Raw genomic sequence first — 135,845 nt, 5'->3', positions numbered from 1 at the left:
TTTTGCTCAATACTAGTTTTGTATTACCTGTAATTGTTTCTGACTGGAAACCACAGTTATTATGTTAAGAATTCAGGCTAAAAAAATGTCATCATTCGCATGTAATGTGTTTTATAATCATTTGGCCTAGCTGGATCTCCTGTTATGCCAACAATTATTAAACAGTATGACCTACCATGATTTCCTTTTTTGTCAACAACACTCATCCTGTCATTTTTTATTTTAATAAGTGCATTGTAAAGTGAAAAGTTGAAATGGACTTTAAATGGGAAATATATATATTTAAAGTAGTTAAGAAATTTGGTTATTTTAGACTAAGATATACACAGAGTATCCAAATCTGCTTAAATGACTTCAACTCAGTTTAATAAACGAAGTGTAGTGATGCCTAGATTAACAATACCGAAGACAAGTTTGATCAAGTACATTGCAGAAAGTTGCCAAAGTTTTTTAGTCCATATATTTTAACTTAATGTTAACAATATAGCAACACCATAAGAAGTTTGATCAACAATTAGCATAACTAATATTGACATGGTAAAGAGAGACATCACCAAATAAATTATATGGTAAAGTTAAGCAGCAATTTATAAACAGAAATTGCATCAAGGTAAGTGGGTTTTAACAACAAATGCCAACATAATAATGCTTATAATATTGAAAATATTGCAATAAGTATGAACAAGTTCTTTAAGATAGATCAAACAGTTAGTTCGTCAAATCACGGAAGTCAAATGATAGTAGTTTCCAATGGGAAGATCAATTATATGAAAAGTGCACAACGTATGGAACATTAATAAAAAAATATGATTTACGATATTATGTGCAGGAAATTGCGTATCCGCGAAGTATGTTTACCCAACAGTGATAATATCAAGTACACTTTGAAAAATAAGCAGTTGGTTACCCTGTAGTCCCAGCTGAATAAGCATGGGAAATAAGATGTAGTTGATACTGTTTCCAGCAACGGATTGACAAAAAACACATAGCTAAATCTAACGGTAACTGTATGGTTTTATTTAGAAGTTGTAGAGTCAGTTAAACTGTAATGCACCTATCAATTTTAAATCATAAACTAGCCTTGTCCAATGAATAAGGTATAAAAACCTCAAAACGTGATAAGAGTAAAGTTTTTAGTTTGGCTATATGATAAAACAAGACTCTACAACTACAATATCAACAAGTGTAGAGACTACTTGATGAAATAAATACTTTGATTACATTTATAACTTTCGCCCTCAGTTGTTTGTTTGGAAGGAATTATGTTGTAGATTTAGAAAAAGTTTACAATTAGTGTAATGTTTTGTAACATTTATGTAGATTGTTGTCAGCGAGAATATATGAGTACTGAGATTACATGTTAAGTTGGCCTAAGTTATTTCTGTTTTTTGTATATAACAACCATCAGGATAATATTGTGGAAATAAAAACCATTGTGAAACAATTCTGTTGGCTGGATTAAAAGTATCGGAAATTATTCAAAATACTCTAAACATAAAAAGAAAGAATATTCAATGGCCGAGGCGCTTAAAATTATTTTAGACAGGACTAGAGTAATTTACTGAATGAGACCTTGGGCGTACTCAAATACATCAATCAAACGGATTTGGTCTCCTGAGTTTAAAATTCTAATTAGATCTCAAATCGGTCAAGAGATGACAGAGCTGTGAAATAAAAGTTTGTTGATAGAAACACTCAGAGCTATTCTATGCCGCGGCTAATAAAAATACAGTACTAAAAGTCAATCGGCAATGAGAAAGAAATTATCTCTTAGGTCCGTGCAGTACAAAGTATTCAACTTTATTGAAGGACGAATAACAACATGAATAATTGAATTTCATATACAATCTACAGCAATAGAAAACCATCTCATATCTTCCTTATGCTTTGTCAACTTAATTAAACATCCTTTTCCTAGGATTCAAGTAATAAAGTATAAATTTAGAACAAGATAATAAAGCCATTTTTCTCACCAATCTCACGATAATTTAGGATTAATGATACGAATATTTTACCATCAACAAATTTCACAATAAAAATGAAAGTGTTGCTTATTATACATTCTTCCAATTGTCGGATAAAGATAGTTGAGACATTAAAAAAAAAAGAGTTTGATGACCTTATTAGGACAAAAGGATGTTCTATGGTTATGTTACAACAAATATGATTATTTTTGAAGAATGTATAATGGCAAGCATATTTACAAATTCATTTTATAAAGTCACAGGTAGTTATTTGTCCTTTTAAGATGAAATAAAAATTTAGAAGCTCAAAGTCTAATTACTTTTTTAACAGCTTTAGAAGAAAGCTAATTAAAAAACAAATATATATGGCTTAAGAAAGAGGTTGTTTTGCAAATCTGGGCAATTTTACAAAAAAAAATTATGCCTGTTTATTACTTATAGTAGACACTTGAAATTTTCATCCTGAAAGCACCTTATGCGCATTTGTGCTAATCTGCCAAATCAGACACTCTAACCCCAATTCCCACCTAGGGTTAAATCCTTTTCAACTAATGACCAGAAAAAAAAAGCTAGGCAGTCAGTAGCACACACTAACAGAAATCTTAGTGAACATACAATAGTAGAAAAGGTCATTGTGAAACCTAGCACTCTAAAAACGTACATCAAAACAGAATAATTATTTGATTACTTCAACATGAATCATTCTATAACTGAATATTCACCCATATTGTGAGCCTACCAACTTATCTTCTCTGTAATATACAATCCTAAATGGCACCTATCGAAAATAACATTTTGTTCCATTGAACTGAAATATAATTCATGATTGAGCATAATTCTTTATGTATATAAATAGATATAATTTACAAATAAAAAGTGTTACAAATGACTCTCGTGTTGTTATTATTTGCCCGTTTTCATTTTGTAAGAAACAGATTTTAACAGATGATTACATTAAAATAAATATTAACATAAATAATAATAACAGAAAACATAATCAACTTACAGGCCTTTGACCACAAACAAAAGGAATTACTTTTTTAATATGAAACGAATAAGACGTTTTCATTAGTTCACACTTCAATAAATTTTTACGTTAAATATTTCTGTTGTTGACACGATTATAGTATCTTCAAACTGACTACAATACTACTACTGATTAATTCAAAAGATAAAAACTGCATGTTGTAAAAATACAAGACAGAAGTAATTCTTTTCCAGTGCAAAACGAACAAGTGTGCTATCTTTCCTTATGAGAATTTTCTACGAGCTGTTACATCAGCAAAATTTCTCAGCTTTAAAAAAATTCTTTGGAATCTCACATAAATAACTAATGTTTTAATTTCTGGATATGCTCAGCAATCTTGGCTTCTTGTTCACTGCTACTAAATAAAGAATGTTTCTCAACTTTTATTTCATGCTTTTTAAACACTTTTTCGATGTAACTTTTCATTTTGGCTCAAAGTCTGAACTACTTTTCCAATAAACTTCAGAAACTTTGAAATAAAATATTAATAGATATTTTTACTGATTTGCCAAATTATAATCCAAACAAGTTGGAACAAATTTAGATTTTTATTGCATCTTTGTCACGTTCGAGATACTGAATGCATTGTTCTTTATAATAATCAAATTTTAAGACAATACTTCCAATTTGTCTACTTGTAGTGTATTCTGTAAAGTATTACAAAAAAACTGTAGATTTAAATATTGGATAAATCAAACCATCTTACAAGAATTCTAAAAACACACTAAAAATTATAATACTTTAATTAAACTGTGTTTAACAAATCTTGACTTGACAACAAGATATATAACGACATAATGAGGACATACTGTTTTAACACAACTGACATAACCTCTTTATATTATACCTAAGAATTCCTGTAACAATTTTCGCTGTCTTTCAAAGTATAACATTGAACAAAATATTAAAAATTTTCAGATGAAAATGCTAGAATATTATTCTGAAAAATCAAAACTTCTTCCGTCACATTTAAAGCAAATATTAAGAACAACAGAGTGACAGCTCTTCCCAAAATTAGTTTGCAGTCGTTATAACCTGACTGAAATCATAACTAAAATAAATGGCTAAACTCATGCTTGATTTAATAAGTTTTTCTTCTCAGAATTAGTGTAGTACAATAGTTAATATTATTCCACAAACAAAATTGCTTCAAAAGCTCTTCAAAGTTTTCAACAAGAAGAAACTCAAAATCGTCGTTCCTCTATGCTGTGTCTTTTGCAATGTAGCTTTTAACAACTGTTTGTTCACACCCCTAGTGTCTTAATTCATTAATAATGTTATTGTTTGACGAAGAATAGTTAATCTAATAAAAATGATCAATATTTTCCCTGTTCCCTGTATTAAATGTCAAACCAAAATATCTTTTAACCCTTTTTTTATTCGTAGTTGAACACAAAATTATACAATGGACTATCTGAAAACCGATTTTTAACAATTTCAGCTTATAGAATTTCCGCTGAAACACTCATGGAGGTTTCTTCTTTTAACAGAAAATTACGCCGTTTTCTTATTTCAAACTAGGTAATTTTTGTTTTGTTCTGTTCGTGTTAAGCGCTAGACAACAAAATGGACTATTTGTGCATAGTTCCTAAAGAACATCGAAATTTGACTTTAAGTATTAATAAGCCCTGAGAATTATTGCTGAACTACCAGATTGAATTCGGTTTTAATTGCACAAAGTAATAATAATAACGATTCGTAATTTGTTTCACAGATAATAGTTTAACTTTTGTGTTTTATTTTTAAATTCAATTAGGAAATGATGGCTTAAAGTATTAGGGAGTATACATTTTATCCTTTAATTAATCAGTTAGTTGGAAACCATTAAACATTTCTAGCGTTGTTATGATTTTAGCTAAAACGTATGCCTTGGAAAAGTGCTAGAAATATTACAGAGCAATACTTGAACCGTAAAGCGATAATAAATAAATGTTTTTCAATTTAAAAATTTGCAGCGTCAGGTATCAAATTTTTCTTTTTTTAATAACGAAAAATAAAATTCAAGAAAATCTTTATTAGAAATTCTGACGTTTCGACAAGCCCGTTTTGTGTATTAGAATTAAGCGTACAAACTAAATTACAATTGAGAATTCGAACTTTAGTTTGTGTTTTGTTTGTAGCTCTTTTGTCCTTGAAAAAGGTGTGTGTGTGTTTTTCTTATAGCAAAGCCACATCGGGCTATCTGCTGAGCTCTCCGAGGGGAAGCGAACCCCTGGTTTTTGCGTTACAACTCCTTGGACAAACCGCTGTACTAGCGGGGGACCTTAAAAAAGGCTCAAGTCGAAATGTCAGGTTATCTATCTGGAGCTTCGTAAGTCATTTTCACATTAAAATGTAAATATTAAATTGTTAAAGCGCCATCTAGAATACAAGAAACTTTCTTTACCGAATGGCTGTTTGAGAAGAGAAGAGGTATCTCATACAGTCGAAGAAAATCTGTTTGAATCGAAGTGAACAAGAACAAGAAATAGTTTAAAATATGACGGAAGGACTTTACTTAAAAGGAACTTTGCGAGGACACAATGGATGGATCACTCAAATCGCGACTAATCCAAAATATCCAGAAATGATACTGTCGTCGTCTAGGGGTAAGAGTTTGAACATACGGTAGAGAATAAATTATAATTACAGTTATAGTGTACCTTGCTATTTACACGTAACAGCAACTAAACTTTGTAAGTCAAACATTTCAATCAGGAATTACTTATAGTAAATAATGTAATGTGGTAAGTGAATATATTCATACAGTTATAGTTAATATCTGAAAGCCAGTGGAATACTAAATCATGACTAAATATATTTTAAATAAAAAATAACTTTCAAATATCTATTTTAAGTTCTAATATTAATTATTCACAATTGTATTTGATTCAAACTAAACCCTAAATTCTGGCTTTGCTGTTTCATTCGATGGTATATTGTAATTAGGATTATGAATTTATGTGCAACTTGAGCAGTTCTTGGTAATAGTTCTACTAAAAACTTTGAACATTGTATGGGTAGTTCTGTTCTGTATTATTTATCTAAATATAAATACCTAATAAGGAATGTAAAAATGTTTAGATTGTGGTATTTGACAACATTTTGAATGTAGAAGAAGTAACCTAGTGCCTTTTAAGTTTCAGAATAGGTAAAAGTTAACATAAATGGTTAAAAACTAAAGAACCAAGCCTGGTCTGTATGGTGTAGCTGTCTGTAACTGTAAGACTTTTATGTTAATAATTTGTAACTTATTTTCTATTTTCCAATGTAGACAAAACCCTTATTATGTGGAAACTGACTCGGGATGATACAAACTATGGTATTCCACAAAAAAGACTCAAAGGCCATGGCCATTTTGTTACTGATGTGGTCATGTCTTCAGATGGGCAGTATGCACTATCTTGTTCATGGGACAAAACCCTACGTTTGTGGGACTTGTCTGTGTAAGTTTCATGCAGTTTCAAGAGCTCTTTATATGATGAAACATGTATCTGAAATGAACATTAATAATATTATTAGTATATTTATGGAAAAGGCACAGTTTGGTCCTGTAAGGCTATTCTTGGTTATCCATCCTTGTGAAAAATAAAACTTTAAGCCAACCATTTATTTTCTGGGAAAATTGCAAATTATCAGTTTCTATTTAAAACTTGTGTAAAGTACTGGTTTCCATTGTTGCCAATGGCAACTGATATCAGTAGTTAGTCATCCTGTTTTAAACTGGAGTCCACTTTGTCTTTCAGAAATTTTTAATTTTAAAAATGATAAGGTAGAATATAAAATAAGAAACCCTGTCCTTATTTTGCTGAGCTATGGCTTATGTACTGAATCAAACACAGTAGCCCTGTTCATCTCTTTCCATTTTTGAGAACAGTCTCTTACATACATTTACTTCAGTAAATCAGGTGAATGACCAATTGACAGCTTAGAATCTCCCCATTCTGGTTTTCTCAGCCATTTTCAGCTGTTAAAAAGGCTACCACGTTCTTTCGAACCATGATTTCAAGGAGGTATGTTGTGACTTTAGACTTCTCCAGGCTTTATATTTGTTAGACCTAAATACAACGTACTCATTAAGCTTGATAAATTAGTGGCATTCTGTGGTAGTAATATAGTAACTTGTGATTTTTTGATTATTCAATTGTATACATGCAACATAAATAAAAATGGTTTCTTTTACACCTTGCATGTACAAAATTTTTAAAGGCTTTGCAACCTTGCTCAAAAACTAACTTGAAGAAATAATTTTTTTCTTCTTTATATAATGTTTTATATTTTATGAAAAATAAGTTTAATAACTTATTTTTAAATAGAAATGGTCTATATACATGTATAATTGAAATGTGGCTATATCTTACAAAATACTAGTCTACTAAAACATGGCCAAGGCAGGTCACTTTGTAAAGACTAAAGGTCAGTTTTATGTTACTGGATACATTAGCATGAGTGCATATGTATCGTGTAAATGCAAGTTAGGTTAGTTAGGCCTGACTAAAAGGTCTAATATATATAACACTGGGGAACACTCATTTTGTTGCATTTAAAAAAAGACCTTTCTATAGTCAATTTGAGTGTGTTGATTTCAAATCTGAAGTCAGATTTTGTCTGCAAGCTACAGATTTTATGCAATTTGACATTTTTATTTATTTTTTAATTTTTTGTTATTATAGGAAATTATAGGAATAGCTAATCAATTTGTTTGTGTATTTTATTCAGGTAGGAATTTGCGTTTATAACTTTTGTGTTTGTACACTTCATCTGCACAATCTCGTTTGATGCTCCAGCAGTAGTCAGCCATCATACTTTTGTCCCAGCGCCCTTGGTAGCATTCTTCCATGACCTTTAGGTCTTGGTGGAATCGTTCTCCTTGTACGTCACTCACAGCCCCCAGATTGTCAGGGAACTTATCAAGGTGGCTGTTCAAAAAATGAAGCTTGATGCTCATGTTGCACCCGAGATCACGAAAAGTGAGGAGCATTCTGTTCACAAGTTCACTGTAGTTCTCCGCCTTATTGTTTCCAAGGAAGTTCTGAACGTTTTCCTTTGGTCCAGTCTCAAAGCATTTCCTCACAATTGTGGCACACAACATGAGGAGCCCATTGCTTGTCTTGATCACCAAGATGAACTTCAAAATATGTCTTGTAGGCAAGCTTGACGAACAAGGATATGTTACGTCTCTGACGATTGAGTGTGTAGCATCCACATATGTAGCAGAAGGCATCAGGCTTGTTTTTGCAATGATATCTATTTTTGGAAGCCATGTTTGATCTGAAACAAAAGAAGAATGATCAAAATATTAAAGCTATTTATATATATGGATGTGAAAATGCTTATACATGGTTTACGCAAGTTCACATTTGTACAATTTCATTAACCTCAAATTGCATACAAACTAGAGCTTGTAGAGAAAAACTAATTTCAGATTTGAAATCTGCACCTAAAACTCCTTCTGAATCAGTTAAAATATCCAATGCAACTCAAAGTTACTGAAAAAGTGTTCCCCAGTGTAATATATAATGCTGTGAGACTTAAGCTATTCAGAATAGACATTTTAATTTTAATGTTATATTTTGTAGTCATTCTAGCTTGAAAAAAAGCATAATTTATATTTATTTCATAATTTTGTTATGATTGTTGAGGTTAAAAGTATCATATTTTGTAAAGTTACAGTACAGATACTTAATGTGTGCAGATGTTTATACAGGGTGTTTGGAAAGTCACTTTGCAGTTTTGTAATCAAGCCAGCAGCTGATAGTGGTGTTTAGAAACAAAATAAGAAGGATCCAGGCCTGTATTGATGCCAACAGGGTTCACTTTCAACAGTTTATAATTGTCATTCATATTTACCTTCTGTATTCTATATTGAAACATATCTGTTAATAAATATATAAGTGCACAGTGACTTTCCAAACACCCTGTATGAACTTGTGTATGTTATACTGAGCCAGCTGCAAAAATATTAATTTAAACAATAATAAACAAAAAAGAGCAAAACAGAAAAGAGTAATTCAGATGTTCACAGTGAACTATTTGGTGTACAGTCATTTAATATTTTAATTATGGGTGATTTAAATATTCAAAACTGCAGCTTTGTATTCTGACACTCCTGTGGCCTGAAACCGTAATTCTTGGGGAATTCCTGTTTTTAGATCAGACTGCCTACAGATGTGGTGGTTGCTATGAAGTTTGAAGGAGTTTAAGTGAATAATTGATGAATGTTTGAGTAAGGTTTTTTTCTTTAAACTTAGTGGTTGGGATACCCTAAATAAACAAACACATCCTTTGTTCTTAAATTTTATCTTTATTGTCATCAAGTGGTAACTGTGCAATGTAGTTGAGATATCATACTGTGAAATATCATACTGTGGTTTGAATAATCAGCTGAACAAATGAATAAAAGAAATAGAAATGTGGAATAATATATAAGCATTCATGAATATGCTGTTTTAATAACTGCTGTAATATTAATCAAAAGGATCAGCTGTAATAATAATGAATTTTTTCATTTATTTGAACTTTCTTTTTGTAATTCACATTAGTACTTTAACCCCCTAAACAGTGAGAATATTGTAGGTAGCAGCATCAGTTGATATGGCCTCCATTTAAGGGTTAAATCTACTGAGATGAGTTTTCCTATGGTCACAGTCAAAGGCCATGCCATCACATCAAATCGCTATCACACCAAATGTGCTTACCCTTTCAGCCCTGGAGGTTTATAATGTGATAATCATTCCTACTATTCATTGGTAAACAAGTAGCCCAAGAATTTGGGGTGGGTGGTAATGACCTGTCACTTTAGTCTTGCACTGCTAAAATAGGGATGGCTAGTGCAGATAACCCTTGTGTAGCTTTGTGTGAAATTCAAGGAGCATTTAAATGGTATATCTCTTATAGAACATTACTATTTACAGATTACAGACAAGTTCATAAACTTATTTTTCTTAAAACATAAAAGAGTAAATAAGGAAATAAAGCAAACAATTCTCTTCTAGTTTGTTCAGCATTAAGACATTTCACTCATGGAAGATGTGAAATGAAATAATTTTATTTTAAGTTTTATGTGTACATCAGAAAAACCAAAAAAGTCATAAATTACTTCACCAATACCACAGAATTCTATTATAATTTATCAAGTATAATAATTAAGCTATATTTCATTCTAAAAAAAATCTCAAACAGGCTAAAGACTCAACTTACCAGCATGAATGTTTGTCTAGAAAGAAAGAAAAGACACCTTTATATTTGTAAATGGCTGAGAAAATTACTAAGAGGACATTCTGAGCTTCTGATTGGTTATTTACGTGTCATGTAGAAGTAAGTACTACTGGCCAAAATCTTAAGGCCAATGAACATATAGAAAAAGTATGCATTTTGCGTTGTTAGACTCGACCACTTATTTGAGTAGAGCTTTAAAAGATGAAAATAAGAAATGGGAAAATAAAAAATAAAAACTTTTAGCATTTAATAGGGAAAATGTGAACACTGAAATTAGCCTAAATACTAGCTGGTCAAAAGTTTAAGAATATACCAAAAAGAAGTCCTAAACAGGGTAGGAAATGCCCAACAAGAGGTCTCAGTAGTGAGTTGCATGGCCGTCATTGCAAATAACTGCAAACATTCATTTTGGCATGGTCAATATAAGCATTTGCAGAAGGCTGGTTGGAATGTTATTCCAAGTGGTAAAGATGGTTTCACTGTTTGGAATTGACGTCCATTTCTATAGACTTCCCTTGCCATCAACCTCCAAACATTTTCAATGGGGTTCAGTTCGAGCAAACATGCTGTATGTTCTTAAGCAGCATTCTGCGTCCGTAAGGGCCTTAATCTGGTTCGACAATCGGCTGGTGTCTTGCCGGACAACTGTCAAATCCTCCTGCTCAATGCCAGTGAAATTTTCTTGGGCCGACCACTTGAAATTCTCATTCCGTATCCCTCAGGGTCTTTTAAGAAATTTGCAACAGCAGTTTTACTATGCCCAATCTCACCAGCGAAGGCACGTTGAGAGAGAGACCTTGCTTTTGCAACTTGACAATTCTGCCATGTTTAAACTCTGTCAACTTTTTAGCCTTTGCCATGTTTTTACCCAAGGTAACACAGGAGATGTTGACAAAGCTAATGCTTGAACACAAATGACTACATTTTGTTACGTGTTTACCGATTAACACTTTGTTTCAATATGGTCGTTAACACTCCTACGAAAAGACGTTTCTAATCCTGATTTCTCCAAGCCCGTTCCCCTGGCTGTGGTTTTGCTAGATAGTAGATAGGGACAGTGGGAATCTTGTTAATCCATTCATTAATGGATTTAAATGGCAATTTCATTTAAATACAAAATTATTAGCCTAATATTAATAACCTTTCAAGTTGCTCTGGGGCCTATTAGGCCCCACTTTTTTGTAGGAGTGTTAAACTTTTGACCATCTAGTATTTCGCTAATTTCATAGTGTTCACATTTTCCCTATTAAATGCTAAAATTTTTTTTATTTTTATTTTCCTGTTTCTTATTTTCATCTTCCAAAGATCTACTCAAATAAGTGGTTGAGTTTGACAATGCAAAATGCACATTTTTTCTTTATGCTCATTGGCCTTAAGATTTTGGCCAGCAGTGTATATACAAGGGACCCTTTCTAAAATTGTGAGCTGGGCCACTGTGTTTGATTCACTAAATATAGTGATAGTTAAGGAAATAAAAAAATAAAAGGTTTTTATTTTATATCCTCTCTTGTAAGTATTGGTAATTTGAGTTCCTAATTTGTACAAAACTTTTGATTTTGTATTTTGACATCACAAGCATCTAAATGAACCAGTGCCACATTCAACATATGTGATACAAAAAAAAAAGTGTTTATTTAATATTTACATTTAGGTTAAGAAATTAAATAATGTATAATTTTAAAATATGAATTATAATCTATGGTTTGATACCAAACTTAAGGAGATAAATTCATAAAATAGTTGAATAAAATTTTGAATGCATGTCAACAAATGTGATGTCTTGTGACCCATCATGATAAGGTTAGTGCTTCTGAACAAAGATACATCAGTTTGAATCTTCTAATTTCAGTACAAGTGTCATTTTGTTCAATTTATCCCAAAACTGTCAATTTCAGCAGCTGTCATGGTATTATGTAAATAGTCTTTCTTTCTTTGAGAAGTGAAAGGTAGTGATGTGACATACAATGAAAGTTTATTTCCTGTCCTTTTGTAATTGTTTAAGCCAATATGGCATCCATTTCAGGTGACATGTAGAGAGTATAAAAAAGTTATAAAACGTAACTTTGTAATATGTTGTGTATCTCAGAACATTGGTATGGGTTAATACCATACCAGCTGTTCAGAGATAAATTTTTATTTCAAGTTGGTTTCTCATCATCAAGAATTATAATATGTTGCTAGAAGACAAGTTTTAATCAACTACTATAATTACAGTTGTGATTTTGTTTTAAACTTATGAAAAGTTAAATTTCTTACAAGGCCTGGTACACGACTCGTAATCCAAGGGTTACAGATTTGAATCCCCATCTCACCAAACATACTTGCCCTTTCAGCCATGGGGGCATTATGGTGTGATGGTCAGTTCCACTATCCATTGGTAAAAGTAGTCCAAGAGTTGGTGGTGATGACCAGCTGCTTTTCCTCTAGCCTTACCCTGCTAAATTAGGGACTTCTAGCACAGATAACCATTGCCCTCATGTAGCTTTGTGCAGAATTTAAAAAAACAAGCAAAACAAACATCTTACTAACAGTTAAAAAGATTTTCTAGTTTATTATTTTGCTGTGGTAAAAACATTTCATCATGCATCAGGGATTGTAAGTACTGTAACGTTTTTTTTTTTAAACAGACAAAAATTAGTTTCATAAATGTTGTGAAGCTTTGCAAGAATGTATTTAGGTATGAAAATTTTGTATTGAAATATAGAACAATAAACATTTTTAACTAAGAAATCAGAAGTCTCAATTTTTTATTCACTGGTAAGGAAGTTAAGTACAAGTTTTTTAAATTCTAGGGGGAACACTACCAGCCGATTTGAAAATCACACTAAAGATGTTCTGAGTGTGGCTTTTTCTTCTGATAACCGTCAGATAGTGTCTGGGTCTCGTGACAGGACCATCAAATTGTGGAATACTTTAGCTCAGTGCAAGTATACTATTCAGGTCAGTGATAAAGATGTTTGCTTTACTGTGCTTTTCTTCTCTTTAACTCCTTAAATCTGTAATTTTTGCACATACTGCCATTGCATTTGAAATTTGTTTAAAACAAATTGTTATGCTTCACAGAACTTCTTGTTTGTTGATACAAGGAAAACCATAATATGGTTTGGATTATTTAATCAAATTGGAAAATTTGTTCCTACTTGATATCTTGTTCATTTGGGTGTATTTTTCAACACTCACCTTAGTCAGGCCCAACCTTCTCCTCAACTTTGTTCAGTGGAACAATGGAGCAGTCAGTTCTCCATGCTTTTACTGCTTCCCCTCTTGCAGCTTGTGAGGTTCTATTTCTTTTGGGCATGTTGTCTTCCATGTTGTAATTTTATTGTTATAAGCAATGAGTTATTTTTATGAAAACACTTCTTATTTAGATGAAGTATTGGTAAGTTTTGGAAGTATAATATTTTACTAGCTAAACAAATGCTTGGGTACTTGATCAAAAATTTCACAATGTAACTAAGGGTATGCTGACTTTTCTTAAAATCTCAATTTTGTACCTTTTAGTCATAGAGGTTTCACTGAGTTAACTAGAAATGAGTATTAATAAATAAATTTTCTTAGTGAAATAAAATGACCATCTTGTAAACATTTCTGTGCCTTTGAAAAAAATTCAGTAAGCATTTTGGATTTTTTTATATTCTTATAAATGCAATGAATATTGTTTTCTTAATAAAACACATGGATTAATAGTCCTAATGTGTGTTAAAATATCTACTAAAGAGTAACCTCAAAACAATATTCTTGACCTATTTGCTGAAATACTTTGCTTGTGATTGTTTTCAACATGTAAATTTGGATGATTAGTAGAAGTTTATAATCAGTTAGTCATCAAACTCATTATTTGATTACATCATCAATTCAGTTATTCTCACACGAGACTTGCCTGTTTAAAAACACTAATTTTGTCCACATTGATTTAATTGTAATTTGATTAATCAGTTGGTTAATGTGACACTAATATAATTTATGTTCATAGGTAATTGAGTAAATTGCCCATCAGTGACAAATGGGTGAAAGATTTACCAGATAATTTGTATTATTTAATGCTCTTTCTTTAACATCAAGATCCTAGTTATGTGGTTTCTTAACTTAAGAGTTTAAAAAAATTAATTTTGAAGTACATGTTTAAAAATACTTTAATAGTGGTAAGTACTTTTATGAAAGTTCATTAAACTGTATCAATTACAGCTAGATTAGGACATGCAATAAATAGTGCCACTGTTACAGATTGTGTTGAATGGAAACTCATTTTTCACTTCAAATGAACCTGTGTCTTGCAGGAAGATGGCCACAGTGACTGGGTGTCTTGTGTGAGATTTTCTCCAAACAACAGCAATCCAATAATTGTATCCTGTGGCTGGGATAAGTATGTGAAGGTGAGTTGTTTGTTTAGTTTTCTCTTTACTGAGTTGACTTCCTAATACTGCCTGATGATTAGAATGTATTAGCTTTTGATTAGCATCTGATGACTTTGTTCTGCAATAATGAGGGTAATATGAATACTTTTTATGTCAAGATGAAATCATTTTATGTAGTTGTAATGATATAAGCTTTCTTTTTCCAAAGGTGTGGAACCTGACTAACTGCCGACTGAAGACCAATCACATTGGTCACACTGGCTATCTGAATACTGTGACAGTGTCTCCTGATGGTTCACTGTGTGCTTCAGGTGGTAAAGTGAGTAAATGTTTTGGCTTTTCCTTAACTCTTTCCTTATTGGCTTGGTACCAGTGACCAACTTTGAAACCATTTTGTAGTTTTCTTGCTGTAACTTTTGATAAAGTATTACAAGGCTTACATATGAAAACTATTTTTTTTATAAAGTTTAATATTTTATTAGTAATGTTTTTCTTGTGGAATTTTTTAACTATCCAACATGCAAAGTAATTTTGATTTTAAGATTTAAAAAATGATTTTATTATGCAACAGAAAATGTTCAAATTTCATGTGCAAAATGTTTGTAATATTCAGATAGTTTTTTCTAAAAAGAAACATTTGATAATTATCTCCTGTTTTCATTATTGTATTTCTGTAAAGCTTTGGTTGGTTGCACTGATCTTGTAACCACCATAAAAATTATAAAATATATATATAAATTAAGTTTTTGTTGTTGTCCTAGAATTACTGCAAATTATAACACAAAAACCCAAATGTTTTATTCTTAATAGCTTAACCCTTCATCATTGGTTAGGTGAAGTGCACCTCACTCATAATCATAAAAGTAATTATACTGTGATTTTTCATAATGTACACATCTTTACAACATTTTGCAGGTTAGTGGTAAACAATATAAAGCTTTTGAACATAAAATATCAGGTTTTTAAATTCTATATCAAGACTTTAAAGATTTTCTCCTAAATGTTTCTTTTCGAATGTTGACTATCTGACATGCAAAGTAAGTTTGATTTTAAGATTAAAAATGCATTTATACATCAGAGCATTTTAAAATTTTGCATGCAATATTTTTATTAACTCTTAGATAATTATCAAGAATTTTTTAGAAACTTTCTGTTAATTTCATGACTGTACAGGTTTACAGTTTGACAGACTTTGTAAATATAAATAATGCTTTTCTATTCTATAATGACTACAGATTATAACATGAAAACAGATGTTTAGTCTAAATTGTTTATATTTCATAACATTATACATTCTTGATGAAACTTTGTATAATGGACTGCAACTGCTTGTTGTGGAGACAGAAGTGTGGAGGACGACATTTCAAAAGTCTTCTGCATTTTGTTTTCAGGTCAGTGTGTATAAGGTATTGTTGGTTTTTATAGTGTCCTGGTGGATTGTGGAGAGTGTGTTATAATTGGTTGGATTATCACTGTTTCTGATTGGAGGAGAGACTTCCTGTAGATTCAACCAATGGTAGCCACAAGTTACTCACCTCTAATCTGGAATCTCTGTTTAGTGAAGATTTAATAGTGTAAATATAAAATGATTCTTTGATTTTTCTTGTCCTCCAGAATTTGTCTGTGTCTGATTCTTGTTCTCTCTCAGTTTATTGTGTCTACTTAACATGGCGTGCTCTACAATGGTTGAATTTTGTGTTTTCATGAGACTTGTACTATCTTTGTTCTTTTAATCTTGTTGAAAGTTTCCTTCTTGTTTCTCCAATGTATGTGTCATTGCAGGAACATTGAATTTCATAAATAATGTTTTTGAGATTTTCTTTTGTAGGTCACTGTTTTTTACCAGAATGTATCTTAAGTTACTCACCTCTAATCTGGAATCTCTGTTTAGTGAAGATTTAATAGTGTAAATATAAAATGATTCTTTGATTTTTCTTGTCCTCCAGAATTTGTCTGTGTCTGATTCTTGTTCTCTCTCAGTTTATTGTGTCTACTTAACATGGCGTGCTCTACAATGGTTGAATTTTGTGTTTTCATGAGACTTGTACTATCTTTGTTCTTTTAATCTTGTTGAAAGTTTCCTTCTTGTTTCTCCAATGTATGTGTCATTGCAGGAACATTGAATTTCATAAATAATGTTTTTGAGATTTTCTTTTGTAGGTCACTGTTTTTTACCAGAATGTATCTTAAGGTATTTCCATCAGACTTCTATGTTTAATTTTTTGGCATTACATTTGAGATTTTTAGTAAAAATTTTGCAGATATGGTAGGTAAACAATGGTAGTGGTGGCAACTTTCTTTTGTGGTCTTCTTCAAGGAGTGTTTGAAAGAGGAGGTATAACCATTCTGTTTAAAACTCTTATGATCATTTGATGTTCTGCTTTGATGGATGTCTTATTGCAAATGTTTTCTGCTTTCTTGTTTAGGCTTTGGATTACACCAAGTTTTATCAAGGTTGGATGATAGGACTGGAAGTGTAGATATCTGTTTGAGTGGGTGGGTTTTCTGTATACAATTGTGGTGATTTGTCTTGCTTGTTTGCTGGTGAGTATGTCAAGAAACAGTAGAATGTTTTGTTCCTCTATTTCCATCGTGAAGTGGATTTTTTGGTCTACGGAATTGAGATGTTCTAAGAAGGCTGATAAGTTTTCTTGACCATGGGGCCAAATAACAAAGTGTCATCGATGTAATGTCTGTAGAAACTTGGTTTTATCGGTGTGAATAAAAACTTCTTTAAAGTTTTCCATGAAAATATCTGCTAGGATTGGAGAGAGTGGTGATCCCATGGCTAGACCATCTGTTTGCTTGCAGAATTCCTCGTTGTACTGGAAATAGATTGATTGTAGGCAAATAGTTGTTAGTTCCATTATGGCATCTATTTTTATATCTGTTCTGTGTGGTAGAAAGTTGTCTGGTGATGTGAGGGATTTTTGAGGTTGGAACATTGGTAAATAGGTCTGTGACATCAAAACAGACCAGAATATCCTGGAATTTGATGTGTAGCCTTCCTAGTTGTCTTATGAAATATGTTGAGTTTTGAATGTGACGTTCAGTGTTTCCTTGAAGAGGAAATAAGATAGGTAGTAGGAAAGTAGCCAGTTGATTGCAAAGTGAGTTTTTAGCACTGACAATAGGCCTCAAAGTTATATTAGGTTTGTGTACCTTAGGTAATCCGTTGAAGTGAGGAGGGAAATTGTTGTTGGATCTTGAGTCGTTGGTTAGTTTTTCATTGATTAAGCCTTGTTTCTTTAGTTTGTTCAGTGTTCTATTGATGAGTCTTTCTGGCATTTCTGTAGGATCATTGGTGATATTTTTATGCTGGTGTTTGTCAAGTAACTGTTTGATCTTCATGTGTCATAATCATTGATGTTTAGGATGACTACTATTTCCTTTGTTGGTAGAATCTTGATGATGTCTCGTTTTAGTCAGTTCAGTGCGCTGCATTTGTGTTTAGTGGCATGATGAAGGATTTTCCTCAGTATTTTAAAATGAGAACTTTCAGGTTTTTAAATGCTATATTAGAAAATATTATGTATATATGGCCCAAAATAATTTTAGCAATATACATCACTGATCAAGATGCACTTAAAGCACTTAGTGACAGATGTGATATTATTAAATAGCTTTGCATTCTACTGTACATTTTACTGCTAGTGTTACATTTCCAGATGTGACTTATAGCTATACAGAATAGGAACTAACTGGTGCAGACTGTGTATATATAATTGTTCTAAGAAAAAAATGTATGCAAAATTTCCTTTCTTGTGAACTAATTGTTGTTATTAACATTTTATTTTTATGGATACATGTGGGGCATTAACTTTTGTTTTAGCCTTAGAAAATGTAATATTAAGTAAAAGTTAGGTATGCCTAAAAAATAGGTATGCAATAAAATTGTATAATTAGCCATCAAACAGCAAAAATATTGTAGATAGCAGCATCAGTTGGTGATGACAACCATTTAAGGGTTAAAAAATAGATTTTCAAATTTTGGAAATAAATACACAGATATTTGAGGCAATTATAAATTTCTTATTGACATCACTTACATAATTATACAACATATTTTTGTTTTTTCATCTGATGCATTTGTTTGTTTAGAATTAAGCACAAAGCTACACAATGGGCTTTCTGTGCTCTACCCACCACAGGGATCAAAACCTGGGTTTTAGTGTGCAAGCCTGCAGACATAACACTGTGCCACTGGGAGTTTATATCTGATGCTAAAAGTATTATTTATGGATAAATGTAGTGAAAGAGTTAAGTAAAATATGGAAAAGTGTTAAATATCATCATAGAGCGAGATGATTGAATATCAAAATAATATATGTACAGTATAAGAATAACAATTACATTATAATGCTGAACAGGAGTAACAGTGTTGTATTTTGATACCATTATCCTGAAAGATGTATAAATGAGATACCATATCTTGAGGCTAGCCTTTGTTGTAAATTACTATATAGTGTTTTTCTGTTCAAAATTCTTGCTTGAAAATGGACTTCCACTGTGTCTTATCTGCATATTACACAGTTCTATGAATTTATACTTTCATAAGTTTTGATGGTTTTTTTATTGGATTTTCCATAATTCAGTTACCTAGATCTTGATTTTTTTTTTCTGTTATGTGAAGATTTTTTACAAGTCAGGAACAGAAACTTAAATCAAATTATCATTTCATTCACCAAATGAAAATGCATCTAATTCTTCCTTTTTTTGTGAAATCTACATTTTTTTAGTCTGAAAACTACTGTTGCATTTTGTATATGATGCAAAGAAATGGATACCATTCTTGGATTCAGTGTACAGCAGTTACTATAGATCATGAAAACATAATAAGACCATCATAGGCCTGAGCTATATATTGTACTAATAAATTGTTTTTTACTAAATATTAATACAGTTACAACAATTAGGTTACATGTAAGGGAAGCATCTCGCTAATCATTTTTGACAAAGTACACAGGTCTGAGTCTCCTATACAAAATAATTGAGAGAGAGTTAATAATTTTGTTGATTTCATCCATTTTAGTGATAAATTCACACTTGTCATGCTATTTGTTATTTAAAAGTAAAATTTTAACGTGTAATCTACTTAGTAATCATCACAAGCAATAATAAAAAATATTTTGTGCACTTGAATTGAAATATTTAGAAGCAGGTACTCATTTATTCTTTGTGCTGTTTTTCATTATTATTATTATAAAATGTCTCATTTAAGTAGTAATGCATAAAAATTTTCTTTAATCTATTGACATGTATGTAAGTGCTAATAAACCAGAATTGATATTATTATTATTGGCATTTCTGATGAGATTTGCTTGCATAGTAATACTTGCTAAATACATTTCAAAAATAAATTTGTGATACATATTTTTAGCTTGTTGAAACCATTAACTTTCTCATAACTGGCTTGGTATAATATACACAAGTTTATCTGCACATTTGTACAAGTTAAGTATTTACCCTATAACTTTTAATACAGCATGTGTACCTTCACAAAATTTGTACACAAAAACTTATATTTTTAATGAAATATTTTTACTAAAGATTTATTTGTGAAAATATTGAGTCTGTTTGGTTACTAGTCTGAGTGTGAAGTGATTTCATGTTATGATAAAAACAAAACTATTCTTTATCCCAAAAATCTCAAATGTTTTTGTAATTTCTATAACCTTCTAAATACATTTCAGTGTGAATTCATATTTATGATATTTTCTATACCCTGTGTTGGTTCTGTTTCTTGAACAACCTCATAACCATCATAAAAGAATCAGGAAATAAATTTTTTCATGTTAGAATGACTATATATTATAATACAAAAATACAAATGTTTAGTCTAAGTAGCTTAAGTCAGTACTATATGATCATTATATTTAATTATATTGACCTTTCAGTCGTGCCTAGCGAACATTACATTACTTGCATATGTGAGGTGCACATGCACTGATGTTATGTATTCAGTATTAAACTTACCTTTAGTCTTCTCTGTCTTGGCTGTGTTTTAGTGGACAAATAATTTGTAGTATAGTCACATTTCAATTCTTGTATGTTATATATGTATGTAGATTATTACTGTTTAGAAATATAATATTAAACTTATTTTTTTAAAATATAAAACAATAAGTAAAGAAGTAAAGTAAACAGTTATCTTTTCTAGCTACAATCTTTGAACTTTGTTGCTGCTGGACATAGATTGCTAAACCTTTTAAAATTTCACATGTAGAGGATATTAAACAAAATTTTTAAAGTTTTATACATAAGCTGAATAAATGAAAAATTGCAAATAACTCTAGTGATACCACAGAATGATACTATAAATTATTAAACTAGTAATACCACAGAATGATACTATAAATTATTAAACTAGTAATACCACAGAATGATACTATAAATTATTAAACTAGTAATACCACAGAAGGATACTATAAATTATTAAACTAGTAATACCACAGAATGATACTATAAATTATTAAACTAGTAATACCACAGAATGATACTATAAATTATTAAACTAGTAATACCACAGAATGATACTATAAATTATTAATCTAGTAATACCACAGAATTATCCTATAATTTATTAATCTAGTAATACCACAGAATTATCCTATAATATATTAATCTAGTAATACCACAGAAGTATACTATAATTTATTAATCTAGTAATACTACAGAAGTGTACTATAATTTATTAATTTTAGTAACTAAGATGAATTTAGTTTTAAGAAATTGAAACTTTGAGCAGACTAAAGATGCAATCTACCTTCATGAAATATGAAACTTAGTTCAAAAGAACTAGGTATCCTTTTCACAGATTAATGTGGCTGTGAAAACCAGTAAGGGGACATTCTAAGCTCTCATTTGATTATTCATGTGTCATATACTGTAGTAAGAGTATATTAGGGACCATTTCAAAAAATAGGGTTGAACAGGACATAAATAATGTCTCAGCAAAATAAAAAGATATGAAGTTCTTATTTTATGTGCTAGCTTGCCAATATTGGTAACTCGAGTTCCTAATTTGTACGAAATTATAGATTTAGTATTTTGGTAAAACACATCTGATTTTAATCAGAGCTGAATTCAGTGTACCATGTGATTCACTAAATTTTATATTTATGTTGGTTCTTTTAATATTTTTAAATTAAGGTATTAACTCGTATATAATAATATTAAAGTTTGAATAACAATCTACAGTTTGATTCTAAACTTGACATAAATTGATAAAATAGTAGTTTAATAGAATTTTCAACTCAAGTTAACAAATGTAATGACATGGACTTTAACCTATGACTTGTCGCAAATTTCTGGCTGAATTTCTAATCTAGGTTTTCTTCATAACATTTTGAAGAAAAATTGATGTGCTATGATATATCAAAATTTAGGTGTTTGTTTTATGCTAAATGAATTGTAAACATTATGTATAGTACAGTTCCCTGGTGGATCAGACGTAAGTGTATGGACTTATGATGCTACAGTAAAGAGAGTTGAATATTTGTAATTGAATTATGATAATTAGCCTCTCTCTTAATCAAATGCTGACATTTTATGTGTGGATATATGTTGTCATAACCCTGCATCACAAGTTAGACAAACATCATGATAGTGTTCTTTGATGATACTGACATTTTAATAGTTACACAGTTTTGCAGCATAATGTGTAGAATTAAGCATTTTGAGTTGTCAGCTATTTTGACCATTTTCAACTAATTTTTATCATGTATGGTAAAAGTTATTTGAAGCATCAACATTTATTTCACATAACTTAAGCTAGTTTCTCCACTTTTTGTAGAGGAGGGTCTTTGTTAACAAAAGATTTCATCCCCCCCTTTTTTTTTTGATAAACCCCTCAGTCTTGTCTGATACCTAGTCTTTTTTGAGTTTTATACAAGTATGTCTCTTTCAGATATTTAGTATAGAATGGTTTTCCTTTCATGTTGCATAATTAATTTAATATATGGATCATGTTAGAGAAGGAATCTATGTCTCTCCTACATGTTAGAAATTGTTTGGATTTATTTTGAAATTTATGACCTTTTATTTGCAACAGGACTGTAAAGCTATGTTATGGGATCTAAATGAAGGAAAACATCTCTACACTCTAGACCATACTGACATCATCAATAGCCTGTGTTTTAGTCCAAACAGATACTGGTTGTGTGTGGCAACTGGCCCCAGCATTAAAATCTGGGTATGTTAGATGGCTGTTGGAAATAAACTTCACAATTTCTCTACATAAAAATTGACTGTTTTTGAGAGTTTATTTAGTATTAGAAATTGGTTAGTGCTTGAATTACAGTGGTTATTTTGAAGTTTTAAACTCATGATAAGTTTGCTTTTTGAAATTAAAATGTTGTGTAGGTAAACTTTCATATTTTAAAGTCCAAGTAAAAGATGAAGAATGCTCAAAGAACACTGCCCTTTAAATGAAAGTAAGGTATAATTACAAATATCACACCAAATATTGTATTCAGCAATTTTTTATTGATTTAATATATGCCTGAGGTATATGCAAATAATATATATTTACTTAATATTTGTTAGAAGAATTTACTCTTGCTGGTATTTTGTAATAAGCATACGATACCTTTTCAATGACATATAAGAATTTTAAATGTTATTGGATAAAGTATAATAGATATGTATGGAAGATGCAAAGGGCAGTGTTTTTAACCCTGTGGATTTTCCAAGTAATTTTTATATTATACTGACTATTGTGTTTAGAAACTAGTAAAGTGAAAATTTATGCAGGTTGATTCAACCAGAGCTGGACAAGTAAGAGAAATGGTTTGAATCTATGTTTATCATATTTAAGAAATAAATGCACAAATTTGTTAGATGTTGTCATGAATATTTTAGACATTTTACTAAAAAATTTAATTTTAGCACTTTCTATTTTCAGTACATTTATTCTGAAGTATAAAGGCTAGTTTTCATTAAATGAAAATTACCCATTTTCTCTCATAATACACTAATGAAGTGTAAAGCTACTAAGCCAAACAGAATATCACTTTGTTAGTGAGGAGTAAAAAGCTATCCTTGCATTAGATGTTAGCATCTAGTGATTTAAGCCTTATCACAAGTGGTGAGCACACTTCAAATGTACACCTATGCAATACATTTAAACTTGCTATTGATTTCAAATGTCAGTTACTTTGATGTGATGTAATATTTCATACCTCTTGTAACCCTTAATTGAGTGGGAGATTTTTAAATTCCATAAGTTTCTGGCAGCTATAGCTGATGAAACATTCTTGTATTAATTAGTTGTTCACTACTTCCCAGTTCTTACTACATGAAATCTGAATTGTATAACATGTGGTTGTTTAATCGTGATCATGACAAAACTCAGGTTGTAATTTCATGTACATATAATATTAAAATGATTTTTGAAAGCCATTTTTTACAGTATTACTTATTTCATGCTAATAAAAATTTTACATTATCACATTTTAAAGGAAATGTACATGCAATAACCATGTTTGAACATTTTTTATTTAAGTTTTGAACAAGTTTGATATGTAAGTTGTTAAAAGGTTATTTACAAGTTCAGTGTTTTATTTTTAAAAAAATTCATTGAAAAATGGATGATTACACTTTGAAAGAAGGGTGTTTGAAGTTCTTTTGTTGTAGTATGAAAATTACCAAAAAATATATAATATGGTTATAATAAACTTGCACACTAATATGACATCATTCTAATGAAGGTAGGCCTGATTCTTTGTCATTAAATTCCTAGTAAATCTTCTTTCTTCCTTTTTATTATTATTAAGAAGTAGATCAGTTCAAGTTATACCCAATGATTACTTTGTATATTACGACTGCCAGTGATAATAAATCCTGCATTGATGAGGGTTATTCTTGACTGGTGTATTAAATATTGTTTATGTGTACAACATTAAGTTTAATTATTTCATTTCTCAATCTTTCCATGTAACTTACCTTAAGTTATGAATTTATGCAAAATGAATGTTGTGATTTTATATATGTTTTTATTTTATATTAATTTATATGCAAATACAACATTATATTTAAAACTAATATTGCAGAAAACTCAGCTGCTTCTTTCCATACCAGTGATTAAACTGTAGGTAGCACTTTCAGTGGAAATGAACCCTTTGATTTGCATGATTAAACAAATAATATAAAGATCTTTGAATATGTGATATATGGTTCAAATGTCACATGTTCTTGTTTCTTCCACAGAGTTAGTAATGTTGTGTTTAATTCTCATTAAAATATTTCATACAGTCTTTGTTTTTATATGTGGCATATTTTTAGTACATTCATTGAAATATAAAAAAAGGAAGTTTTGTTTAAGAAAGATAATTTTTTTGAGAAGCACATACTAATTATTGATTAAATTTGGAATTCAATCTGATTGCTAATTGCAGGATCTGGAGGGTAAGAACATGGTAGATGAACTGCGACCAGAAGTGATCACAACAAGTTCCAAAGCAGAGCCTCCTCAGTGTATTTCTATGGCATGGTCTGCTGATGGCCAAACACTCTTTGCTGGGTATACAGACAACTTGATCAGAGTTTGGCAAGTGTCAATTGCTTCACGTTAAGAAAACCTTTGGCTGAACTAGAAAGTGTAATTCTAAGGTGTTTTAAAGTTAAATAAAACATGAAGAGAAGAACCACTGTGTGTGTGTTTATTTTTTATTTGATTAAATGTTGAGATAGCTACTAATATTTGCATAAAATGGATATGTTGGTTGTTTTTATTCTTAGCTTAGTAATCCTTAGTTGGTTTTTTGTTCAATTTTTTTTAATATTAAAAGTATTAGCAGCTGAAGGTTATCCATTCTTGAGGTTACTTAATCATGTTTCATGTTTATCAGTTACCATTTTTACACAGTAATGAAAGGAAGTAATTATTGTAGCTGTAGGTGGTTTGGTACATATAGGCTTGGCAAATTGGCTCACAAAATTCCTGTGTTTGAAAAGAATTGTCTTAAATTATTTTAAAAAAAAGTTTACAGAATATCCATCTTGCAAATATCAAAACACTTGAACTATAAAGATATTTGTAGTGAAAGTGTACCAACTATGTCAATCTTAAAATTGATCTTTGATAAATTGATAAGCACTTCTAATTTATATTTTAAAGTATTTGATTTTGAACAGTCACCTTAGTTAGTTTCAATGTAACAAAGCAGATTTATGTAATTTAACATCTCTAATTCTTGTTAGACTAATGAGTGGTCTGCAAAAATACGTATCAGAAATGTATGATAGACGAATAATGTTGAACTTGTGTGAAAAGTGACCCTATATTAGAGCCCTCGGTTTTAGAACTGGTAAATTGGTGTAGAATCTGAGTAATGTCACAAAATATCCTTTGCACTTTGAGGTTGTGTTATAAAGGATAACAATACTTTAGCAAAAATACAAAGTACCAGTGTTGGAAGTTCTCAATGGGTATTGTGGACATTGTGTCTGATGCTGGTGTTTGGGTATAGTGCTCACAAAACCCTGGTGTTGCTGCAATGTCCTTGCATGACATTGTAGTGCGTCCTCTCGTAGGGCTCCATGATGGGTGGGGTCAGTGAGTACCGAAATTGTCCTTTCTTCCTATGGATTCTCCTATGAAAAATTTAAATGAAATAGTGAAAAAACAGTCAGTAGGTAAACGACCACATTTTGAAGACTCTAAGCAGCAATCTTCAACATCTGTAACACGTACCTCATTTTCTTATATTACATTCTTTTTTAGAAAAACCTTTAGGGCAAATGTCCCCCTTTTTTATTCAGAAGGGACTTGCTGGCTCTCCAAAGTCAGTAAAGAAGCTTCAATCTGGAGAAATTGGTTGAAACATCCACATCCCAACACAGTGAACTCCTTTTGAATTCAAAGGCAATTTGGGATGTACCTATTGAGGTTACCCCTCATGTTACCTTGAATTCATCACGAGGAGTTATTGTTGAGAAGGATTTGAAGAACGTCCCTGAGTCGGAGATTCTCGCTGTTTTCTCCACTCAAGCAGTTTCTGCAGTGAGGTGCATCTCCACTCGCAAAGATCGTGTTACACTGGCGACAAATATCCTCGTTTTGACATTTACATCACCATATGCACCTGTCACCATCAAGGCAGGTTATCTAAATTCCAGGGTATGACCGTATATTCCAAACCCTTTCCGATATTTCCAATGTCAGAGGTTTGGCCACTCAAAGACGTCATGTCGTGGTTTCCTGACGTGCTCCTTGTGGTGGCAAGGACCATGATGCCTGTGAGTGCAACATAGACCTACAATGTGTCAACTGCAATGGTTCTTGCCCTAAATGGTAAGAGGAAAAAGAGCTGCAGCATTTGGAAATGACTCAACATTAGTTATCCTGAAGCTCGAAAATTGCTTTTTGCCACTTCATCTCGGACATATGCTGCTGCACTTCGTTCCACAACTACAGTGGAGTGCAGACAGATATCTGTGTTTCCAAGAGAATTGTTTTCAAAACAAATGAAAAGCCTTTTGACCTCCATAGTGAAAAAGGTTGTTGAATCAACTTCTACATCCATCTCTGTTCCTCCCGTACATTCCAACAAACACCAAGATCCACATCCTTTGATTTCAAATACAGACATTTCTTCAGATACATCTTTTTCTCTTACCCCAATATTCAAAACAATCATTTGTTTGCGTCCTCAGTCACTGGAATCCCCTTCCAACAACAAAGACCTGCCCAATTGACACAGGACAGGATTTACGGAGGTTGATAGACCTCCTCCAAATAAGGACAGTAAGGAAAAAAGACGTGGTCAGTCACTTTGCCTACCCGTCATTAGAAATGACCACCTTGATACAATGGAACTGTCGAGGTTTACATTCTAATATGGATGACATCAAAACACTGATTGCTTCCTACCATTCCCTATGCCTCTCCTTACAAGAAACATGCCGATACAGTCACTTTTCGGCAGTTTTCTTTGTACAGAAATGACATGCTGTGTGATGGACGAGTACATGGAGGAGTGGCACTGTTGGTTGATCAACATGTGCCCATCCTGTTTTTGTCACTCAACACACCCTTGGAGGCTGTAGCCATCCGTGTTTCCTTGGGTCATATCATCACTGTTTGTTCTCTCTACCTGTCACCTGGAGAGACATATGGTCAATCAGATCTTGATGCTCTTGTTGAACAGTTGCCCTCTCCCTTTTTAATCCTGGGGGGCATTGATGGATATCATCCCTCTGGGGAAGTGCTGTTATTGATAGGAGGGGTCGCTCTGTAGAGCGTATGCTCTCTGATTACAACCTTTCTCTTTTCAATAGTGGTTCTTCCACTTATTTTCGTGCACCTAGTCAGTCATTTACCGCTATTGATCTCTCGGTTTGCTCCCTTTTGTTATTCTCCCATTTTTTATGGAGGGTTGACAATAATCCACTAGGTAGTGATCATTTTCTTATACTTTTGAGAGAGACTGGCTGTGGTCAATGCTACCCTACCTGCATGCCTAGGTGAAGCTGGATCAGGCAGACTGGTCCACTTTCACTGCTCTTGCACAACTTGATCCTGCCATCGTCAGTCAGCCATCAATAGACAACTGTGTGGCAGTAGTAACTAACTGTATTATACAAGCAGCTGCTCAGTGTATTTCTAAAACCTCGACACGATATCCTCGTCCGTGGTGGAATCCTGCCTGCCACATGGCACGGAAGGCTCAAAAACGGGCCTGGGATACTTTCCGTAGATATTTTACACTTTCAAACCGCATTGCTTTTCAATGGGCCCGTGCACATGCTAGGTGGGTAAGACGTCAAAACCAGAAGGAATCTTGGATTAAGTTCACAACTAGCATATCTTCTACCACTAGTTCCAAGGTCATATGGGACAGGGTTCGAAAGGTCAGTGGGCACTACAATTCTGCCCCCCTCTCGATCTTACTCTGATGGCCAAGAGGTAGCTGATGTCCGGAGCATCGCCCATACTCTAGGTAAAAGCTTTTGCCACTTTTGCTTGTTCCTCCACCTTGGCCATCAAGACTCAGACAGAGCATTCACCTCTTTCCTTTTGAACTGACTGTCTCTTTGACTATAATCGTCCCTTTACACTGGTGGAACTGAAAATGGCCCTTCATCGGTCTGCCAGTATATCTATGACATGCTGCACTATCTCTCTCCTGCTTCTCTTGATATTCTTCTAATCGTTTTTAACTGGATCTGGCAGAAGAATGTTTTTCCTTATGTCTGGCCCCAGGCTATTATCTTACCTTTCTCTAAGCCTGGGAAAGATCCCAAGATTCCTTCAAACTACATGAGCTGTCTTTGTAAGACAGGATGGTTAATGTTCGTCTTGTTTGGTTCCTCGAATCAAACAACCTCCTCTCGCCCACCCAGTGTGGGTTTCAACTACAGACCACCTAATTCGACTTGAAACATCAATCAGAGAAGCCTTTCTCAAACAACATCTTGTATCACTATTCTTTAAACTTGAGAAGGCTTATGACACAACATGGAGGTATGGCATTTTGCGAGACTTCCATATATACTCCATATATATTGACTCGCTTACTTCTCTACTGACCCTGGAATCGCTTCACGTTGGCTCACACCCTGTTCTCGCTGATATTCAAAACCGACTGGTCCATTTCTCTTTACCATCTTCTTCTATCCAGTTTTTCGGGATACCAGGCCACGTTGGTATTCGCGGGAACGAACTTGTAGACATGGCAGCTAAATCTGTCTGCTTTTCTACTGTCTGTGCCTATTCCATACTTGGACTGTGGTCCTGTATTCAAGGCTCGGCTCCGTGTCAGCTGGCAGTCAACTTAGAGTGAGCAACGCGATAACAAGCTTTTCCAAATAAAACCCTATATTGGACTTTGGCCGTCTACCTTCCGTAAACTAAACTAAATTAACGTGGCAGGGGTTCAGTTTAGAGAGAGAGAAATCAGAAGAGTTCTCTCTCCAACTGGGGTGTTCAGGAACTTTATAGTTCCTCTTCGTCCCCTTACGTGAGAAATGTTTTAAAATATCCATGGAGTTTTACTTTATTTTAACATTTCAAAATATTTGTGAGTGAGAGGAAGGACGGGAGAACTGGACGAAAGCAGCGAAAGTGAAGTGAGCCAGACTTTAGCTCGAGGATGGAGAACCCTGGCGGCTGGCGAGGTGGTTTTAAAATTTACTGTAATTGATTAGATACCCTTGACTGGATAAACGGCCCTTTTCAGAATGAGGCTGGGACCTACAGGTCCGATGCCAGAGATTTTGCTGCTGAAGTAAACTTGGGCTAAACTAAACTAAACTAACGTGGCAGGGGTTCAGTTTAGAGAGAGAGAGAAATCAGAAGAGTTCTCTCTCCAACTGGGGTGTTCAGGAACTTTATAGTTCCTCTTCGTCCCCTTACGTGAGAAATGTTTTAAAATATCCATGGAGTTTTTACTTTATTTTTAACATTTCAAAATATTTGTGAGTGAGAGGAAGGACGGGAGAACTGGACGAAAGCAGCGAAAGTGAAGTGAGCCAGACTTTAGCTCGAGGATGGAGAACCCTGGCGGCTGGCGAATTGGTTTTTTAAAATTTACTGTAATTGATTAGATACCCTTGACTGGATAAACGGCCCTTTTCAGAATGAGGCTGGGACCTACAGGTCCGATGCCAGAGATTTTGCTGCTGAAGTAAACTTGGGCTAACTAACTAAACTAACGTGGCAGGGGTTCAGTTTAGAGAGAGAGAAATCCGAAGAGTTCTCTCTCCAACTGGGGTGTTCAGGAACTTTGTAGTTCCTCTTCGTCCCCTTTCGTGGATTGTTATTAGGATTAAGTGGTGGGTTTTTTTTTATTATTATTTTAATAAATTAATTATCGTTATTATTCTTGACTTTTTGGGTGGGGAATGTCTCACTAAATGGTCTTTTGGGTAGAGGCAAAGGTAGCAGTGGAAAGAAGGAAAGGTCGGGACCTGTCTCGAAAAGAAAAGTTGGGTAGATGTGAACATGAATGTAATTCATTCAACTTCAGATCAAATCAAACGGCCCGATTCTGGGTCTGGCAAAAGGTTGCCTGGGCTGGGATCTAGAAATCCAATGCCTGAAGATTTTGATGTGGGGAAACGGGAGTACCCCTGAGAAAACCCACTTTCACCCGACAGGCGCCGAAAGTTTTGCCTGTCGTGTGCCCTGTACCTGAAAAAAAAGGAATTCATGTTAATAACATAGTTTTTATGTATTTAGACTCTTTGTTGAGTGGATTGTGATTCTTGAAATATGTTGTATGGTGATATGTATTTTGTTGGTGCACTTGATAATTTGTGTAGTGATGCCGTTAGTTTGTTTCTGTTTTCTGCTTTTCGATAATATTTCATAGAAAGTTCTGTTATTCTATCTCTTATAGTTGGTAAATTACTAATTTGGTGTAGATAATTTGTTGGTGTAAAAGATGGTAAACTGAATGCGGATTTTAATATTTTGTTTTGTTGCACTTGGATTTTTTGGAGTGTGTTGTTTGACATGTTGTATGTTACTTGACATCCGTACTCTATTAGTGGACGGATGTAAGCCTTGTATATTTGTATAATGGTGTTCGGTGCGCATTTTGATTGTTTACCAGTTATAGTCTTTAGATATGAAATCCTTTTTCTTATTGATGAGTGTATATTGTTTATGTGTTTTTCCATGTTAGTTTTGTGTCGAAAGTGACGCCAAGGAATGTGATGTTTTTGCTCATGTTAATGGTTGTGTTTCCAAGTGATAGATTTATTTTTTCTAGATTTTTTCTTTGCTTCTTTAGTTTTCTATAGAAGGTGATTGCTTGTGTTTTTGTCGGATTTAACGACCCTCCACTTGTTGCTCCATGTTGAGACGTTGTTTAGTGATTCTTGTACGCGAGACATGGCCATTACTGGGTTTCTGGAGGTGCTCCAGATTGCGATGTCATCTGCGTATTGTGAATTGTGTGTGTATGTTAGATTTGGAAAAGGTATGTCACTGACGAAAATTATGTAAAGAAGTGGAGAGAGGACTGATCCTTGGGGCACTCCTGCCGTTATATTAAATAATTTGGATATGGTTTTATTGACTTTTACTTGTGTTGTTCTATTGGTTAAAAAATTTGAAATCCATTTGACTATCGTAGGATTTATTTGTAGATGGTTTAGTTTGTATATGATGGCATTGTGCCAAACGCTGTCGAATGCTTTTTGACATCTAGGAATACCCCGATGGTTACTTGATTGTTGTTGTAAGCTTTGTATATTGATTCGGTGAGTCGTGTGAGGTGATCTGTTGTTTGTCTATTTTTTCTGGAGGCATTTTGAGATTCTGGAAGGATGTTGTTTGATTCGCAAAATGGAGGAGACGGTTGGAGATAATTCTCTCCATCAGTTTGCCAAGGCAGCTTAACAGACTGATGGGGCGGAAATTATCTGCATTTGTTCTGTTAGTTTGTTTCTTGGGGATCGCTTTTTTCCACGTGTCAGGGTAATACCCTGTCGCTAATGAAATGTTCATGATGTTTGTGAGGTGTTGTAGTAAGAGAGTGGAACTTTTTTTGAGAATAATATTTGGTATTTGGTCATGTCCGGGGGAAGTGTTCTTCAAGTTTTTGATATTAATCTTTAGTTCGGTTATGGTTATTTTTCTATTGATTGAATTTGAGTATGCTTCTAGTGTCTCTCCGGGAAATCCTGGTGAGAATGAAGCTTGGTTTGCATTTATGTAGTTGTTGACATGGTGTTGGTGTTGTGTGTCGAAATCTACTGAGTTTAAATCGCTAAAAGCGGATTTGTAATAGTCAGCTAATAAGTCAGCTTTCTCTTCGTCCGTCCTTGCGATTTTATTGTTGTGTGTGATGTGTTGTAACATGTGATTTGTGTTTTTGTCTGACGCAATACTCTTGAATTTTTTCCAGAATTCTTTTGGATTTTTCTTGGTTTTTTCTAAGTTCTTGCAGAAGTTATGCCAATTGTTTTCTCTGACTTTTTTAATTTCTTGTTTAATTTTTTTTTTTTAAGATACCCTTGACTGGATAAACGGCCCTTTTCAGAATGAGGCTGGGACCTACAGGTCCGATGCCAGAGATTTTGCTGCTGAAGTAAACTTGGGCTAAACTAAACTAAACTAACGTGGCAGGGGTTCAGTTTAGAGAGAGAGAAATCTCTGACTTTTTTAATTTCTTGTTTTTTTGTTTTTGTTTTCGTAAGTTTCGGAAGGAGGAAGTTGTTCTAACTAGACTACGCATTGGTCACATTTTTTAACTCATCGTTTTCTTTTATCTGTAACTGATGCACCAGTGTGTAGTTTATGTAACACTCAAATCACCGTAAGCCACATTTTACTTTCTTGCCATCGTTACGACTCTCACCAATGGCACTATTTTAAACATGTTCTGTCCCAAGGTTTGTCCATAACATTAGACTGTTATTGGTAGCGGTGTCTCTGACCATCTTGATAAAGTTTTTAGTTTTTTAATGGCCATTAATCTTTTTAATGTCATTTAAGCGTTTGATATTTATTCATTACACCTTTTTAATTGTGGTTCCCTTTTAAGAGTCTCAATCTGTATAGTTCGATTTGAAGTTGGAAAATGGCCATGACATTAAATAACTCGATACCAGGACTGGAAAGGCCAATTTCAGGTGCTGTTTGAACTACCCGTTAGTCGTCCTGGCGAGTTATTATTACAATTTTGCTGCATGTCTTTTAACACTTTTATTACTTTACTTTTTGTTACTGGCCATAATGACACATAAGCCGTAACCAGGACTGGAAAGGACAACTTAAGGTGACTGACGGTGGTTCTTGTACTTACCTATTAGTCTTCCTGACGGGTTATGATCATTACCATTATGCTACAGAAAGTCCTTTACAACTTCTCTTACTATGTTTTCTCTCTTAACATTGTAGACTAGGTGTCAACATTGGTTTTATGCTTTTTTCTGTTTTTCAGTGCCGTTTTGTTTTACCTTCATTTCCTTTTATAAATTTTACTACATTTACTTTATTTTTTACCTTTTTACCGGACTTTTGGCCCAGATAGCCTAGCTGCCTTGTGCCATAAAACACTAAATCAACCAACCAGCACTCGACACATAATCCAAGGGTCACAAGTTCGAATCCCCGTAAAACCAAACATGCTTGTCCTTTCAGCTGTGGGGCTTTATAATGTAATGGTCAATCCCACTATTCGTTGGTAAGTGTTGGCAGTGGGTGGTGATGACTAGCTGCCCTTCCCTCTGGTCTTTCACTGCTACATTTGGGACGGCTAGCGCAGATAGCCCTTGAGTAAGTAGCTTTACGCAAAATTAAAAAAACAAACAAACATACTGCGATTCTAAGTTTATTATGAAATCAGCTTGGAATACGTATTTAAGTGAGTGAAATGAAAGAACGCCATGTTTTTGAATTATCTTCGTATATTGTTGCTCTTAATATTGCATGTTTTATGTTTTGGTTTGTCATCAAATCTTAATCTGTGACGTCTATTTTACGTAGTAATAGTTTATTTTTTGTACCTGTTAGTTATCAGGCAGTATTATATTAAGTTGAATTATTAACAATGTTTTGTGACAATATAGGATCGATTGGTCTATCTCGGCTATTTCATTAACTAAACTAAAACATGATGTATTTTTTTTAAATCTTGAAGTCATCCCATATAAATCGTATTGTTTTCAAGCTTTCTTTTAAACCCGCATTTACTGCTTTCAGAACATCAAAAGGTAACCCATTCCGAAGACCATCCATCCTTTAAAAAAAAAAAAACGTCTTAGCTGAAGATGACACCAACCTTGCCCAAAGTTATACTTTTGTCCCCTCGTCTTCCTCTTCTCACTTTTAAATATGAAAAACTGTGTATCAGTACTATTAATTCCTTTTTCAATCTTAAAACATCTCAATTGGGTCCCCCTGACGTTTTTTCAGGAGAAAGGAGAGATTTCAACCTCTTCTCGTATGACAACCACTCCATTCTAGCAACCCTTTCCAACAATGCATTTTCATTCCTAAGCTAAGTAGGCTATAACTGAACACAGTATTCCAAATATTGCCTAACCACTGACATGCACAATAAAATTATAATATATTTTATACTTGTGTTCATTATTTCTATAAATAGAACCCAAAATCCTATTTGCTCTACCACTAGCAACAGCACACTGTTTAGATGGCTTTAGAGACTGAACAACTATTATACGCGGTTCTTTGTTGTGGTGATTACTAATCGTTGTATTCATACCTCATTAAAAATTGTAGAAAAAGTAAACATTTGCTTATAAAAGCATTTCACTGGGAGATACAGCACGGGAACAGTGTTCAGATTCTTCTGGTATAAATTGTAATGTTTTTGTGTATTAAAAGTGTTGTTTAAAAATAAGTTTTCCTTAAAGAACACAAGTTCTTTATTACTATATTTAAAAACTGCATTAGTCAAGGCATACTGTAGCGTGTCGTATGGTCAAAACAACCTACTGTAAGATAGTAATTAACAGGAGTATTTATTGATGAAACTGTAGAATAGACGACAACTGCCTGTTGTGGATACACAAGTGTAGAGGATGACGTTTCGAAAGTCTTCTGTCTTTCGTCGTCTTTGGACTTGATTGTTTTTTTTTGTTTTGTTGAATTTCGCGCAAAGCTACTCAAAGGCTATCTGCGCTAGCCGTCTCTAATTTCCTAGTGTAAAACTAGAGGGAAGGCAGCTAGTCATCATCACCCACCGCCAACTCTTGGGCTTCTCTTACCAACGAATAGTGGGATTGACCGTAACATCAAACGCCCCTACGGCTAGAAGGGCGAGCATGTTTTGGTGCGACCAGGAGTCGAACCCGCGACCCTCGGATTACGAGTCAAACGCCTTAACACGCTGGGCCGTGTTTGGACTTGAAGGAGTATTTATTCAGCAATTTTCTACATTATGTAGCTCGAACTGTGACAATCCAAACTGTCACGTATTAAATTTTTTTAACTCCTTTACAACGAAAGTGCGGATATGTTTTTGATAGAAAAAGTATTTAACGCTTACAGATTTCTTTTGAAATTTGGTAGACAGAATTTTAGATCCCAAAATTAGGTGTCAAATATAACCTTAATGTAAGCCACGTGCAAAGTTATTCAACAAAACGTTTGGATGAAAGGACGTCCATATACAAAATTGTTAGTTGGGCCAAGCAGTTTATCGATCAAGTTTTCAAAAAAAGCTTATGGGTGAATGGTTTTTATCCGTTGTCGGCGTTGAGCACAAATGTGCTAAATTTCATGAAATTCTCCAAATTAAAGACTGTTTTTTCACACCAAAGGTATTTTTGATTAGATGAAGATAAGTTAGATTTTTGATACGGCTGTACCATATACTTGCGGATGATGACAAAAGCTATTAATCTAGATTCCATGGCGTTACAATAACGGAAGTTATTAACATTGTTTTACAGAAGAAAACCTGCCACAATATATTTTTAAAAATCGTTATTGGTTTGGTAAAGTATAGGCCTGTTCCATATAATTGGGTTGCGATTCTAAAGCTAATGTTGGTTACTACTGAGTGTCATTATGGCTGCTACGGTTTGTTGGTGTGTATTGACACAAAGTCATGATATTTAATTGAAAACACCTTAGCCGTGAAGAAAAGGAACGGCCAAGAAAATATTTAATGTGCTGTTTAAAGAAATGAAATCAAAATTGACAACCAAATTGTTCGCTATACTAACAGCGTTGATAGTAATTTGGTAGTAAATATTTATTTGTTAGTTATCTAGGTCTTTTTTTTTATCCAAAGTAATGTTCCAAGTTTAACAAAAATCGCGGTCTCGCTAGCTATTGAATGAATATTTACTGTAAAATTCCTATCAATGCTGTAAGTTTAGCTACCAATTTATCCAACAATTTTTTTTTCATTCATTTATGGCCACACCTTGTTTTTTCACACCAAAGGTATTTTTGATTGGATGAAGATAAGTTAGAAATTCAGCTAAAACTCAGCCGAATCGAGCTTGAGAAAGCTTGCATTGAAGATGAAAAATAAATTAAGCTAAACGAAGTGGAAAGTTAGACTTAATTCTGATCAGTCAAGGAAAGTGACAACTTTGAACTTAATCAATATGTTAAAGTACCACCATTTTATGAAAATGTAGTTAATAAATAATTTCAGCATTTTGAGAAAGTCGCCCAAACCATTTAATGGCCCACCGAAAAATAGTTATTATTACAAAGTGTTTCGACAAGTAAACGCTCTTTCTCTAGAAGACTATACTAATTATGATAAGATTAAAGCAGCTATTCTTGAAACGTATAAGCTGGTATCGGAGGCTTCTCGCCGAAGGTTTCAAGGTTATTACAAGCAAGATAATCTAATGTATGTACTCGTAGAATTTGTCCACGAAAAATGGGTTTGTTTTGATTGATTATGTAATTATATGCATATTGGCAATAGTTTCACTAAACTAAGACAGTTATGTTTAATAAAGGAATTTAAACGTTGTGCACGTAAAGACCTCAAAACGTGTTTGGACGAAAAGAGAGTTGAATAGCTACAGAAAGTAGATGCTCTTTCTGAAGATTACACTTTAATGCGTAACACCACTTTTCATATAAAACAATTTCTACCATCTCAGAAAAACCAGTATCTGTTCAATCTTCTAAAGCGGAGAATTCTAAAAAACATCTCTGGTTTTAAATCTTCTAACAGTCAGTACAAAACTTCATTAAAACTATCAAGGCCTGTCTTCCATGTTATCTCCGACTGTTAATGTTTGAAAAAGAAAACAAGGTTACACCCAGTGTGTTTGTGGATGTAATTTCATCAGATCATCTACCAGATGTTGTTGATTCAGCCACTGATATAAAGGTTGATATGGTCAGTGAGTAATTTAGACCTTTTTGTCTGTAAGTTTTGTGTCTGACTCTGGTGAGTCTGTTATTGCTCAGAATATTGAGGGTTGCTTTGTTAGTGTTCCTTTTCGTAGAATCTATTTACCATCAGATCTAGTTTTGAGACTAGTTGTGGTTGTAGTGAGACCTATTATATTGATTAAAGGTGTATCATTGTTGTATGGAAACAGTTTGGCTGGGGAAAATCTGTTGTCAAATCCCAAAATAGTTAATGTGCTGATCACTGTTTCATCTCAGGATAATGTTACCATTGAGGAAAATCCCGATGTGCTTCATTCATGTGCTGTGACTCGATCTTAAACTAAGAAATGAAATCAAAATCAAATGAGAAACACATTTTCAGAAGATGATATTATAGATTTGTTTTATACATTTTTTCTGATCCAACAGAGATCTTATGGATGATTGATCTTATGGCAATCCTCAGTAAGTGACAATGTTGGACATGAGGGATCTGGGTCACTTCATGAAGTTGTGTTTGCTAAAAGTAAAATACTTGTTGAATAAGGAAAGGATCCGTAGATATATTCATCATTTAAATATGCACTTCCAAATGATGAAGTGGGGAAAGTTCCAAATTACTATTTTTTAAAAAAAAATTGGCGTGTTTATGAGGAAATTGGGACAACCAGATGTTCCAGCTTCAGAGGACTGTGCTGTGATTTCCAAAGTTATTGTTCCCAAAGCATACTGTTCTGAAATATTGTAAGTTGCCAATGACCTTTCAGGCCTAGAATGGCCAGGTGGGTTGAGGCGTTCGACTCGTAATCCGAGGGTCGCGGGTTCGAATCCCCATTACACCAAACATGCCCTTTCAGCCTTGGGGTCGTTATAATGGGACGGTGAATCCTACTATTCGTTTGTAAAAGAGTAGTCCAAGAGTTAACAGTGGGTGGAGATGACTAGCTCCCTTCCCACTACTAAATTAGGGACAGATAGCCCTCGTGCAGCTTTGCGCGAAATTCTAAAACAAACCATGAGCTTTCCATGCGAGGTCATTTAGATACCATTAAAACACATGACAAAATTATGAAAAACTTCTTTTGGCCCAAAATTAGACAAAATATTTCTCAGATTTGTAAAACATGTCATCCTTGTCAGTTGGCCAGAAACTTAACCAGAAAATTCCTGTTGTTTCTTTGAAACCTATCTCAGTCATCAAAGAACCCTTCAGTCGTGTAATTGTTGATTGTGTTGGACCTTTACCAAAAACGCGATCAGGGAGCCCGTATTTGTTGACTATTATGTGCGCGTCCATTCGATTCCCTGAAGCTATCTCTTTAAGAAACATTTCTAAGACTTTGATTAAGTTCTTGTACTTTGATGGCTTGCTCAAAGAAATTTAGTCTGATCAGGGATCAAATGTTATGTTGGTATTGTTTGAAGAAGTTGTTTATCAGCTCGGTATTTAACAGATCAAATCTGGTGCGTATCATCCAGAATTGCAAGGTGCTCTTGAGAGAGCTCATTCTACCATGAAAAATATGATGCATACTTATTGTTTCGATAACGAGAAGGATTGGGATGAAGAAGTTAATTCATTATTAGTTGCTGTTCAGGATTCGTTGAGTTGGTGTTTAACCATTCAGTGCATGGACCTTTGAAATTGCTAAAAGAACAATGGTTGGAAATCAACCCGAAAGAAATGCGCTTATTGGATTACATCTCGAAGTCTTGGTCCAAACTCTTAAGCACTAACTGCGTCGGGAAAATTAAGTAATTCCAAGCTGAAAAAAAAGTTTATGACTGCAAGGGTGAAGAGTTTAAGTTCTGTCCTGATGACATAGGTTTAGTAATGTTACCCACAATGGGACATCCACTCAAAGCTAAATATCGTTGTCTCTATTAAGCTGATCGGATAGTTAATAATACATACTGTGCTATAGAAACACCTGACAAAAGGGTACGCAGCTATTAAAAAGTGCGACCTATTAAAGGGATACTGGGCTGCTCCTCTAACAAGGTAAAAGAAAAATCTACTTTTGTTACTCTTGGTGGTTCGTATCAGTACATGAAGAATTCTCAAGTGACTTTTCAGTGAGTGGTGCATGAATGTCTGCACAGTCTCAGAAGTTGGAATTTATGTTGACGATATTTCAATTTGCAATGACACTTGGGAAGAACAATTATTATATTACCTGATTTTTTTTTTAATTTGAGAGGCTCACGAAATCTAGACTCACTTTAAATTTAGCGAGTAAAGACAAAGTTGTTTTCTTAGGTTATGCAGTTGGCCACATCCAAGCCAAGAATATCCAATTGAAGCCAAAGTTGATTGTATTGTGAATTCCTCAACTCCTACCATAAAAAGGTTTGATGAGGTTTTGGGGAATGGTTGGTTACTTAAGAAAGTTTTGTAAAAAATTTGCTCATCTCACTTTATCATGAACAAATCTATTGAATAACAATTCAAGTGGTCTGAAACATGTTAATCTGATTTTGAAAAGATCAAATCTTTATTGTGCACTTACTCTGTATTGATGGCACCAGACTTTGATAAGCCTTTTGCATCATCTGTTATTGGTGATAGCGATTTTGACGCTATTCAGTTATATCATACGACAAAGATATTGAACACATTGTTCGTTATTTTTATAAAAAGCTTTACTGTTACCAAAAGATTAATTGGAATTAGTGTTAGTAATGTTAACTTTAGAATATTTCGATAAGTATGTATCTGAATCTCAACAAGTTATAGTCATTTACAGTGATCACAACCCATTGACATGTTAAAACAAAATAAAGGGCAAAAACAGAAGTCTGTTAACTTAAAGTTTATCGTTGCAAAGGGTTGATAAAGGTTGATTGTAAAGGGGTTGATAACATTTGTACTGATGCACTTTTACGTTCTATATAATTTTATAATCATGTGGTTATTTGTATTGATTGTGTTATATACTGTCATGGTTTGATTTTGAATTTCGCGCAAAGCTACACGAGGTCTATCTACGCTAGTCGTCCTTAATTTAGCTGTGTAAAGACCTGAAGGAAGGCAGCTAGTCACCACCACCCACCGTCAAATCTTGGGCTACTCTTTTACCAACGAATAGTGGGATTGACCGTAATATCATAACGCCCTCACGGCTGAAAGGGTTTAGTGTGATGGAGATTCGAACCTGCGATCCTCGGATTACGAGTCGAGTGCTTTAACCACCTGGCCATGCCGGGCCTGTACTGTCATAATTTATGAAGTTGTGTAATAACTTTTGAATATTCAATGTATTGCTTTCTTAATTAAAATTGTCTAACACCAATTTTCATTTCTCCAAGGAGGGAGTTTTGACGGATTTATTATCATATATCTATTTTAATATTGATTTTTTGAAGTTTATATTTTTCGAAATGTACACAACTTATACTGTTAAATCTGTATTGCGAAATTTTCGTTACGTTTGTAAATAAAACCAAGGCGACGCACCAAAAGGCAGTAGATAATTGGTTTGCTATAGTTGGAGTGCTATAAAGAAAATTGTATCTACGTCAACACAAAATTAACTTATTCATCGTGAACTCTCGATAAGATATCAAGGAAGTTTCAGACAAGATAAGTATGTAATTTTGTGAAACGTTTATACATAGATCATTATTTGTAATAGCTGTTATTGTAAATTGTTTCATGTTTGTATATTAAAATATATTTCTATTTAAAAACTGTGTGTATCAGTCTTGTTGGAAAATATCAGGAACTGGATATATGTGAACATTTATTCAACATCTAAATCTAAATTATCATTTAACTCAGTTTCAGGGTATTGAAAATTATAATAGGTTGCGACATTGGAATATCATCATGGTTAAATTGTAATACGTAACAGCTTAAAATGTGTTGCTTCTGATAATTAATATACAAATAACAGATATGTACATTAGTGGCTCACACATTTTATAAATTTTATTTTATGAAATTAAACATCCTCCAAATGTGAAACCAGATGCTTATTTTGTGATGTAAGCTCTGTGACTGCACTTAGAAATACAAAAGACATTCCATCATAAAGTTCCTCCAGTTGTTTTATATTAAAAATTCTAAAAGACAACACTATACAAATACTGTAAGCAACTATTTCCTCTTTTAATTAAAAACGTATAAAGAGTGATGCTTATGTCTATCCTAACAATTCAGTTAAGATTAGTTAAATGTGAGATACGTTGAATTTTTATGAAAATTAATCATCTACTTCTGATTTCGTGCTATTGTTATTCTGTAAACCTTTTTTACTTCATTAAAGAAAATTATTTAATACAAGTAACGTCCAGGCTTTTCAGGTGTTAACAAATTATTAATTTTTAATTACGTATTTCCGATATATTTTTATTCTCCATCTGAAGTTATTAGTAACAAATTATGTGGAAGAGATTTATCTATAACGATCTCAAAACCATAATTACAAGTATAAAACGTATGAAATATACTGTACAAGTTGGTCTTATCAAAAAATCATAGTGAAATATTTTTATCCTGGAAAAAAATTGTGATTTCAAGCAACATAAAATGTAAAAAAAAGAAAAAAATGTTCAAATAATATTTATTCATTATTAAAAATATTGTAATTATGTATATTTAAAATATTGATTAACTTAAATTGAGATAATCTAGGTATAGGCACAATATGTATATATACATATATATACACACACACATGTACTCATTTTTAATTACTTTACACTATATACACCAACAAATGAGAGAGCAAAACTATTGTTATTCATAATAATGACAATCACACTCAAAAGTTTCCTACGTGTTCTGAGTTTCTTGGCACAGATGTCTGCATAGTTTTGATTTCTATAAATAAAGTTTAGGACAAAATAAATGAGGCACCATACTGTTTTGTTATCCCACGTTACGGTCATTATGTTGTTTACTTTCTTTCTATGATCCATCGTTTAACTACTAAATGCAGATGTTTCAATACTAATTGAAATTAGCAGCATGATCCTTAACAATTGTTATCATTTTCTCTCTTCAAAGCCATGGTCCAGTTTCTTCTTCAATGATTACCGAAGCATCATAACGCCCCATAACTCTACACGAGTTTAGAAGATCAGTTAATGCAGTGGGTTCTGGGTGCTTGGCTTTCCAGAGATCGAGGATGTGTTCAGTTGGGCTTGGTTTAGTTGCAAAGTAATTCAAATACCTGTAATATAAATAAATAAACAAAAAATATAGTAGTCTGATTGCTTAGATATACATAATCTGAAAACTCGCGAAGATAGAATTTTAATGTTATTTGGTGAATAATGAAGCTGTAGAAGATCACATGATAATTTTTAAACAACAGCAACTAAACAATTTACAGTCCAACTTGCTAGCATTTCAGCTAAAGTAGATATTGTAATTATTATTAGAAAGTTATTTGTACATACATATCGCTATATTCAACCACACTTATTTGTATTTATCATCTTATAGATTTTTTAATTGTCACAAAACGTTTAACAAAACAGTACGAAACTTTGTATGATATTAACTCTTGACACCCAACAAAAAGAAAAAGAAAACCTTCAGAAAGATTTGTAAGAGAAAAATCGAGATCAAAGAGCTTTGGGACTCTCAGGTTCGAGAAAATCGATTTATTTAAAAATTGATATTAACCTGTAAGAAGCTGGTAAAAAAATCCAAATTCATATCTGCGCTTATATTTTGATAACTTTTTATACTGGGCTCTAAAACCTGAAGCAAAGGAGTTTTCAAGCTCTGAAAATTAACTTTACTGATATTTGAAAAATAGTATGTTCGTACTAGAGATTCTTCAATTAAATATCTGTGTTTAACTTCTGAAATTTTTGTACTGGACCTTCTAACAGCGAATCAAGAGGCCTTGGAAGATCTCATAATTGGGTACTTGCATTTGTTTGAAATTTGATAAGAACGTCAATTTTAATTGGAAGCAATGTGTATATTTTGTACTGCACGTATTTTCATAATGAATTTGTTATACGAAGTTTCATTGAAATAATAGGTAAATAAAATAATATTTTCAGTTCTTCGACGTTTATTTTTAACTTAAAATTGATCACTTGCATGTAAATAAATTTGTTCTTTTAATTATTTTTAATTAAAATTTCTAAAAAATGCATTTTTCCACCAGATCCATGCATCATCAATGATTGCATTTCAAACTTACCAGTTGAATGAGGACTTGATAAACAATAAATAAGCTGTCTTTACAATATAATTCATTTATAATGGAAATTTGAAGATTATTTAAAACTATTTGTTGGTGTTGACTCTGAATGAAACTGTTGCCTTTAAAATAATTGATTTATAATTTTATATAAAAGTACATTCACATTTTACATCACATTATTAATGAACACATTAAACATTTGCAATACAAAATGAAAAATAAATCTCAAGACAATATATAAAAGAAGCGTTACTTTTAAAGTTAAAGAAACCTTTTGGTTACTACATAACATCTTAAAGTTATTTTTCACAGTACATAAACACAGTTATATTATTGCAATACATACAAAAGCCTATAATGCCATAATTTAACAAACATTTTATAATTTAAATTTTAAATTAAATTATCGCTCTTTAAATACTAGATTATAATTAATTTCAAGCATATTAAGCAAAATTATGTGATTTTGCATCTAAGTTTTTTTAATAATTGGTCAAGAAACCTATTGTTATTTTTATCGCGTTTATTAATTTGATTGAAAATTTTTGTTTTCTAATCCATAGCCTAATGTTGCTCTGTAAGACTTACATTAACCGATTTTTGAGTTGTAATGATAAAACAAAGTAAGAAACGTCAAAATAATACGTTCCAAGCTAGAGTTGATTGTAAATTGTTTCTGAGATCTGTTGCTTCAAATAGTTTAATGATCTAGAGTTTTAGGTTTTTATTTGGTGCTTTCCCACCATAGTACGACTGTTTTCAAATGAAATGTAAAACTTTCAACAGTTTTCTAAGTATGCTTGAGTGATTAATAACAACCTTTTTGGTAAGATCTTATATCTTACAATTCTGCATTCAAGCAATTAATCTCAAAACTTGCATGATAATGCAACGTTGTTTGTGAGGCGAAGAACGCTTAAGTAACTAATATGTTAAGAAATGTGAAATTATTAATTATTATAATCCTTTAAATTAATTTTAAAAATGGCGTTAGTAAAATAGATCGCTAGAAGAATGGCTGAAAAAAATCCATATTGTTACTTTTATTACCATTTATTGTCCAGCATGATATAAAGATAAAAGTAAAGTGTTTTTTACATGTATTTTTGCTCAATAAATGACAACCATAATGAAATGTGTGTTTTTCTTATAGTCAAGCCACATCGTGAAGTGAATCGAACCCTGATTTTAGCGTTGTAAATCCGTAGACTTATCGCTGTACTAACGGGGAACTATTGAAGTGTTGTTTGCAAAATTACCAATGCCATTCAACTCTCGAATACTGAATATTATTCATACTTATTTTTCTTTTTCATTCTTTGTTCGTAAACATTGCATTTTAAATATTTCGCATAGAACATTGGCTAGAAACCTAAATAAGAAATAAATTCAAACTAATACTGAAAGTTGTACAAGTTCTGAAAAGTTCTTATTGAAGTTATTGTTGAAAGTATTAGATAGGGTGTTTAATAAATTAAATTTATTTCTACATTAACTAAAACGTAACGACGTTGCACGTCTTTTTTTCTTCTGCTAGTATTAATAGGCCTAATACGTTTTTTAATATGAATATTGTAGGATTATTGCCAGTATTTATTATTTATCAAAATCTGCCAGAGAAACCTATATCTTCTGTAGAAGTATAGAATCACTTAAGGATAATGAATGCATACTAAACGTGCTAATAAATATCAAAGGTCGTTATTTGGATGTTGTCAGGTTTTATATATATATATATATGGGCAGGATTCTTTACAGTAGATGTCTGTGACTTGTTTACGATCAATTTCGATAATAACCAAACAGAATACAGTCCATTTGCTTGAAAATAATATACTAAAACAAGTCAAACGTATTTAGGTAAATGTTCATTACCTTGTTGGTTACCGCAGTTGTATCCAGAGCTTTAAATAATTGTTTCTTTTTCATCAAAATCCATAATACTAGAACAGTTACTTCAAACACAATTTGACAGAACAATTTATTTGCCATACTCTGATATTACAATACAGTTTGTGATAATATCACTTTAAAATCACCACTAAAATGTCAGTTATCAGAGCTGTATCCAGAATTCCAAACAATTGTCTCTTTTTCGTCATAGTTCAAACAGTCTGGTTCGATTACTTTAGAACGCAATTGTCAAGACAAATTCTTTATCTCTACTCTGTTAAGGCAGTACAATATGTAATAATGTCACTTTAAAACCGTCACAATGTTATTTACAGCTACGTAGTCTATCTGTTTATATCTTTATAACTAATGAGCTCGAACTACATTTTGAACGCGTATTTATAGCTTCATCAAGGCCTAGAATGTTCCACACATTACGAGATACTATGGTTTGAGTAACATGAAGCAATAATACAACAACCACCAGTTCACAACAATTGAACTACACAACCTATGATTCGCGCAATTATGCAAAGAAATCTGCGATAAACTATCGCTTGTAAAAATATCTAAATTCCACAGTCGCGCGAAACTTCAACAATCTAAATCATAACACTATTATAATATATATATTTAACAGATGTTTTCTTTCTAAATACAGGTGAAAAGTACGAATTAGAGGCTTAAACCTAAATTTCTTATTTCTTGATAATCTGATAGCAGAAACTTTATGCTCAGATTTTTCGGAATATAAAAAACAGTACACTACATGAAATAACTCAAGTTTTGTAAAACATATATCGTCTTTACAGTGTATTTTGGCTCATATCATTTTGAGAGTGAATGTATGAATATGATGTTCGAAAAGTTTGGAACCATAAATGATTTACAGCCTTTCTTATTTTTAATACGTGTCTGATAACGGCGCCTTCGACCATTAGAAGATCGAATTAATCCTATTTTTAATCTGAATATGTTTCGAATTACACGTACAGCATGTGGAACACATTTCGTAAAATTTGTTGAAGTTCTTGCGGTTCCAGACTTTTCTAACATCTTATATAGCAAGTAAAAAGAGAAAGCGATAAAATATTAGAGAAATATTATTATAGTTAGAATTGTGTAATTTACATAAATAAAAAAAAACTGTTTTCAAAAATACGAATAAATATATTAAAATGGGAGAAAATTCAATTTTAAATTACAACCCCCAAAACGAAGGAAATTAATTCAGAAACATTCAATTTTCTCAGCATATTTAATAAACAAAATTATACACTTAACAGACCCATATCTTAGAGCATCCAGCTGGTTAATCATTACTATGGAGACTAAACGTTCTAACTGGTATACTTTTCTTTGAAGAATATGTTCCAGCTTGCACATCAATAGCATCACAAAGCATTTAAAAGTAAGATAAACTTTTATTTATAATATTCTAACATGTTTGTTTAATCTTGAAGAAAAAATGTAAAATTAGTTTATATGCAAGTAATTAAATTTTTTTGCACGTGACAGCAGTTTACCAAATAAAATGCACGTTGTTTAGATCTATTTGTCATTTTAGGTTAAAGTAAGCAGTCAGTTCTTTTTAGAAAATATAAGTGCACAAAATATTGATATCATTAGATAGTACGAAAACTGGCAGATTAGTAGAATCTTAAAATGTGTTTGAAACAGAAAAAAGGAGTAAGTCTTGGGAACATGTAAAATGAAACCTTTTTCGTGTTCAAATTAATGTTTTCATTGTATTTTCTTACAGCACAGCTAGAATTTGTAATACTTTGCTTATTAAACTCGTTTTCAGGGATTTTTCTTTTGTATTTTATGGTTTCGATAAGATCAGTTTATGAATTTCTTGAATATGTATCGCAATTTGAAAAACATTTAAAAGTATGTCAGATCCCTTAAAGCAAAAAATAACAGCAAAATACAATAATAATAAAATAACAAACAAAGCAAACCTTTTTGACGTCTTAGCCTACCAATCAATCAGCTATACATGTATGTCCCAGAGCTTAAAAGAATAAACTCAGATTTCGATATTTGCGTTAACACAACTTTGCGTTTAGCAACAACGAACTAGCCTCAATGTCTTAAATTTGAGAACAAAGTGATATTAGTAATTTGTTTACTTAATCAAAGTATTGTCTTGTCTCAATCCTATTTAACTATCTTTTATTATATGTTTATTAACATTTTATTGATGTGATTTTGAATCTTAATATACTAAAAATTAAAGAATAATTATATTCTTATACTTTTTTATATGAAAACAAAACAAACACTGAGAAGTTCAATGCTGGTGAAACTTGTTTATTACAAATATCCCAGGTAACAAATTCAATCAAGTCGAAAAAATTCATTTACAAATAACATAAATGCAAAATTAACCAAAAATACCAATATCTGGCTGCACAAAATCAAAGAAAAGATAACTTATTAAGATGAACAACCTTATCAAAATAGATCTTTAATACCTGGTGAGCTCTCCTTTATTTTCTCTGTTCCCATACTGCTGATGACATTTTAAATAACTTGTGTCAGCACAATCCACTCTTAGGTGAGAGCAAATGTGAGCTCCTTAACATTTGTAGGAGAAGATTATCTGTTTATAGCTGCTTTCCTTAAATAAGTCCCACTTCCATGCATGCTTAATCAGAGTTAGAATTAGTGACTTATCAGGCCAATTCAATACCTTTGTTCCTACATACTAGAAAAAAAACAACTACTGTATGATCCTGGCATTATCCTGCTGTTACAAAAACTCATCTTCTAGAGCAAAAGAGTGAACAATCGGTAGCAGGATTTCATCCACGTAAACTTTTGTTGTTCATCCACCACATAGTTCCCACATACAGATGCCACCCCAACAACGGTGGATAAAATTACAGGCCAAATATCGCTATTATTTACCTCTCCAGATCCTCATACGTCGATCACTTGAAAATACACATTACAGAAGCTCACTGATGAAGGGTCCAAGTGAAATATTTTTGGGCAAATGTCAGCCACGTTGTTCGGTATCTTGGAATTGGTACACAAACTTTAGCTAGTATGCTGAGCCAGAAATAAGCCTGTTCCTGATTGTTGAGCACAATACACGTACTCCAGTGATTTGCTGAATTCGTTCTTGAATACACTAGCGCTGCTGGTGTGATTTCTAAAGCCTAGTTCCGGAGACATCAGTCGTCCTTCTTTGGTCCCATTCTGAACTTCTGGTGCATTTTCTTATGGTCTGACCACAGATTGTGACACGCCCATGATTTGAGTCACCTCAGTATTGGTGCGGCACCCCTGAAACAGTGTGACGACTCTGCAAACTTCAGTTTCTGTTAATATGTCTCTAACAGCTTACCCACTCTATCAAAAAGTCAATACTAGCAGGAACATCCACAAACTGAATTTTTTCAACATCCTTCCTAATAAATAAAAACTAGCCTTTTGTTTTGCATAGGGAACCATTGACAAACAGACTTCCAAAACTAAGTACGATTAGTGTAATTTTCTACAATAAATATACTAAATCTGAAAGAAAAACTCCATAACCTCAAAATATATAAACTTAAACAAACCTCATTACCTTTTAATTTTTATGAGTTACATACATTACAGCTATTGCGAAAGTGTTTTGACCCCACTTTTTTTTTTTACAATAAAGTTTTACCTGTCCACTCCTAATTCTTGGGCCAACCTTCTCCAATCATTGCCTTTAGTATTAGGAGGATCAAAACAGGCACATAGTTTTTTCAAAATTTTTGGTGAAATTCTAAACATATAAAAAATCAATATTAAGTGCTATTAATTCATAATATTTATTACAGTCTCAGTTACTGCACATAAAACAGCTCCAAATACTTTAATAATTAAATCAATGAAAATAAGCAAACTTCATTGTGATTCTCCTTATCAGCTGTGTTTATTCGTTTAGTTATTTAGATTCTCTTTACAAATCAAATCGAATTTTTTAGAGTTGAAATGTCACATGTTTAGGCATTAATAAGCTAATATCACATTTTGCATGTATCATATAGTGTTTCAATAAAGGTATATAAAAGGTAAAATCTGGATTTATGAGACTGCGGTCGCTCTATTCTTGTACAAGAGTATAATTTCTAATCTAAATTTGCATAACTTTTTAAACTGCTTAACGAAGTCCCTTTGATCTCTTGGCAATTCAAATGAAGAACATTTTGGTCAACTTTTTTTAACATTTAAAATATACAAGAAGTAAAACAAGCACAAATAAATTAAAACAAAATTTACATTATGATTCTGACTTCGAAACTTCCACCTTAAATTACATATTTAGAAGAGTTTTACCCTAAAGTTTATTGGTTTTTGGATACTAGCTTTATGTACGTATTAGCATAAAAATTATAATAAGTGTTTTCTTAACTGATATTATACAATATATGTTACCTAAATTCCTGTGCAGAACGGTCTACCGGAGACAACAAACTCGTTTTGCCCATTGTATTAACAGCAGTGTTTATTAATGGAGCTGATATTGATACAGCAGGGCCTGATGATACCATCTGGAAGAAAACATTACTTGACTGAAACTTATGTAAATAAGAATTTAAAAACGAAGCAAACTTAACCTATTGTATAAAACAATGAAATATAAAAAACACTGGATCGATGTCGTAAGTTTCCATTTATTATCAGAAACAGCAGCATAAACCTTATGATTGGGGATGAGATAAGTCACTTAACTTTATCAGTTACAAAGTCTTTGAATAATATTTGGTAGATAGCACACAAAGCAATAATACACCTTACGATAGATAATCATGAGTTATAATTTGATATAGAAATATCCAGAATATGAAATCGCACACCTAATCAAATAGGATTGCATTTTGTGCATTGAAGGTATGTTATAAAGTAGATGGTATTTTCTTGTGAATAAAGGCACAGAAACCGACATTTTTTTGGCACAATGAAAGGTAAAAATATTTATTATTTCTTACAACCTACTAGTTTCGCTAGCAAAGTATTTTGAAGCTGCTAAAGTGATATGTTAACAATGTGTACACACTTTTTAACTGACATGCTAAAGAGAGGGCAAATCCTTAACAGTACCCACCGCCAAACTCTTCAGCTACTATAGTGGGATTTGATATCTCTCTTACAAGGAATCCACTACCCAAAATTGTGGACCATAGTTTTTTGGCTAATGAACGTAAACTCTGGACCCTCATCTTCACTTTCCGGTAAGCTAACCATAGGCCACTCCTGGCAACAGATGTATGAGAATTCTAAGTTATGTAACCACATGTGATACACCTTTACTTCTTCAAGTACCATAAATAGGAATGTGTACCAAATACATATTCCAGGGTTTTCGATCAGTAAATGGGTCTTTATACTCCTTCATTGTGAATCCCAAATAAATGTAAAACAAGCACACTCATCTCCAGAGAGAAATTAATTATATATTCATTCGAGAGAGTTTGAAACACAAATTATAAAGCAGCTAAGAATGCTTATGCACTATTATCGTACTAATCAAAAAAGTAGATGAAAATTCTAGTAACTGAACTTTAAATTATAAAAGGTGGCTCGCATTTACTTTAGAGACATTGTACAGCATTTAAGTACTTCATTTTCAAAGAGCTATAGAAATGGAATTCACTTTCTTAATAAATCATATTAACGGTTTAAAGATGCATGATATTTGCTAACATAGCTACGCTGAAGTTTCCTCAGAATAAATTATTCTTCAACAAGAATAGAAAAATGATCATGTCAAAAACAGAAAACGTTTAGATAGCAAATCAATTCCTTAACCCTTACTCCCCAAAAAAAAAAAAAGAAAAAAGCGAAGCTGTTTCGATAATATTTGTGGGTAACAAAATATTTACTAGCATCTGGAATCTTCTGTTCAATTGTGAGAATGTAAGTGAAAGAACACTTGTCGTCCATCAAGTTTTGAAAACAAAAATGTTCCAAGATTGAAATAAAATTATATATATATAGATAATCGTGATAGCAAACCCGGTTTTATAACTATGAAAACTATTCATTTCACTGTAGTCTACAAGTTGATATTATCTTTATCTTTTCATTTCGATCTATTATTGCAAGGGAACTTGTCTCATTTACTTTTAGACAAGCTCGAATGTCTCTCTCTCTGTGGGTCTATTTCTTTTGCACGGCAACATATTTACAGCTACAAACTCCAAACGTGGAATACACATACAACTTTATTAAATAGAACAATAATAAAGTCAGAATATGCTGTAAAATACATTTGACCATATAGTAAAAATCAGGAAACCTAAAGGTGGGAAATTTTGTATTGGAAACCCAAAATGTCGTGTAAAGTGAGTGCAAAAAGCAGGAGAAATGTATCCAGTTTTGTTTTAATTAAAATAGTTTTAGCAGTTTTGAGCACTTGTTATTTTTATTGATTTTAATCAAAGCATTTAATGAGGCAAAGAGTCATCTCGATTTTTTGCTAAAAACTATAATTAATTTGGTTGGTTTAACCGAACAACTCAGGATATTTAAAGTGATTTTCATCCAAACAACACCAGGTACTCTGATAGTTGTAAATAAATAAACATTTTACAAACAAATATGTATGCACTGTTATATTTCGAAACAGCATTATTCATCTATGTGTATATGTTTATAAATGTGAAGCGTTCTTGGATGAGGTAATAACTAACTAGTCAATTAAGACTTAATATTACTGAATAAGCTTACGTCACGAAGATCTGTATTAATCTGGAACAGTTGACGATGTGCTTGAAATCCTCGTTGATAAACTAAAATATGATAACGAATTGTTTGAATTGAACGATCAAGATGTTTTAAAGTGAAGGAACAGTGGAGTTGGTTCAGTCTACCGCTCCATACATGTTGAAATGGGATTTCCTAAGTGTGAACAAAATGTACATATCAGATTTTTTTCATAAAATAAAATTGGCATTTACAAACATTAAACGGCAACATACACAACTATTAAAAGTAAAAACGTTCTACTAGTGACTTAAATTATAATGAAAACTATTACTCATTCAAAGCCTATTACACAAAGATAAAGTAGTCTGATAAAAAAGATGTTTTGATTAACGGATATGGACACACCTGATAATTACCACCAGGTTTACACTTCCAACCAGGACCTATGTCTTCTAGACAGAGACAAAGATTAGATCCTCCATCCTGGAACCACATAGATTTAGGGGCGTTTAATAACTTCCCTCCCAGTTCTTTCTCCACGTTAACTACTCCCTGAAAACAAAAGTATGCAAACAATATTTCAGTGCTATTACTTAAATGGAATGCATATTTACTTGTATAGTAATTGTTTTACTCAAATATCTTAAGCGTTAACCTTACCAAATGTTTCTTTGTTTCTTTTCCTAAAATAATTGATTGAAACGTCATTAAAATTTCAAGAACGTGTGAAGGTGATCCCGTTATGACATTGTAATCTGACTTTGCACGTCCAGAACAGCTGGTGGTGCTCGGCTGTATTTCAGAATTGAAACAAGCTTTGAACATTAGATGAGCACCAGGTAAGTTTTACTGTAAGTAATAATTTATTTATTTTTTTTTAGTTTTACTTGTTATGTACTACAATTTCAAAGACTAAAACTGAGTTAAGTGATAATGTAAATTTAAAAATTAAATAAATGTAAATATGCATCCAATTTATGATACCCGCCAACAAGACTGATACCAAGTTTTCATTTTTTATACAAATATATTTTAATATACAAACAATAACGTAAGTTACAATAACGGTTATCACAAATAATGATGTATGTAGTTTTACCAGCTTACAAACAATATCGAATCTTCCTTTCGCTCTAGAATTTACTTGATGTCTTATCGAGGGTTCACGACGAGCGAATTAATTTTGAAATGATGTAATTCACTTAACACGGAGCTAGCTAGCTATCTCTGTGGTCTTTGTTTATAACATGTCGATTATTGATAGAGTTTTTCACAGTTGAACTTATATATGTCTTCGTAAAAATATTAATGTCCAGTGTTAATCTGCTGAAGTTAAATGGTCTGTAATGTTCGAAGTTTATAAGCGTTCCTGGTCAAATATCTGAAGTTCCTGATTAATAAACGTTAACCACAGTTACAGCTTTTTGAGGTTTTATAGTATAACAACTGTAGCAAACCAATAGTATCTACTGTCTCTTTGTCGTGTTGGTCACATTTATAGGTGTAAGGAAGGTATTAACGATACACTAGTGAATCTTTTATAACTTAGTGAATAGACGGGAATTTCACAATACCAATTTAGCAGTATAAAATATATATATATATTCATAATTACAATTTTAATTTAAATAAAAATCGATTTTAAAATAGATATATAATAGTAAATGTATCAAACCTCACTTCTTAAAGAATTAAAAATTGTTAAACGCCAATTTTTAACTGAGATATCATACACACACATTAACAAGAACACAATAATTATAATACATTAGTGAAGAATTATACAACTTCAATAATCGTGACAGTATATAACACAATCAATACAAATGGTCTTATATTGTAAAAATTACCTAGCACGTAAAAGTACATTAGCACAAATGTTAACAACCTCTTTGACATGGATTATCTTCAAATAATACTCTTGTAATGTTAAACTCCAATTTAACAATTTTCTGTTTCTGCCCTTATTTGGTTCCAAAACGTCAGTTGGTTATGATTAATGTAAATGACAATGTGTTGTTGTGATTGAGATACATGCACATTGAAATGTTCTAAAGATAACACTAGTCAATGTTTCTTTTTGCACAATATAATAATTCTTCTAGTGACAATTAACTTTTATTAGAAAAATAACAAACAGGGTGTTCAATACTTCTGTCGTATGATTGTAATAAAAAAGCACTAGTACCACAATCGCTGTCATAAACAGCTAATTTGAAAGACGTACCAAAGTTAGATATCATCAAGCGCACATAAAGAGTTGACCTTTTGAAAAACAGATTGGCATGTTTCTGACCACTTCAATTTTTTATTTTTCTTCAGTATGTCTGTTAGTAGTACAGTGACGTCAGCAAAAGTTTTGTAAAACTTTTTGTAATAATAAACCATTCCCAAAAATCTCAAGTTTTGTTTTCGGTAGGAGTTGGAATAAATGTGTTCCGAAACGTCCGACCCTTATAAATAAGTGTTTCCTGTTTCGTTAACCGTCTTTATTTTTCCTTGGCTCTAAATCGTAAAGTTTTGGATGAGTAATAAATCTTTGTTTATAAAGTTTATTTAACTTATTTAAGTACTAGCAAAAACCCAAGGGAGTTTATAGACGAACAACTCTAAAATCTACGGTTCCGTTTCCTGGAATGAACAGACTGCAGGTAGGCCATTGTGTAGTAAAATTGCTAAAGAAAGACTTTGTTATACTGCATGAGAATCTGAGGCATCCTTAAATTTCTGAGGAATTCTATTCAAAAACTAGAAGAAACGTATTTTTTCTCCTGTTTGTGTATAATTCATGATATAAGGGATATCCGAGTGGTAAAACAACAACAAAGGGAGTGTATATATTACATCTGTATATAAGAACACATATTAATAACACCTTTAGATTATGTAACTCAGTTACTGATAGGAAAACAAATCAATAACAAATACACTATAATAAATGGAAAACGTTTAGCGATATGTATCACGAAACAAAGTAGACGACCTATGATTTTTGAATTTGTTACATAGTGATATTTGTATAATGTATGCATGCACACATTACATGGTCAAAAGACATGGACATCCCTTCTAATTTGTGGGTTCAGCTATTTCAGCCACATCCATTACTAACAGGTGCATAAAATCAAGCATACAGCCATGCAATCTCCATAGACAAACATTGGCAGTAAAATGGGTCGTACTAAAGAACTCAGTGACTTTCAACGTGGCACTGTCCTAGGATCCACCTTTCCAACAAGTCAGTTCATCAAATTTCTGCCCTGCTAGAGCTGTCCCGGTCAACTTTAAGTGCTGTTATTGTGAAGTGGAAAGGTATAGGAGCAACAACAGCTCAGCCACGAACCGGTAGGCCACACAAGCTCATAAAAACCGCCGAGTGCTGAAGCAGGTAGCACGTAAAAATCGTGTGACCACAGTTGCAACAGTCACTACCAAGTTCCAAACGGTCTCTGGAAGCAACGTCAGCACAAGAACTGTTCGTCGGGAGCTTCATAAAGTGGGTTTCTATGGCCGAGTAGCCGCACACAAGCCTATGATCACCATGCACAATACCAAGCGTCAGTTGGAGTGATGTAAAGCACATCGTCATTGGACTCTGGAGCAGTGGAAACGCGTTCTCTGGAATGATGAATCACGGTCATTATCTGGCAGTCTGAAGGCCGAATCTGGGATTGGCGGTGCCAGGAGAACACTACCTGCCTGAATGCATAGTGCCAACTGTAAAGTTTTGTGGAGGAGGAATAATGATCTTGGATTATATATGCAAAAACGGCTCGTTTGGGTTGAGAAAATATTTTACATAGAAGAGCGAACAACGTTTCGACCTTCTTCGGTCATCGTCAGGTTCACAAAGAAAGAGGTAACTGACCGGTAGCTGACCACATGTTTGAAAGGGGTTGTGTAACTGAGTGTCGGAATGTAGAGGGCGGTATTAGATGTTTGAATATACAATTTTATTTTATTTTATTATATTAATATAGGTATAAAGGCGTTCCTTTATATTGGTTTATTTTGGGTTTAAGTTGTTGTATAAGTAAGGATTCTTTAATTTTGTGTTTGTTTCTTTATTTAGTATGATCAATATATATAGTATATCAAAGACTCTTTTAATTTCAAGTCTAATCTTAATCAACTTAATCATAAAGCCTTAATAGCCAGTTTCGATGTGATATCCCTCTTTACAGAAGTTCCAACCGCTGAAGCCTGCAAGATACCCTTAGAACTCTATATCCAAGATCCTAACTCATCTATAGACATTCCCAGCAACCAATTAGCAACCCTCATAGAATTAACCACGATGAAGACAAACTTCATGTTCAACAACCACAACTATATACAAACAAATGGCCTATGCATGGGCAACCCAGTATCACCAGTTCTAGCCAATATTTTTATGACACAAGTTGAAACACAAGCAATTAACACAGCATTACATCCACAACTATACTGGTACAGATATGTAGATGACACGGTTGCGGGATTCAAATCTACAGAACACATACTTAATTTTTTCAATCACATTAACTCTATACATCCCAACATTAACTTCACATGTGAACAGGAAGAAAGCAATCAAATATCATTTCTTAACCTCAAAATTACAAGAACCGACACACAATTCAAAACAGAAATCCACCGAAAAATCACCCATACTAGACTATACATTCCTTGGGACTCAGCACATGAAACAAAACAAAAACTCAACATACTAAGAAACCAAATAAACACAGCCATAAAACTATGCTTACCAGATAAAATTAACGATGAATTAGACAAAATAAAACAATACTTCATCAATATCAATAAGTTTCCTCCACAAACCGTAGAAAACATTATACGCACACACCTAGACAGAAAGCAAAATCAACCAACTAAAGTAAATATATCTCACGAATCAAAAAATCACGAAACCATATACTGCTGTATACCATATATTCCTGACATCAGCAAACAAATAACCAACATTTGGCAAAAACTAGTAACAAAATATGACATTCCAGTTAATACCAAATTTATTCAAAAACCAGGCACAAAACTGAGGTCTATACTATGTAAAAACTACACTGACAAACACCACACCAACATTATTTACCAGGCACAAAACTGAGGTCTATACTATGTAAAAACTACACTGACAAACACCACACCAACATTATTTACAAAATACAATGTGATAACTGCCACGACTTCTATATTGAGAAACAAGTAGAAAATGGAAACCAGATTCAAAGAACATAAAAAGTCACCTTCACACGTTTTCGAACACTGCAAGTCAAATAAACACAACAAAACCATAGAAAACACTCAAATACTAAATAAAGAAACAAACATAAACAAACGCAAAATTAAAGAAGCCTTACTTATACAACAACTTAAACCGAAAATAAACCAATGTAAAGGAACGCCTTTATACCTATATTAATATAATAAAATAAAATAAAATTGTATATTCAAACATCTAATACCGCCCTCTACATTCCGACACTCAGTTACACAACCCTTTTCAAACTTGTGGTCAGCTTCCGGTCAGTTACCTCTTTCTTTGTGAACCTGACGATGACCGAAGAAGGTCGAGACGTTGTTCACTCTTCTATGTAAAATATTTTCTCAACCCAAACGAGCCGTTTTTGCATATATATTTCTCAACAAGTGGGTTTCTCGACATCACTGATAATGATTTTGGATTGTTTTTCATGGTTTGGACGAAGCTCTTTAGTTCCAGTGAAGGAAGATATTAATGCTGCAGCATACAATGAGATTCTAAAGAACTGTGTGCTTCCAACTTTGTGGCAACAATTTGGGCAAGGCCTTTTTTTTTTTTTAGCATGACAATGTTCCTGTGCACAAAGCGAAGTCCATACAGACATGTTTTGCCGAGATTGGTATGGAAATAATTTGCTGGCTTGTACAAAGCCCTGACCTCAACCCCATCGAACACCTTTAGGATGAACTGGAATGCTAAATGCAAGCCAGGCCTTCTCGCACAACATCAATGCCCGACCTCATTAATGCTCTTATGGCTGAATTGGAGCGAATTCTCGTAACCATCTTCCAAAATTTCGAGTTGATATAGGTACAGTTCGCTTAAGGCTAACTGGCTAGTTGCTTCATTAAGAAATACTGACATTCGAAGTTAATTCTCTGAAGTTAGAAACTAAACGCCTCTGATCAACTATCTGCAATTTCCCGATTGATAAACGTTTATCACTGTGATAAGTTCCGAGATTTATAATATACTAACTGTAGCAAACCAACAATATATAAAACTGTCTTTCCGTGTTGCGTTGGTTACCTTTTTTAAGCTTAAGAGATTTTCTAGAAATTTAAGTTAAGGCAACAATAGCAGTATTTTACACTTACACATCGTACGTTGTTCATTCTTACAACGTGAGGATCTCCTACGAATTAAGCAATAAGCAGGAATTTCGCCATACACATTTAACATTATAAGTTATATGCCTTTCTAAATATATAATTAACTATATCAAAGATCAATTTTACAATAAATATATATCAGTAAATCCGTTAAAACTCGTATTTCATCATATTAAACGAAATTTCTCAATCATAACGTCAAGAGCCTTCAAGGAAACAGATATCTAAATTAAAATATCAAAAATATATTTTACAACATTAACATAGAATTATAATTTTGCAATGTTGATCGCTAAGACTTCACATATTGTTCGATTAATTTAAAAAGGTATATTTCAATATTTTGTTCTACACGTGTATTTTTATATAATATACGGATGTGCGCACTACTACATAGCATAAATGTTATTAAAGTACAAACCTGTAATGCAGCACTTGTATTTTCCACACAGTACAAACGTATATTATAGTCTATGGAAGAATGCACTGATGGAGCGAAGGCTGCCAATGCAAGATACTTGATAGCTTTTTGGCCTGGTAGTGACTCTCCAACCAATACATAACGAGCCAAGTGATCCGCAACTATATTACAATGTTGTTGCTCCAACTGACAGAAAAGTTCAGTGTTGGCAGTCTCTTGGCCTAAGGTAACAACTTGCTGAAATATCACAGAAACAACGATAAGAGATTGATAAAAGACTGAGGGTTTATAACAAGAAACAAAACGAATAAGCTCACAATAAATCTCGACTAATGACGTAAGTTAATAAGATATAGTGCAATCTTTTCGACCGTTTCGTGGAAGTAAAAAGAGAAAATGTAAAAGAATTAAAATGCAATACGATTCACTTATAACATAGTATATGTAGAAAGCCGAAAATAACTTTAACTACGTCATTACAACATAAATGTCTTTGGAGAACTTAAAACCTAGTGTTTAAAACAGTTTGTTACGATAGTTTAAAAACACCTACCCTCCAGATCAGGTTTTCTTCATCGCGGTTGTTGGTGTCGCTACAATAGACACTGAGATTCCACTTACAAGGGACTAGATTAGCACAGTGTTGAAAGCTGATAACCAATGGTTTTTGTAAACTGATACCTGGCGGCCCAATCTGCACAACTGGACTGAGGACAGTTTGTTTATCTATAAACGTAAAACATATAGCAACAGAACATAGAGTCAAACTTATAGAATATCCACTTTTGAAAAAGAAAATAGTTTATGATGAAAGTTTAAGGTTATTTAACTTCATTTATTATATAATGAAACAAACAAACAGTAAACAGGTTGACTTTCCTTCTCTTTTGACAAAAATAAAATACTATAGTATTTATTCAGGAATTGTTTTTATATAGTCAGTTTTTTTTAGCTCCTTGTAAAAATAAAATCCATTACCGAAATTAAAGGGATTAAAACCTGTTATTCTATATCAAACCTTAAATAAAAAACAGTATATTTTTCAGATTCAGAAGTGTAACAATACGTAAAAAGTCGGTCCGGCATAGCCAGATGGTTAAGGCACTCGACTCATAATCCAAGGGTCGCGGGTTTGAATCCCCATCACACCAAACATACTTGCCCTTTCAGCCGTGTAGGCATTATAATGTGACGGACAATCCCACTATTCGTTGGTAAAAGAGTAGCCCAAGAGTTACCGATGGGGGGGGTGATTATTAGCTGCCTTTCCTGTCGTCTTACACTGCTAAAGTAGGGACGGTCTGTACAGATAGCCCTCGTGTAACTTTGGGCGAAATTTAAAAAACAAACAGAAAAATCTCCATGAACGCAATAAAACGCTTCGTCTCTTGTCAATAATCTGGATATTAGCTTTGATAATGGTTTTACTCCTTCAGAGATTAATTTCATTTTTGGATGGTAGTTCAGGATATTCTAAAGTGGTTTAATTTTATGAACATATATGAATTTTTGACCGATCAACAAAGAAACTTACTAGTTTCAATTCGTTTTTATTTCTTGCTTTATTAAAGTTACTACAGTTCTTGTTGCGGTATAGAAACGTCTGATTAGGAAAGAAAAGAAAATCATCAACAGCCGCGAAACTTAAAAATCTTTTTTGACAGGATAAAAAAAATTGGTTTGTTAGACCTTCCCCCCTTTTTTATTTTCTATATTTTCGTATGCCAGCAATACTAGGAGCGAAGCACGCGTATGCCCGATTCAGTTTTATTATTCAATCACGACCTCTACCAGTCTACCCTCAATTTGAATTTTTTTAAGGCAGGGTTAGAGTGAATTAATATACGAGACCTTGAGCGTGGTCAATCGAAAGCGTTTGACCTCCTGAGTCTGAAACTATAATTGGATCCCAAATCAGTCAAGAGATGACGGAATTTTGAGATAAAAATTTGTACTAGAAAGAACAACTACCAAAACAAAAACTCAGAGCCGTTCTACGAGCCGATACACCACAGCTTAAAAAATAGTTGAAAAAATAAAACAAAAATTCATACTTGTGTGTGTGTGTGTGTGTGTGGGAGCCGTAAGGTAATCTTTATCACTCTTGTGTTCGTCAGTAATCCTCACCTCTTAACTTTGGCCGATCCTTGTCTTCCATTAAGAGAGCCACGTAAATTGTTTCTTTAACTCCTTTCTTAACTGCACCGTTGGGTACACAAACAGATATTCCTGTGGTGCAATATAAAACACAACATATCAACTTGCGACTAAAGTATCCTACGTTTTTGACAAAAATGAAACCAAATATTATTATTTGTAAATTAATTGGGCTAATATGAATAGCTGGTTAACATCTTCTTACAGTTTTTTAGATATGAAATAAACATTATAAAAACAACATAAATATATTTATAGAAGAGGAATATTGATAAATAACAGAAGACATCGATTTTGTTTAATTTGATTCTTTCTAACAATGCCTTTGGAATTCTCTTCTTCGTTTAGGTGTTCAACTCTATATTATATTTTACAAACAATCATAAATAATGATTTTTATGTACGACATCTCTTATTAGTACAAAAACGAATATTTTAAATAGCCTTACAGTACAAAATTTACAAATCCTAATAAATAATGAATTTCTGTATGAAATCTGTTATTATGACAAAAAAAAATTATTCAAATAGCCTTACAGTCTTACCGAAGTGAGGCAGCGACACTCTACCTCCATCTTTTGTGATAACTTTACACGATAAATATTCAGTATGGACACCAGGTGGCAACACTGCAGATGTCGTTGAGTTGTGGATTGAAATTACATTTGAACAATACATCGAACCTGACCGTGATCCTGCATAAACGGGATGAGAAACAAATCTTACATTTGAAGATTACGTTGCAGAAAGCATTCAACGCATTTTTGGCAGCGGCAAATACATTCAATTAAATTCACTAAAGATTAGGGTTATACACAAATCGCAAATTTTGTTTAATAGCTTTCTACAACTTATTTCCTGTTCCTGTGTTATGTTAAGGAAACATTTTGTAAACATACGAAGTCCGATTTCGGCACGAATAAGACGTAATTGCTTGCAAAGTAATTTAATTCTGTATACCTATAAATTATTTCACGTTTTCTTTTTTCAATACTCCAGCTCCTTTAAATAATCCGCTAAAATATACTTTATTTCTATCATTTTTTTTCAAAATAACAATACAGCCTTTGAAGTTACTTATTTTGTTCATTCAACCGGCCATACAAAGTATCGTACGAGTATTTTATCAAGAATATTGTTATTCTTACACTTTATGTATAAAAAACACAAAAAAGCTACTTTGTACCCTTACTTGAAGCTGAAACTGGCGAATCCGTGCAAGGATATTTATTCGTAGAGTTAGGCGAATTGAATCGTTGTATTGCAAAGAACGCTACATTTGGAGCAGAGTTTCGGCCGGTAGTGAGTAGACCTGATTTTTCACTATCATTCAATTCTCTGTGACTTTCATGACGTAACTGTGGAGGTACTCTCGAAATACTTTGCGTCAGGTCGGGTTGGACTGCAACAAGTCCTATTGGATAGTGAAAAATGAATGCCTCACAGAACCAAATAAGAAAAACAAACTGGGAAGAGATGCTTGTTTTTCTTTTCATATAAATTGTTTTATCGAAAAAAAATCTTAAAAATCTACTCTATTTTTCTAAATATTTTAGAATAGTTATAGACACTTGACTAAATTCCGTATCCTTTAATTATTATAAGAATATTTAGGACTTTTTTTACTTCGTTTTTTTCTTAGGTTATATTGTTATTGTTATTTTGAATTAAACACAAAGCTACACAATGGGCTATCTGTGCTCTGCCCATGACGGGTATCGAAACTCAGTTTTTAGCGTTGTAAGTCCGCAGGCATACCGCTAAGCCACTTGGGGTCACTAAGGGTTTAAAACTTAATTTCGAAGACAGGAACATACCCTAATAATTCCATGATATTTTATTCCCTATATCATAATTACGTGTTCCGCTCCGTTAGTTAAACAGTAAAACTTGAGCTCCTAATCATTATGTGACAGAAATGATATGTTAAATGTTCGAGAGTATTGAATTATTACTTGACTGGGTGAAAATATTTTTTTTCACGAGAATCGTACAAATTCAACTCTCCGATATTGTCTTATTTAAGCAGATAATGTAGGGGGTAAAAACACTAGCGTTTTTATTCTATTCATATTAGTTATAATAAGTTTCTTGTAATTTCCGGTCATGTATTAGATACCTTGCGCTTGAAATATCTTTACGGAAACCAAAACTACGTATGTCCATTTAATTTGATGAAAATCATGAGTTAAGCATGTTCAGTCTCCTGGTGACGAACATAATCAATATTAAACTGAATAACTGTAAAATGAAACCTGCTAGAAAGAAGTGTTTGTACAAAAATGAACTTAGATGCATTAATCTATTGCCACCAGATGCTATTTAGGCTTTTTCCTGTAGAACATAATTGAACACATTAATCATTGTAATAATGGCTAACTATAAAATATTAGAATAAAAAGCAACAGCATCTCTTGTAATAAATAATCATCTCTAATATACTGTTTTCCAACGTCAATCTGATAAACCTGAGTTGGTTTATTTCTTCAAAACAACAACGAAGTGAGAAAAAAAGAGAGAGGCAGATTTATATTATTGGATTACACGTTGCTAAACCACCACGGCAATATTTAGCGAGGTAGCTCAATGTTATAAATAAGGATTTTCTTTTTTTGTATTGTTTTGATTCAGAGTGATACCAGTAAAATTATAACTCCTTATAACTCACTTTAATATATATTATGGGTAGTGTTTTGGTAAAAGCCTGCGTTAATAATGTGTATGATAATTGTATTTCTCAACAAAAGTAATTGATTTATTTTTATTCTATTAGATATTATTAACTTACCTTTTTATTGTAAATGAGTGTGAATAGTTAATTTAATATCTAATCATAGCTTTTCCCATACGTTAGATGTTTAACACGACTTGGCTGTCTGTATTCTAACTGTTGAAGTATTATAATTTTGCCTGACATTATAGATGAAAAAAAAAAAAGTAATTGAAACTCTGTAGTCTTTTGGTGCGTCTTCAGTTTACAATGATAAAGCCAGGGACTTGATTCCTTTCGGTGGATACAGCAAATAGCCCGATGTAGCTTTGCTATAACAAAATACACACATAAGAGTGCAAATAAAACCATATTTAAGCTTATGGGCCAGGCGTAGTTAAGTTGGTTGCTAATCAGAAGATCTGAGGCTCGAGCAGAGTGGTGTCCTTAAACAAATTCACATTCAGCTAGGAAGACTGCACTATTACGTCAAGAGTACCTACGTCACTGGTGCTGCCAACTATTTGATCTCTCTCTTGAAGATGGCTACACTTGAGAATTTAGATCTCTGATTTGGCAGTTTAAATCCACGGGACGTATAGACGGTGTTTAGACTAAGTGTCAAATAGTATAAGTTTGCACAGTTAAAAACATTATTCCACACATGACCTGTACTTGATACTTTTTTCAGTCATATTCTCAAGTCAGTTAAAAACGTAAATGGTTATGGATCTTATTAATCTAGAAAATATTTGTGTTCTACAAAACGCTTTAAAATAATCAACAAAAATAGTAAACAATTAACGCGTATTTTGACTGTTGTACAAATTGTAGGATCAAATCTCGCCATATAATAATCTCAATTTATTTAGACGTGTGAAAAATGTGGCATTGAGCTAATTTATTATTTGATATTATACAGCCAAGCAACTGTTTAATAATTAATTTACAATAAGGAAAACGTTATCGAGAAAGTTTTAAGTCAGATAGCTACTGTATGTCTTTCGTGATCTCTGCTAAAACAACAATGGCTTTTACACAGCATGAGTCTTACATCTTAAGTGTTACCTTGTCATAAGTTACCTTCTCTGTAAATACATACGATGTAGTAACTACGCATGCTTGGTTTGATCATTGGTCATTATATTAGCTAAATTCTTTCTTCTTATTGATTAAATGAGTCACCTAACAATAAGTATACGTACACAGAGGACACTAAAGAGTCATAGAAATTTTAATAGAGAAGTAACATACCCGTATTCCTAGTGCTTCGGAAGGAAGATTCTCTGTCTTTGTAACGACGAAGATAAAGCACAATAATTATCAAAATCATCAAAAGCACAGCCAAAGCAACAAAAAGTCCAAAGTATAGAGCGATGCTGGCATTTGTTGTTGCTGGAAAAACTGGAAAGGTCAGGCATACGAATTACGAGTTACACAAAATTACATGAAAAATAATTGTTACAAAATGCAGATAAGAAGAAAAATACATATATCATTGTTACTCATCGGACATCGTATTGGTGCTTCACTTTCGCTTCACTTTCAAGGTCAAAGGCTATTATTTACATGAATTCTGTAACTCTCAAAATGTCAGTTTATTTGTAGATGTAAGTATCCGTAATTTTTATTTCGTACTGCAGTTCCAAAAACCTTAACTCTATACATCTAATAGGAAAATGTTCTATTTTGTCGCACAATACGCTTAGTTTCACATTAGTACAATTTTAGATTTTCACGTAATAAAAGTCTTCCAATACGTTTATTAAGACCTCCATATATAAATATACTTACAACTATGTGAATCAAGATGTGTGTGTATATATATATATATATCTTACGTCACAGTCCAGTAAACATTGTACAACGAAATGTCACGACAAGTGTGTTCGATGATCAATCACTTCACATCGTGGGCGTTCAGATGAAAGTTAGAGACAGAGATAAGTTCGTGAACTGTGTCGATACACCTGTACTTGAGATGATTATTTAACTTATTACTAATTGTGTACCAGAAAGGGTCTTAAATATTTTACAGTGAATCATATTTGTGGACTGTACTTCTGCTTACTCAGAGTTTCAAATATTACCTAAGCTAAGGATATTTTATTTTCACATAGCACATAGTAAGAAATTATAAATAAACCAATACAAAAAAATCTAACAAAGACACACGAGACGCAACTAAACAAATTACTAATAAAAATAAAAAAAGCCAACACAATTTCACAAACACTTAATTCCTACCTACGCAAAACCGACTCACGCACACCACAAATATACGGCATCCCCAAAACTCATAAACCAGATTGTCCATTACGACCTATAATGTCCACATATGAATCGTTCAATTACAATCTTGGTAAATACATAGCATGGGCATTCTCCAAATATGTAACATCAACCAGCTCATTCATCAAAGACTCTTTTAATTTCAAGTCTAATCTAAATCAATTTAATCTAAAGCCTTAATGGCCAGTTTCGATGTTATATCCCTCTTTACAGAAGTTCCAACCACTGAAGCCTGCAAGATAGCTTTAGAACTCTATATCCGAGACCCTAACCCATCTATAGACATTCCCAGCAACCCTCATAGAATTAACCACGATGAAGACAAACTTCATGTTCAACAACCACAACTATATACAAACAAATGGCCTATGCATGGGCAACCCAGTATCACCAGTTCTAGCCAATATTTTTATGACGCAAGTTGAAACACAAGCAGTTAACACAGCATTACATCCACCACTATACTGGTTACAGATATGTAGATGACACAGTTGCAGGATTCAAATCTACAGAATACACACTTAATTTTTCCAATCACGTTAACTCTATACATCCTACCATTAACTTCACATGTGAACAAGAAGGAAGCAATCAAATATCACTTCTTAACCTCAAAATTACAAGAACCGACACACAATTTAAAACAAAAATCCAGCGAAAAATCACCCATACGGGATTATACATTCCTTGAAACTCAGCACATGAAACAAAACAAAAACTCAACATACCAAGAAACAAAATAAACACAGCCATAAAACTATGCTCCCCAGATAAAATTAACGATGAATTAGACAAAATAAAACAATACTTCATCACCATCAGTAAGTTTCCTCCACAAACCGTAGAAAACATTATACGCACACACTTAGACAGAAAGCAAAATCAACCGACAAGAGTAAATATATCTCACGAATAAAAAAATCACGAAACCATATACTACTGCAAACCATATATTCCCGACATCAGCAGAAAAATAACCAACGCTTGGCAAAAACTAGTAACAAAATATGACATTCCAGTTAAATTTATTCAAAAACGAGGCACAAAACTGTAAAAACTACACTGACAAACACCACACCAATTTTATTTATAAAATACAATGTGATATCTGCCACGACTTCTATATTGGAGAAACAAGTAGAAAAATGGAAACCAGTTTCAAAGAACATAAAAAGTCACCTTCACACGTTTTCGAACACTGCAAGTCAAATAAACACAACATAACCATATACTAATTAAAGAAACAAACATAAACAAACGCAATATTAAAGAAGCCTTACTTATACAACAACTCAAGCCCAAAATAAACCAATACAAAGAAACACCTTTATACCTATATTAAAAATGATATAATAAATAATAATAATAAAATAAATTATATAAAATTATATATTCAAACATCTACGTACGCCCTCTACATTTCGACACTTAGTTACACAACCCCTTTCAAACATGTGGTCAGCTTCCGGTCAGTTACCTCTTTCTTTCTTTGTGAGGAAGGTCGAAACGTTGTAGGCTTCTTTACGTAAAAAAATCTTTCAAACTCAAACGAGCCGTTTATACATATATAAAGTTTAACCGAGGTGTTTCGTGGTGTGGAAGGAGGAGTAGCCTTTGTAGATATTTACGGTTTTTAAAGCCTTTCTCTTGTAGATGCCGTCTTATTGTTCTAGGACTGCATTCTGCGTCCGTAAGGGCCTTAATCTGGTTCGACGATCGGCTGGTGTCTTGCCGTACAACCCGTCGAATCCTTCTACTCAACGCCGGCGAAATTTTCTTGGGCCGACCACTTGAAATTCTCGTTCCGTATCTCTCAAGGTCTTTTAAGAAATTTGCAACAGCAGTTTTACTACTCCCAATCTTACGAGCGATGGCACGTTCAGAGATACCTTGCTTTTGCAGCACCCTCCCGCTAGTACAGCAGTTAAGTCGACGGACTTACAACGCTAAAATCAGAGGTTCGATTCACCTCGGTGGGCTCAGCAGATAGCCCGATGTGGCTTTGCTATAAGAAAAACATACATACATGCTTTTGCAGCACGACAATTCTGCCACGTTCAAACTGTCAACTTTTTAGCCTTTGCCATGTTTTTACCCAATGTAACACAGAAGATGTCAGTGGGAGATGTTGACAACGCTAATGCTTGAACACAAATGACTAAATTTCGTTACGTGTTAACCGATTAACGCTTCGTTTCAGTATGGTCTTAAACTTTCGACCATCTAGTATTTTGGCTAATTTCATAGTGTTCACTTTTTCCCAATTAAATGCTAAAAAGTTTTTTTATTTTTATTTTCTCTTTTCTTATTTTCATCTTTCGAAGCTCTACTCAAATGAGTGGTTGAGTCTAACAACGCAAAATGGATATTTTTTCTTTATGTATGTGTGTGTGTAGTCCTCATGTGCTTCTTGCAAATTATTATTTACTAGTTTTTTTTAACGTATTTTATTAGAAACAGTTACATTAATAAATTATTTTCATTTAGTCATTAAGTGGCGAAAACAATGAGAAAGTTTAAAAATTAACCACTAATATTACGCGGTAATTGATCCGGTAATTACAGCACAGTTACACATACATACACATATTTTTCTTAACATATAATTCTTGTTAATGCCCGGCATGGCCAAGTGTGTTAAGGCGTTCGACTCGTAATCCGAGGTACGCGGGTTCGAATCTCGGTCGTACCAAACATGTTCGTTTTATCAGCCGTTGGGATCGTTATAATGTGACAGTCAATCCCATTATTCGTTGTTAAAAGAGTAGCCCAACAGTTGGCAGTGAGTGGTGATGACTAGCTGCTTTCACTCTTGTCTTACACTGCTAAATTAGGGACGGCTAGCTCAGATAGCCCTCGAGTAGCTTTGCGCAAAATTAAAAAAACACACCAAAAAAACTTAGTAATTACATTACCAACTTAATAAGATTATTATCTATAGTAAGACCAAGTCGGGCAGAACCACAATCAAGGATTCTAAATTGCACTCATTAAAGTTAGGTGTTGTTTTGTCCTTAACGTTAAACTTAAGTAATATTTAATAATTACACCTATACCAAAAAGGGGGAAAAACAAGCAGTTTGAATAAATTCACATACATTCAGCTAGTAAAACATAATTAGGCCTAATGAGCTGGTCAGTTAACAATGGAAGCTCTAGTTATTTTAGCAAAGGATGTATACAAAAACTCATCTCGGAAGCTTACCCTTATCCAGTCACTATCAGTTAAATCCTATCTTATTTGTATTATTTCAAATAATATACTACGCCCTATAGATTAAGGCTTAATGGATAACTCAGTTAGTCTGTGTACTTAAATATATATCTAAGGTGATGCAAAAAGCTATTTCAGTGTTATTTTATATTGTTATAGGATATGATTTTCTCTGATATCGATTAAACAGAAAAAAAGAAAGCATTTCACTTTCAACATATAACCAGCCAAAGTTCCGGAAAAAAACTAATATTTATTAAAAACAGAGAAAATGACGTAACTGGGCTTGATGATAAAAGTCATGAAAATATGTTGAGTTAAACAAAGAAACGTAGCTCAAATAATTGCGTATTTCAAATATTAGATTATTGAAACAACTCTGCGCAAGGTATTTGTTCTCTCAAAATGAATATGAAAGAAGTTATGGCTATTTTATGTGAATAAACGATGTACATATAATTAGCTATTTCACTAAATACAAAGCAAAAAAACAAACAAACAACTTTCAAAAGCGTTTGGCCTGGCATGGCCAAGCGCGTAAGGCGTGCGACTCGTAATCCAAGGGTCGCGGGTTCGCGCCCGCGTCGCGCCAAACATGCTCGCCCTCCCAGCCGTGGGGGCGTTATAATGTGACGGTCAATCCCACCATTCGTTGGTAAAAGAGTAGCCCAAGAGTTGGCGATGGGTGGTGATGACTAGCTGCTTTCACTCTTGTCTTACACTGCTAAATTAGGGACGGCTAGCACAGATAGCCCTCGAGTGGCTTTGTGCAAAAAACAAATCAAATACGTTTAGTCAGCGAAGAAGATACTATAACACTACGTAATACAAATTTTGTTCATGCATAGTATGTGTTATTTCTTAATTGCTTATGTTGTAAAAGTACAAAAAACGGCCATTATTCTCTTCAAACTTTGCTTTTGTGACCTGAATAATGAAATTTATAAATTAATCTATTTTCTATGTAAAAACGGGCAAATTTGCACATTTTCATTTGCATAAGGTCTGAATAAAACAACATATGAATTAAGATTTACATTTATTTATACTAAAGTTATACAAAAATGTTTAGAAGTGAGTAATTTTTCGAGATTTGCGACTCTAATGTAAATCACTTTCACGTATCAGCCCCCAGATAGTCTCCCATCATGTTTTCGTTATACGCTCCCAAGTCACAAAAGCAAAGTTTCAAGAAAAAATAGATCTTTTTCATTTACTTCAGGTAAAAGCAATTGGGAAATAACATTTTCTGCCCAGCAACAAGAAACAGTAAAAATTTTCTTATATAGTGTTACATTGGCTAAACGAGTATAAATTTCTGAGGCACTTTAATAGGTATATAAAATAAACACGAGATATTATTAGGATTATTCCTGAAAATATCATCAACAAAAATAATATCCAACTAACGAAACGCTGCATTGTAATATTTATCAGTAGAAACGCAAGAAAAATAATTTAATTAGCCGAACTGGATGCCAGGTTGATTTTTGGTTTTTCTCTACGAAAATGACTTGTTTTGATTGGAAGTTAACATGACCATAAGAATACTGCTATGAACAATGTCAACAAATCACCACTGTAATTAAACATTAATCCACGCTAAAAAGGCAGCCCCTATTCAAGAGAAAATTATACTTCTGTTGCTAAGCCTTCGTTGCCTCAGAATATACTGAAGTCTGGATGCATAAAGGTTCCCAATTGGGGTTAAATGTGTCGTTCACCACTTTAGAACTTATATACGAAAATCATACGTGAAAGATTGTTTAATCTCCTTACAAATGTGGATGGCTCCCAGCTGGACATCAGAGTTCTAGAATTAAGGTTAACCTTGGGACTTATAGTATCTAGGTCGATTTATTTGATCAGCAAACGTTTTCTAAACAGGGTTGTGTTTCGTTATGAAAAGTGGGTGCTGATTTACTCCAGAAGAGAGATACATAAACATAAGTTAAAAACAGATAATCTGGGGATACTAACTGAAAACTTTTTTCGTATTTAAGTACTTTATCATGCATAGTCAGTAACAGTTAATAGGATTCTGATATATGCCCTTAAGTTTGAAGTACCACACTTGTATTTATAAATAATGTGTTAGCAGCGATAAAAGTAACTGGTCACCTCAGACAATGACTGGCAAGCTGTGTTTATACGCAAGCACACAACTGAAACTTCACAGGTTTAAGAATTCAAATTCAAAGTCTAAAGGGTCAATGCAAAACGTCAAGAATAATCTTAAAACTGGCATTTAGAAATATATGTTCGATAAACTAGCACATTTCTTTGTTTCGAATTTCTGGCAGAGCTATATGAGAGTTATCTGCGCTAGGTGTCTCTAATTGGCGGTGTCGCACTAGAGGGAAGGGAGCTAGTCATCACCACCTACCGCCAACTCTTGGACTACTATTTTACCAACAAATAGTTGGATTGACCGAAAACATGCGACTGAAAGGGCAAGCATGTTTGGTGTAACGGGGATTCGAACTTACGACCTTCAGATTACGAGTCGACCACTTCTAACCACTTTGCCGAGTGAGGGCTTTACTTTACTGATTTATAAAATCAGATTTCTAACCAGCAGTGTAAGAGATGACTTCAGATATCGATTTTGTTTTATTAAAGTCTAAGTTTTTAAAACCAAAGTTTCAAGTTTTGAAATTCTTTATTTACCGTTAAACATGCTATAGATACTCAGTGAACAAACTATAATATGTCATATTTCATCATGATATAATGATAAAACATTTAGCCGTTCATTTATTCTTTGTATTTTTACTGAATTACCCAATGAACAGAACAAAAATATGCAAAAAGGAAAATATAAATGAGAACTTTTGATTTATAGTTTTAACTCAGTTGAGGTAAAAATAATGCCATTGTATCTTGGAAGATTGAATTACATGCATTAGGATCAGGAACCCTACAAACGCCCTCTGTCTGTACTTTTTTCTCCTTCCAAAACATCATTTGCAATGTACTTGAAAACACACATTAGTGCGAATAAATTAGTGCACTTTTAAACTTAAAATTTTGTATAATATATATGAATCAACAAGGAATTAGCTTGGAAAAAATGGCCATTTATATTCTATTTTTTATGTAAGCGATGCTTGGATTCTTTTCTTATGAAATCTTGATGCTTGTAATGAAACACAAAATCATAATTGACCAAAGAGATGTGAAAATGTATGTACATAGTTTCTTAGATCCTGGATATTATAAAACCTTCATCAGTATTTCAGCAATCACCAGTCATTTTTTTAACAACTGATAAGATTACACCATGCAAATTTGTTTTTACATTTTCTTGTTCCTGGGCAGAAAGTGTTATTTTCCAATTGCTCATGCCTAAAGTAAATGGAAAAGGCCTATTTTTCTCTTAAAACTTTGTTTTTGTGACCTGAGTAATGAAGTTTTCAAATTTACCCATTTTCCAGAACATTACAGGTAGACTTGGTGACTTGCTGAGTAGCTGATAGAGAATTTGCTCGAACTTACAAGAATTTTCAAGAACTTTCTAGAATATTATAGAACTTACGAGAATTTTCAAGAAACTTTTAGGATTTTCTAGAACTTTCCATAGTAATATATATGCGAAAGCTCACCACTCACCACTTCAGTTTAGTTCTAGCTTACTAAGTGAACACATAGACCTATCTGATTTTATCAGAGATGGTATCAAGAAGCTGCAAGCATTCTCCAGACGCATTCTGCTAGGTATGTATTGATAATTTAAAATTATCAACGATTAAAATTTATCAAGACAAGAGCAAAAAAGTACTCTGTGACAGCATCTACTAAAATGTGTGACGCTTACAAGGCATATTTTGGCATGCCTGTCGGTGATCAAGACAAACACTCATTTTGCCTGTGAGCACTGCAAAAAAATAATTCTAGAAGGTAAGACGGACAATTTTTCCTTGCTTGAATAGCAAGTTTTTATTATAAAAATTTTAGACCTTTTAAAGTTTAAATACTGTCATGTGAAAAAGTTAGGACACCCTATGAAAGCCTGTGTATTTTTGTAACATTTTTGGATATACAGATATTTAATCTCAATTCTAACAATACTAAGAGATTATAGGAATATAACTAAACAATAAAAACTAAAGAAAATACTTTTCAAGATCTTCTGTAAATGTAATTCTACAACTAACTGAGGAAAAGGTCAGGACACCCTACCCTCTAATAGCTGGTATTACACCCTTTGGCTGAAATAACTGCAGTGAGACGCTTCTTGTAGCAATCTACCTGTCTCTGACATCGGTCTGAAGAAAGTTTGCCCCACTCCTCAATGCAGAATTCTTTCAGCTATGAGATGTTTGAAGGGTTTCTTGCATGTACAGCCCCATTCAAGTCACCCTACAGCATCTCAATGGGATTAAGATCTGGGCTTTGACTCGGCCATTCCAGGACTCTCCATTTCTTGATTCACCTGTGTGTGAGTTGAGCCATTTTAAGTGGGAATAAACGTGGAGGTGTCCTAACTTTTTTCTCAGTTATAATATGCATTTTTGTAGAATTACATTTACAGAAAATCTTGAAAAGTATTTTCTTCAGTTTTTATTGTTTAGTTATATTCCTATAATCTCTTAGTATTGTTAGAATTGAGATTAAATATCTGTATATCCAAAAATGTTACAAAAATACACAGGCTTTCATAGGGTGTCTTAACTTTTTCACATGACTATATCTTTCGGTGTACCTCAAAGAGAAATACAACAGCGTTAAGACCTTGAAGTATGATGAGTATGGCTGGGAAATTATCGGAGACTTCAAAATGGTGACATTCCTGATGGGTCTTCAAGGAGGCTTTACCAAGTTTCACTGTTATCTTTGCTTTTGGGACAGCAGGAACACCACAGCGCACTACAACAGGAAGCACTGGCCACAACGGACCGAGTTCTCTGTGGGGAGACACAATGTCAAGTGTGAGCCACTAATGGACCTGAAAAAGATGTTGTTCCCACGATTGTACGTAAAATTGGGTCTTATGAAACAATTTATCACAGCACTTGATAAGGATTCTGCAGTCTTTAAGTACCTTCGAGACTTCTTTCATAAGCTGTCTGAAGCAGAGGTCAAAGCTGGTGTCTTCGTTGGACCACAAATAAAAAGATCCTGGAGTTCACAAAATTCCCCAAGAAGCTCAGTAGGAAGGAAGAACAAGCTTGGGGCAGCTTTGTCGCAGTGGTTCGGGGCTTCTTGGGCAATCACAAGGCCGAAAAGTATGTGGAACTGGTTGAGGCTCTGGTGAAGAACTACGGCAAAAGAGACTGCAGGATGTCCCTGAAAGTCCATATCCTTGACGCTCATCTTGATAAATTCAAAGAAAATATAGGAGCATACTCAGAGGAGCAAGGCGAAAGCTTCCACCAAGATATACTGGATTTTGAACGCTGCAACTAAGGAGCGTATGACGAAAACATGATGGGAAACAAAATTTGGGGGCTGATACGTGAAAGTGACTTGCATTACAGTCGCAAATCTCGAAAAACTTTTCACTTATAAACATTTTTGTATAACTTTAGTATAAATACATGTAAATCTTTTTTTTCGAATATATTTTAACCACGATCCTAAAACGTTTTTACATAAATGACTAAAATGTCATTTTTAACCGTTCAATATCTAGCCTCAGTTGAGATTTAATTTCTAGTCCATCATCACTTTTAAAAGCAAGATGTTATGTTATTTTGAATTTCGCGCAAAGCTACTCAAGGGCTATCGGTGTTCGCCGTCCTTAATTTAGGAGTGTAAGACTAGAGGGAAGGCAGATAGTCATCACCACCCACCGCCAACTCTTTGGCTACTCTTTTACCAACGAATAGTAAGACTGACCGTCACATTATAACGCCCTCACGGCTGAAAGGGCGAGGATGTTTGGTGCGACCGGGATTCGAACTCCCGACCCTCGAATTACGAGTCGAAAGCCTTTACCCACTTGGCCATGCCGGACCTTAAAAGCAAGATAACCATAGCTCATACATAGTTGCTCGCCATTATTCCAACGATTATTATGTAGGTGAATTTGTCGGATCTACTAGCAGACTGTTATTCTTAAATACCGAATGATTTTGTTGTCTTGATAATAAAAGCCTGCCAACTATTAAATAAAATAGTTACATTAAAGATATAAGAATGCTAACAATGTTATTAGCTACTGATTTCAGGATTAAGCAGGTATGTGGGTTAGTTAGTCAGTGATCGTCTTAAAAAGTTATAACATTTTACCTATCGAGTGACAAAATGAACATAAACATAATTAGTTACAGTACACAGTAAATAAAAACTTCTTGCATAAAATGTCACTAAACTGTTGTTAAGGAAAACATTTGATATTCTTAAATAAATTTCATTCAATCCATTCAGAGCCTTAAAAAAACTATTTAATTACAGTGAATAATACTAATATTACTTTGAGATTTTTGCATCGTGTATTCATATTACACTAAACTGGGGTAATAAAATTTTCATAAAAATTTTTCAATATCTACGTCATAATATTTGTTTTATTTTAGTGTAAAACTATGTCCGAACAGAAATTTAATCTCGAATTCTTATGCTAGAAGCCTCCAAGCTTAGCGATGAGTCACTGGGGGATATCATCATAAAATTATAATAAAAGTTGAAATAAATTATAGGTAGTTTTATCAACGTAGAGGAAATTTGAAAAAGCGCAATCACGCCCACCCACACACATATATATCCAACCATAATAAGAGCTGAAATAAATTATAGATAGGTTATAAACGGATTTCTAAATACATAAGCACACACACATACATACATAACATATATCTATATATACATTCAACAATAATAAAAAGTGAAATAAATTCGGGTAGTTTTATCAACGGAGAGAATAATTGTGAAAGTACAAACACACACATACGTAAATCCACCTGCAATACAAAGCGGAATAAATTAAGGGTGGTTTTATTAATAGAAAGGAGATTTGTGAAAGCACAAACACACACCCACATAAATATGTATAGTTGTAGCCAATCATTTGAATCGAGTGTATTAGCAATGTTTGAACATCAATATCAGTTCAATACCGAGAAAAAAGAAGTTTAATGAAATCATACAAAAACAGTAATTGTTAGAAGTAAGAATGGCATAGAACTCGTTTTGGTTTTATCTTTATAAATGATAATTATATTTCTATATGAAGCAAAGTAGAAAAAAAAATAGTTTGAAGTTTATATTTCGCATTCACTTTAATGTGATTTCTGTATTCTCTTGCGACGTCTTAGACCGGATATGTTTTTTATCCCTCAAAGAACCGGACTAAGTTTCCATATTCCTTTCTAGAGATGATTTTCTTGTGATGATCGTGAGACAAGTGAAGGACAGTTGACGTCACAACTGTCTGTATACCGTTAGCAACGATGTAGAAATACGGCTGGAGCTCCTGTACACCATTGTGGGACAGATACAAACTTAATAAATCTTACATGACACTTTCATTATTAGTATGTGACACATTTCATTGTCGAATAGAAATATTTCACATCAATACAAATCACAAGAAAGTGTTTGTATTGACTTACAAAAGAAGTGCTATAACAGAAAAGCTTGTAGAAGAAAAGTAAAAAATCTAAAACATAACAATAATTTCACTTACCTTCTCTGCTGCGGCTCTGACCGTATGACCTAAGATTTTCCGACTCTCGACCAACTGATAAAAACAGAAATATAATACAAGTGAATTATGATTTAGGTTTGTCATAAAATCCTGTTACAATATTTTTTCGGCAACAGGGCTGTAGGCTTTTATTTACAACATTAAAACTATTCCACTAGTTATGTAGGTGTATCTATTAAACATCAGCAGGAACGCAGTAATATTATTATTAATGTTTCCTTTTGGTTACATGAAATTCTAAATACGAAACCAAACTTTACATATTTTGAAACTTAAGCTTGTGTATATATGAATACATCATTTCATTTCAGTTTCAACAGAACGTGGAACTCAAGATACAGAAGTGAGCAATATTTAAGACAGTTGTTGACGGTTTGGGTTTCTAGAGTTACAAAGATAAGGACATCGTAATCTAGAGTTACAAAGATAAGGAAATTGTAAACTTTACAAAATATGATTCCGCCCATAAGTCAGGCAGAAAATGAATCACGTCGTGATCCTGGTTACTGAAGGCTAAGTTACAAGATTAACAGAAATACGAGAAGCCTCACGCCATTGTGATGCCGTCTACTGATATTGTTTAACATTTTTGTTTTATCCTGTTTGAGGAACTAATACACGACGTTTCAAGTATTCAAAACGTAAATAATTAATAAATTTACTAAATATGTTTCTTTAATAAATTATCTGAGTTCGTGAATATACACATAACTCGTCTGTTTAAAGTCCTAATTCTGAATTATTAATTTTTTTCTTTTAACTAACATTTTAATTTATAGATAGATGGTAGTAGTACCTTGTGCCACAGTTTAATCTGTTTATATTAGAGTAATTAACTTTCAACTGTGCCTCGGATTTTCAAAGACTCTAAACTAGCATTTTATTTTAAGACTTAACGTTTTAACAGTTTAGTTAGGTAAGAATTAAAGATTAACTGTCGTAGCATTTAATGTGTTAATTTGACACCATAATATCAAATGTGTGAACATGTAATCTCTAATGAACGTTTTAATCGAGAAGATACGTGTCATGTGTTTCTAGATGATTTTTTTTCGTGTCCTAGACCCAAACCCTCATGTAGGCTAACAGGCAGCTTGGATAACATCATAGTTCCTAAAGTTGTTATTAATTGAGATCATTATTAATGGTTTATTTCTAAAAACGTCTCTAGCTCAATTTCTATATATTCACTTTAAGATTTTAAGAGACTGAATATTAATCTATAACTTTTAAAAATTTCTTCAGTAAATGGTTGTATTAGGTACCATTAGATCTTAGAGGTTTTAGTTTCAAGTTCTGGTTTTCTTAAGTACTGTTTTTCTACAAATCTATTCTAGTTAATATTATAATTATTAAGCACCATTAGACTCATTGAAAGTTTTAAGTTTCCTTAAACAATCTTCTTCTACAAATCTAGTCTAGTCAAAATCATAATTGTTATATCTGATCATGTTTTGAAGATGAGGATATTCATAGGATCCTAGGTTTTGATTTAAATGGAGTGGAATGCAGGAAGTACAAAATATGTCTAAAATGGACTAAATATATTTACATGATATAAGAAGTTGATAATTATGCATTGTAGTACATGGTATGCTGGTATTGCTTATTACTTATTTATTGTTGTAATTTAAATGCTCATTGTGTTGTTCTTAAGGTAAATATTTGTATTATTATTACTTGTAACTGTGTGCTACAAGTGTGTCGAAAAGGTTATAGCGTTTGTGACTGACATGGTTATCATCTTTCTGAAAATAATAAAACTATGGAAAATATTAAAGTCAATTTCTTCAAGATTTATACGTTTACATATAAATATATATATACATTGGCGTGTTTGTTAAAAAGATCAAGAAATATTGAACAGTGACTGAAATTTGAAAAATATTTTGTGAGAGAATCAAAGTGACTCAGTTCTTAGTGAGACAGCTGTTGTCACTAAGAACAGACAGTGTAAGTTAGTTCACATCAAATGAGAGAGAAAGTAGGCTTGATGGGAATTGCAACTATATAGATATAAATTATTTGTCTTAATTTCCCGAAGAAAGAAATTCAACAAATTTTAAGAATTGTGGACCTGCACAAGTAAGCTTTTTGCAATTCAAATAGTTGGATATCTTATCGTACGATAATGGAACTCTTGGTTGTATGATTCTGGAAAAACTTTTTATTACGCGATATGCAATCCCCTAATTCCCGAAATTTTTGTCCCGTGTACATGTAGATTTACAATAGAGAACACGATTTTCCCGTTTTGCTTCAGTTTCCCGTTCACGGATAACTTTATTTTTCTCCATTCAAATATTATAAATGTTGTAATTTAAATATTCGCTAGATGGAGGTGCGGGATATTAAGATAGGCCAAAAAGAAATTTTTAAAATCATCATCATACAATAATGGAGCTCTTGCTTGTTTGTATGATACTGGAAAAACATTTTTATTACGCAATGTGCAACCCCCAACTTCGTAAAAATTTTACCCTTTGTGCATGTAGGTTTGCAATAGGGGTAACGATTTTCCCGTTTCGCCTCCGTTTCTCGTCACGAAGGATTTTATTTTTTTCTATTCGAACGTACAGAAAAAAATTTGGCAGCTGAATTTGCTGCGCGTAGGGGAGTAAAACAAAGTTCAAGAGGTTGGACATAGATTTGACTTTTACGGAGTTATGAAGCGATGAATAGCGTCAGAAACAGTTCTGTATTATCAGTTTTTCAAGTATCTACACATTTTCCAAACGAAAATTGTCATTTTTGATATTCTTTACTTTATTTATTGAGATTATGTTATTTTCATGTTTATATGATTTATTATACCCTTCCAACTGACATCCTTCCTTGAGAAAAATCGTATTCCAAAAAATGTTTTTTATGGCTTCAAAAAAAGGAAACAAAAGTGAACACCACCAATGAATGGTGTATGATAAGGTAAAGTGTAAGCTCTTGAGGAGCTAGTTAAGTATTACCATTAATTAGCATGATGCCTATGCACGTTGCTCACCAATAACTAAATGTCTTTTATCTTTGGCACGCATTTGTCTTTGGACAAGAAAAAATATTCAACAGAGATAACTATGGAAGGCTGCAAATTGCTCATAGCCACCAAGCATTGTCATCTCTACTAATTGCTGGCATCCCAAGTGAGCACTGGCGCCACGGGTAAGCGGCTGGTATAAATAATTTATTTGTTGTTTTTCAATACTGAGACATATAACAATTATAAACAAATAATTCAGGTACAAGTCTATTACACAATATTATTTATGTTTTATTTTCAGAGGGCATTTACTTTTTACATATGCTATTCTATTATGCTTATTTCTCATATTTACTTATTTAAGATCTTTTCTTTTTCTTCACATTGCAAAAAATTATATATGATTCGTACTTGACAGTTTTTATTTTTATTCTGCGTTCGGTTTAACTCCTTTCATGTTTCTAACGTTGTAAGCGATCATTTTGTAACGGGTTTACTGATGTATATATTTATTTTGATATCTATGTTTATTCCAGTTTCATGCATATTTAGAAATTTATGTAACTTTTATTGTTAAATGTGTATTGCACAAGTCCGTCTGTTTTCTAAATTTGTAGGAGATTCTCAAGCGTAAGAGTCAACAATGTACTAAGTGTGTATTAAATAGTAACGATTTACTGTATCATTGCCAACTGAACTTTCTAAAACGTCATCTAAAAAAAATCGACACGCCAAAAGACAGTAACAGAATATTGTTGGTCTGCTACAATCATGCTACAGCATCGGAAGCTATAATTGTGATAAATGTTTATTAGTCAGAAAATTACAGACATTTGGCGAAGATTTCGAACATTACAAACTTCAGTGAATGAAGTTCTGATGTCAGTATTTCTACAAAAGATCGCATACCTTTAGCGAAAAAAACTCACATGTGAAGAGCAGAGCTAGCTAGCATTTCCGTCAAGTGAAGTGTATTTTGCTCGTCGTGAACCTAAACAGTCGATAAAATATTCAGTTCCAGACCGGATAGAAGACTGAATGTTGTTTGTGAATTTCTAAATTATTTTTTATAAACAATTATATGTAATAACTGTTATTATAAATTGTATTGTTGTTTGCATATTAAAATATATTTGTGTTAAGAAATAAAATTGTGTGTATCAATCATAAATATGATATACATTGACATTCAATTAGACTTTCCGGTTATTTGAAGTCGTAATACGTAACAGTTTTCACTAAAAGCTGTACTCATCCCTACAAATGATATTTAAATGTAATTTTTGGATCTCAGTTCTTATTTCCACCCACTTTCGATAATAATTATGGAGAATGTGTCCAGCATACTTTGCGAATTATTTTTCATAACAGTGTCTATTCTTTCGCATTCTAGCCTATACAATTCTAAATACATTTTTAAAAGATTATTACACTTACTGGAGAACAAAATATAATTTCTTTAGTATGGTTATTATATGTGTACAAGAGCACTCAAAGTAACTTGAAATTTCCTGCAAACAACACAACTGATAGGTTATTTTAATTTGAAGAGCAAAAACTCTCAACAAAACATACTGACATATAAGACCTCAATGTACCTGAAGTATATTCCTATCTCTTGAGAAATACATCGAACTCTACGTCCAACCACCTTGAGAACTCTTCATTCCACAACATCAAGAGCACCAATAACAGACAATCGAAATATAGTGTTTGAAACTACAATCAAATAAATTAAAAATAACTCTTGAGAATATCAGATGATGATTTCCAAGACGTCAACTTACTTTGTACAATAGTTATTGTTTGTGTGTTTTCCCACTGGAGGGCTAATAGTTATTATTCACCTTGTATAGCACGGTTAATAAGAAATAAAAATATGATAAAAATCTTAACATCCGCTAGATAATGCACTTAACATCTCACAAGTACCTCGGCACATTCCTCCTGTACAATTTGCAGTCATCAAATCCTTGCCTTCACAATAACGACCACCATTAGCTGGTTTAGGGTTAGAACACTTCCGACGTTGGTGATGTCTACAATCTAAACCACAGGTTGACCACGACGACCACGATGTCCAAAGACCATCTATTGCTGTAAAACGAAAATAAAATATTTTACTAACCATGAACCAGACATATAAATATGACGATGTAACAATAATGTTAGATGTCATTGTCTCATAAATCCTGAATAGTAACATATATATATATATATCGTAATACACAGCACACACTGATGAATCGCTTTTAGTATTATCAAATCGTTTTATTTTCTTGTGGACAACATAGATTTTGTTTGTTCATTTTAGAGCAAAGATGAACAACATAGATAATGATCAATTTATGATAATTATGTTTACTAATCATAAGCTATTTTGTTACTGTCATCTCTCTGATCGTTTTCATTAAGCTTAATCTGAGAATAATTTGCTTAATCTGAGCTATTGTATGCACAACGATGTATAAATATGTGTAGTAGAAATTTGTATTTATCACACAAATGGGCGTTTGATAATTTTCTTTTTACTTATGGAAATGTTCCAAGCGAAGGATATCACTTTTAATGAATTACTGTACATACGTATAGTATGAGATTGCTCTATCATGTGAACGTTGTTAGCGAATGACATGTATTTTAACGAGTGACTGTTTATATATGTATATATCACAGAAGGTTTGCATTCGTTCCTATATGTACTTAGTCGCATTAAAAGCTCAACTCAACATTAAGCACGAAATAAAACTTCTCAGAGTCGTGTTCGAAGCAGTTCTGTACAATATGGACCTTCTCGAAAGCCGTCTTTAGGATAGTATCTGAAACTTTAATCATCCATCATGGCTGCGTGGTTTGTAGTTTCAGAGCCAGAGTTGATAGATGTGTAAACAGCGGCTCTGTTCGTCTTTGTAACATCTAACCGTTTCTATAATCTCTTATTACCTTAGAATGAAACGAACCGCGTTTTGTTTTTTTATCAAAACACTTGTTGCGCATTTAAGAATTGTGCCAACTTATTCTTAAGACTAAATACCAGAATTCTTGAAAAAATGACTTTCAAATGAAGTTAAATACGTGAGTAAACTCTTCTACAATTAAGTAGTGTCATGTAAACAAAATAACGAAATTATAGTTCCTAAACCTAAGATACTTCTGAAAATTTTTATTATATTTGAAATATGGTTTTACTTATATTAACTAATAACTATGATAATGACCTTATAACCTAGAAAGTATGTTTAGGAAAAGTTTTACTGACAGTAATAAAAAAAATTAAGATGAAGAAGCAAGATGGTCAATTTAACATGCTGTTTCTGGAAACTTTTGACTTTAAATTTCTAATGACCGCATATATACACTAAGTATTCCGTCACACGTTTCAGATATAAACAAAATTCCTTTTCAGTTTGTATCTGTGTATCTTTATAAAATAAGAAAGCTCGAAAATAACAAGAAAATTTGGTTTCTAAAGCAGTAAAAAAACAAGAACACCAAAAGAAAATAATTCCCGTGGCTCAGCAGTAAGGATGGAGGTCTACATCGTTAAAATTTGAAGTTTAATCTTTACCGTGAGCACGGCAAAGATAGCTTATTGTGTGTTGTGTTTTTGTCTTTAATTTCGTGCAAAACTGCATGAGGGCTATTTGTGCTAACACTCTCTCATTTAGCAGTGTAAGACCAGAAGGAAGGCAGTTAGTTATCACCACCCACCGACAATTCTTGGACTATTCTTTTACCAAGGAGAAGTAGGACTGACCGTTACTTTATAACGCCCATGCGGATGAAAGGGCGAGCATGTTTGGTGTGATGGAGATTTGAACCCACAACCCTCATATTACGAGTCGAGCACCCTAACCACCTGGTCATAGCTTATTGTACAGTTTACGCTTAAACAAACAAAGAAGTGAGAAAACACATCCAGAAAATGCATACAATGAATTAATGAAGGCGATTTAAGCCCACACACACACATATATATACTCTTCAAAAAAAGAAACGCAAAAGGCAAAGTATGAGACACATTGTTAACAAGTTTATTCCGGGTAGTTCTGTATGACATGTGTAAAACTTTGCACATTCACTGCTGAACATCTAAAGTCTGCAAATGCGAAGTCCACGCTCACTAGGTGAAGTTTAACGTCACTCAACGTCAATAACGAGTATGTCCCCCGTGAGCATCAATAATTGCTTGGCATCTCCTGCCCATGGAAGCAATGAGATGACGAATCACATCCTGTGGAATGGCTGTCCACTCAGCCTGCAAAGCTGCTGCAAGCTGAGGTAGAGTCTGCGGTTGAGGTTGTCACCGTCGCAGACGTTGGTCCAACTCGTCCCAAAGATGTTCGATGGGGTTTAAATCTGGTGATCTGGAGGGCCAGGGAAGAACGTTGATGTTGTGGTGTCTCAAGAAGACAGTGGTGAGTCGGGCTGTGTGAGAACGGGCGTTGTCATGTTGAAAAACGTCGTTGACGTTCACCATGATGGGTTGCACATGGGGCCTAAAAATCTCGTAGACGGTTGCGTACGGTCTGATCGAAAATCCTACACAGCCCTGGTATGATTGAGGCAGTAGACGTCGCAGTGGTGGTCCTATCCCGAAGGTGACGTAACCGGATGTTGCGATTTTGTGCGGGCGTGGTCAAACGAGGTCTGCCAGATCGTGAACGGTCACGAGTTGATCCATGTTGTTGGTGACGATTCCATAGCCTTGTGATGGTGCTTGGGTGGACATTCACAGTTCTGGCAACATCTGATCGATATTCGCCTGCTTCCAATCGACCAATGGCGTTGTTGCGTTGTGCTTCAGTCAGTCTTTACGTAACTGTATTGCGTGTCGGTGGCTTAACACTGAGCTATGGAAACCGAAAACCCGTCACTTTTATAGGGATTTTGCACATGTTGCACTTGCAGAACATGCAGATCTCTCAAACAAATTTATTGGACACGAATGCGTTTTGGCGAAAAATCCGATGTTTTCCTCCGTTTTCAAAGTGCACTACTTTTATTGTCATTTATTGTCAGTGCCTTATCACGTGTAACATCACATACTCTGAGCTTGTAACGTTATTACATATATTTCTCTTTAAAATAACAAAAATATCCCTTTTGCGTTTCTTGTTTTGAAGAGTATATATATATACAGAATGTTGTAATTTCCTTTTTCACTATCATATTAAACTCATATATAACCCCCTCTAGAGTATTGCTATAAATAAATATATGTGACAATAAGTAAATGTTTTGAGAAATTTATATGCAACTGCATCAGTGTACTTATGATTAATTAAAAATCCTAAATTGTGCGTATTAATTTCCATAGTTTGGAAATAAATGTGTGAATAACTATATTACTTAATGCTTCTTACTATACGAGAGTGCAGTCATCCTAAAACATTTCATTTAATTATCTCTTAATGTGTGTGTGTGTGTGTTTTTCGTCTACAAAGCTACAAAGTGCTATCTGCTCAGCCCACCAAGGGGGATCGAACCCCTGATTTTAGCGTTGTAAACCCGGAGACACAACGCTGTACTAGCGGGGGGCATCTCTTAACGGCTTAAGGATTTATGCTCGTGTGACAGGTAATAAGCAAGATACAAATAATTATACGACACCACAAATGTTAATATGTTTATATCTTTAAAAACCTCACACTGTAAAATTTTCCTGTCCACGAACTTTTATAGTGAAAGAGTTTTTATATTTTGAAAATTGAGAAAGTATTTGTTTGAATGTTTACTATAGAATAGGCTTTCTATGTTTTACCTCCCCGCGGGTATCAAAAGTCGGTTTTTAACATTATAAGTCTTCAGACTTACTGCTAAGCCTCTGTAGGGCTCTAAAAGAGTGACTAAGATTTAAGAGTGTAAATATTTATTTTCTTTAGCTATAGATACGTGTTTTCAAATACAATTATGCTTTCAAGTGACAAAAAACTATGAAAATATTAACAGTACAATCACTACAAAATATCAAAGTTCAGAATACAAAATATCCTGCTCAAACTCGCATAGGGATACAGCATTGTAAAAACAACTTATCTCTACAGGTGCGGAAGACAAGTTAACTAACTCGATGGAAAGTTAACTAGCTCGATGGAAGAAAGCAGAGAGGTGTTATAAATAGAGTTTAGTCAAACTGGATTAATGTTGCAAGTGGTGTACCTCAAGGCTCAGTCTTTGGACCATTGCGCTCTTTCATTGATTTACATTAAATGACAGATAAATGAATGGTCAATAAACTGTTTAATTTTATTTGTGATATCTAGGACATGGGTTTTGCTGGCTGTAATGGGTGTTGCTAGCTGTGATGGGTGTTGCTGGCTGTGATGGGTGTTCCTGGCTGTGAAAAGGATTCTGCTTTATTTGAAAAGAGGACAAAATATTACTTTATTTTTTTAGTTAAGCACAAAGCTACACAATCGGTTATTGTGCTCTGCCCACCACGAGTATCTAAAGCCGGTTTCTAGCGTTGTAAGTCCAAAGATATATCGGTGTGTCACTCTGATGGATCATTTCATTAAGAATTACACTTCACATGAAGGTAATCTGAACTTAAAGTACAAATGTAAAAAAAGAAAAAGGTTTATTTGAAGTTAAGCACAAAGCTACACAATGTGCTATCTGTGCTTTGCTCACTATGGCATTCAAACCCGGTTTCGAGCGCTGTAAGTCTGGAGACATACTGCTGTGTCAATGTGAAGGAACAATTTAAGATGATTATATATTCAGTAAATCTACTTGAGTCTCATAGTATAAGTTCCTCGTTTTAGAACCATTCATTAATTTCATTGTGTTTATCAAACTAAACACGGACAAAAAGTAGAAAACACACACAGATCCACCTAAACTTTGCACATTTAAGTCTTCTCACGTTCAAGATTCGAATTAATCAATTGTAACTGGTTATCAAGTGTAATTAGAATTCAAAACTCTCTACTTTTATCTCCTTGCCTAAGCGCTGAAACTATGTATTATCACACAGACTATTTCAGTCGAATTAACTCATCAAGATAGAGCGAATTCAGCTAACTCCATGTGTTCCTGGATATGGACGAAAATATGATGAGTGTGTGTTTCAATTTGTTAGCAAAATAATAAAAAACTTCAACTACCTTATTTACTTCTCTTTCCAGTCCAATCTATGTAATCCAAATACTTCAACCACTTGACTTACATCTTTTCCCAGTTCAATATGTATGATCCAGATATCTCAACCATCGAATTTACGTTTATTCCCAATCCAATCTATATAATCCAAATATTTCAACCTCCTGACTTGCGTCTCTTCACAGTTCGATCCACATTCGTGAATAAAAATAAGAGTAGTCTTCAGTTTAGTACGTACAAGTTTTTATTGTTATTGTTTTTCTTCATAATATCTTCTAACTGCACGATCCTCATTGTTATTGAAGAATATTTTGACATTATTCGTTGATCAGCCAGTACAATAGTGCAACTCAGATACTTCCAAAAACTACTTTTCTTCCTTATTTATCACGGCCTTCGCCTAGCAGTGACGAGAAACATCTACTAGATAAAAGGCTTATATTTTTAAAGTGTAACTTGACCAATGTCCTTGACATTTTTTCAGACAATCTTTCTTTTTACAGAAACAGTAAACATTACCGGCAAATCCACTGGAAAACAATGTTTGCTCATAAGCATAAATTGTAAATTTAAGAATCTCCTGCTAAAAATACAGTGTTAATAGTGAGTAATAATAAAAAACAACGATTTATTGAATTTGACTTGAGTTGATTGCAGAAAGGCCTAGATATAAATCAAACACATGAAAGTGTTGAAAATAAAATATCAGCCCACTTGGTACAATTACTTCTTCTTCTTATATTTTCTAATGTTTCGTAGCTTAATATTTAATACGTAAAATTTATTGCTTATCCTTAATGTTTTCTGTTTCAATGTACAAGATATCTCCACGTAATTCATCTGCTGCTAATTAATTCTCCAGTGTAAAAAAAAAATGTTGTGGTAATTGATAACACAGAGTTTACCAGCGATATATAACAGTGACAACAACATTTACAACGACGGTATTGGAGCCAACAAATCAAAAGAGCTCATTAGAGATTAAAAACCAACACACACACACAGAGAAAATATACGCATGTAAGTGTCTTGCTGTTTAACTGAATGTTACAAATATTTAAACTATGAAGTGGCAAAAGTCATCAGTATTTAGTAATAATTTGAAAATTTACAAAATGAGAATTGTTTCGCTTGTGAATGATTTGGGAAAATTAACTCCAAGTTTAATTTTCAATAATGAAGTATCACCTCATTAATCACGAACGTTGTTCGTAAAAGTTTAAAAGTTGGGTTTTCACAGTGGGAAGTGGGAAGCAGTTTGTCTTAGATATACGGAGGCTGCAATTCACAACAGTCTTAATTAAGTTCTTTCACAGTTCCAGAACGAAAAGCATTTGTCATCTACACTTGATTTATTCGCATATTGATATACATGACACAGTCAGATTGTCTGGAGGAGCTGTGGTAAACAGCAAAACAGTTACCAAGAGAAACATGTCTTGAGTGTGACTGAAAGCGCAGTAATGTTATTTAATGACGTTTCTAATGATAAATGTAAATTTTAGCTTAAATAAAAGCACTGTATTATTCATCTTTTTATTGTGTAAAGCAATGCTCTCTGTCTTCCTCGTATGACCCACCATTGACACAGAACCGTAAAAATATACAAATACATACCAGTAAAAGATATAAAACTAAAACGTCTTTGTCTGGCGATAGAAAAACATAAGCTCTGTTCATTTACAACTTTGATGAAAACACAAGCAAACAGACATTTAGAAACATATAGACAGAGAGAGAAAGAAAGAAACAGACTGACAGACAGATGAATAAATTTATAACCGTATCATAAGCAAAATATTAGAGATTGAAAGGGATCTAAATTTAACAGGAGATATTTGAAAAGCATTAAAATCTGTCACCGTCGTTTGCAAGCTTAAACTCCTTAAATAGTATTATTTTTTTAACTCTCAAAACCTTCACAAGAAACATTATCATAAAAGTAACCTTTCTTTTCTAACCATAAAACCGATAACAAGTGGATCTTTTCTTGAATGTTTACTATCTGAAGAAGAATGGTGCTCTCTTCATGAGTATCGTAAATCTTACACACACACACACACATATAAGAATAGCTAATTCTTGGTATACGTTTCTTAAGTAATGGTTCACGAAGTTTAAAATAAGAGAGAAGATATAAACGCCCTAGGTCATAATCGTTTGAAAATAAATTTTTAATAATTAATATCTACAATCAGACATCATCTAGAAAACCTTACCCGTTCAAGGAAAACATAGTAAAAATCAACAACATATAAATAGTGACTTTATCGAACGGTCATGAAAGGCGTCTATCCCTCCATCTTTGTCTGTCCAAATACCTACTTTTACAATCCTGTGCTATGATTGTATTGTTCATTATTACTACCTTACGCTTCAGTCCATGTGGTCATTCTTAATATTTAACGTGTTTGTCTGTGTTTGAATTTCGCGCAAAGCTACACGAGGGCTATCTGCTCTAGCCTTCCCTAATTTAGCACTGTAAGACTAAAGGGAAAGGATACTCTTTTACTAACGAATAGTGGTATCGTCACATTATAACGCCCTCACGACTGAAAGAGCGATCATGTTTGGTGCAACAGGGATCGAACCCGCAACCCTCAGATTACGAGTCAAGGGCTTAACCACCTGGCCATGCCGTGCCCGTTTAGTATGTAGGTCCAAGTTTGTGTGTTTTTTTTTTATACCAAAGCCACATCGGGCTATCTGCTGAGCCCACCGAGGGGAATCGAACCCCCTGATTTTAGCAGTGTTAATTCGTAGACATACCGCTGTACTAGCGGGGGGGCACGTGATGCTGATTGTCATATTTTCTTGAAGACATATACGTTTGTTTCGTTGTTTTAGTTAAAATACCTGTGGTCAATATTATTCTCTTTTTAAGGGATGCCAATTGCACTTACAACACACGTGTACTTACTATAGAATTTTTCTAGACGATTATAAATACAATTTATTTAACACATATTTACCCAAAACTGCCCAAACCTGCATTACATATAAAAAAAACATACTTGAAAAAGTGTATTGGTATCAGAATTAACTTTACTGTTTAGTCTCGTTTAAGCTTCTGTGTAACCAAACAAAATATAATATTCACAAAAGAAAAGCTTACATTGTTTGATTATTTGTATATTTATACCCCCAGTAGCGCAGGAGAATGTCTGTGATTTCGACCGCTGGAAACCAGGTTTCAATACACGTGGTAGGCAGATCACGGATAGCCCGTTGTGTAGTTTTGTGCTTGATTATAAACAAACAAACAATTTTTATTTGCTTTGGATGTTATTGTGGAGCTATACAGCATAGGTTAACACAAACTGAGCATGGTGAAGTAATTCGTGTTGACGAGAAACACCCTTGAAGTAAAAATGTATCTCAGGACGGCTGGCATGGTTATTAACATTTTTACTAATAAAGCAGAGAAGAATGTTTCGACCTTCTCAGGTCCAGGTCATCTCTGGTTATGACCTAAAAAGGTCGATTTTTTGTTCTCTTTTTCATTAGTAAAAGTGTTAATACCCATGGCAGCCGTCCTCAGGTACAAGTTCGGCATGGCTTTAACAGAGAATCATGACTACGTAGAACTAACGAGTAGATTCGTTCAGGTAATCATCGTCACTCAGGAATTCAATATAACTGTAGTGTTTTGGATTAGTAGGTTAAGCGAAAAACAACTATTGTACAACACTCGTTGCCAGCCTGTGGACTAATATAATCGAATAGTTGGATTTGACTGTCACTACGGTAACACACCCTAGACCTGAAAGTTCGGAGTCTGATCGTTGTTGTTGTTTGGTGCAACATAACTCGAACCATAAACTCTTGTATTTACGATCCGGCACACTACCCATTAAAGCCATGAAATACGACCACTTTTACATAGTTCAGAAATGAACCTTGATGTTATGTTTGCTTGCAGATATTATATGTTAACTTTAATATGTTGATTAAAATAAAAGACATTTTCGACTGAAAGGAAATTCATAGTTCTTTTTGTTTTGATTTTGAATATACTGACCTTTATTTTCTGAAGGAGGGACACTTGTTATGAAATCCTTATCAGAAAATGATAATGGGAGCTTTGATCTACTAAGTGTTACAAACATGTGATTGAAAACGTTCTAAGCGTAACATTTTATCACGTGTTGATATTGGTTTCTACCAAATAATACTTACATTAACCATTTCATGAAAATGTGGACAGCTGTTATTGTTTGTTTATTATTATGCACAAAGCTACCCAAAGGAATTACTGCACTCTGCCAATTACGGGTATCGAAACTCTTTTTTTCAGTAATAAAAGTTCGCACACACACCTCCGTGTCACTGGAGGGGGGGTGAACAGTAAAGATAATATATATATATGCATGTATATATTTTTTGTTTAGAGCAAACTAATGTAATACTTTTGATCTTACAACATAGAAACCTCCCTCTGCCCTGTGGCTCAATAATAAGTCTAAGGACTTATACCACTGCCACATCAGGTTGTGATACTCGCGGTGACACAACACAAATAGCTCATCGAGTAGCTTTATATCGAATAAAAAACAAACATGAAACAGGCAGTTTTTAACAATGATTTTTGAAAGTAATTGTTTATGTATTCTCTACGAAACTTTCATTATTTCAGCATAGATAGCCTAGTTGCTATCCAGCCAACCAACCAATCTTTTCTTTCAAAAATTATGTGTCATTATATCAAATTGTATAAGTTTTTAAATGGTAAAGTATAAAAGTAAGGGTAAATGATATTATTGTCCGAGGCTCATTTAACACTTAAGTTAATTTTGTTTTTTTACGCATTTTAAGTATGCAGTTGGATGTTGTTTGCTGAATGCTTTCTTTTAAATATTGGATTACGTTATTTCATGTTATAAAAATAAATAAAGCAGTAAAACATAGAAACCTATCATTATGACACTAACTGGTATAAAAACATGACATCTGATGGGAAAAAAAGACATTAATTATTGATTTACAATTTTTAACTTGCATATCAGTCTTGAGAGGTAAAAGTGAATTTCTTCATTAGTTTATTTGCTGATAGAATAGAGGGAAAGCAGCTAGTCAACAATACTCAACTACAACTCTTAGGCTATCCTTTATCAACGAATAGTGAGATTGACCGTTACGTTATAACGATCCCACGTTTAATAGGGTAAGCATAGTCGGTTAAATAACTCGAACAAGTGATCTGTAAATTGACAGTCAAGCGTCCTAACCACTAGGCTCTGCCAGACTCTAATCTGTTGACAATCTGCACTTTATTTTCAACGCAAAACAAATCAGTTAAATATGTTTATTTTTGACATGTTCTTGATATAATTTCAGTCTTCAAGATTGAATTTGATCTTTCTAAGAGCAGTTTAATCTCTTTGCCTACCAGGGATCATGTGAGGATCTGGCAAAAAAAAATTAAAAGAAATCTTGGACTTCTGTTTAACAATTATTAACTTCAACATTAATGGATGAAAAGAAATCAAGGTTTTATGAATGAGTGCTATGTGACTTAGAGCTTTATGCGAATTTCACCTACATCAAAAGAGAAAAGATAAACATTCAAGATGGCGATACTCAGAAAATTTCCACCTGTGTTACATTATTTTCTTTTTGAGTAATACAACAGTATTAATTGATTAGTTCAAGAGAAGCTCCAATAAATACATACTGTATATAAATTTAAAACTTTATCTAACCTTGCAAGATAAATGTGTAAAAGGTAAAGTGCAGTAGATTTAATAACGAATAAGCAAAAACGTTAAAGCTGTTACTCACCAGTGTACACTTTATCCAGAAGCTTCCACTCTTAAAAAATAAAATAAAAATGCATACTATACAGAGCATACAGGAGATGCGCTAATACCTCTCCAGTTGTAGCTGTATTCGTTTGCTTCTCGATTTCGATATTTTTTTTCCAACACTTAAAGTCAACTCATTTTATTTCGATATGGTCAGTAGTTTTTTTCCACCACAGGCATTCACATATTTTGTCTCGTATGCCTCATCTTATTTTTCCTTTTCTCAGTCTATGCGAATATTTCTTCTATGACTCTTTTTTTCCACTTTATTGCTTTCTCTCTCAATCAACCTTTTTTATTTGGCATGTGGTCAAAACGAAATGACATCGCAAGGGAAACGAAATGATATCGAAGGGAATGTGCTATCGAGAATTCCTGGAATAAATACCTGAGATTATTGATAGGAATGCGTTTATGTAACAGAAGCTTTCTTTGTGGAGTACCAAGTATTCTTGTCCTTTTGGGATTTATTTCTCTAATTTTTCTTTATTTTGTTCATTTTTGCGTAAAATAACTCGAGTACTATCTCCACTAGCTGTAACATAACTTAGGAGTGAAAAACTACACGAAAGACAACTAGTCAACAACGCCCACCGCCAACTCTCAGGTTATTCTTTACCAACGAATAGCGAGATTGACCGTCACATCATGACGCTCCCATGGTTGAAAGGTAAACATGTTCAGTAGTGAAATTCGAACCCACGTATTTGTGGCCCGAATGTCCTAACCAACAGACCATCCTAGGCCTATTTGTCAAATTATCCTGTCTTAAAGTTATAGTTTGCGTCTATTACTAAGACTGCGATGTGAGTTATATTCTCGAAACATTTACAATAGTATTTTTAAAGTTATTTTATATTTTTATTTATATGCTGTACTAACTTACTGATGAAACAGAATATTTAAAGTCTGGAAGGCTTTTAAGCATTTACCTAACTTTTTATCTTTGGGTTTTCGGTCAGTTATAAATGTTTAACACGTTGTTAACTCAGTTAAAGGCACTCCTAAATCGATATATGTATGGTTTTACGTATTACATTTTCCAATAGTCAGAAACTGGATTAGATTGTAATTTAGATTTAAAATTAAATAAATGTCGATATATATGTAATTTACGATACTTGTCAACAAGACAAGTGCGGTTTTCTTTTATAATACAAATTTATTTTAATATAGAAACGCCTTTTAAAACTAAGATGTTACATATGTACACTTACAACAATACATTAAATATAAAACATTAACAAAGTATTACACAACTTCAGTAATCATGACAGTGTATAACACAATAAATACAAATAACCTTATATTATACAAATTACATAGTACATGAAAGTAAATCATACTCTTGTAATGTTAAACTCTAATTTAACAGTCATCTGTTTTTGCCCTCTGTTTGGCTGAAAACCGTCAACAGGTTATGATTAGTGTAAATGACAATATGTTGTTGTGATGCAGATATATGCTCATTGAAATGTTCTAAAGCTAACACTGAAGTTAATGTTTCTTTTTATACAGTAACGTGGTGACGATTATTGTTTATAGAAAAACAACAAAGAGAGTGTTCAATACCTTTGTTGTCTGTTTGTAATAGATTGGCACCAGCACCACAATCTCTGCCATAAACAGCTAATGCAAAAGGTTTATAAGAGTCAAGTGCCACAAATACACGGTACGTGTACAATAAAGGTTTGACTTTTTCAAATGCAGATTAACATGCTTTAGATCATTGAACTTTTTATTTTCCTTCGATAGATTTGTTAATAGTACAGCATTCTAAGCAAAGTTTTTGCAAAACCTTCTGCAAAAAACTCATGAAATTTTCTTCAATAATTCACAATACAATCAACAAACACATGACTGAAGGTTTTTCTCAAAAGATAGGATAGGTTTCAAAGGAATAACAGAAATTTTCAAATTAAGTTTTCCGACCAACTGACGGATATGAGAAATGTAACAAAACTGAAAAATATCTTGTTGAAGTTTTGGCTAAGAGAATGTCTCATAATTTTATCACATGTCTTGTTGACACCCAAATGACTTCCCATGGGAAGTTAATGGGCAAATCTCAATATTTCAGTATGATATGCTTTGAAAACAACGATTTGATGAACTACAGTCTATTAGTCTCAATTTTCTCATAAGCATTTTTGAAAACTAATCAGTTGGTTCTTTCTTCAGTTAATCTTTATGGAGTACATTTATATAGTAAAGAAATTTACGGTTCCGTTTCTTGCTCGACAATCAGTTTACTTTTAGGGAACGGAACTTCACTATGTCAACTAAATCTCTCAATTTCATCGTTGTCACTCACCGTGGAATCGTCAATAAGACAATCACCCACATGATCTTAGTTAGATCCAAAAAATGTCTGAAACAGACGTATGTTATATTGTCCTCTAAATTCATTGTCTATCATTTGTTTTTGGTTTAATTTCTTATCCTGAGCTCGAGTCACAGAACACGAGGGAAACACATTGAGATTATCATCATCAACAACAACATCATCCTTAGTTGAAACAGTGATCGGTTTCTTAACCAATTTGGGTTTGGCAACAACTTCTTCCTCAACCAAATCGTGTCCCAACAATGATGATATACTCATAATTGACAAACAAGGTCTCCAACTACAACTGGTCTCGAAATAAGGTCTGATGCCAAATAAATGCCATAAAAAGCAACATCAACAAAGCAGCCATAAATATCCTGAGCAGTAACAGACTCATCAGTGGCAGAACTCGAATTTAAATGCAATGGACCCTCTAACAACAATGACTGAGTCGACCCAGTATAACGTAAAATACATATTGGTATGGGATAAGCAGTGTCATTTGTTAAAGTCCCAAAATCAACGGGCACAAGAAATTTAAATTCATCTCTGAGTACATCAGCCTTTATATCAGTGGCCAAATTAACAACATCTGGTGACATGTTGAAATTACGTCCACATGTGAAGACGAATGCACTGGGCGTTGCCTTTTTTTTTCTTTTTCAAACACTAACAATCAGACATAACATGACCAGGTTTTTTTACAAAAATGACATATAGACCTCGATGATTTTGATGAAGTTTTATCCTAACTAGATTTTCAAGTAGAGGAGCTGGATCTTTTATAAGAATTCTCAACTTTAGTGTATTGAACAGGTACTGGTTTTTGTTAAGATGGTAGCAATTTCTTTTTTTTTACGAAAAATGGTTTTATGTGTTACAACCTAATCATTGGCAAGAGCATCTCCTTCTATAGTGTTTCAAATTTCTTTTGATTCAAATAAGTTATGAGGTCGTCACGTACACAACGTATAAATTCCTTAATTAGACATAATTGTCTTAGTTTGTTGAAACTGTTGTTAATGCGCACAGAATTAAACTATCATTCGAAGATAAACCTCTTTTTTGTAGACAAGTTCCATATACGAAACATTTGGCGATAAGCTTCCGGTACTAACTCGTATGCTTTGAAAATATTATTGCTGCTTTAACCTTACACTAATTTGTGCAATATTCTGAAGAGAGAACAGCATAAGCTTCTTGTGCTTTATTATTTAAAACACATCGTAATAATAATGAACATTTTTCAGTTAGCCATTCCATGGTTTGAAGCTTTATGAAAATATTTATCAACTTCATTTTCATTGAAGGATGGTGTTTTAACATATGTTGTCAGTTTGCCTTGGTCGAAACACAGATAGTCCATTGTGCAGCTTTGTGCTTAATTAAAAACAACAACAACAAACAAACAAAACTTGGTCGATCGGAGTTGAGTCTAATTTCCATTTCTTTCAGCTTAATTTTTTCGATGGGCGAGTTAATTTCGAGTTGATGTAGACGTAATTCATTAACAGGGAGCTAGCTATCTAGCTCTATCCTCTTCGTCGAGTTTTTTACCACTAAAGTTATATTTTTTCATAAAAATACTAATATTTGATGTGAATCCATTAAATTGAAATTAAATGGCTTATAATGTTTGAAATTTATAAACGTTCCTGGTCAAACGTCTGAGTTCCCGATTAAGAAGCGTTAATCGTAGTTTTAGTTTCTAAGGTTTAAAGCACTTCAACTATAGTAAATCAATAATATATACTGTCTCTTGGCGCGTCGCGTTGATTGATTACATTTGTAGTCGTGAGGAGAGTTTCTAGAAATTTCACCCTGCACAACAATACTGACAATACACTAGTGTTCACATACGGACATATTTTGTTGATACTTACACTTGAAAAATTTCTACAAAGTTAGTGAATAGGCAAGATTATCACAAATACAGATTTAACAGTATAAGTTATGTACATTTCTAAATATAAATTTAACTTAAACAAGTATCGGTATTAAAATAGATATATACCAGTAAATCCGTCATACTGGTCATTATTTAAATCGTGGTTCGTAAAAGGTTCTGTCAAAGCGAGTTGCAAGTCAGTTAAAAATAAAGACCAGTTAAACTTTACAGAAGCATACTGATCTTCAAATTATCTATGTATTTAAATTCCAGTGGGGTTTAAATATCTTAACACAGTGTGTAATGTGTTTATTTTCAGTTATCGCAGTGGTGAGTGTAAAGAATTTATTGCAATGTTGAATTAAATCATTCACTATTTGTGTTAAGTAGTGGGTTATCAAATATTTTTTGTCGTTATACTCAACCATGAATATTGAAATCCGGTTTTTAGCATTACATGCTTTCATACTTACCGCTAAGCCGCTATGTAACTAAAATACTAAAAAATCCCACTAGTAATTTGTGGGATTAATTGCAGTATGGACAGTATTTTATTTAATATTTTAACTCATATGCTACTAGGAAACATTTAACCAACAAAGTTATGGCACAACAATAAATTTAATGAATAAGTAGTTTGGAGAAACATGTTTGAAACTCTGAATTCATGAATAATTTTAGGATTAAAATATTTTATGTGTTATTTATCTTTCAATTCAAAAACTATAAAAAATGTTATATGCTAACGACAGGCAAAACCTTATTTTATCTCTACTGATATCACAAAGTTTCAACTTGTTGTGCCACCTCCCTCGTTGAATAATCAATAATTTTAAGGGTTTATAAGATTAATGATCGAGTTTCAATACTCAATGTGGGCAGAGCATTGAAGCATTAATAGAGTATCATGTAATTTTGCATTTAGCAACAAATATACAAACGAAAGAGTTCACTGAATTTTCCTTTTATGGAAGTTATAATCACTCGTTATGTTTAAAGCATTTTGAAAACTTATTTGAAATGTTTTCTTAGCACTTATTACCCTTTTAAGAAGAGCAGTACTATTTTCACAAATATAATTAGTCTAAAACAATGCAAATAAAGTTTTCTTCTATTGTTGGCTTTCCTTGATTATCGTATATGCGCGAATACTACTAATTATAAATAAGAGTTTTGAGGTTCATTTGCTTGGTGTTCAACCTCACATTTCAAACAAGCATGTGACGTGACATCAAATACGTCACCTATAGAACTCGTCTTATCAGGTGTCATCTTATCAGATATAAGCTTGTAGCTTGAAGATAGTAAGGGACACATTAAATAACCTGTTTGTATGATAAGAGCAAATCTTCATTCCTAAAAAAGCATTTAAAAATGTTACGCCCAAACACTTTATTGCATAAATATAATCCTGGATAACATTTAAGTTAAACAAATTGTCAAAGTCAAACCACCACTTTTTCATTCTGTTTTTAAGGTGTTTTATAAAGGTATTTATGATTTATTTGATGCAGAATATTAAAAGCCTCGAAGGCTTCCAAATGTTTATTGAACCCTTTATCTCTGGGTTTTTTGTCAGTTATTATAAATGTTTAGGAGATTACTAATTCAGTTAGGGGTACTCATGAGAGGAAGTATATCTGGCCATAAGTTAATTGATGGTTCATGAAACGTTTTCTCTAAACGAATAGCAAGTGAACTTAATATAAACACCAGATGTTTCTGTTTTGTAGATTATCATTCAACAAAGACAGTAAAAAGAGGTGACCAAGCTAATGAAAGGTTTGAGCAAAAAGCTACTGAATTTTTAAAGTAGGAAAGATTTGTGGCGGCAACTCAGGAACTATTTTCGAAACGTTTCTCCAGAAATTAACTTAAGAATCACGATTTTTCAAAATATGTTAAGAAAACGTCCAATCCAGAAGAGGATTTGACAGACCTAAACGTTCAGAAATGAAATTAATCATTGTTATAAAATGTATTTTACTCACTGGAAAGTTGACATATTGTTATGTAGATTTTATTACGCTGAAACATGCTGAGTGAAAGTACAAACACTATGTGTGGAAGAAGTATTATCTGTGTTTAGAATAACGGGACCAAGAAACTGAATAATTTAGCTCGTTTAAAGCAACATTTACAAGTATTTTGTTAATAAAATCTTTCTAGGATCACCATAAAATATTCGTCAAATAATAACTAAATGTATATCTGTTAGAATTAAATACTATTGGTATTCTCTATCGCAAAACGTGTTATTGAAACTTACATTAACATAACCGACTAGGTGACAAATGACCATGGATGTATTTAAATGTAAGTTGATCTACATCCTAGTTATTAGATATAGCAAGTTCTTATATTATATTATGCTTGATGCATGATTAACAAATTAAATGTTGTGGTATGTTAAGTCTGTATAAGAATTTTTAGCGTATGCTTGTAACTTACGTGGACATAGCATTGTACAGTCAGACCTCTGAGTGGCTTCTCCTAGGCACTGTTGACCACTGTTAAGAGGAGTAGGATTAGTGCACATGCGAGTTCTGATTTTTGATCCCCGACCACAGCGACTATTACATTCGCTCCAGGGACTCCAGGTGGACCAGCCTCCGTTTACTGTAAATAATATCAACCAAGAAACGTATCATAACAAGTTAACTCATAGATAGTAAGCATTACATCTGCGCAAAGTCAGTTGATATGTCAAAAATTAAAAGCAATTATGGGAGTACTCCTTATAGGTAAGGTCGTTTTCCACATTACTTTGAGTGCAGGTAATCTATATATGTAACGAAATATTTTACACTTGAACACAGATGGTGCTGTTTCATATGTTTATCTCATTTAGTTGTAACTACTACAATATTCTAATTACAACCACTTTAATAAGAATCGAGTGAAACAGACCCATTCAGTATTAATAAGACTGAAAGTTATCTGTGTCTGTTACTATTTATTTTCCCTCAAAGTTCATGAGGGTAGGGATTTTTTATTCTATACTAAGCAAATTTACAAAACCTATCGCTATTTATTGTATGATCTTTATTTTGCTGCTTAAACACATATCGTTTTACTTATTTTTATGCGTGTATGGAAGAGTGAATATATAAAACATTTTACTGTATTAGTACTACTCCTACCAAATAATTAAATGTAATAGTCACATGTCCCATTGTTTTTCACGTTTTAAGCAATAGAACCTTAGATAATTATGACACAACGTTCTCTTCTGGTTAAGTGTTATTCCTCTTGGAAAGAACATAAAGGTGTATACGACCACGCTTTAATAAATTATGAAAATTGTGTCAATAAAAAGTAGTACCATTTTAGCGCAAACTCCTATTTTTTATTATTCGGTGTATTAGTGATTACAAACTTCATACATAAATTTATGTCTGCATCTGTGTTTGATTTGGCCTCTAATTACTATGTCTGCATCTGTGTTTGATCTGGCCTCTTATTACATTGTTACTATTTCGCCCACTTCGGTATATCAATTCATCATTTGGCATAAATAACTAGGCCCAGCATGGCCAGATGGTTAAGGCAATCTGAGGGTCGCGGGTTCAAATCCCGGTCCCACCAAACATGCTCACCCTTTACGCCGTGGGGCGTTATAATGTTTCGATCAATCCCAATCTTCGTTGGTTAAAAAGTAGCCCAAGCACTGGCGGTGGATGGTGATAACTAGCTGCTTTCTCTCTATTCTTACATTACCTAATTAGGGATGGCTAGAGTATACAGCTTACATGTCGCTTTGCGCGAAATTAAAAAAAAAAATTAACAGTTGCTTCTATTATTTTCAAAAATACGATGTTTCTACAAATTATTCCATGCAAGATTTATCGTGATTCCTTTATAGCATTAGTTTTACACTTAAATTAACAGCAGTTCATGTATTTAGTTGAAAGTAATAAATATCTCGATTATTTTCAATTGATTTTCAGTCTTTGTGCTTATCTATTAACAAAATATTTTTCAAACGTAAGATTTGGTTTGTTTCGTCAGTAGTTAAAAGCATTCATTGACACGTATAGTCACACGCATTATTTGAGTTTTATTTAACTCCATTAATTTGTTTTAACGTATTACAAGGTTTTACAAAAATAAATTATGCAAAACCATTTATGTCACAACAGCTTTGTAATTATTACACATTAAAGTAGATTCACAAATGCATGCTATAATTTTTAAAATATACTTTTATGAAGTCCTTTAATTCCTATATTTTACTAGACAATTAAAACATACTATTTCTAAATTATTAAATTTAACATATTTTAAGTTTACAACTGTGAATAGGTAGTTTCAAAGTGTAACGAGTCGAGGCTAAAAAATCCGAGGATTCATGGTTTACGTCCTGTTTTCAGAAAACGGAATTCTCAACTTTGGGACTGTGGATACACAAGAATGACAATCAAATCCCAGTATTGGCGATGACTGCTGCTGACTAGTTGCTTTCCTTTTAGTCAATTCAGAATCAGGGAAGACTAGTTACAAATAATCATTTGTGTCACTTTACATATAAATTTAAACAATTGTTTTAGCTGTTAAGCTTAAACTCATACGTTATATTGTAATACTTGATGTATATGTTGTTGAAAAAAACTATTAATACGTATAGTCTTGTGTGTATCTTAAGGAAAGCTTTGTAACACCTAAATAGAGTGATAGAAGAAATTCAACATAAACGTTTTACACAGGAATACTTCAAGTTAACTATCACAAAACACCTGCGTTTACTGCTGGGCTTAAAGGCCCTATCATTAATCATAGAGGCCTCAATGTACCGACTAAATTCAATAATTACACAGGTCAACAAATTTTTTCGAAATCTCAGTTGCATAAGATTTTTTTACTCATTCTTACCCTTTGTGACCTGCTAAATTCAAATATGAAAACGGTTCAGCTCTACATGCTCTAGTTTTAATGCAATTTTAAGTTTTTTCATTCTAGCCTTTTGTGGTCAAATTAACACGTTTCCTGCAATGCCTATATTGGCAAACCGGCAACTGCTGCGATGCTCTTGTACATCTGACAGCTTCAGTGCTGCATGAGCTATGATAACGTGAGGTTGTCGTTACACTTGTCTCTAGCCTGCAACTTAGTTAAAGGTAAGACAATAGTGGGACACCGGTGGGTCCCATCGCAGGAAACGTGTTAATTACTTACACGTTTATGTTATCAACAGAGATATTAAAATTGTTTAGATTTTGTTTCAGATCTGATCATGGCTACAAGGAGACGTCAATGTGAGAACAAGCCGGACGTTTCTGTTATATTTGTGGATGCTTCACGCTTATTCGTCAAAGGCGTAATATAACATCGTTTCTGAGGCGTGCTTATAAAGCGTACTTTGGACTTGCTCTTGGTGACCAAGACAAGAAATGGGCCCCACATATTGTGTGTCATAACTGCGAGAAAATGCTGCGTGACTGGACAAAAGGGAAACGTAAGGGTTTACCTTTCGGGATTTCCATGACCTGGCGAGAACCGATGGACCACACAACTGACTGCTATTTTGTCTGGTCAATACAAAGGGCATTGGCAAGAAAAACAGACACAAAATCTCATATCCTAGTATCCCCTCAGCAATCCGACCTACTCTGCACTCTGATGAGCTCCCAATCCCAGTTTTTAAAGGATTTCTTCCATCTGAAGATGTGGGTAGTGACCAAGAGCAAGAGACTGCTGATGAAACTCAAGAAATACTTTCAGAATCTGGCGATCCTTCTTATGAGACCCCACAGTCATTAACTCCTCAACAGTTTAGCCAGCCAGAGTTGAATGACCTTGTGCGTGATTTGGGTCTCTCCAAAAATGCAGCTGAAGTGTTAGCTTCCAGGATGCAAGAAAAGAGTCAGATGAGCCATACAACTAAAGTGTCATACTTCCGAAATCGGGAGCAGACTTTTGTGCCATTTTTTACAGAGGAGAATATGTTTGTTTATTGTCATAATATCTCAGGTCTTCTCCAGGAATTAGGGATGCCAGAATACCATCCAAATGACTGGCGATTATTTCTAGATTGTTCTAAGCAAAGTTTGAAGTGTGTTCTACTTCATAATGGCAATGTCTATGCAGCTGTTCCAATTGGACACTCTGTGTATTTACGAGAGGAATATAATGACATTAAGACTGTGATTGACCTACTAAAATACCACGAGCACAACTGGACAATTTGTGTGGACCTCAAAATGGTTACTTTCCTCTTAGGTCAACAAAGAGGATTTACAAAGTATCCCTGCTATCTTTGCATGTGGGACAGCCGAGCTCGAGAAAAGCACTGGAACCAGAAGGAGTGGCCCATACGTGAGACTCTGAAGGCAGGTATGCCAAATATTGTCAACGATCCAATTGTCAGTCGAGAAAAGATCATATTTCCTCCTCTCCATATCAAGCTAGGCTTGATGAAACAGTTTATGAAGGCGTTGAATACTGACGGTGAATGCTTCCAACACATATTTTCTGTGCTCCCTGATTTGTTCTTCGAGAAGATCAAGGCAGGTGTTTTTGATGGACCACAGATTCGTGCACTTGTGCATGATCAAGAATTTGCCAGAAAGATGAACGACAAGGAAAGGACTGCATGGCTTTCATTTGTGGCGGTGATGGCAAACTTTCTCGGTAATAAAAAAGCTGACAACTATGAAACCCTTGTAGCGAATATGTTGTCAGCTTTTCGCGATCTTGGATGTAACATGAGTGTCAAACTCCATTACCTGTACAGTCATCTTGATAGATTCCCTGAGAACCCAGGAGCTGTAAGTGACGAGCAAGGCGAGCGGTTCCATCAGGACCTCAAGACCATGGAAGAGCGTCACCAAGGGAGATGGGACAAACATGTGATGGCAGATTACTGCTGGAGCATTAAACGAGAATGCCCTGAGACAGTCCACAAACGCAAGAGCTACAAGCGGAAATTCATGCCTGAGTAGACTGCAATTGAGCTTTGCCTCCTCATAGTAGCAAATGTCTTATCTACTAATCAGTTTTATATAAATAAATTGAATTATAACTTTATATAAAATTGAATTTATATAAATAACTTGAATACATTTATACTATCTTGCATTTTCTTTTTTATTACCCAGCTATATTAAAGAGTTTTATAACATATTTTATCACATATTTTTCATGATAGACTACGACGTCAATGTGATGATGACGAAATTTTGAGATTTTCAAATACCTTGATTGCAAAAAAAGTAGAGCACTGAAGAAAAAACTAACTTCAGATCTGAAATCAGGGCAAGAAATTATGTAATACCAAGTGTTTGATATAAATGCAACAAAAACTTTGTTGACCAGTGTTATCCAAATTACTTCTATCATTCCTAAAAGGGAGCCCGCACTAGAAAATAAACTCTGTTAGGATACATATCTGTAATGCCTGAGCACGTCTGACACGTTTAGTCCCGCTAGCTTATGTCTGTTTGTTGGTATGTTTAAAGTTAAGCACAAAGCAACACAATAAGCTCTATGTACTGTGAACACCAATCGGTTTCGAAACCCGGGTTTTAGCGTTGTAAGTCCGTAGACATACTGAGGAGCTCAAGTTTATGAGTTGGAATATTAATTAAATTTGAAGTATAGTGTCGTTGGTATCACGTGAAGCTGGAAAGCAAAATCCGTTACCATATATAGCATCAACGACTATGAACAATTATTCCAAAACTTCTAGTGCTATTTAGATTCCACTGGTAACTCTTTAGTAGGGGAGGAGAGGGCTGTAACTACACTATTGGGTCCGTACCCGACAAAATAAAGCATTAGAAAACCTGTCCGTGGTATCTTAGCACGTTTTCCGAGAATAGGGTTATACATTAGTTTCATTAGCGTCCTCAAGATCCTGAGGGTGGCCAGAAACATAAAATCCAATGTATATGTAAGTTCAGCTATGTTTTTTAGTCCCTTTGGCAGGAATACTGTGTCATACACATAAAACATTCTCTTCTCGGGCCACCCCAAGTCTGCCTCTCAAGTTTGGTTATGCTAGCTTCAAAACTGTGGGATAATTCGCGAATAAACAAATAATTTCACACACACACATCGTGAATTCATGTAACATAGAATACTGTATAAAAATAATATTAGATATTCCAACATCTGGTATTCGATCCCGGTTCCAATGATGTGACGAGAAACAAGGGTTTAGTGGTTGACCTGTGGGATTAAATCGTTAACCTCTTACGACATACTTAGACCATTGAAACCAACTAGCTACCAGATGCTTGCAGGCTAATAAACACAATTTTTTTCTTGTATATCAAAGTTAAGGTTGTTTTAGTTAGAGCCAATTTTCTGTGATGTATAAAGCATAAAGGTTACTAATGCTTTGGCGAAATTAGGAAGGGAAAAGATAAAGAAAAACAATCACATTTTAGGCTTAATCACATCTTTGGCCTAATACGTTTTTTTCAAATGCTCTGAACTAATAGTTTTGCAAAACTGACAAATCTTAACACAATTTGCCATTTAGCGCCATCAAAAGTGTTTTTGTATTTAATACAAATTAACAATTTTTGTGCCTTTATAGATACAATGAATCGTTAAGCTCTGAAAAATAAATTGTCGTAATTTCATGGTAAAAAAGCAAGTATTTGAATTAAGTCATTGAAAAATAATGTTTCAAGCCAAATTATTATTACCTATAAAGGCAATATTATTTAATACTAAATTTTTTATAGTTATTATTGTACTCGAGTTGTAAACATACAACTACTAAAAATTTGAAGTTGTTACTTAAGAGTAGCCATAAAAGATTTATTAGAGTGGATCTGTTGAATATTTTGTTTAGCTTCTTGCTTAATGGGTATTCTTTTTTCAACTACTGGCTACCAGTTTCTAGGCCACGTACAAAGAAGAAGGAACAAAAGAGAAAGCAACTTTAAGAGACCTCATAGAGTTTGTTTAACTTGATGAATAGGCATTTATGCTTGACATCTCCGAGGGTGTCCATTCCAAGCAAAGGCTGTAAATAAAACTGAAAGCCTTTCGCAGAATGTACTTTTTTTTCAGTTGCAAAATAGAAAAAAAAAGGAGTCAAAGTGTAATTAAATGTGACGAAATTTAACATGGATTACAATAACGATATACATAGTATGACCTGTTCGAAAACAATTATAAATAAATTATAATATAAAATTTAAATGATAACCATAAATAAACACCATATAACTTTGCAACGGCTTGTAAACGGAGTAAGGTTATTTACTTACAGCCAGTTATTGATAATTTAAAGCGCGGTACTTTTACGTCCTAAGAGTGGCTATATTTATGCTTACATCTATAGAATAATGTTTCAAAGAGTCATAAGCATACACAGTTCATGAGCAAAATGCGTCAATTAAAACATTATTTTCGCGTCCTGTTAGTTAAATTTACCACGTTCAACTTACACCTGGAATAGAATGAAAACAATTAAGTTTTGCAGAAAAGTATTACTCATGTACATATATATGTAAATCCTGTGCATTCCTAAGTTGAACGTTTTATGCAAAGTGTCCCAGATAATTTCAAGCAAAAATATATTCCACTAAATGGGTTATGGGTTTACCCATGAATGTTTGTGGACAAAGAATAATAAACTTTATAAGAGAAACTTTATCCTGTATACTCCCGAAATTATACGAATATTTTCAAAATGTATTTTTTTGCTCAAATAGCTGTTTCTTTCTATAAACTTGGTGCAATAATTTAGATAACAGTACACATTTCATGTGTCAAATTTTAAACTACGACTGTATATTTGGTACATTTCGATAAAAACGTTTGCCTTTCATGTCTACGAAAATTCTTGCAAAAACGAAAATCGATGTTTTGCAGGAACTCAATTCATTCTTCCCTTACAAAGGATTTAGGGATCGTGATCTCTGACAGGATTTTTATTTCAAAGAAAATGGAAATATGAAATCATTTTTTTAGAAATGTATCGCTTCATATGATGATACATTTTTTTCTTAATTTAAAATACGTTTGATAAAAAAATGAGTTTTTTTCAATAAAGTTATGTTTCTATATTTATAATTTAAAGACATTTAAAATGGTTTTGGCCTTCCAAGACATCTCTATCATTGGTGCATCTACTTTAAGTCAAACAAAAATACAGATCCGTTTCTTACATCAGAATTTCTAAGCAGTTTATATTGATAATGTAAAAAAAACAAAAATCTTTAGAAGACAGATTTGCACATAAAATGAGTAAATCACAAAAACATCGAAAAATGAAAAAACACTTTTAATGCTCATTCATTACATACCATAGACAGTTAATGTAGCGGTCTCACTGAAGCGCTGATTGGCTAAATTTTGGGCTCCACAAGTGTAGTTACCTGTATCTGCTAATCGTACTTGACTTATTAGTAAGTTACCTTCGTTTGAGATTATGAAGTTTGTTTCTTTGTTTGTATCAATGATCTCATTATTTCGCAACCAGAAAATCTGAGGCGTTGGCAAACCCTCTGGTGGTAAACAATGAAGAGAGATCTGACCTTCTATTTCTACACTGGTGCTCAGCGGTTGGTTGATGAAGTGCTTCTTTAAGTCTATTAAAAAAAATGTAAACAGAAATATAAGTTTCTTGGTATTGCAACTACGTTAAAAAACTAATACGTAAACGTATTCAAAGTATTTCTATTTATCTATAATAATAACAATAAAATACAAATTTGTGAATTTTCTTCCTAAACTTTAACGAAGAAAATTAGCATTGGCTAATAACAAATACCTAAAATTTTAATTTAATAGAATTGGATTTTTTTTGGGGGTGGAGATTTTGAAATCAGGAAAAAATGTTTACTCGTGAAGTAAAATTTATAAAAAAGAATATCGGAATTTGAAGCAGAAAAAAGTGAAATGTCAAAGAACACCACCGAAAGATGTAATATTACAAAAATCTTAATTGGTTCGTGCTTATAATTTTCTTTAATTTTACAAAAAATGTAAAACCATAATTATTTTAAATGACTTATACTGCTGCAGAAATGATAAAAAATTACACTATCTGCACAGCTTCAATAGAACTTTTATTTAAAGAAAAATTCAAGACGTCATTTTAAATTATTACCCTAATTAGTGTTTCACCGCCTTTTGATTCGCTTATCTTCATATTATACAAGTTAATAATGCCACCCCTGAAATTTGTTTACCTCCCTTAAAATTTCCCATAAGAGAGTCTGGTAAAAATTGCATATCCTATAATACGATACCTTCATATAATAGGCAACCCTCCATATGAAAAGCTCATCCAAGAATATCAACAACGTACTGTTAGCTCTTAAAACTTCTTAATTTATCTTTCATAGATCTAGTTCCACTCATCTTTTTTTTTTTCTTCAAAAAAACAAAGCCTTCTCATCCAATTCCGTCTGTTTGTCACTCCTTCACCTCCCTGTATTCAGAACCTTGTAGTCGGCACTGACTCAGATAAATAGCTTAGATGTTGCGTAGTTATAGTAGAATTTTGAACCTCGACCCTTTATGGTGGCCCCTGTCATCATGTTCGGTCATGCACCAGCTGACAACCGTGAATTTAACAACAGCCCTTTAGAGTAGTTTCCATCGTAAAAGATTCCAAAGCACACCCTTCTTCTATATCTCTGATTTGAAAATATTTTTATTATCCAACTGTACGAATATTTTGCATGCAAAGAACTGTTATATGCCGTTTCCAAAAGCGATCAACATTCGGTGACATCGTAATATCTACAAACACCAAACGATATCAGAAGAAAGTTCTGGTATACGCCGTTGTTCCACAGCTTTAGAATAGTTGTGCTTTTCACATAATTGTAACTTGCTGTTTTTCATGTTCAAAATAGAATTAATATAATATATTCAACCCTTTGTAACCGTATTTTGGTTTTATTTTATATGAGCGATTATGTTATATGATACTGATTAATGAGGCGGATGTTCAAGTATGGTCTCATATCTAACAGAATCAACGTTTTCATTTAATAGCCCGGGATGTCATTTATAAATAAAACTACTATTACATCCTTTACAAAGATCTAGACTTTACTGGCAACTAGAAGAAAAATTACTGGAATGTACGGTAATATAAGAGTAAAAAATGGGCGAAATTGTTGGTTAGAAACTTATTTAAAATAAAATAAAAAAAAACTTCCAGTGTTTGTAAAATGTTACTTGCATATACTGCGCTGAACTTTCTGTAATAATATCAATTAAAGTTTCCATCTACTTATACGTCATACACTCATTCTGGAGAGAGAGAGAGTCAGTAAAAGTATCTAATGATGACTTATTCCATAAAATTATCCTATACGCTCTTCCTTAGTAAAAAACGCTATATACATTTAACTTCCGGTGAACATTTCCGTGCTGATCCAGATCAGTTACCCATTACCGGTAATATAGACTCACCGGTGCCTTCTAACGAATACCTTTATATTGGGAAAGTCTACACCATAGTAAGTCATGTCTGAACGGAGGTTGTTAATATCCCTCCGCTTACCTCATGAATAAATTGGCGCGAACATAATATACTAAGACACAAAAAAGATAACACTAAATAACCCTCAAAACAACTGGGATTGCAAAGCCTTCGAATAATGTAAGACTCCTACACAAACAACCGAATACAACACGATAATCCAGTTTCTTCAGCTCAATCAGGAGCACAGTCTAGTTTAATGCTCAGAATATCTAAATGAGTTGCATAAATAAAATATTAAATTAGAAGTAATCCTACCACATTATGTACGTATTACTAAGAATACCATGCTATTGGGCTCTACTGGTGCGAAGCTGTTTCTATTCTTTTATTGTTTCCCAATGGCTCAACTGTAAGTCTGAAGGCATTTAACGCTAAAAACTTGGGTTCGATTGTGTAGCTTTGTAATCAAGTCTAAACAGACATATAAACTTATAACATTAATATTTAGATACAAACTTTATACAGCCTTGTTAAAGTCGTAAACGGTTTGAACGAAAGCTATATTCGTGCAAAACATAAGTCAGACACATAGATATGATATTCATTATAAACTGTTTATAAGCTTCTTCGTGACCTATTAGTTAGGTCGTTCGACTCACAACCCGTGGTTCGCAGGTTCGAATTTTCGTCAGCGAACACTCGCACCCTTTCAGCGGTGGTCAGTCCCACATACGATTCATAAAAGAGTAGCTCAAGAGTTAATGTCAGGTGGTGTTGAAAAGCCAAACTGCCTTACATGAAGTCTATCATTGCTACGTCAGAGACAGCTAGCGCAGTGAACCTTCAAATAGCTTTGCGCGAAATTCAAAAACGAACAAACAAACACGTTTCTTCTTGGTGGATAAAACTTGACCTATTAAATGGACTGCAAAACCGATATGGCACATACGTTAATGTGCGCGAACGGTGAATCCTATTGTGTACAGTTTGCGTCCCGTTACTTCCAAAATGCGCTCCTGTATTTCGGTTTACTGTAAGAGTTTTAAATTTCACTGTTCAGTCAGTCAGTCAGTAATGCTAGCCGTGGCTCCTACTGACCGGCTCCCTACTCTATCAGTTCAACATTAGTACAGCTAGGCTTGTATACTGCGTGAAGCACATCTCTTACAATAAAAAGCACGTTTTTAACGTTACATATCGCATTTAACTCACCTGTGGATGATTACGGTTGTTTAAGCGGAAATTCTAAAATAAACTAAATAAGTCTTCTTTTTATACTGAGAACGAATACAGAACTACCTTAATAAGGATTTTTCACACAAAATCTAACGATAAATTTAGGAGTAAGAGTATGTTTAGAAGACCAGACACGAGGCTTAGAGCACCTTTATTACATTGTGACATTCTGCCCATATGCGTGAAGTGTAAAAATAAAAATAAAAACATTTATTTAAACGGTACGAAATGTACTATGTACAATAAACAATGATGGTGATAAAATAATATCACAACTGGCTCTTCTAATGACATGAAAGCAGATTTAATTATTAAACATTATATCCATTTATCCTTTCAAGGCTTAGTATGAACTATACATTATAATGTACGCCCTATGCCATTTTGATCTTTAAATTAGCAGAAATATGCTAGCTAATCTATTTTACAAAGATTCTCGCAATTTATCAAGCTTCGGTATCATCTACTGAAAAAAAATGTGTGTTTTTTTCTCTAAATGGAATTGTTTTATTTTTGTATAAAGGTTCAATAAAACGTAACCGTATATACAATAATAGCAGAGAGTTGCTAATGATTATCGTACTGATGTTAAGCCTAATTAAAGTGTAATTAGTCCATATAAATATTAATAAAGAATTCTACTCGTTGAAAACAGAATAAGAAAGAATATATTTTAGTGAAAAATGTTGGGCGTATATCGTCATCGATTACAAACGAGACGTTCTTAATGTTCTAGTGAAATGAATTCCGGTACCTTACACACATCTCATTTAAGTATTCACGTCACAACCAGGATCAACTTTAATTTGCCGTTGCTGATACATACTCGATCACCGACTTTAATTAAACGAGTGCAAATGATATAAAGTGCTTTAAGAAAATCACAAGACATGTGAATAAGTAAGACGAAAATGTTCAACAAAGATAAAATAAACATGAAATATAAACACAAAAGAACAGCTGTTTAAACACATCTTCTAACAACACCGAAACCTCAACTACTTAAAAATTTGGACTTCACGAATAATTTTAAAATCCAAAATGGTGTTAAACATATTTATTAAAGGAAACTAGCTTTAAAGTTAATTTGAAAATTTTATAAAACAAAAATTAATCAACGTACTTTTACAAATACCTAAAGTGAGACTAACCCCTTGCTTACCATAGGAGTATATCTTAATTAAGATTTTTCACACCGAGCTAACAATGCATGCCATAGGAGCATACCTTAATAAGGAATTTTAACACTGAGTCCAGCAATACATGCCATGGGAGCATATCTCAATAAGGATTTTTCACACAGAATCTAACAATACATGCCATAAGAGGATACCTTAATAACGATTTTTCATACAAAATCTGACAATACATGCCATAAGAGCATACTTTAATAAGGAATTTTCAAACTGAATCTAGCAATACAAGATCTGTAGGGTATATTTTCAAAAATATATAAAATAAATTAATATCAAATATAAATTTTTTGATATTTTGTTAAAATTTTCCAGTTTTTCTGGATTGCTATTAATCCGCCCTCCGCTAGTACAGCGGTAAGTCTACGGATTTACAACGCTAAAATCAGTGGTTCGATTCCCATCGGTGATCTCAGCAGATAACCTAATGTGGTTTTGCTATAAGAAAACACACATACACACGTTATCATTACAGCATTAAAAGTCATGAAAGGGTGAATATGAAAATACATATTTATTTTACAACCACAATAATTTGTTGTTATAAATTGTATTATTATTCGGATATTAAAATATATTTGTATTAAAAAAGAAAACTGTTTATAATCTTTTTGGCAAATATCATAAATTGAATACAGGTCGACACTTATTTGAACTGCTATATCTAAGTTACAGACCCGGCATGGACAGGTGGTTAAGGTAATCAACTCGTAATTTGAAGATCGCCGGATCTAATCTCTGTCACACCAAACATGCTCGCCCTTTCAGCCATGGGGGTATTATAATGTGACAGTAAATCCTACTATTCGTTGGTAGAAAGAGTAGCCCAAGAGTTGGAGTTAAAATTCAACTAAAATACTTTATGTGAACATTTTTATTACAAGTTTATACCTTTGAGTATTTTATCCTGCTTGTAAGTTTCAAAGCTAATAACTCTTTTATGATAAAAATTGCGTTTCAACGAGCTCAGTGATTCCAATGATTCCTGTTTATTATAACCACGGTTGAACGTATAAGAAAAGCTTAAACCAGACAGCTAGATCACAGCAAAGCCACAATCATATTTCTCTAAATATATACAATTAACTAGTTCATTTTAAGATTTTGTGTATCGCTTCTTCTCGATCACACGAAACTTTAACTGTCTATCTTTCTTGCTTTATGGTGACATATATAAACTGTAACGCAGTGTTATTCTGCAGACTTATTATTTTCAGCCAGCAAGTCCTAGGACTAACATTTGTTTTGGTAGTCAATAGTGTTAGTATCCAGGGGACATATCAACAACGTGAAAACCATCATTAACCTTGCGATATAAAAAAGCAGCAAAACCAAACACGAAAGACATAGTGAACCACAGGGAACAGCAATAAATTCTTGTCCTAAAATAATACCTGTTTCTTAAGTCTTTCCAGTGTCTGATTCAATGCTTAACATAACACGAATTTTTATACTGGAAGTTCTGGTCTATCCTTGAAGTAACGTTCATGGTCGTACAGTAGTGTGAAAGCAATTATGCAAATCATCTGTTTTCTACACAATATTATGTTTTCTCTTAATACAACTTACTAGTATGAGTTGCTCAATAAAGACATTTGGTATTAACACAGATGGCTATTTTGTAAGATATGGGCTTATGTTTGTCTTGATAATATATTTCCTTCAAAGTCTTGTAAAGAACCCTAACGACTGAACTTATTTTGTTAATCGGCACACGATTAACATATTTTTCACAAGAAAGAACTGTTTACAAAAAAGAGAAAAAAACAAACAAACAGAGATCATTCCAAATTGTGCAAACCTTAAGCGTTTACACATGTTTACTTTTTGTATTTTAACCTCTTTATATTATCTTCAGTCATGCTTGTGATGTAAAGGCTTATTTGTTTGTTTTTAAATTTCGCGCAAAGCTACACGAGGGCTATCTGAGTTTGATGAAAAAGAATTCATAAGTACGTTCTGCCACCAAACGTATACAGGTTACAACTCCAAGTAAATATTCGCTTCCCAACTTAAGGTGATCAACTGAATAACAAAGAAATAATGTGTTTGATAATAATCACAATAAAATACAACTTTACATTTAAAATTTAAAAACAGCAACGTAGTAACCATACGTTTTGTCAATCCATAATGAAGAATTATTTCCAGAGCGTCTAGATTTGTTAAAGTGTCGCTGAAATATCATTATCTAAGTATTTATAAATTCAGAATCTATGCGCGAAATAACGAAATATTCGTAGCTGTAACAATAGTATTTTCCTATATAAAAGATATATACGCTTTGTTTTGTTTTTCGTACAAATAAAAACTCAAAAGGCCCGGCATGGCCAGGTGTGTTAAAGCGTTTGACTCGTAATCTGAGAGTCGCGGGTTCTAATCCCCCTCGCGCAAAACATGTTTGCCCTTTCAGCTGTGGGGGCGTTAATGTAACGGTCAATCGCACTATTCGTTGGTGAAAGAGTAGCCTAAGAGTTGGCGGTGGGTAGTGATGACTAGTTGTCTTCCCTCTAGTCTTACACCGCTAAATTAGAGACTGCTAGCGCAGATAGCCCTCGAGTAGCTTTGCGCGAAATTCAAAAAAACAACAAAACTCAAAAGACAGATATTATAATTTGTTGTTGTAAAACCCTGGATAATTGTTTTAGATCGATTACGTTACACAGTTCAAGTATTGTTCAATAAAGTTTAATTAGATACAATTATATGATTGTAAAACATGTCCCTAAATGGTTATTTTCAGTGGAAGTCAGTATTAAATAACTTTCTTGACACTTTAGCATTATATCTTCATCTACATCGATTTGTAACTAGTTTAACGTAAACTCCGTACATTAATCTAATTAATGATCATATGAACTTAATTTTGAAAAAGTTGACGATTTATTCAAATATTGAATTAACTGAGTTAGTAAATAAACTTATCAACTAATCTAACCATGTTGTAGTGTTTACGCTTCAGTAGTACAACGTGACATATAAACATACAATATAGAATAATTATACATAACTGACGGATGACGTTCCAGTCTGAGAATATTCTAATAATGATTGGGAATGCTATAGAAATTTTTAGATACCTTGGTCATTCCAAACAATATGAATAAAGTTTGTTTTAAACCTGTAATACTCAGAAATAGAGTTGAAAATTAGAGTAGATTACAAATTTCTAGATTATTTCAATTACGTATACTTTAAGTCAACTCCTGAAAGCATTTTTTGATCATTAAGAAATGTTAAGTTGGTATAATCGTTAGATATCTCTGATCATCTTTAATGGATAACTGAAGGATTTTATCCATTATCTATATGAATTAACAACAGCAGACTTAGATTAACAATGAGAAAAACAATAACTTTGAATTAAATAAACGTTCTTCAGTCAAAGAGAAAAGTTAACTTATCTGATTACGGGGTAAGAAAAGAACAGTAGTTCCGGCGCCAAGGTACATTGTATTGCTTACAATACAGAGAACAAGTGAACCAAGGTACATTGTATTGCTTACAATACAGAGAACAAGTGAACCAAGGTGCATTGTATTTCTTACAATATAGTAGACAAGTGAATCAAGGTACATTGTATTGCTTACAATACAGAGAACAAGTGAACCAAGGTACATTGTATTGCTTACAATACAGAGAACAAGTGAACCAAGGTACATTATATTTCTTACAATAGAGGATACAAGTCAATCAAAGTGCATTGTATTTCTTACAAAAGAGGAGACAAGTGAACTGAGGTACATTGTATATCCTACAATAGAGGAGACAAGTGAAGACCGGCAATTAGATAGTCGGGAAAATAGAATGATCTGAGGTGTAGTGTATCAGATCATTCACTGGAGACTGAAAACACACAAAGAGTATCGGCTATAATAAAGTCTACTGGTACAGTAACTCCTGTCTTATTTTGATTAAGTAACTTCTCTTGTAAATTAATGTTAGTTACTTAGAACACACGCAAAGGCCGGTAAACTAGGGAATGCACTGAATGCATGGTCTAATGTTCGAGAGATCTGCAAGGTATTCTTAGATAAAAAAAAAATCAAGGACTTTTACCACAAGATTGGCTTTGATTTTTGTTTTCAGAAAACATGTCAGTGTCCTCCTACTTACCTAAGTGTTACTTGTCATGCCGGTATATAAGTTTTATTTGTTTGTTTTGAAATTTCGCGCAAAGCTACTCGAGGCTATCTGCACTAGCCGTCCCTAATTTAGCAGTGTAAAACTATAGGAAAAGCAGCTAATCATCACCACCCACCCCAATACTTGGGCTACTCTTTTACCAACGAATAGTAGGATTGACCGTTATATTATAACACCTCCACGGCTTAGAGGACGAGCATGTTTGGTGCGACAGGGATTCGAACCCACGACTTTCAGATTGCAATCGAACGCCTTAACCACCTGGCCACGCCTGGTCTGGTGTATCACTTTTGAGACAAGAAACATTTCAAGCCGAATTTACGATATGACATTGCAAACATGTAAGCAAAACCACTATTCTAGAGGCTGCTAAAACAGTGCCTTCCACTTGTTGTCGAGATACATTTTGTTAAAGATAGAAAAAATGAACAAATACAATCGCAGTATAAGATTTCATATCAATAGTATTAAGCAAAAATATTCTACTAAAAACACTCCCTAATGGCTCAGTGATAATTATGGGAACTTATAACGTTAAAACATGGGACTCGAAACCCGCAGTGGGTAGACCACAAACAAATTGTGAAAATTTGTACTTAATAGTAAACAAAAATTATTTGTAATAAAAGTGGTATATAGTGAAAGAAAATGTCAAAGTGAAGTTGTAACTACATCAAATATGTGTACTTGTCTGAGTGGGCTGTATCGTAATTAGGGTTTTATCATAATCAAAGCGAATTATTTGAAATGGTCTCGAAACTTAATAAAAGACTGAACTACACGCATGTCTAGTTCTAAGACAACAGTCATACGTGAATACACTTTAAAACATGTAGAGAGAATTTATTATATATATTCGTTTGTTAATACTTGTAAGCTCCAACGCCCATAAAAAGTATGCACATTTCCATAACCTTAGTTTCAAATATGTTATTAACTGTGGAAGGGGTTGATAACACAAAACATATACAAGCAAATTAATATATGCCTAAGTGATGAGGGCGTTAACTTTACAGTAAAAAATTATGAAATATCAAAAACTTGTAATTCATTCCCCCCAAATCTGGCGTAAATACATTCAAAATTGTAAAACGTTTCGAACGCTCATTCTAGAAATAAATATTAAACAATTTAATAAAAATCTTCTCCAACTGGGAGAGCCTCTCCTCTAATGGTTCAGCAGGAAGTTTAAATGTTTATAACGCTAAAAATCGGTTTTCAATACAAACTGTGGACAAAGTAGAAACAGCCAATCATGTAGCTTTGTGCTCCACAACAAGTCAATCAGAAAAAGTTTAATACACTTTTTGTTATATAAGAATAATATCATTTAATAGTGAGTGCTAACTTCTATAATTTAGAAGGAGTGTACTTAGCTGTGTGTGTATACGATGTTGTATATAGTACGATAATATTTAGAATTTTACTCGTTTTACTAGAAAAATATTATTTCGTAGTATTCAAAAAGCATGTTTACGAAAAGGAATGTCATGGTTTTAGAGGAGTGAAGAGATAAAAATGGAACTGTTTGACAGTAGATATGTTTTTTCATAGCAAAGTCATATCGGGCTGTCTGATGTGTCCATTGAGGGGAATAGAACTCAAAATTTTGGCGTTGTAAATATGAAGAATTAAAGCTGTTCTAGCGCGGGATTTGTTGGAAGCAGAATGTGGGTGGGTGTAAAATCCTAAATAGGTTGCCCTATTTTATTTATTTTATATCAAACTTATAAAAAGGCTACAACTGTTGAAGAGGAGCTGTAGTACTTCCATATTTTCAAAAAAACTTTGAGCAAATGCTATGATATTATATTTTAAATACTGTAGATAGAGTATGAGCCTAGAAATGTATCTCAGAATGGCTGGTATGGGTATTAACACTTTTATTGATAAAGAGAAAATTACGTTTCGACCTTCCTAGGTCATATTTAGGTTAAGATATGTTATTTTCTACTTATACTGAAAATGACTTTTAAATGTATTTTAAATATTTCTAACTGTTGGGTAATCCACTTATTTTCAAACTTTAAGGGATACACATCGAGATTTGGAGGTATTATTAAAGACATTAAGGAGAGATGATCGCCTCTGTATAATAGTAATACACAGCTCTGCTGGTCTCACAGTGCTTTTTCTTTATAAATATTTTTTCACTATACGATTGAATCAATACTTTATAGTTTTGAACGCAATAACGTGCTTATATTTTATTATTGTATTACCAATACTACAAGGTAAAATGTGGTTAAACTCTCTTAACCAGCATCAATATTTTAAGCGTTTTTGCGTCATGGTGTAAGACCTTATTTCGTCACATTTTTGTGCTTACAAATTGAAATCTTTCAGTTTATTGTTGCCTGATAAAATGTACTTCAAAGATGTGAGAGTATTTAGAAACAGCGCTGTATGTATCCTTTATATGATTAAATACAGCAAGTATTAATGTAAGATTATTATTTTTAAGAAGCATACCTTAGTTAGTTATGTGCTTAGTTACACAAATTATGTAAACATTCATTACGTTATATTTTAGTTCAACTATCAGTAGTCTTGTCGAAGCCTTCGTCAGGCAACGTTTTGTTAAAATTCATGGAATATTTTTTATAAGATATGTAACCAGTATCTGTCATCCAATATTTAAAATGTTAAGCCCAATTTAATTACTTAAAACAATTTAAGAAAACATTATATGCTGTAATCGACTTAACAAATTACAGTTATTGAATAATATGCAAATTATATTAACACAATTTTGAATAAGCAAATTAAATTAACAATTTAAGTGATAGATGCAGTCTATATGCATTTGTGGTGGAATCCGGCATGGTCAGGTAGGTAGGTTGTTTCACTCTTTATCTGAGGGTAGCGACTTCGAATCCCAGTCACAACAAATATGCTCACCTTTTCAGCCTTGAGAATGTTAGAAGTTGACGGTCAGTTTCACAATTCGTTGATAAAAAGAGTAACCCAAGAATTGGCTGTGGGTGGTACTGACTAGCTGACTTCCCTCTAGTCTTACACGCTAAATTAAGGACAGCTAGCGTAAAGCTTTGCCCGAAATTAAAAACAAACAAACATACAAACAAAATCAATAAAGTCAAACAGAATGTATCAGATTTACACTTTGAGATGTTAAGTGTTGTGTTGACAAGACGATGTTATAGAAAACTTGTCAATTTTTGGAGAAGTATGTAACAGCCTTTTCCAACACAAAATGTTCATACGTTTGAGTCATAAAGATATGTTCATGTCGAAAGCACATAATGTCCAAAATAGGATTATTTATTTCATTTATAGACATTCGAAAACAAAGCAATATAGATCACTACGCGGTATCAGGACCGTCCAGAAAGAGACTTACAAGAAGTAATTCTCCAGCCATGGTGAGATGTCTTTCAACAGATTAACATCTACGAGCACGAGGGTCATTAGCAAAAGCCTTCCACGTGCCCAAAGCAACAGTCTGCAACACACACAAGAAGAATCTCCGTTAGGACACGAGGTAAAAAGACTATGGATTCACCAAAATAAGGCTTTCTCTCATATTTTTTATTCAGCCATCACATACGTCAGGCAGCTGGAGAAAGAAACGCATGTTCATATTATTCCATACCGATTAAGTCACAATATGAAGCATTTATTGATTTTATTTATAATTGAGATGCTGAAATGGGTACTGGTCAACCATCGTCCACCTAAGTTAGATGCCTTATAAAGAGTGTACTGAGCGTCCCTAATTTAGCAGTGTAAGACTAGAATGAATGCAGCTAGTCATCACCACTCACAGTCAATTCTTGGGCTAATCATTTACTAACGAATAGTGGGATTTACCGTAAATTATAACGCTCCCACGGCTGAAAGGGCGAGTATGTTGGGTGTGATGAGGATTCGAATCCGTAACCCTTAACCACCTAACCATGAGCGTACGTGGCGACGTTGACTGCAACGACATAGTGAGGCTCCAAAATCGCTTTAATACAATGTATTCAACCTCGAAATCAAGTTAGAACTTACACTTCACTGTTCATAAGACAAAATATATGCAGTAATAAAGGAATTATAAAACAGAGTTAAACGTCTGCAACTAAAATTACTTCAATTACAATAATTGCATAAAAATAAACTTAATTTAACTATAATATTATAAATACAATCTCATGTCACGACTATGACAAACAAGGTATCTAATTTATTTGACGAAAGTGTATAGGTTAAGTGGTTGTTCACAGTTGTTTTATTAACGATAATTGAAAGTCCATTGGTACGAAATTAGATGACGATTTTTTTAAGGTTTATGTTTCTTCAGGCATTTTTGTCAAGTATTTTTGCAACGTTAAAAATCCATAATGTTATTGGTTTTTAATGTTCAAATTCAACTATATAATTTAATTCCTTAAAAATTTACACCAGTGAAGTTTTTTAAATTTATATTAATACTGAGGATTTTAGATACTTTTTAAAAGTATTCCATAAATACCAAAAAATCATTTTTCAGTTGACTAACAAACATTTTAGTGGGAAGCTTTTGTTTGTTTTTTGGATTTCGCATAAAGCTACTCGAGGGCTATCTGTGCTAGCTGTCCCTAATTTAGCAGTGTAAGACAAGAGAGAAGGCAGCTAGTTATCACCACCCACCGCCAACTATTAGGCTACTCTTCTACCAACGGATTTTGGGATTGACCGTCACATTATAACGCCCCCACAGCTGAAAAGGCGAGCATGTTTGGCGCGACAGGGATGCGAACCCGCGACCCTCAGATTACGAGTCGCACGTCTTAACACGCTTGGCCACGCCGGGCCAGTGGGAAGCCTGAATATAAAATTAAAATGTCGAACTTTTTTTAGAAACTTATATTAAAATTAAAATTTATTTGGATACACAAAATTGAGATGAAAGCCGTAACCTCAGTGTTTAAACTGTTAAAATAAATTGGTTTGACGACAAATAAGGAATATCAAAAAATTCGATATTTGAGAAACCAAGTTATCAAAAGTGCTTCTAACAAATTGTCGGGAAACAAGACAGTAGTCAATTACCATATTTTTGGTTTAATTTTAAAACTTTCTTCATAATTCAACGTTTAAAACATTAACAATATCAACATATATATATATATTTCGCGATAACTTATTTCCAAAAGTAAAAAGTAATCATAATAAAACAAGGAAGGAAGGTTCTTAACCAAATTAGCCAAGTTATACTAATGGAAAATTTAACATGATTAATGGCTGTTAAGAGTTAATATAGCGAACATGTGTTAGAAAAGTAGAGAAAACTTAACCTCCAGTAGAAAATGAAATATTATTATATGTTAAACCACGCTTTTAATATGATTAAGTTAACAATATAGTGCCACTTGTGAGTGAACAAAACGTATACTAAAGCAAAAAAAATAGGTATCAAATACGACTAACCATGCTAATTGGCGTCACTTGTTAAAACATATGACGTGAATTCTATGGCTACGTTAATTATGTAAGTTGTCTGCCTTCTTTTTTTTAGAGTTTCACACAAAACTACATATGAGTTACCTACGCATAGTTGTCCTTAATTTTGAACTGATAGCATAGAAAGTATTTTGCCTGTCAACAATTGTTGGGCTACGCATGTTGGACCAAATAATGAAATTTGACTATCACTCAGGACCACGGTCCTGAAGTGCGAAGCTTTTTGTATCAACAAGACGTGAAACATAAACCAGCAAACTAGTAATCTGTGTACACTATCATTTCCTATGTTCACAAGCATCACGTATCTAAAATCTCTAGCAACGAAAGTAACCATTTACCTTCTTTCAAAAATTTCATCAGTGTAAGTTTCTGTTGTTGTTTTTGCAAAACAGAGTACTAAAATAAATAAAAATATCAAAGATAGAGAAATTGAGTTTTAATTAATATTTCAAGTTTGTAAAACAAGACAGCAAATAAAAATTATATTGAGCTTTAAAATGTATCATAAAATTACTCGGTTTTTGTATGACCTTGAAATACGCGCACACCCTACTATCTAAATACACTTGCACGCGCATTTTATTTCGACGTATTTAAACGAAAGCTTACGGGATTTCCAAGATAGCAATATTTCTTTCGCTTTTAGATATTCGAAAACAAAGAAATATGGATCAGTACGAGATGTAAAGACCATTCAGAAAGACACCTACAACAAGTCACAATTCCAACCGTTTGAAATTATTTATTTGATAAAAGGTTTGACGAAATGTTTACTACACAAAGTCGACAATATATATATATATATATTATCATTCTGGCTGATCTTTTAAAATATTGAAGTTTATCAAAGTTTTATAAGGATCTAACGCTAGGTCATAAAATACTATTATAAATTTATTTACTTATAGTATTAATTACGGCAAATTTTAACATTAATTAAACTAATGCAAATACTTCCTAAGTTAAAGGTTAACTTATCTCTTTAATGGATATAAGCCTTACTCAATAAAGACTAAACAATTGTCGGAAGTAAGATAAATATACTTATTTATGGGTCTCGGTGTTTATGTGTTCTTATAGCAAAACGACATCGGGTTATCTGCTGAGCCCACCGAGGGGAATCAAGCCCCTGATTTTAGAGATGTAAATCCGTAGACACACCGCTGTACTAGCGGGGGGCGGGTCTCGATGTCTGAAGCTAGAATTATTTCGTGTTGTTCTAAAATCTTGTATTTAAAAAAACAATGCTGTTGCAATAAAGATATGAATTTAACCCTAAACGTTTGCGGATCTTTACTAGATTTCAATAAAAACTTCAGAGACTTACATGCTATCCTGATACTAGCTTTTCGACTACGAGTCCGACCAGTTGGTGACCAGGCATGGCAGACACAGCTGTATATGTCAGAACCTTGATAATTTTCCAAGTCCTTTCGGGTAATGTCAGCTGATGTTTCCAGCTGGCGGATTCCCGTCATTGGGTTTACAAAATATTGTTGGTTGTGTTGTCGGTGGTGGATTAACCTTCCGTTACACTCGAAGTAAATCTGCAGGGCGTGGCGGGCTTTGCAATGGATGACAGCAGGCTTGTTTCTCACCACGTAACTGTCCTGGGGCTGCTCTAGGAAAATCGGGACAGTAGAATGCTCGAAATCCTCTTCCAGTAAAGGTTCTAGCAGAAATCCCCCTGTTCAAGATATTAAACTTTACTTGTTTATGAAGATTCAGACGAAATCTGCAAGATTGGTTCTACGTATATAATAGTTACATTTAATACGCAATTCAGGATTAAGCAGGCTATAATATAGAGGATTTCAACATATCAGAGAAATCGATCCGATAAATGCGATATGTGTGTTCCATGTTATGAGTGCTGTTACACTGAAAGTCTATAACATAAGCAATTTGTGGATGATACTTATATAACGTATTTTTTATACTGATTACACGAGTCAATAATATACGTACTTATATATCTTACTTTAGTACTTACAACACAAGCTCGACAATATACGTACATATATCTTAATTTAATATCAACGACACAAAGTTGACAATATATGTATAAATATACATACATAACTTACTTTAATATTAATAACACAAAGTTTGCAATATACATACATGTTAACATTTGCAGCAGCGTTTATAGTGTTCACGTAATTAAATCTTACACTAATAGCAAGAAAATGTAACAACAAGAAATTCCGAGAAAGTATTAAATTGTGAACTCAACCAAAATACAACCAATCATACGCATATAAACGTTCTGATCCAGATTCTATGATAAATCTTAGAAAATCAATCAGCTACCAGTAATTGTCTGACACGTGCTATCAGTGCAGTACAATGTAATGGTACACATATAAACAGTTTCTAAGCTACTGTTAGCTCAAGTCTATTTTTAACTAATCAAATCAATTTTCTAATGCATTCACAGGGAAACATAGCGTTCGTATGACGTCACGAGACAAACAAACATTGTTTAACAGTAAAAGTTTAGTTTTTCCCAACAATAAGATGGGTTGATATTTAATTATCTAATACGTTATGTTACACTTTCTTTATTAGCATACCACTGCCCTGAAAACCCCAAACATTCATAAATCATTATCTTCTTTTTTTTAAATAATAAGTTTGAAATTGGAACGCAAATACACTGTATCATTCTATCCAAGAACTATATGAATATTACAATTTATCTTAAATGAGTTATGTCTTTAAATGTATAAACAAAATTTGTTGTAATACTTGAGATAAGCCATTTTATTCAATGACCTGTAATTACGGTTAAACACTACTAGCATTTCTTTAAGCATTTCTAAAGTCCGAAAGTAATTAGATTTCCATATCACTCGCTCCAGAAGTCTAAATGTAAAGATTCACATTTCGATCAAACGTTAATATGCCAACTCATAGGAATATTTAAGACTACCATATTAACCTTAACCTAAATGTTATCCCCCGATATCTCATCAGACATCCTGTTTACTTTGAACTCTCAGTCGCCTGAAATTGTAGTTTTACTTTTGCCGGTTAATGTGGAACTGTATTCATACCTTGTAGATACACAATTTTATAGTACTTGTATTTGTTAATTAAAACTAAAACACTCTCTTATGAAAAACAACGCTCAAATAAGGGGCTCGACTTCCTTCGGTGGGTTCAGCAAATAGCTCGATGTGGCTTTGCTATAAGAAAACACACACACTCTTATGAAAAACGACTAATTAGCAGTATCCATGAAAATATAATTAGAATTAAATTATTTTCTAAATTAACACCAGTAAATTTATTTTACTTATAAACACCATTAATCCTTAAAATGTTTATTTAAACTGAAATGACATGTGGAATGAAGTATTCGTTTGTTTAAGCACAAAATTCTACAATAAATATTTTTACTGTGCCAATCACAGATGCAGAGTCCCTAGTTTCAGCATTATAAGTATCCAAGTTTACCATTAAGTTACTGGATGGAGAAGCAAAATATCTTCTGTTTTGTGTGTTTTAACGAATAGTCACACAACTAAGGAGCTTTTCTGTATTCATCACAGAGATCGAACTCTGGATTTAAGCCTTACGGAAGCTGAAGCTTACTCCTGAGCCGACGACCGACAAACTACGATGTGCTGGAATACAAGATGATTATAAAGAATATTTCGTAGTTCAGTACATCGTATTTTACAAAACGTATGGCACAGATGGGTGGAATTGCACGAGAATGTTAAGATTAAAATGAAATGCCACACTTTCGTCACGCGTTGTCACAACAGATGTCACCATGACGTAATGGTTAATCATTCATAATTCAAACTTCTCTAAACACATTGCAGGGCCTGGCATGGGCAAGCACGTTAAGGCGTACGACTCGTAATCTGAGGGTCGCGGGTTCGCATCCCCGTCGCGCCAAACATGCTCGTCCTCCCAGCCGTGGGGGCGTTATAATGTTACGGTCAATCCCACTATTCGTTGGCAAAAGAGTAGCCCAAGAGTTGGCGGTGGGTGGTGATGACTAGCTGCCTTCCCTCTAGTCTTACACTGCTAAATTAGGGACGGCTAGCACAGATAGCCCTCGAGTAGCTTTGTGCGAAATTAAAAAAAAAAACATTGCATCTGTGTGACAACGGACATTATCACAACATTGCATATCTTGTCTAGTCATTTTGCACTTCCAGAGTGATTGTATCCTTAGAGTCTGTAATTATGCAAAGCTTCCCCTGCACACCAGTCGCTTCAGGTAACTCAGAATTTTAGATATGGTGAACCAGGTGGTCATTCACAAGAAAAGTGACATGAACTGATTCTGTACTGAAAGTATTTTCGTAAGACATGTTTTATCTGGATACCAATATGCGGTGTGGTACCATACTGAAGAAAATACGTAGTTTCTATCACATTTTGTGACTGAAACACATGTGCTGAGTATCGCAACATACGGTGCAGCATTCACGTAAAATTACACCACACTGTCACCTTAGTATCATATAGACATGTACAAAAAATGTTGCGTCTGGATTAACTTCCGACCAGTAGTTCACATTTTCATAAGGTATTGACAGGTCATATGTCATCGATTTTCAGTCTCGCCAAGAGATGTAACGTAAAATCAGCACGTCGGATTAAATCCATCTCCTTAAACATATGTATCTTGTAAGGAATTATTCACAAAGTTGATTGAAAATCTTTACGAACAGTTCAAGTTGGCAAATCCAGACACCGGCTGATAATGTGCTTTGTTGACCCCCCATGATCTTTTGCTTTATTACTCTGCTACGGCATGACTGATCTTAGCGATTGTTTAAGTAGGTGTCAGTAGACTGTCTGTACGTGACTTATTTCAAGTGTAACCTGTTTCTTGAAATGTTTTATGAACTTGCGCATAGCAACACTGGAGCAAGACCCTTTTCTGATGTTATACACTCTACTGGATGCTTCGATAGTTACCTCAGCATGAGATACTTTGATTTAATAACATTTCACTAGTTCACCTCTCTGCACACGTTGTCTCCCTACGGTTAGCAGATCCCTCTACACTTCTAGGAATATGTAAAAGAAATCTTAATGGCAACATGCGACAATTGTGACACTTGCATCCTCGTGATACCCTTAATATACCTCTGCAATTTCATTTTATGCTTTACCGTTTGGGAGGTATGACGAGCTGTAGTTCAAAAGTTCCTTTACAACCGCCTTTATCTTTATTAATATGTTTGAATCTGTCTTGATTTTAGAGTTCACGAAGTGTGGAGGCGTTGTAACTTACATTGTAACTTACTTGAGATAGAACGTTTCGAGAGATATTTTAATATTTTAAAATATTGCGGATTGCTAGAAAAGTTCTTACATTTAGTTAACGTTATGGGAAAATACAAAAGAAATTAAATCTAGTTGATATTCCAAGCTCTTAATTAACAACATTATTCTAGTATTAGGGATAACGCTTTACTAATATGTTTTGAAAAAAAAAGAACAACGTTAAAATGTTTCATCATCCTTACAAATGTATTTGATTGTGAGTTGCACAGACTTCTTTTAAATATATATAAAGTTCTAGGAGGAGGTTAACATTTTGCCTAATTAAACAGTGGCGTAAGATTGATAAATGAAATTCCAATAAAAAAAATGGTAGCAGTACTTGACTGTCTGACTTGAAACACTACATATCACTGTTTGAAAGATTTTCTTTCGTATCTCGGTTAAAAAGTGCAAATTAATTAAGTGTTCAAAGGATTCTATTTACGCGTGTGATTACATTTTTCGCGAAACTCTGAAGTTTAACCATTTCATTATTTTTCAAATTACTTCGCGTTAAAAAGTGAGTGTGGTAAAACTTCAACAAACGTTTGATACATCATTCTTTATATATGTAACACACACATATATATATTATAAAAACTATGAGCTGTAGAAATCATGAAGGATATAATAAACGGATTCCTAACTTTACACAATTTCCTGTTGCTAGTACTAAGTTACGCTGTCGTTGTCATCACTATTATATACAAAGACAACATAAGAACTACTAATGCGCAAATGTTAAAATAACTTCGAATAATTAGCCAAAATACATTGAGATTTCACTGTTTGTAGATCTTATCAAAATATTGTCTTCGATCGAAATTTAATCGATTTTCTAAAACTCGAGAAAAGTGGTAATAATATTGTTACGAGAAGTTTTGTCCAACATGGTATATAAGGATCACGTTGTTTATACATACTCCGGTAGGACAGGATTATGGACTTGCAGCCCAAAAATCCGGGGTTTAATTCCCCGCGGTGAACACAGCAGATGGCCAATTGCCTTTGATCTAGGACAACCAAACAACTACATGAGTTATAATACTCATGATGCTAAAACTTTTAAGCTCTACAAACACTTTGATTAGTCACATATCCTTATTATCGTAGTCTTCCAGCCACACTCATCAGTAGCAATTTAAACATCTTTATATCATCGCTTACAAAGATCATGCAATTATCTTTAATATCACACTTTTTAACCCATTAGTGATCACTTTATCGACCAATATACACGTTCGTTAATTTAATGGAATACATTTTTTTCTTTCTTAGGTGACGTACACGAGAAAATTTTTAAACAGCTAAGATAAGCCAGTCAAGTGATTGATGTCGTTGTTGTTGGTTTTTTAGTGCAAAGTTATATGATGGGCTATCTGCACTCAGTCCACCGAGGCAATCGAAACCTGGAGTTTAGCATTTTAAGTCTGTAATATTGCCGTTGATTTATCGGGGAACCAAGTGATTCAATGGTTCCTTTAATTATCTTTTTTTTTGCTGATAGCGTCGGTGGTAATAAGTCATGTCTTTATAGCACTTGTCCGTGAAGAAGAATTTGATATAAGTGGAATATCTGCAACCTGGCTAAACCTAAATATTTATGATGAAAGAAATTTCTTTGAAATACAAAGTTATAATAGCTTAATAGGGATTTAGTATAGAGTGAGGAGAGGTTTTATGTGTAAAACGTGTGTTACAGTCTGTTGAAGTTAAGGATATCAAAGCTAATAACACTGAGGTTGAATCTATTTGAGTTTCCGTTTGTGTTAAGGGCAGATCACTTTTAAACGAGCTTTGTTACAGACCACCAGGCTAAAGAGATTATGATTTCAGGTAAATAAATTAGAAAATATTAAAGTCAAATTGTGTGATTCACAGGTTATTTTAGAAATGTTCAAATACATTAAGTCTCAGTAAAATGTTACGAGGGTATTAGACCCTATGAACTGTGATATCTGAAGACTACAAGCTAACCATATTATTAAATTATATTTTCTTCAGTTTCTATTAATGAGAATTTACGCAACATTCATCAACCTGAAGAGCTGATAGCTGGATATAAAAGTTAACAAGCTGGTCACATTAACAGTGTTCTTGTTAAGGAAATTGATAAAAGATTTTCCAGTAACTATGGGCTTTATCAGTCTTCGATTAATGGTGGGAAAAGATTTGAAAGTTTGATAAAAGGTGCTTTCCCAAGTCATCTAAAACAGTTTTTTATGGTTAGCACAGTATTAATAGGAGATAATCCTGCCTTATTAATATTTTGATATTCCTTGAAGAAGTCACTTCTTACGTTGTATGAATGTGATATATCTCTATTTTCAGAAAGCGTTTCGCAGGGTGCCACATGAAAAGATTGTTAAAAGAAGTGATCTCTGTAGGTGTGGGAGACAGATTGGCTTACTGGATGGAAGAAAGTAATGAGTTGCTATGAATGAAGTTCAGTTAAAATGGATTAATGTTACGACTGAGGTACCTCAAGGCTCATTGTTAGGACCATTGCTGTTTTTGATTTACATCAACGACATAGATTATTTAAATTAGTTGATGGTATTCAGGTTCTAGGCATAACTGGCTGTGAAGATGATGCCACTGTCTTGCAAGAGGATTTAAATAAATTGGGAAGATTGGCGAATACAAAAAACAGATGGGTTTTAATTATAATAATTTCGAGGCAATACATGAAGGATATCATAGTTTTAATTAAAAGCATAATTTTAATAAGAATAAACTTAACAGTATAGTGGAAGAAAAAGATCTAGGCGTTGTGGTTGATCAGTCTCTTAAGCCATCCAAGAAATGCGTTGTTGCTAGTGGTAGGGCAAATAGTATTTTAAGCTGTATTTATAAAAAATATTTAATATGAGTCTAAAGAGGTTATGATGTCATTGTACGGGTCACATTTAGAGTATTGTGTCCAATCTAAGGACGTGAAATTGTTGGAAAGGGTTCAGAGGATGGTACCAGGATGATATCTGGGATATAAAGGTTATCATATAAGTTAAGACCCTTGAACTTTGTCTCTTGAAAAATAAGATTTAGAGGGGATATTATTGAAGTGTCTAAATTCGTTGTTCCGTCTTTTTTCATGTCTAATGGTCAAAGTGATAAAACTGGAGGACACAAATATAATTTGATATTCTTTGAAGAAGTTTGTTTTTAATTTCACACAACTACTTGAGAGCTATCTGCGCTATCCGTCCCTAATTTAGTAGTGTACGACTATAAGGAAGGCGACAGCTAGTCATCACCACTCACGGCCAACTCAGTATTTAATAAATACGTTTACTTTGGTGATGTTTCAAACAACCAGTTCAGATCAGGTTTTATTCGATTTATAAAATTTGAGGGAGAATTTAAAGAATTTATGCATAACTTAAGTTGATTGGTATAAATAACACTATTGTTTAGTTTGAAATTAAGATTGTACTGTAACAATAATACGTTCAACAGGGCAAAGATACTACAATACTGAATGTGCCTGTATTAGCCTGTCAAAATTCCTAAATCTTGCTATTCTTTATAAGGAAAGCTTGTTCGATACGTAACAGAAGATATGCCATTTTATTAAATTTAACGTTGTGTTGTTCAAATATTACTTCAATATGACCTAAAAATCAGCATCTGCCGCTTTTAATAGTATTCGAAAGTATGACTCAAAATGGTAACGTCTTTATAGTTAAACTCAATATGATCCAATATTTGTTTTTTGATAAGTATTTCCTTGTTAAATTTTTATTTCTTCACATGTTATTATTCAAAACAAAGCCTAAACAGCAGTTTAAAAATTCACAAACTTTCATTAGACATTTTCTGTTACAAGACAGGGAACAGATTTAGCATTCTGACTGATCCATTCACTAGGTTTGACATCAATATGTGTTGTTACATTGCAAACTGTTGTCTGGTGTTATTTGCCATTTTTATGTGTTGGTATTGGTTATTGAAAATATTTTTGTATGCTGTAAAAAGTAAACGAAAATTTGATTTATTCTACTGTTTCACGAGAAAACATTATTTTTGTCACACAGATAAAAAAGAAACGTGATTGGAAAATATCGTTGTATTCCAATTCGATAAATCGCCAATAAGAATGGTACGAATATAATATTTAATATTAATAACTACTGTTTCTTTTAAATGGTTCACTGGAAGACTGAGATTGTTCGTACATATACCAAGTATTTGGAATGAAGTATGTTTGAATTACAATCATATAAGTGGTTACATAAAGATTTGGAACCGATCTATAGAAACATTTTTATATCAATGTAAAACAAAAGAAACATAACAAATAACATTAATTTATCAGTATTTCATCAAAGGACACTGTTAAAATATATCATAAATTAATAAAACACCGTTTTTACTAAGCGATGTAGTGTAAATATTTTAATGAAAATGTTGTGTGTTGTTGGATACATAATTCGAATTACGCATTCGTATTTTAGAATTTTCCGCTGTTTCCAATTTTGAATTAATAACCAGGGGAAAGGCAGCCAGTCGCCAGCATCATTTAATCAACATCCATGCTGAAGGGTTAACTTCACTCTTATAACGAACCCACATGCGAAAGTGAATGAAATATTTTGTGACGGTTTTCAAATTTTGTGGTATTGCATGGATTCGAGTTCGACTTACCAGCTTCGACATCTACAGTTCTTTCGACTCATAATCTGAGATTCGCGGGTTCGAATCTCCTTCACACCAAACATTCTCGCTCATTCAGTAGTGGGAACGTTATAATGTGTGGCCAATCTCTCTATTCGTTGGTGAAAGAGTAGCTCAAGAATTGGCGGTGAGTAGTTATGACTAGCTGCCTTTCCTCTAGTCTTACACTGCTAAATGCAAATAGCCTTCTTTCAGGTTTGCGTGAAATGAAAAAAACGAACACACAAAGAAATCCACAGTTCTAACAAGGCACCAACCGATGGCCTCGAAGTAAGTTAAAATATTTTCTATCACGTATCAAAGACTATTTAAAGATAACATTTTTCCTAAAGGACTATTTAAACTTTTAATTGATAAATGGGATATAACTTATTATTCTATTCAACTTTATTTACTAAGTAATAAAAATGAACACAAAGGAACTGTCAGTGTATGGTAAATGCAGTTTTCTCTGTAAATAATTGAATTATTAGAATAAGCTGTATTCGTTTCCATAGTTACATAAACATCCTTCGCCAAATATGCATAAGATCTGTTTCACTGCTCTCTGGGTATTGCATCTATTTCACGTACACTTCGCTGCCTCAGTAAGGGTATCCAAAAATTATGTTTTTCTGGACTTATATTTCTCAGTTTATGTTGAACGAGTTAGGTTCAAGTTCATTGCTATCGCCCTTGTGCAACAGATAAAAGGCTAAGGTATTTGATACGAAAAGTTTGATACACACAGTGAGAACAGGTTATCAGCCAGTTCATGTCTCCCAGTAATACAGCGGTATATTTGCGACTTACAAGTCTAGAAACCGTGTTTCGATACTCATGGTGGGCAGAGTAAAGATAGAACTTTGTGAGCTATATGCTTAACTACAAACAATCACATTATAATTAATGAAACATTTTTCTAAAAAAATCATTAGTGCGAAGTTACCGAAAGTTTCAGACAAATTGATTGCATCAAACCGTAAGAATACACTAACGGTATAGGACGTAGCCTATATTTAGAGTTATTAAAGGGAGTCAGTAAAGGTGTAGCGTTTTTTTATTTATCCAATAATTTATGCGTTACACTACACTGTTTTAAGACTTTTCATTAAAATCATTGCTTGCTGTAGCTACATGAACATTATATCATTTTTTTTTTTTGCAATTCGTTTTAAACCTAACCTTGAAGGCGGTTTTATTCGTAGAATTTTTACAGCTAGAGAGTCACGCAATTCAAACATTGAAACGAAACGTATGAAGCAACGAATCAATTTCGCTCAATACGTATATAACGTTTTGGCACCGTGGCGAATACTTTGATATATATACTGTTATTTTGACTTAAATTATAATTATAAATCATATACCATCTGTTCACAAAGGATGTTGCTCAGTCAACATATAAACGTGGAAGAACAAGCATATAAAAATGGCAACTTCTCGCACGTTGTACAATATAATTTGCGTAATATTCAGTGTAGATGATACTATTACTTGTTTAGAATTAACCCTAAGGAAAAGTGTGTGTGTGTTTTTCTTTTAGCAAAGCCACAAAGGCTATCTGCTCAGCACCACCGAGGGGAATCGAACCCCTGATTTTAACGTTGTAAATCCGGAGACATGCCGCTGTACTAGCGGGGGGGGGCCTAAAGAAAAGAAAGAATCTCACTGTAACACAGTTTTATCGAATGATAAACACATATCATATGTCGGATTACAAGTCAAATAATTTTTTTCTTTCTTGTTGTTTACAAGAAATAATATTTTTTACGCATTCTTATGAGAAAAATGTACCTAAGGAAAAATTATTATGCACAATGCATATAGGATGAATGTGATAACTTTAAGCAAGTGAAAAAAGGTGGATGAGCGAAACAGAAAATGGTCGCATTATAAAATGCTACCAACTGAAAGAGGAGCACTTCTTCAGACTCTGAAGGTTTTTTTTTCCAAACACGGATAATAACTGGAACACTGGCCCAATCGTGTGATCTGCATTTTCTAAGCGCTTGTAACTCGCAGCGCTCAAATTAAACTTTAATCTTTCTGCACGAAAATGTCTGCACATCTTTATCAAAATTGGCGATAACAAACTTTGACAAGCTTTTAGCTCCTTAGTAAACCTTCCTGTCCCAAAACATTACGTGTTTTCTTTCGAGTCGAAAAACGTCTGAAGCTGTGAAAGTTCGACTGTTCTGTGTCTCCTACAAATATTAGTTCCTGTATCAGTTTGTGTTAAAATAGCTCCTCAACTTTTAAACCGAGTATTTTGCGCATGTTATACCACACCTCTTAACGAACAATCAAGTTTTCACGTATTTTCTCCTAAACTTACATTTATGTAACTTATCTTCAACAGTATCAGCTATAATAATATGGTAAATAAAAACAAATCCACTAGTTAAGAATAGATCTTTATTTTACTGACATGCATTTAGGACATATATATTTATGTTTCAAATTATTTCCCCGACGACATATTCTACTCGGTTCACTGTTACTTAGCTAACATATTATAGACTGATGACTCAGTTATTTCAATGCTAAAACTAAAATGCAGTTGAAATCCACAAGCACTTATGTTATCGCCCTTCGTTACTTCGTCATAACTATGGTCTTAACAGACCCATCAATACAACTAAATACTGAAATACTGTTTAATTTTATGTAGTTCATTTCTTTGAAAAACTATTTTTTCTTAACAGAAAAAAAATGAATTTATACATGAAACTAAGTAATCGTGTGAATTAACATGAAATGTAAGAAACTCATTGCATTCTTTATTATTTTCACCTAACATCAAAAATGATGCAATCCGTAGCATAAAATAAAAGTCAACAAATTAAATAATCCTGCTTACGTTTTTTTATTATTGATAGCATATTAATTTAGTTTCTTTTGAATTTCACGCACAGCTACACGAGGCCTATCGCGCTATCATCACCACCCACCGCCAACTACTCTTTTACCAACGAAAAGTGGGACTGACCATCACTTTATAACGCCCCACGGCTGAAAGGGCGACATGTTTGGTGTGACGGGGAATCGAAACATGGACCCTCAGATTACGATACAAGTGCCCTAACCACCTAGCAATCTTTATATGTATATATATTTATACTTGAATTTAACAAAACATACAACTGGAATATTACACCCTGAAATAATTATTATAAGATGACCGGTATGAAATTACAGGTTAGATTACAAACATTTTCAATTTACAGTAAACATTTTCTTCTGTTTTAGTCATTTCCTATGTGTTTTTTTATATATTTCAAACAAAGTTAAATATTTTACTCGAGATTCAAGTTTGATTTTCACCTAAATAATGCTAAAAGTCTAACGGTATGAGGTGTTTTCATCAAACACGTGAAGACATCTACACCCATATAAATAATTTGACTTCACCTACCGTTATTATCGGAGTCCTGAGTTAGGCCTAATCTCAAGGTGACTAACAGCACGAAAATCAAGAAGTAGCACATGGTAGCTGAATATAATCACATCTATGATCGAAGACTTAAGTATTTCCAGCAGAGTTTTCAGTGAACCTTTCAACCTTTGTCAAGGTTCCAGCTCAGCTTTCCACACTTCTAGTTTACTGCTAATATTACTATTATGATACGAATAAAACAAACAGAGATTTATATTATCATATGTAGTACTGGAAAATTAGCGAAAATTACAACTATTTAGGTTTTTGTTCAAAATAAAATCGGCATGAATTGTGCACTTTCATTCACTGCAGTTAAATACTTGATATTAGACTAAAAGCGAAAAAAAGGGGCTTTTCTCTGCTCTGTTACATGAAAACATACGTTTTAGTTAAAATTTCAAATCTGTATTTTTCTTTAAAATATCATTATATGAATTTCGATATTTATCCTGATTGGTTATGTTTTCGTTTCTTGACATTAACCTTTAACCCATGCTATAAGGACCACAGAACCTTTAGTACTTGTAGACAGTACGGCTTTAGATCCGTTCTCGAAAAGCTGCTCACGTCAAATGACGAACGAACGAGGAAGCAGCGACGTGGTAACCTCTATCAATACGAGAATTGGAAGTATGGAAACTGAGTCGACACGCACAGCCCTGTACCAATGAAACGCAGAGATAAGTTGTAGGCTTTATTTTAATGCAAGCAAGAATATAATAAAAAATAAGCTCAATAGATTTTTCTCACATTGTATTTGTAATATTTTTAGCCATAGCAAATCGGCTTATAAAATGCCTCTGAGTTTGTTGTTTCTTTCAATAGAAACACTTAGCTTACAGCTCTGTCATCTCTTGACCGATGTAAAATCTCATTACAATTTTCGACTAAAAAGGTCGAACCCTTTCGTTTGATTTATTTATCCACGCTCAATATCTCATATATTAATTCACTCTAGCTCTGCATAAAATAATTTTCAAATGTCACGGCTATTGAAGATTTCC

General features: G+C 33.3%; 2 protein-coding genes across 6 annotated transcripts; one reads left to right on the top strand and one right to left on the bottom strand.

Annotated features, from left to right (window-relative positions):
- Positions 1-5,358: 5,358 nt before the first annotated feature.
- LOC143246328 (small ribosomal subunit protein RACK1-like) lies at positions 5,359-25,189 on the top strand. The gene is made up of 7 exons (XM_076492867.1): positions 5,359-5,579; positions 6,245-6,416; positions 12,981-13,128; positions 14,466-14,561; positions 14,752-14,862; positions 22,597-22,737; positions 24,941-25,189. Exons 1-7 carry the CDS (start codon positions 5,471-5,473, stop codon positions 25,115-25,117), a joined length of 954 nt encoding a protein of 317 aa, XP_076348982.1. The 5' UTR covers positions 5,359-5,470; the 3' UTR covers positions 25,118-25,189.
- A 16,057-nt stretch (positions 25,190-41,246) lies between these two features.
- LOC143246327 (netrin receptor UNC5C-like) lies at positions 41,247-135,421 on the bottom strand. Of its 5 annotated transcripts, XR_013025916.1 has the most exons (18): positions 134,818-135,415; positions 122,773-123,132; positions 107,282-107,566; positions 99,468-99,635; positions 81,821-81,985; positions 76,894-76,947; positions 65,012-65,161; positions 62,240-62,461; positions 61,593-61,742; positions 61,018-61,119; positions 59,444-59,616; positions 58,891-59,127; positions 52,500-52,646; positions 52,116-52,286; positions 49,821-49,936; positions 49,066-49,167; positions 47,879-48,695; positions 41,368-42,512 (listed from the first exon to the last, which is right to left on the bottom strand). XR_013025916.1 is itself a non-coding variant. In XM_076492863.1 (17 exons), the coding sequence occupies exons 1-17, from the start codon at positions 134,888-134,890 to the stop codon at positions 42,341-42,343; spliced, it is 2,847 nt and encodes a 948-aa protein (XP_076348978.1). In that variant the 5' UTR covers positions 134,891-135,421; the 3' UTR covers positions 41,247-42,340. The 5 variants fall into 5 exon arrangements, 4 of the variants coding, with proteins under 4 accessions (XP_076348978.1, XP_076348979.1, XP_076348981.1 ...); XM_076492863.1 differs by lacking the exon at positions 47,879-48,695 and having other exon boundaries at positions 41,247-42,512; positions 134,818-135,421; XM_076492864.1 differs by lacking the exon at positions 47,879-48,695 and having other exon boundaries at positions 41,247-42,512; positions 65,012-65,152.
- Positions 135,422-135,845: the final 424 nt, after the last annotated feature.

This window comes from Tachypleus tridentatus, chromosome 3 (genome assembly GCF_004210375.1).
Source record: "Tachypleus tridentatus isolate NWPU-2018 chromosome 3, ASM421037v1, whole genome shotgun sequence".
In the NCBI taxonomy this organism is placed as follows: domain Eukaryota; kingdom Metazoa; phylum Arthropoda; class Merostomata; order Xiphosura; family Limulidae; genus Tachypleus; species Tachypleus tridentatus.
The sequence above is the reverse complement of the archived record's forward strand: the minus strand, read 5'-3'. Positions and strand labels throughout refer to the sequence as shown.

Excerpts from the sequence above, each read along its gene's own strand:
- LOC143246328 (XM_076492867.1), top strand. The coding sequence starts at position 5,471 with ATGACGGAAGGACTTTACTTAAAAGGAACTTTGCGAGGACACAATGGA. Across the intron at positions 6,417-12,980 it reads CGTTTGTGGGACTTGTCTGT|GGGGAACACTACCAGCCGAT; the intron begins GTAAGTTTCATG and ends TTTAAATTCTAG. Across the intron at positions 14,562-14,751 it reads GCTGGGATAAGTATGTGAAG|GTGTGGAACCTGACTAACTG; the intron begins GTGAGTTGTTTG and ends CTTTTTCCAAAG.
- LOC143246327 (XM_076492863.1), bottom strand. The coding sequence starts at position 134,890 with ATGTGCTACTTCTTGATTTTCGTGCTGTTAGTCACCTTGAGATTAGGC. Across the intron at positions 81,986-99,467 it reads CTGTACAATGCTATGTCCAC|CAATAGATGGTCTTTGGACA; the intron begins GTAAGTTACAAG and ends TTCGTTTTACAG. Across the intron at positions 49,937-52,115 it reads TTAATACAGATCTTCGTGAC|ATGGTATCATCAGGCCCTGC; the intron begins GTAAGCTTATTC and ends GTTTTCTTCCAG.